General features: G+C 37.4%; 5 protein-coding genes, 2 non-coding genes and 1 pseudogene across 15 annotated transcripts; 7 read left to right on the top strand and 1 right to left on the bottom strand.

The window, feature by feature from the left end:
* Window positions 1-7,907: 7,907 nt before the first annotated feature.
* LOC103708627 (E3 ubiquitin-protein ligase SINAT2-like) lies at window positions 7,908-31,507 on the top strand. Of its 3 annotated transcripts, none has more exons than XM_026805237.3 (4): window positions 7,908-8,147; window positions 19,511-19,821; window positions 29,158-29,544; window positions 30,781-31,507. In XM_026805237.3, exons 2-4 carry the CDS (start codon window positions 19,813-19,815, stop codon window positions 31,099-31,101), a joined length of 717 nt encoding a protein of 238 aa, XP_026661038.3. In that variant the 5' UTR covers window positions 7,908-8,147; window positions 19,511-19,812; the 3' UTR covers window positions 31,102-31,507. The 3 variants fall into 3 exon arrangements, with proteins under 3 accessions (XP_026661038.3, XP_008791867.3, XP_008791866.3); XM_008793645.6 differs by having other exon boundaries at window positions 7,910-8,147; window positions 19,543-19,840; XM_008793644.5 differs by having other exon boundaries at window positions 7,910-8,147; window positions 19,511-19,840.
* Window positions 31,508-38,064: 6,557 nt separating this feature from the next.
* LOC103708628 (CASP-like protein 2B1) lies at window positions 38,065-41,211 on the top strand. Its single transcript, XM_008793648.5, has 3 exons — window positions 38,065-38,414; window positions 38,530-38,662; window positions 40,813-41,211. The coding sequence occupies exons 1-3, from the start codon at window positions 38,215-38,217 to the stop codon at window positions 41,044-41,046; spliced, it is 567 nt and encodes a 188-aa protein (XP_008791870.1). The 5' UTR covers window positions 38,065-38,214; the 3' UTR covers window positions 41,047-41,211.
* A 2,029-nt stretch (window positions 41,212-43,240) lies between these two features.
* Window positions 43,241-62,648, top strand: RLF (reduced lateral root formation). 3 transcript variants are annotated; one of them, XM_017843199.5, is made up of 6 exons: window positions 43,241-43,508; window positions 49,170-49,255; window positions 54,418-54,751; window positions 57,036-57,170; window positions 61,816-61,866; window positions 62,266-62,648. In XM_017843199.5, the coding sequence occupies exons 2-6, from the start codon at window positions 49,223-49,225 to the stop codon at window positions 62,337-62,339; spliced, it is 627 nt and encodes a 208-aa protein (XP_017698688.3). In that variant the 5' UTR covers window positions 43,241-43,508; window positions 49,170-49,222; the 3' UTR covers window positions 62,340-62,648. The 3 variants fall into 3 exon arrangements, with proteins under 3 accessions (XP_017698688.3, XP_017698687.3, XP_008791871.3); XM_017843198.4 differs by having other exon boundaries at window positions 43,244-43,508; window positions 49,175-49,255; XM_008793649.5 differs by having other exon boundaries at window positions 43,244-43,508; window positions 49,143-49,255.
* Window positions 62,649-67,954: 5,306 nt separating this feature from the next.
* Window positions 67,955-82,666, top strand: LOC103708630 (metal tolerance protein 4-like). Its single transcript, XM_008793650.4, has 7 exons — window positions 67,955-68,353; window positions 69,614-69,795; window positions 69,949-70,147; window positions 72,545-72,723; window positions 72,833-72,983; window positions 79,393-79,526; window positions 82,083-82,666. The coding sequence occupies exons 1-7, from the start codon at window positions 68,173-68,175 to the stop codon at window positions 82,260-82,262; spliced, it is 1,206 nt and encodes a 401-aa protein (XP_008791872.3). The 5' UTR covers window positions 67,955-68,172; the 3' UTR covers window positions 82,263-82,666.
* A 2,964-nt stretch (window positions 82,667-85,630) lies between these two features.
* LOC113462828 (small nucleolar RNA snoR117) lies at window positions 85,631-85,712 on the top strand. Its single transcript, XR_003385990.1, has one exon. It is a non-coding gene; the product is annotated as a small nucleolar RNA snoR117 (small nucleolar RNA).
* Window positions 85,713-85,807: 95 nt separating this feature from the next.
* On the top strand, window positions 85,808-85,894 carry LOC113462827 (small nucleolar RNA snoR116). Its single transcript, XR_003385989.3, has one exon. It is a non-coding gene; the product is annotated as a small nucleolar RNA snoR116 (small nucleolar RNA).
* Window positions 85,895-89,502: 3,608 nt separating this feature from the next.
* Window positions 89,503-101,414, top strand: LOC103708632 (uncharacterized). 5 transcript variants are annotated; one of them, XR_016413119.1, is made up of 4 exons: window positions 89,503-91,185; window positions 91,296-91,387; window positions 97,395-100,979; window positions 101,073-101,414. XR_016413119.1 is itself a non-coding variant. In XM_088721442.2 (3 exons), exons 1-2 carry the CDS (start codon window positions 90,958-90,960, stop codon window positions 91,374-91,376), a joined length of 309 nt encoding a protein of 102 aa, XP_088577568.1. In that variant the 5' UTR covers window positions 89,503-90,957; the 3' UTR covers window positions 91,377-91,387; window positions 101,135-101,414. The 5 variants fall into 5 exon arrangements, 3 of the variants coding, with proteins under 3 accessions (XP_088577568.1, XP_008791875.3, XP_089786741.1); XR_016413118.1 differs by having other exon boundaries at window positions 97,374-100,979; XM_088721442.2 differs by lacking the exon at window positions 97,395-100,979 and having other exon boundaries at window positions 101,135-101,414.
* A 3,450-nt stretch (window positions 101,415-104,864) lies between these two features.
* LOC103708667 (AAA-ATPase At4g25835 pseudogene) lies at window positions 104,865-107,455 on the bottom strand (annotated as a pseudogene).
* Window positions 107,456-115,456: the final 8,001 nt, after the last annotated feature.

Here is a 115,456-nt window from a genome sequence, read left to right as displayed (position 1 = left end):
AAATTAGTTCATCCGACTTATCTCAATGCGGTCTATGGTGCATGCCATATAAGACATAATTTCACGAGAATAATTTAGATCAAAGTGGACGATGATCTTGGATAGAATATTTTCTGAATTATTATTTTTTTAATATTAATTATTTGAGAAATGAGTTGCAAGGATTGTATCCGGTGATACGTTAGGTTTGGTCTATTGAACATTGGGCCTTACCAAATATATTAGATTAAGATCAAAATAGGTTATTTTAATTCATAGATGTTGGCTCATGAACGCCCCCCCCCCCTCAAGGATTTGCAGGATTGGCTCATTACTTGCGAGCTTCAAGGCCATTTATATTTATAGGAAGGCTAACGATGCACTTGGTTGGATGCACTTGGTTGGACTGTGTCATATGCACCCAAGTATCTGGGGCATCAACTAGGATTCTAGCTTATTTGTACTACCACTATCTTTTGTACACAAATTCTACTAGACATGTTTACTCTAGGTTGTAGAAGTTAGTCGCAAAAAATAGTATAGGTTGATGGGTTTTGACCAAAGTTCAAGACAGGCCGAGTAGTCAAAGTTTTATATGTGGTTATCTTACCTCAAGTCAACCCAATCAAGCTCAAGCTGACCCAACCTATTGCCGCTCCTCACTAAATCTTTTGGGAATCATTGTAATTTCATGGATTATACCATACTCAGTTAGGCTTATATTTTGGACTTAATGTAAAGGTTATAGTGGATTAAGACCCTAATATAGGGTGGAAATCTCTGACCTTTTAGCACTCTTTTACATCAGCTTTGTGACCGAGGGCCTCAATGGATAGATCTAAAGGGTCAAATGCTCAAGTCTTGTTATTCATGCAAAACATACTTGACACTAAAGAAATGTAGTTTCACATGATGTAAATCTTCTCAGCAGATGTCCAAGAGCCAAAACATTGAAATAGGTGATAGGTTTTTTGTTTTTAGGTCAAAGTTGCAATAAAAGTAGTAATTCAACACATATTCATTCTTTTTTTTTTTTAGGTCAAAGTTGCAGAGATATGAAACTCGAATCACTTTTATATGTTTCATATTGAATCTATTCAATTATAATTGACCTATACCGTCAGATCAATTTCAATGCTAGTTCTCTTATTATAGAAAGGGCAATGCAATTCTTCCTTTCTTTGCTGTGTTTTCCTACTTGGTAAGGATTAAGTGTGTCAATATCCTTGAATTCTATCTAGGCGGAAGAGAGTGTGTTTAGGTCTTGTAGGTGACCAATGTGCATCATGGCCTGTCTTCCGCTCGCAAGCATCCTGCATTCAGTACATGCAACACCGTTAGGGCATCTTTACTTCAGCAAACCTACCTTATTTCCATGATACACTATATTTTACTTTAGATGTTGGGTCAAAGTTTAATTTAATAGATTGACTTCGAGCAATCAAGCTTAGACCATCAGTATTGCAGTAAGAAATTTAGTTAGGTTAAACTCGACAAACAATAACTTAAGTCACTTACAAAATAAGGGATTGGATTATAGTACAATTAAGATATGAATGCAAAAAATAATTATTTAATATGTATGCTGTATTAAAATTTATCTTTTATTGTTATTATATCTTCAAAATTATAAATCTTGTCCTATTTACCAAAAAATGGTGACATTCTAATTTGAGAATCTATCATTTTTAAAATAATATGATTTATTTCTTCTAAGTTTTATCCAATAGGCTATTGGTCTCGCTCATCAATTATAACTTTATTTACACCAGAATTGATTTATTTAATTTTGATGATATGTGAATTATTGCTTTCTTTCTACTTGTTTTGCTATATTGCCAAAGTTTTATCTATTACAAAATAAGCTATTGTTCTTTTCATATAACCTTAACATTAACTCCATAAATTTTATGTTTGTTGAAAGTTACAACAATGATATACAATGTCTGACAATTCCATGATAAACCATATTTAATGTCAAAATAATTTTACATCAAGAAAATTAAATAATCCATAGTATGGAATTATGCAATTTAGTCAAAAGCTAGATCACTATTATAGTATTATTTGCCCTGCTCCCATCAAACATTCTTTTTCTGTGTTTTAAATAACATATATCAAGGAATGATGATAATTAACATATAACCAATGAATAGAGACAACATTACCCCCAATGCTACAGGGCATTTTTTGTTTATTTAATAAAACAAGCCTAATGCATGCTACTTATGTGGGGCACACTCATCACATTTTAGCTTCGCTCGCGCGCAAAAAGTGATAAATCACCACATTAGGTGTTCAAGGGTCCCTTTTGCTTAAAAATTACTAAATACTTTTTTTACGCTACTGATATATAATATCTTTTAATAATAGAGGTTAAATCCCTAATAAGAAAGATATAAGCTTAAAACATATTATAGTTCTTCACATACTAATTCAACATGACAACTTGGAAATGATAAAATATTATGACCCACTGGCTTTTTTAAAGTCTGATACTGAGATGGGCCAGGTCCATTTGACTGGCCCAAAAGAAAGCTTCGGCCAGAAGAAAAAAATTTTAAAAAATAAGGGGTTGCACGTGCAACGAAGTAAGGAGACTCTCGATCCTTCCAACTTCACCAGAGGAATATGATGCCGAGGCAGATTTCGACCTCCTCCACCTTTATTTAGAGCTCCTCTGAGCTTCTCTTCAATCTCATCGGATAATCTAAATCCCCGATTGAAGCCCATCACCAGATTTCTTCGCATCCCTCTCTGGTTGCCGGTAGCTATTTGCACCCTTGTTGCAGCCAGTCGCCACCGAAAACTGGGTAAGGACCCAGTCTCCCTTTAGCCACCCTCTCTTTCTTCCTCCTGGACTCTTTGAAATCTTGATTCAAAAAGGTGATCGCTAGATTTTGGCTGAGAAGAGGCAAAGCTTCTGTATTCCTTGTTTTGTTCGGTCGACCTTTGTTTTTCCTCGTCAATGGAGGGTTCCTCCACCAGCGTTGGATGTTGGGGTTTCCAAGTGATCCCCCACAATAGATCACGGTCATAGCCGGCGATTCGACGACCGTGTTTGTCTTGTTTCATGACTTGAAGGGTCGGAACCCCTGTTGTGATTGTCTTCAGCGTCGCCGGCCGCTGTCGGTTGTTGGCCGCTTGTTGGCCTGCCATGGGTCCCTGCCCCTAGGCACTACCTGCAGCCATCCTCTTCCTTCCTATTCCTTAGTTAGAGAGAAAAGCTTTCTTTCTCTCTATTTTTTTCTTCCCCCATCTTTTCTCCCTCTTGTTTCTCCTTCTAAAAAGTTTTTCTCTATTTGGACTTTCTCTCTCTAGAGTTGATTGGACCCCATAAGTATGACTCTTAGTGATTTTTTGATCGACCTAGGTGAAGGGTCCTAATTCAGGATCGTCAGGCAGCGTACCAGCTCCCACCCTGACTCTTGCCAAATACTGTTAGATTTGATCACTCCGATCTTTGTTGAACCATCTGTGCCCTAGTTCGAGCATGATTCAATAAATTTCATTTTAATTTGACTGACCGGGGTGTCGAACACTTCCATTAGGATAGTCCTATTAGAGTATTGAAATTAGGTTTTCTATTTTTAAAAAAATTCTGATAAGAATACGATTTTTAAATACTAGGATCTTAGATAAATTCTTTGAAATTGATTAAACTGATATTTTGGATTCGCCCGCAAGATAAGTAATGTTTCACTTTAAATGTTATTATTTATGATGCATGAATTTGATGTATAGTATATATTATTATAGAATATATTATTTTAGAATATTATAACAATATATGGTCTTATTATGGATATGATTAATTTATTTTGACACTGTATGATTTTAGAACTGAAATATGAACCTCGAACTATTTGAATTTCGATTTAGCTACGTTGAGGACCCTACTAATGGGGGTTATGTTTGTACATGATTTATCCTGAAGGTTGTATCTAAAATGATAAGCGACATACCCCAAGTAGATACGCGGTCTTGAAGGACTTTATTGTAAGATAATGCACAGTTCACTGTAAGAAGATTAGCCGGTGTTATGATCTTACCACAAAGAAGATGTGGTCATAGCTCAGGATTGATAAGATAAATTAAATATTTGAAAGAATTTGAATCCATGAATAGAAATTTAATATTTTTAAAAAAATTGATTCGTATATTAGTATTGCATATATGCTTATTTTCTATAAATTATTATATATTTGATTGTCTGATTTATTTAGCTAAAGTGATCATTGCTTATTGGGCTATTTAGCTCATTATACGATTTCTTATTTTTTTTACAAATTTAGAGAACTAGCTTGATTGGAGTTTTCAATATAAAAAAGTGATTAGTAGAACTATGGCATGAATTATTTTAAATTAGAGTTTATTTAAATTTATGTACTACCCTAAAATATTGTTAGAATCGTGAAACAATTAAATGTTGAGCCAGTTATTAAAATAAAATTTGCATATTATTTAAATTGTTCTGCTACATATTTATGATATTATGTTGAAATGCTTGTGAAAAGGCTTCCCTATAAGTATGCGGCAATTATTACGACCTTCAATTCATGAACTCGGATTGGGGGGCTTGACTCCCACTTTTAAAAGATTATTAATTTAGGGTGCTATTGGGTCAGGGTTGGGTTTGTCTGTACCCAAACCTATATTGGTTGGGATTTTGAGTCTAACTTTTATTCCACATCCAACATATCAAAAGATTAGATCAAGTTTGGGTTCAAATAATAAAATTATGCATTATGTTCAAATTGGATGGAGATTGAGTCTAGGCACCCACCGGTAAGGCTATTATTGGTTTGGGACCTATCTATGTTTTATTAAATCCAGATTGGTATATGTTGAGATTTTTCGGTCTAATTTTTGTTCCATATCTATTTCGTTGAAGGATTGATCTAGTCTAGGTTCGGAAAATAAAAGTGTGCCTCGGGTTCGAGCCAAATAAAGGTCAGATTTGGGTAACCATCAAGTATCAAATATTATATCTTAAAGAATATTAAAATAAATAATCCATGCTTTAAGAAGATTGTTGTAATGAAACGTCCAATGTATGCTACAAGATCAAATCATAAAGAACAAGAATTTGATGGTTAATTATATAACAATAATTGACTGAAAATTGAAATGTTAACTTTACTAAAGTCAAGTATAAATACCCAAACATATTCTAAAATATCATTAATTTTTATTTTTTAATTGAAATACATATAAATGAAACTAATATTATATATGTATACATATGTGCATGTACTATGTGTGTGTGGATATCTGTGATTGCATGCATGTATACATATGTACACATACCTGCATGCATGTGTGTGCATATGTAATAACTAGGTAATTATGCCTGGTTAGGTCACGTCAATTATAAGAACCCTAAACACTAACCTAATTTGAAAGTTTAAAATCGAATCAATGCTATACATAAATTACTACGTAGATTGAGTAAACAAGGAAAAATTAAATTATGTATCCATCAATGGTATAAAGCTTATTATAAATATGCTTAAAACACATAAAATTTACATGAAAAATTATATAGCAATACAAAGCTATCTCATTGGATATAAGATCCCCTTTTATTCATTTCATCCTTACATCATCAAAAATATCCTTAATCCTAGATTCACTTCAATTATTATAAAAAAAATCAATCCAATAAAATGTGGAAGCAAAACTATTCTGAGAGGTGCCCGTTAATTATATTTCTCCTGTCTAATAAGAATTTACTGCCTCCCTTGACCATTCCAACTGTTATCAGAAATTCAATTATTCTATATAATCTCTAATTAGCAAAGTTAGAGCTTTTTTTTTTGGTCAAATAAAGTTAGAGCTGTGAGGTTGACCGGAGTCCGACGACTGCCGTGCCAAGCGCGTTGGACTTGCCGCGGAAAGGAACCGCTTCCCCAACGCGGTCTGGTCACCGTCAGTGTCGGCTCAAACGCATCACCACTCTGTAATTTATGTGGGGGAAAATGAACGCAAAATGCTTCAAATCGCCCACGAAAAGGTCAAGCCGACAGCTACCGATTATTACTGATTCGGCAACTCAGAGATCAACTGGCTGCGACTTGGCAGTAAGTGCCATGATTGGCATCAATCAATTCTTACCGTAAGGTAAAAGAATTATTTCATGTACTCATGCAAGCTCTGCACTTGCTTGGAGATTTTTTTATCCATTATTTTACATATCTATATGTACTATCGAAGTATAATTGTTTGAATCCACAGGTTTCGAAAGTTAAAAAAAAAAGTCGCATGTCAAATGCGTGCTGCATTCTAATTTATGATACGGAGAAAAGACAGCAGCCATCATAACAAATTGTGCAGCATCGTACTTTTATATACACACACGCACACATATATAAACAACTTATTTTCATATGTACTGTTTCTATATGTAAAATAATATTTTCAACAATATATATATTTTTAAGTTTGCATTAAAAAATTTATATGCATAACTTAAAAAGATAATTTTTATTAAATAATTATTTTAAAAATAAAGTATGAAAATTTGTGGGGATGTACATTTAATGTTATATCAGTACTGCACTAAATAGATTTTGAATACTTATCTAGAAACAGAAAATTTAAGTAATACTTTATGAATAACTTTTTCGGATGAGATCTTGGTTTGCTAGAAATAGTATCAGAACATGCCCGGTTCATGATTCATATAGATTATGAAACATTGTAACATGAGCCTATTCGAGTTAATTATAGGTTGATTATGATGTTTATAATTATACTTGCGGTATTTGTGATTGGATTTGAATGAATTTTGACTTTATGATGATACTCAGGCTTAAATGAGAGGAGTAGTGAGGACCTGTATAGGCATGTTTTTAATCTCATATGAACTATGCATTGGATAGATCCTGAATATTTATATAGGGCCAAAAAATCTAAATAATATATTCTAGCTTACTTTTTTACTTGAGACCTTGAATCGTTATATACAATTATTATTCCTTCTGTTGAGAGAAATATTGGACACTCCAACCTCGGGTTGAACCTGCCTCTTGACCCTGGACGTAAGCCAAAGAGAACAACCTCAGCCCTAGCCGACGAACCGAAATAAGCTATCTCGACCTCAACCAAGAAACCAATCAATTAAGGAACCCATCAGCCGAAGAAAATAATTAGCATGTATCATCAAGGATTGATAGTCCCAACAACTAATAGCTCTGGCAGCACCATGGCCTGTGCCCTACCAACGTTGCCCGCCGCCCACGCAAACTAGCACCCATGCCTCGATTGTACTGGTCGTTATCTAGCCATCATTGCACACCACGTCAGGCTAGGTAATAACAAAATAAGCTCCCCTATATAAAGAAGTAGCCCGAGAGGTCTCAGGTATGCATGCAATATTACTCATAGAGACTGCACTCTGTGTAAATTTTGTCCCTTTTATACTGTTGCCTCGTTATTCTGACTTAGCTATTTGAAGTCCTCACTGGAAACTCTTCGGCAAGTAAACTTTTTGTAGGCCACATCCGGAGGAGATCCATCATTCACATCTCGACTAGCCTGCTCAGCTCATCTCTAACCGACCCTAAGGTCATTTGAGCTGCATTCCGATCTCAGTCTAGATTCGGCAGGAACATCTTCATTATTATTATTTAAAAAGAAAGACCTCCATTACCATCTATTAATTTTATTATAACAACTATTATAATAATAATTATTCTAATATTTAAAATTTAAAATTACTCATTGTAGGCCAAATAATGGCTATTATTATAATCATTATAGTGGTTATCGATCAAAGGTTCCAGAACTTTTAAATGCCACGCGTCAGCAAGAGATTTCCCTTCCCACAATTTTAAGGGACAGCTCTGAGCACCTGATCCACAAGCGGCGGTGACCGCACCGCGGCGACGTTAATTGCACGCGGAGAGGGAAAAAGTCAAGTCTTCCAAGGTGCGAAGACGACAACTCCTGGCTTGCCGGCGTTTCCACGAACGGTTAAAAACATCTCCTCACCCCGACGCGCATCCATCGGTCCTCTGTTTTTACTCCCTTTCTCTCCTCTATTTTCCCTTTTCTTTCCCCAAAAAAAGAAATAATATTACTTACATCGCATAGATCTCCAATTCCATTTCTTCATCTCTGCTTCAATGGTTAACTTCTTCCAATCCAATGGTTGAAGCAGATGAGTGAGTTCTCTTATCTTTAATCCCTTATTCTCTCTTTCTCTCTCTTTTTTCTTTTGCCATTTTTTAATTAGTATTTCGTTGTTGGATTCGGATGAATGGTTTCATTTATAGAATGTTTGTATGCTTCTGGAGTATTTGTATTCTTATTATGTAGGGAGAGAAAAGTTTGGATTATGAGAGTGAAAACAGATCTTGGTATCAGTTTTGGAGGTTGATGGATGGTTAACCTTCGAATTGTGATTTTACTGCTCCTCTTCCCCCCAAATGTTTATTATTTTGAGTTCTTTTGAGACGATGCTTGGGTTGAGAATAGTATGTGTGGTGGGAGACTGGTTGGCTGCTTTGCTTACTGGATTTTTGAAATGATTTTTTTTGAGCCAAATTTTAGGAATTCTTATGGTATCTTTTGGCTGAAAGGGTTGTCGCCCTGAGCCCTCTAATGTTTGTCTGGAATCTCTTTTGTCCCCATCTTTTTCATCATTGAAATGCATGGTGGCCTTGCCACCTTTTTGCTCATTCTTTTTGGCTAAATTAATCTGTTGTGGTAGGCATTGCAAAAAATTTAAATTACATGTGACTAAGATTCTAGAACTCTGATGAAAATCTGTCTATTAGGGAGTTTTAGAGCAGTATAAGTATCAATACGGTGAATGAATTCCTCATTGTCTTGGTATTGGAAAAGTGAATTTACCAATTTCCTTCTCCATAGTTTGTTCAACATGCAAAAATTTCCTATGTAAGTATTTAAGTTTCTGCTGCTTTTGAACTTTTTTAAGCAACTTTTTTGTAGAAGTTTGGGTGAACCAAGGGCATCAGGATTAGCTTCACACGTGAGTGCAAGTTCATTGCAGAAAATAGTTACCTGTAGCTGTAACTTAGCTTTGTTTGAATTTACTGCCCAAAATAGGCTTATTTGGGATCAGAGTAAGATCCACCTAGCGAAAATGGCTAAAATCAGATAGATTTGATACTGTCACATGGTAAGGGCTGTATAGATTAGTGTGAGATCCTAAAGTTTGGGTATAATTCAAGGTAGCAGTGTTGTCTATCTTATTTTGGAGAAGATAATTGATTCTTAGATATCTTTAATGGGCCCCTTGATAGTTGTAGTGCTTGATACGAGCACAGTGCCTAATTCGAGATAGCAATGTTGTTTATCTTATTTTGGAGAAGATAAATTGATTCTTACATATCTTTAATAGGCCCCTTGATAGTTGTAGTGCTTGACACGAGGACAATGCCTAAAGGCAACATAACTGTTCAACTTGGTAATGGAATAATCGGTGGCATGAAAGGTAATTACCATTTTATCTATCAATTTAACCAGATTATTGATGTCTTCGTGAGCAAAGACCAAGTTATTTTAATTTAGTCAACCCTTCCAACTATGGTATGCTGAACCGATCGGAACCGGTGGTTCCGCCTGTACCAAACCGGTGCCGACAGGCACCGGTACGGTACAACATATAAAATTGGTACAAGCCGGTACCGATGCGAATCGGGCCGGTTCGCACTGGCTCAAGCGCATTTTCTCCGCGCGCAGGAGCGCCCATGCAGGCTGGCAACCCGTTAATGCCACTCTGTGGCATTTAACGAGTCCACGTGCGTCCGCGTAGCTTTTTTCTTTTTTGGAATCGCGCGCGGATGCGTGAGTGCGGTTCCCCAGTAGCGAATCACACTGCGTGTGGTTCTTCGCGCGAGGCAGCGTGCCCATGTGGGCATTTAAAGCGTCCGCGCGCGAACGCGTTCTTTTTTTGCTTCTTTTTGGCATCCGCACGCGGTCGCCTCCGTGCGCGCATCTCCGGTTTGGTACCGATTCCAACTGGTACCGAACTTGTACCGTACCGGTACTGATGCCCACCGATACATCGGTACGGTCGGTCCGTCGGACCTTGCTTCCAACATTAATGAAAGGGCTTTCTTTCATGCTTAAAGAGTCCAAATAGTTAAAGGAGTTGGATGGCCATATTCATGTCTTTTCTTTTTCTGTTTGTTCATTTAATGGTTGAATGTGATCCGATCGAGGAGAAAGAAAATTTTCTCCAATCCGCTTAAGTCGAATCTCTAAAAAAAAAAGCTAAAAGAAGATGAAAAAATTACGAAAGTAGAGCTTAAGTCCCTTTTTCTTTCATTGATAATACACACCTCCTAAATTGAGGTATATAGCCCCTATTTATAATACAAGCAAGGTCCTTTTTCATAATTTGGGTTGGACTCCTCTTTTAGTTCGAATTTTAAAATAAATATAACCAATAGAAATATTCTAAAAAAGCTAAAATTTAAAAATATTCTAGAAAAACTAAAATTTTTAAGGAGGTAGATTTCGACTTCTATATCAACTCTGCTTTCTATCGCTCTACTTGATTATTCTCAGATCGAAAGCTATGCTCGGTCATATTCTTACCTAAAATTTTTTTTTCGGTTTGACCAACCCACTTCAGTGCCTAACAGAGGAATTTCATCCCAATTCAACCTTCTACTTATAGATCTCGAAAAGCTACCAAATTTAAAAAAAAGGATCATCTTAATCGGACACCATATGACCGAGTTTGGCCTTCGGAAGTTTGGTGTGCGACTTGGCTTTTCGATACGGAAGATCTCGCTCCTAGATCCTGTCTAGTCTAGTTCATAATGGCCAAAGTGGTCCACATCAAGTTTGGTGATCCTTCTGAATACTCGTAGTCAAGATTTGTCGTCTTGGTATCGGACCCCGTACCGGTTCTATACTAGCACGTTGTCAGTACGGTATGAGATTTTTTGGCATACCGAGTGTCGGTACGCCACCTATATCGGATACTAATACTAAACCAGTATAATATGGTACGTCCTGTACCGGCTCGAAACCGTCCGGTTTGGGCCGGTAGGGCATACTATGCTCGCAGTGGCTAAAGTGGTCCATATTGAGCCTGATGATCCTTCTGGATTTAGGCTTACCCTGTTAAAAGATTTAGCTCCTGCTGAATCAGAACTGAAGATGGAAAAACTGACGTGATAGAAGCATTTGACTTTGCTCGGACGTGGTTTCTAGCCTGGCTCTTCTTTATTCTCGAGTTTCAACAAACCACTTGTTTTGCTCCCGCATCTAAACTTCGTGGTAGGAATGCTCCTTATCGTCCTTCCTCGTCAATGATGACTACGACGACTCCTTGATCTCAATATTGGTAGACCGCAATGGAACTAAAGAATGAGAGCTTGACCTTTCATAAGTAGTATCAGATTCTCGTACCATCATCACAAACTTGCTGTAGGCATTAACGAGTCGCTTTGCTTGAGCAGCAGCTGCAATGTTAATGCTACCTTGTGCTTTGGAGGCATTGATCATGAACTCCTTTCCATCTTTTATGAGATCATACTTCTTTAGACATTGGTAGAATACTGCATCTCAATCTCAAAGGTACAGTCTCCCAAAAATAATCCAAGAAACATCCAAAGAAACTACTACACAAGTTAACTTTTCAATAGACCTTTCGGTTATGGCGAATTTAAAGGAACACTACTTGGTGATCTTCAATTCGACGCCCTTCTAAATCCAACTAAAAGGGTAGGGACATGGATGAGGCTTGGTCTGCAACCCCAGCTTCTGAATTAGATTTTTAAAGATGAGATTCTTTAGGCCTTCAAAATCTACAATAGCCTCAATGATGCTCTCCTCAGATGATCTCTTGATTTTTCTTGTCATCAAGCTCAATTTGGAGTCTGCTTGCTCAAGCTTGGGTAGCTCAACTTCTGCAGACTGCAACATTGAGAACAGTCTTTTCCTTCTTCTTGGAATCCTCGTTCTTTAGCATCTTCCTTTGTGGCCGCAACTTGGGATGAAGTTTCCAACATTTCTCCTTGGTGTATCCATGGAGGTTATAATGATCGCAGAATTTTTTTTGAGTCGTGTTGGCTTTCTTCTTGCCCTGTTTTTTCTTCTAGCTTGATTTTTCACTGCATTTCTTAAACTTGTCACCCTTTTTACCTTCCCTAGGCCGATTCTTCTCCTTAATCTCCATAGCCTTCATGTTGGTTTCGTTGATATCTTCAACTTTGAAGAGTTTCATCTCCTTTCGGATGCTCTCGTGGAAATCTTTGACATACTTTATGAAAACTGCATGATTGTTGATGGAGATGTTGAGGAAGATTGCTTACTTGTGGAACTCGGTGGTGTAGTTTTGGACAGACTGATGATACTTTTACCATAGGTACTGCCACTTGATCCACCGATCCTCCTCGTGGTCAATTGGGTAGAACTGCTTCTTAATTAGGTTCTTAAAAATTTGTTCCATGTCAGATTTGAAACATCGTTGTTCCTCATGCATAAATTCCACCAGGTAAGAGCATGGCTAGAAAGCTTAAGACGGGCAAAAACTACCTTCTGGACACTGGAGTATTTATAGATAGTAAAGTATGTCTCTAACTAGTCTAGTCAGTTATCTGGCTTCTCTGCACCAACAATCCTGTCATATACAGGGATCTCGATTCGAGCCTCAACTTTGGTTGAAAAGAAAAAATTTTCGTACCTGTAGGTAGTTCATCCTCATCCTCCTCACTATATCGTGGATCTTCATCTTGATACGTAGGATATAGCTTCGCAATAGGAGTTGTTGGTGCTTGTGTTGAAGGTATCATCAATCTGAAGGCGATATCGATTTGTTGGGCAATCTTCTCCTCTAGTTGTATGAGATGTCCTGTTGTGTCATCATCCATCGAGGAAAAACTAGCAGCCATATTCGTCTTTGTCCTTCGATGTACTCGAAGCATGGATAGTCCTTCTTCTGATTACTTGTATTGCTCACGCATCTGAACCATGAACAGAGGCCCTCACAAATATAGAGGGCCAGAGTTTTGATACCAACCTGATCTGATTAGAGAGAAGGAAGATTATCTTCAACATACTCAATTCGAATCTCTCAAACGAAAACTAGAAGAAGATGAAAGAATTGCGAAAGTTTGACTTAAGTTTTTTTTTTCTTTTATTGATGATCCACACCTCCTAAACTGAGGTACATAGCCCCTATTTATAATACTAGCAAAGTTTTTCTTTTACAATTTAGGTTGGACTTTTCTTCTAGTTCGAATAGGACTAGGTATCCTAAAATATATATAACTAATAAAAATATTCTTAAAAAAACCAAAATTTAAAAATATTTTTAAAAAACTAAAATTCTTGAGGAGGTAGATTTCGACTTTTACATCAATTCTATCTTCTGTCGCTCTGTTAGATTTTTCTCGGATAGAGAGCTAGCCCGATCAAATTCTTACTCAAAAAGGAAACATTTGTTTTGACCATCCCGCTTCAGTGCCTAAATAGTGGAATTTCGTCCCAATTTAATCTTTTGGTTGTAGATCTTGAAAAACTACTTCATTTTTAAAAAAAAGATCATCTCAATTGGACATCGTATGACTAAGTTATGGCTTTCCGAAAATTTGACATGCGATTCGGCTTTCTGATGTGGTGGATCTCGTTCCTGGACCCCGTCTAACCCTACTCGTAGTGGCCAAACTAGTCCATGTCAAGCTTGGTGATCCTTCTAAATATTCATAGTGGCCAAAATGGTCTATATCGAGTCTGGTGATCCTCCTGGATCAGAATGCTGCATCAAAGTCCAAACCTTTTGTTTAGGAGCTTGATTTAGTTGGAACTTTTTTTTCAGAAAATTTGAAGTATCTTTTTCTTTTGATGGATTTGATGCAAAAATGTTTAGAACTTGGAGGACAATATTTCTGAAATTGATAAATTACGATTTCATAAATTATTAGTGATAGATATGTTGAAGAATAAGGTCTTAGATGAACACATCTTATCAACACAAAGGGAAAAGAATAAAATCATGAATAGTGACTAAATTTGCTTACCAAATTTTAGTGATACCATTACAACTTTGCTTGTGCTTTACATGTTTCATTAGAAATATAAGTGGTTCCTTCCGGAATCATCTGTTCTCGATGAAGTTAATCCAATTTCATTTTTCATAGGTTGAGATGGGGCTTGAAATAGATTTTACACATTTTCTTCTCCGACAGGCCTTGTTGTCAAGATATTTTGCTTAAAACATTTTGCTTATGTTAACCATGGGTGTATGTGTTATACAAATTGCTTTCTTTGGTGGTTTAGGGTTGTCAGGACATGGAGTTTCATTCAAAGTAGTCACTCTAGATGATTGCTCTTGAAGATATTGAATGAAAAAGGTGAAGGTTGGGCAGTGTTTTTTTGAGTGTAATTTGTATGTGGTGAATCAAGTGCAAGAACTAATTATCAGATGAAAGTGGGAACAATTAAGATTGCCGTTTACAAATCGTAGATGGAGAACAATAGGAATAAAAATCAAACAAAAATGATCGAAAAATAACGATGAAATACATGGAAAATCAGTGGCACGAGAATTTCCTTAGTTTGTGACCCCGAGATTAATGAATGTTGGGGCTATTTATGAGTGTAACTAATAAGTTCGGGAATAGGCGCAGGAAAACCATAATCATGAAATCCCATCCTAGATCCTACTATTTAAGTCGAGCTTATATAACCCTTTTACACCAACATATTGAAGGCTACCTTTGATGTTATTACAAGCAAGATTCGTCATCTGATACTGGATCCCGTACTGGTACTATCATGGTCAGCGGAACTGTCTTGAACTATTTGGTTCGAGGCGTTCCGAGCCGTACTGGTAGCAGACCGAGATGGTTCCGGCAACGAATATGAGAACCGGCGATGGAGAGGGAGAATGAGAAGGAAAAAGAGAAAAAGAGAGAGAGCGGGGAGGGAGGGAGAGGGAGAGGAAGGTGAAGGCTAGCCGGCGGAGGCCAAGAAGCCGCCGCGCAGAGGAGGCAGAGGTCGGGGAGCTGCCGCAAGGAGGAGGCAGAAGACAAACTCCACTTTCGGTCCTCTTTGTTGGAATTTTTAAGTAAAAGTTGGCAAACCCATTGCCAACTTCACTTAATTTTTTTATTTTAAAAAAAAACTAAGTGAAAGTCGGCAATGGGTTTGCCAACTTTCACTTAAAAATTCTAAAAATAAAAGGGCCCTCCTTTGGGCCGCTCCTCCCCCGCTGTTCTCCGGCCTTCGCCTCCTCCACATGGAGGCTCTCCGGTCTTTGCCACCTCTCCGTGGCGGCTCTTTGGCCCTCCACTGGCTCTCCGCCAACCTCCCCCTTCTCTCTTTTTTTCTCTATCTTGTTCTTCCTCTCCCCTGTCTCTTCTACTATGTCGGTACAGGCCCAGCACGGCACAGAGCCATACCGACCCATGCCGTCGGACAACCATACTGAGGGTACCATACCAGTACAATATCTGTATGCCTAGTGCGAAGGTCGGTTTACTATGCCGAGACTCGATACACCTTCGTACCGAGTCTCAATTCAGTACTATTATGGTAGGGTGTGCCCAGTATTGGGGCGATGCGCACTGATGACTACATGTTTTTCAAGTCTTTCATAATAATGTGTATTCATTTTAATATGCTTTTCCATTCATTTCAATGCATTATTGTTTCCCTTTTGAGACTCTTTTAGGCATTTGGCACATGTGCTTACTAATGCTCCTTGGATCTTCATTGCAAATGCCTATTACAATTTTAATGGGTTATTCATAGTTTTCTACTTATCAATAGTATTCTAGGATGTGTTAAAACTAGTTATCTTGTTTTTGTCTGCTAGTTTTAGAGACGCTAGTTATCTTGTATTCTAGGATGTGGTAAGGGGGTCATGTTTATGCATATCTAGCCAACTATACCTGCCCATGGCACCTTCATTTGACATACTTGCTTTGACATGACACAACTTGGGTATAGCTATAGATATGATGTCAAAATGTACTGGAACTCTTGGACATGCCGTACCGGCCCGAACCGAACGGTATGGGGTGTACTGTACTGTATCGATTCGGTACTGGTACCCCGTACAGATAGCATATGGAGTATCAGTACGCCAAAAAAATTTTCTACGTACCGTACCGTACAAATATTGTGCTAGTGTGGCTCCGGTATGGGGTCCAGTACCGAGACGGCAAACTTTGGACATGATAGTCTAAGAAGTCGGGAAACAATATGGAGAATGGAAAACAAAGAATTGGAGTTGTTGAAGAAACATGAGAGAGTATTGGAGAAAGGGGTAACTGTTGCCTACTTGGGTGAGGTGACCAATCATGAGTAGCTGCGCACGGCAAGATTGGCCGTGGATGGAGGAAACTTGGTGGCCTTGTGGTGAATGAACTAGGTTATGGAGGTTGCTGTTGGTGCTGCTGTTGCAACATTGAGAGCAAGGAGATAAAGGAATTTAGGGCTAGTTTGAATTATAACTGGCAGCCAGCATGTGCTCTGCACTTGGTTATTCAAGTGGAAAGCATTCGATGGATGACCGAAATCTCATAAGTTTAATGGCAAATTTCCAATTGGTCCCTGGTTTACTTGCCATTAATGGTCAGAGCTTGTCAGATAGAATTTTTATTCTCAGTCCCTGGTTCTGATGGCTCTTCTATTTTAGTTCATTGTCTGTATAAAACATGTCTCACTTTTGTATGAAAAGTATATATTTGAACATAACATGCATAAATGTGTGTGTAATAAAGCACAAGACTGTATGAGGTGCAGCCTAGGGACTAAACGTTAAACAAACCTTGGCAAGGCCTACCCTACCTAATTTTGTGAGTGCCCTCATGCACATGGGATAAGATCAGCCTTTTTGGTTTTTGCTCTACATTTGCTCATACACGCACCAAACAAAGAGAATGCTAGAAAGTTATATTAGCAAGGCTGAATCTTATAAATCATAACAGCAATGATATAAAGATTGTTGCCATTATTTTTTCCATCCATTATTTTTCTGTCTATTGAACTTTTTCTTGGAATTGTAACATAGTAATTATACATCTAGTCTCAGCCTATAAACCATGGTTTCAAAGCCCTATGGAACGTCATGCTAGAACGAGGTACCCTCCCATGTGTCGACATGGGACCATCTAGCAATCATCTCAGCATCTCGATCGGCATCTCGGGATATGCCCCTCCCAATTGTCGAGATGGCGCTGGAAGGCGGTGTGTCATGTTCCATGGAAAAGCTGGACGGTCTCATCCAACGAAATTTAAAACTTGCAACAACCTAAAACTAGTTCAATACAAAATGAAATTTTAAAACTATTTTCACATAAGGTGGGGTTGACATCTATCCCAAGATCAAAATTCTCATTTTTTTGTGCATTGTTGGATGATTATTGTGGAGACAAAATTTGAAAGCACATAAACATAGCCATAACCATGTAGCTTTATCCTGACGACTTGGAGTCTTTTATGGATCCTTGTTCATTAAGAATTCCTATTTAGGCTCCTTGTAATGATATTTCAAGCTTTTTCATATCTTTTCTCATGTTTTTCGATCTATGTTACCTTAAATCTTTCTCATAACTTAGAGTACCTTTTCTTATTGGACCCCCCTCAAGTGTTTGTTGTTCATGTTCATTACCATCTCAACTTATTATCCATCACTTATCCTTAATTTCTGTAATTCCAACATCTACTATAATATACTAATTTTTCGCTGTCTTGTTTCAAGTTTTACTACATATCCATCTCAACATTCTAATTTTTGTTACACTCAACTTGTTTTCCTCGGTTCCCTTTAATGCCCAATATTCTAAGCTCTATAACATTGCAGCCCTTATTGTTGTTCTATAAAATTTTCCTTGAGGTCATCAAGATATGTGTTGATTACACAATACCCTAAAAGTAAATCTATATTTTATCTAACCAGCTTTAATGCTATTACATATAGCTTCATTTATCTTTCTAGTTTTTTTTCTAGCATATCTCAAATAATAGAACCTAGCACTTTATGGTATATCATGTCAAATTGTAATTGAGACCTCATTTGTTTTTCTATTTTTACTTAAATTGCATTTCATATACTCTCTTCTTGTTCTGTTGGTTTTTATGCCTTTACCTGCTAAATCTTTCTTCCACAAATCCAATTTAGCATTTAGTCTACTTCTTTTGTAATATCATGAAAAATTGACAATTATGATCAAAATTGAAAATAGGGACACTGCACGACTCTTTTTACCCCCTTGCCCTTTGTTATGTATGGGGGATAGTTCAAGATAGTCTAGTAGATGACTACTAGGAAACTGCCATTCTTCTCAATAAAGAACAACATAGTCACAAGACTCACAACTATTGCATTATCTGGATGACATTTTCTTTCAGCCATTGTTCAGTCACTTCAGTGCATGCAAAGTCAAATTTACAGATTTACAGTAACATAGATATGAGATAATCATGAGAAGGGGAAGATAATCCTTTGAGTAGGGGTTCAAATGAGCAAAGCTTGAATAAATAATCAAGCTTGGCTCGGTAGAAATTGAGAGGCTTGGGCTTCGCTTTTGGTCAGCTTGTTGAGCTATATGGGTCCAGCTTGAGCTTGAGCTTGAATCAAACTTGTTTGCTATGTTGCTTCAAGCTTGTTTAACAATTGAGCTTGATTTTTAAGATTGTTTAGTAGTGAGCTCAAATCAAGCTTGGTTCAGCAAAAGAGCTTGGTCTAGCTTGATCCACTAAATGAACCCAATTTCAATCTAAGTTCACCTAAAATTGGCAAGAAGGAAGAGTAGACCTACTAACAATTGATCGATCATCTGCCATTTATTACCTTTGATATCTATACTAACTTGGGAAGCCTTGGGCATTTCAGTTTATTCTTTTAGTCTTTTTGAAATAAATATAGAGTTAGAATGCAGTACTCTCTACCGCGCCAACCAAAAATACATGGATAAAGCATGTTAATTGTTAATAGTGCAAATTTTCTTGGCCACTTTCAAACTTTCCAAATAGTCATGCCTTTTTTCTGTTATAATTACAATTTGACTGCTTTAGATTGCAGTATCTTTTTTCGTTAGTTTAGCATTCCCTTGATCATAATGTTCAATTGAGAATTCCTTTCCTTACAAACAGATATACATATATGGAAAGAAATAAAATGAAATTTTAAATCTTTTTTTTCCCGACAGCTGTTAAACTGGCTATGTATTGTTTGCAATATTGTATGCTGAGTTGTTGCGAGTTTTGGCTGTTTATTGTTTAGCCTCTGAATTTCATAAATATGTTCGTGCCTATTTTTAATGTAGGAAAAAGTTGTTACTCTTTTTTCTGCTAGTTCGTAGAACAAATCTATACCCAGTAATTTTCCAAAATTTGCACATGCAACAGTTGGATAGCAGTTTTCTTTTTAGTTTTTATTATAATATCCTTACCAAGTTAAGAATTTTATTATGTTTCATAAAAATGTAATTTTATTTATCATTTCAATAATTTACTGGTATTTATCTTTATGGTAAATAATTTGCTTCATTTCTTGAAAATAACACTTTTAACTTAGTATGAATATGCTCTCCAGGTTAATGACTGTCATACTGTCACGAAATTCAGGGAATTAAAACCAAGCTGCTGCTGCTTTACTTCATGATTTTAGCAAACCAAGATACTATCATTTCGAATTAGCAAAATGGCATCTTGAGGGGGTGCATGCAAAGAAATGTTCATGGCCGATGCCACAGTTTCTGATTATGATCTATCAACTGAAACTATGGATCTTGAACAGACTGTCAAACCAAAGAAGGTCACCTTTGCATTGGGTGTCAAGCTAAGAGTGCTTTCAACCAGAGTTGTGCTAGACCTATTCCAGTGCCCTGTTTGCTCATGCTCAATGTACCCTCCCATCCTTCAGGTTTCCAATCTACTTGCTTTTACTGAAATCTCAAATTTGACCATACATATGTTGCCTCAAGCATTTACATTCAACAGCATTCTTACACCGGCACACATCATTATTGAACCCAAATAAGTTCTGAAGAGTTGGAGTTACATATAAATTGTATGTGCATGAATTAACTTTCAATGCTATGTAGTCTTGCTATTTATTTGGGTAGAAGAAAAGAATACACAAAGGAACCGGGAAGAGTAATATCTAATAACCATGTCAATCATGGTATGCTGAACCGGCCTGTACTAGCCAATTCAACACGTACCGGACCGGTCCGGTTCAAGCGTAGAGAGGCCGGAACCGATCGGTACGGTCGTGTACTGGTGCGAACCGGACCGGTTCGCATTGGTATGAATTCGGTACTGTATTGTACCTATGTGAATTGGGCAGGTTCAGTACGTGCGCCTGCACGCGCTGCCTAGCACGCTGCGTGCGGTTTCCTACACAGTGCCCACATGCGCAGCGCAGGGTGCGCCCTGGGAACCGTTCCTGTGTGCGGTTTCCTGCGCTTGGCAGCGCGGGGCGCGCGCTGGGAACCATGCCTGTGTCATGTGTGCGGTTTCCCGCGCCTGGCAGTGCGGGGCGCGCACTGGGAACTGTGCTCATGTGCGGATTCGCACTGGGAACTATGTGCGGGCGCACGGTTCTCGTGGCAGACCGTATTTACATCTGTTGTATGTCTATGAATTGGTTTTAAAAGGTACTGCCACACTATATATTTGTACTCATTGAGATTGTTGCTAATGGCAAACAAAATATAGTTCAGATAAATGGATGGGCTGGGAGGAAAAGCAAATGACTTTAACAAGTTTGGCGACACCATCCCGAATCGGACGATTCCGGCCATTCCGAGCTGTATTGGTACGGTTCCGGCAATGAAAACGAGACCCATTGATGGAGCCGAAGAAGTAGATGAAAAGAGAGCGAGTGGGGGAGGGAGAGGGAGAGGTCAGGACGTCGGCAGAAGCCGTGGGGGGCCGGCCTGCGGCGGCCGGTTCTCCTGTTTCGAAAGAAATAGGGGTCCGGCCGCGAATTAAAATTTTTTGTGATTTTTAAGTAAAGTCGGCAATTTGCCACCCTATGCCAGCCTCCCTCTCTCTCTCCCGCTTCTCTCTCTCTCTTTTCTTCTCTCCCACGGTACTGTGCCTTTTGTCAGTACAGGCGATGTACGGCTGTACCGACTCGTGCCACCGGAGAACCGGTACGGTGCTCGGTACCAGTTTCTCCAACCTTGGACTTTAATATATTAAATGGTCGCTGCTTCTAGAAGATACACAGGCACAAATTTCAGTAGTTTTAAAGGTACATATAACTGCATAATCAGTTGCTCCACCACTGGAGAAACATCAGAGAAGATATTGGTTTCAGTTTTCTTAATTAAATATCATCAGACTTTTATTCTATTTTCTTTTACTGGGTTTGGTTCATATCAGAACCTAGAAAACCTTATCTTGCCTGCTCCTCAGAATCCCATGGCGCTCATGTGTTGCATTAAGTCCTAAAAGATGACTGCTAAATATGATAATACTCTTCCATTATCTTAGGATTAGGGTTAGGAGAATATGATGTTGGAGTGACTACTACTCCTGGTTTATAATGAATGGAATGGGGAAAGAAGAGAACGATGCATACTATCTTGTCTAAATTTATCCCAATAGAGGACTGAATGCCAAAACCAATGATGCGGAGTGTGAAAGAGAATGATACTAGTTCTATTCTCCATTATGAGGTGAAAGATAGTCGTCCCTTTACAAAACAAAGAGCCAGTGGGGAAAGGTGGGTACTCATGAGGGTTTCATTTAAGGCTTATTTGTTTTCTCAAAATTAAATCCCTTCATGGTAGTTGGTACATCGTAAAGCTTAGGTTTTGAATTTAATGGAAGAATAAATCTCATTCTGCAGTCACATTCAAATATTTGCTTTCATTTGACCAGGTTTTGCAATAAAACAACTCCATATCAATTAAGAATTTCCACTGATAGGACTGCATCTAAACCAAATTGATTTTGCTATTTATGTCCTTTATAATCTGGTATTTGATTATCTCATATCTTTAGCAAGGATCTATTTGGTTTCCCATGGCTGAATGTGCATTGCAGTTAGACTGTGTTCTGTTCAGAAAAATGTAATTTCAGGTGCAAGAGCAGCTTTGATGTGCAACTGTTACTGAGAACTTTGACTTCAAGTACTATGTTTTTCACCTATTGGAAAGTTTTGCTGCTGTGCAATAAGCTGATAAGATGGCCATTCATCATATATTATGCTTTGCATTTATTTGATCACCTTTTGACTTGACTGTGCATATGCATGGTTTGCCATGAAAATATCTGTTTGACTTAGCTTGTCCAAGTTGACCTGATTTGCTAACAATTGTCTTTGTTATCTGATTCTGGCTGGCCCAGATTGGCCTAGTCTCAAAAAGTCAATTAGTACTTGGTGGTAATTAGTGTGGTTTGTTAGATGGGTTTGACTTTTGTAGAATTTAACGTCAATCAGTCAACTGTTGCTATCAGTCATTTCTTGTTAAAGCTTCTTAAAACATGCATCATGAAGAATGCAAAAATAGAAAAAAAGTACAAGGAATGACACTTTTTTTTTTGATGGATAAATACCCATACACATCGACATTGATTCATGCACATAGAACTATGACATGTTTGTGCCCCTTTCTCTCTTCCTTTTTTATACCTCTCTTGGTGGTTGGTTGCCCCTAGTTACCTTCCTTGCTCTTCATGGCTTGGCCACATAACACTGGAAGAGGGGGCAAAAGTGCAAACCAACATTCCTTAACCATAAAAGTGGAAAAAATCATCTGAGCATATGTCTATAGAATAGATCCTTTCCATCAATCGCATCTGCCGTGTCTCAATTGGTCGAGCTGTATTGGTCAACCGTAGGAAACTAGCCCATAGCTCTTATTTCTTTTGGTAAAGGTCAACGGTCTTGTTCAACCATTTGTGCATAACGGGAGGCTAGCTTAGTAGATTACCAGCAGTGATGGTCAGGTGCTGAGGTAAGCATTTATTAAGCCAATTCGTTCTATTTCAATCCCTTCTCTTTCCTTTTTCTTCAGAATCCCACTGCTCTACTTCTTCCTTACCACTCCCGACACTATCTAGCCTCGGTGGAAGCTAAGCCTTTCAATCCCGCTTAGCAGGTTTTTTTAAAAATTTAGTACCTTTCACAAAAAGTAGATTTTTTAGGCGCCTACCTCTAACAAAAGATTCAGTGATCCCTTCTGACAAGACAAGCGGAATAGTTGCGCCTAGCTGCCTCCGACTAGGAAGGAGATCTCGCAGACAATGATTCAGAAGTAGGAAAAGCAATGGTCACCCTCCCTACCTTCACTCTTGCAGCCCGAGGGGCTTTGTTAATTCATCAACTTATCTAGCCCAGGTCGAGGTACCCTCTGCTTTCTTTGGCTCTACAGATTTTACCTTCAGCCAATACGGTTTTATGCTCCTCGTTCTAACTTTCTTTGCTTGCTACCTATTCAGTGGAATACCTCTATCTTGTGATACATGTCCGGGCACTGCTTAGGGTACCCGTTCTTTTGTTGATTAGCTCGATCCAGGAGTCCTCGATTGTCAGTCTAGTTCACTAAATTTATTTTCTCTTTCCTTCATGATCAACAAAGTAGAGAGTGGGCAAAGAAGCGGGTGGTACTATGATTATCTCCTATCTATCTGGATTGTCTTGATTTTTCTTTTCTCTATAATAGTAGTGTTGGTCGCAGTGGTGGAAATATATCTCTTCTCGGGGAGGATAGATCATTGTCATTTTCATCTCGAAAATGCCCATCACCTATACTTGTAGGAAGCTTGTCCCCACGCCTTCGCCCTTGCATAATAATAATAGGTTTTTTTGGCCTTCGTCTTAGTAAAAATTTGATAACCTTTCTTTCCCTTATCCTTTTATTATTTAGGCCCTTATTCCACAAAGGCAGCAATCCAAGTTTCAAATCGGCTATCGAACGGGAGAGCCCACCAACGGATCTGGGGATACAACTATACTCAAGCATAGTTTTAGGGGATGCAAAGTGCTATTCTGACAATTAGTTATGTTCAATGCTATAATTTGAGGAGTTCAACAACTCAATTAATGTGTCCCCACCATAGCCATCCTGCTTCTAAGCTCTTGATTTACCAATCTAATTTGTTTTCCTTTGGCTTGCTTTTTTTTTAGAGGCCGACTTGCCCGACCAAAGGAGAAGAGGATAGAGAAGAGGATAGGATAAAGTTAGACTTGTCCCTATATCATCTCGAATTTCAAAATAGAATCCAATTATCTTGGCACTCTTCCTATGGATAATAAGGCAAAGGACCAATAGTGGAACCTGGGATTGGGTTGAGATCATGGAAATTGGAATACTTTGTTGCTTTACACCTGACTCATTGTTTACCCACCTTCTTGGGCATAGTGGTTTTATATTAAAAAAAATCAAATGATCCACATATGCCTTAATGGAAAAAGTGGAATTTTGGAATTCAGTCTCGTTCTCTGGCCAATTAGCCACCTACCATCCAGAGGCGACGAAAGGAAGGAAAGAGATAGGCACAACCCTTTCCAAGGCAAGGGAGCCCCTTTTTTGCAAACCACCCAAACTTTATTTCTGCTACTGCTACTGGAGCAGATAGAGATAAAGAAGCTTTAATGTGCTTCAATTTTTCACTCATTCTTCTCCAGGGGATTTTATCCCAAATGACCCTATGGAATGGAAATTTTTTTTCTATCATCAAAAAAAGCAATAAAAAGAAGTAATTTGAGTCCGTCTTCGTAGTAATAACCATAGTTCATTCTGAAATCCTAGTTTCATGGATCAACGAGCATCGAGAACTGATCTCAGAAAGGGGATAATTTTTTTATAAGATCACCAGTCAGGAAAAGTGCTCACCTGAGCAAGTTAATAGTTCATTTGTTCTAGGAGGTTTCGAAGCCAGAGTGATGGAACTCTTTTGATAAGCCGATGGAGCCTTAATGAGCGATGCCGGAGGTCGCTCGATCTCAGAATGAATGAAAGAGGAAATTTTGGCTTGGTGTAAGGAAAGCAAGAGCAAAAAAGAGTGGGAAAGGGGCTAGGATAGGAAGACGGGGTTAAATCCGCGGTGAGGTCAAAGTTCCCTTTTTTACATTAACTATAAGGAGTGAAACAAGAGCTATGCTCAGAGTGTAAAGAGAGAAACAAGTTGAACGTCGCATAAATGAAAATGCTAAAATGGATATACGGTAAAATTAGAAAAGATAAAATAAGAAATGAATATATTAAAGGAGTTGTAGGAGTAGCACGAATTAAAGATAAAGTGATGAAAAATCATTAAGATGGTATGGGCATGTACAACAAAAATGTAAGAAGGCTCCAATAAGAAGACTTATTTTAGTTTGTCTTAAGGTGGTAAGAGAAGGAGGGGAAGATCTAAGATAATATGGATATAGCCATATAGGTTTTGAGGAAGGATATGGAAAAACTTGGAATAACATTAGAGGTGGCCTTAAATATGAATACTTGGCTCATGAGAATCCGTGAAGCCGATACCAAATAGTTGGAAAAAGGCTTCATTATTATGATTATCATTTGTATCTAGATTATAAGTGTAGCTTTCAGAAAATAAAAGATCAGCGGATAGTATATTTATAACCGATAGATAGTAAACAAATACCATTCAAAAACCAATCTTAAACCTCTTAATATATGAAAATTCTTGTTGACTAACCACAAGATCCAGAATGCTTAAGCTATTAGGGAAGGGGTCAACAATGAATGTCAAGCCTTAACACCCCCCTCACGTAATAAATGAGTAAAATTGGCCTGAATGGGGATTTGAACCCTTAATCTTTGGTTGTGATACCATGTTAATCAACCAGTAGATGCCAAAAGCTTAAGCTGTTAGAGAAGGGGTCAACAATGAATATCAGGTCTTAACAATGCTCAGAGAACTTAAGGATTTTAGAAATTAAATCCAGGAGGGAGCAAAAGAACACAAGGGCCACAAATATTGTCAGCTCTATGGATCCTCATCATACATTGCTAAACAAAATACATATGACTGTATTGGACCATCATAGAACTTTAGGGACAGATACAACATAGGACCTATCAGAAAAGTACTTCAATGATTGATACAACATAAAAAAATATTTGATATATAACCTGATACAAAGGGGAGCCTTTGATGTTCCTAATTATAATCATCATTGAAACTGATTCATTCTATTAAAAGAATGCAAGGCAATGACAACTGAGGAATTCTGCACAACAGATCTGTAAGTGGCACTGAGATTCTAGTTGTTTAATATTTGTCTACTTTAAAATCTGAGTTGTGTTTTAGTTGAACTTTTATTTATTTGGAATCAAAAAAATGCCTTGAGCCTCTCAAGTAAATCTCATGCATTTGGGTAAATATCAATAGGTATATATAGCATATCAGTCAGATGTTTAATTAATTGATATTCAAGTGTCCAAGCATATGAAACTTAAAGATCACATAAGCGGAAACAGATGCACTTGAAAGGAATACATGGGTTACTTGTCAAGAAAAGGGAAGCCAAGGGCTGAATGTTCCCCAATCTTTGAGAATATACAAGTTATTGGATCTTTATGCGCCTAAGCTAGTAAACAGGCAATGATAATTGCTGTTGTTGTGAGTATCTGGCATATCAAGCACAGATCATATGATGAAAAAGGTCATAATAATTAATAAACTGGCAATATCACATACAAGAGTAGGAAGGTCTAAGTATTTGAAAGACTTTTGACATCAAGCGGATTCATTTTCTCACAGGGCAAGCAATAATATAACTAAAAAGGTTTTGTGATAATAGTTGAAGTCAAGAGAAGAGGAAGAGTATCATCAGGAAAAGTAAAGTTGTAAAACAAAGGAACATGAAGATGAAAGCGCCCACATTTGCTTCTTGCTATGTCAAATCTCACAAACTTCGCCTCTCCGTGTTTCAACTATCTTCATGCTACAAGTGATGATGAATGACACATCCAAGAGTAGAAGGTTGACTTACATATATCAAAATATTGGGTAGCTTTAAAGAGCATGATGTACATAATTGAATAACATAATATTAGAATTAGTTGAGAAAATACAAGGTGTAAGCCATCAGCAATATGAATTTCAGTTTAAGAGAGTATTCAACTATCTAGATGTACAAAACTCTCTTTCCTAGGTGATGGTTTTGAATCAGGTACCTGAGGGCATATGTAATTTCACCTACTTTTGATCAATCTTTTAGTCTTTTCAAATTGATTGCCGATTAGTCATGAAGGATCAGCAATGTAGAGCTGCAAGAGCAACCAAGAGCTGCTTGGCTCTTGGGGCACCCTTGGAAACTCAAAAGGTTGTATATTTATCATACTACGGAGATATTGGTTCTTGATTGAAAACTCAGATTGGAGAGTTGTCAACCATCATTTGTGAATGTGAAAGCCAGAAAGAAGAAAAAAAATAGTAGACCATTAATAGCTTTAATATGCCATTGCCTTGAACTTGAGGATCACTTCCGGGTACTTGCAAGTGATGTGCCAATTGTTGCCTGAAAAGTTGTAAGCAAAAGGAAGGTGCATGCATTTTTTGAATGATTTTGAGAGTTGAAGCAGAGTGGAGAAAAGAACCCTTTAAATAGAATTAATCATATTCATAATGGACTCTGTGAAACAGGATTCATCATTTTTACAGTGAAGATTGCTATGACATGATGAACTTCTGCAAATCAATAAAGTACCTTTTTAGTATTCTGTTTAAATAGAAAGTTTACTTTTTTTATATAGAAAAAAACTTTTCCTAGTCTTCTTTTCCTCTTGTGGTATCCTTTCTGACAGGAGAGTGGACTTGGATTTCAACTCATATGGAATTTGAAATTGGCAGGCAATTGACATGAGAATGACTGCAATCATCTTCATTGGTGCATAAACTTGGATGAATAGTTAATCAAAGATGAAAAAGACTTTTGAGAACCTTGAGATTTTGGTTCGATGTAAATATTTGAGGAAGCAAAGTGAAGGTATTCAGCTTCTATTACTTGTGAAAGTTGCTAAAGAGAAAACACGCTCATTTTTTTTTAACATTGGAAAACAATAAAGATAGCAAGCACTATATCCTTCTAAAGGCTGCTAGTGCTTTCATTTTCGCTGTTTGGTTAGTCTGAATGTTTATGGTATAGACAAGTAAGGTTTTAATTTTTGTAGGGATGGGGGGTGCCCTGGCCATCCTGTCCTGTTCGTATGAGAAAACATGACTGGGATGGGGGCTGGATTCTAAAATCCATCCATAGCAGGAAAGAAGAAGAAAGGGGAAAGAAAGAAAGGAAGGAAAGAAAAATTAAAGGAAAAACAAAAAAGAAGGAAAGTAGCAAAAAGGAAGGAGAGAAGAAGAAAAAGGAAAGAAAAAAGGGTAGGGAGAAGGAAAAAAAAAGGGGAGGAAGGAAGGATGAAGAGAAAGAAAGCATATTCCTTTTTTTTTCCTCAATTCATTAGGCGCTTCGTGGCCCTGTCAGTCGGCTTGCCAATAAACTGAACCACGTTCAATCAAGAAAGGAAATAATTGTAACAACCCAAGATCTCATCCAAAAAGGCTAGCCGAAAGATATTATTTGGGTTCCTTGATCCTGTATAAGTATTCAAAATCTACCCAGCGAATAACCGGTGTGGGACTAACACTTGCCCGCACGGGTCCTCACATACTCTCCCCATTTAATCGTCAGGCTAAGGGTTTAAATCCATTCAAATCTAATCACAAGTATCACGATCAGCCTGTGGTTAGCCTCAATGAGCCTGTGATGCAACGTCCCTTAGTTCATATGGGTTATGGGCTGGGTCCGCTCTGATACCATTTGTAACGACCTAGAACCTCACCCAAAATGGCTAGACGAAAGGTATAATTTGGATTTCTTGATCCTGTATAAGTATCCAAGATCTACCTAGCGAATAACTGATATGGGACTAAACACACGCCCGCACGGGTCGTTACAATAATGAAAAAGAAAAAGGAAAGAGAGAAAGGAAGGAGGGAAGAAGAAAAAGAAGGAAAAAAGGAGGAAAGGAAAAAAGAAGAAAATGAAACGAACAAAGAAAAAAGTAAAGGAAAGAAGAAGGGGAGAGCACGATGGAGGGTATTGACCATGATTCTCGACCGGGACGGAATGGGATAGCATGCATCCCGTTCCTTGAGAAACCACGAAACCTCCATCCCATTGGTTTTAAAATTTTGTCCACAATGCCACAAATTATTTATAATGGCATGGACTAACTGTTTATTTTCTTTATTGGCTTATTGCAGTGCTCAAATGGCCATACTCTTTGTTCAAAGTGCAAGCATAGAGTGAACAATCGCTGCCCATCTTGCTATCATGAGATTAACAATATACGGTGCCTAGCTTTGGAGAGGATAGCACAATCATTGGATTTCCCTTGCAGCTACCAGTCTCAAGGTTGCCATGAAATATTCCCCTACTATGACAAGCTCAGACATGAACTTCAGTGCAAATTCCGTCCATATGACTGCCCTTGTGCTGGATCTCGGTGCTCTGTCACCGGAGACATCTCAACCCTCATAGCCCATCTCACAAATGATCACAAGGTTGATTTGCATGTTGGGTGCACCTTCAATCATCGATATGTTAAATCCAACCCACTTGAGGTTCAAGATGCAACATGGATGCTGACGGTAAGCTACATGCAGTGAATTTTGGCAGTTATCACATTTATTCTAATCCAATCAGTACTTTTGTTTGGTTTTTGAAAACGGTGTTATGACAAGGATATAAGGACCTTCCAGAAATTCATAAATTTATTTATCCTTGTAATTTAATATTATAACATCTCAAATATATCAAAAATATTGCTTAATCGGTTATTTTGGCTGTTAATTGATGAAATAGGAAACTGTTAATGTTAATTCTTATTATGTTATATTTTTTATGTTACTGACTTTTGTGAAATATCTTCCTGACAAACTTCAAGGAAAAAAAATGAAGAATGACAAGGAATTATCCTCAATTCGCTTTTTAGGGGTTTGCAGTCTGCATTATCTGCATGCAAATTTGTATAAATTACAGACAGCCAGTTTTTAGAATTTTTTAGAAGAATAATTTTCTGACACTTTTTATTCTAAAAAAACTATCCTGTGGTATGTGGGTATGACCGCAACCACATTCTTATTTTTTTACTCTAAATCATATATTTTACGAGGCTTGATTTCAGATGGCATTTTTTTTAGACATTGGCATTGTTGCTTGTTGGATTCACCTTAAGCTTACATTATTAATTATAATTTCTTTTCTCTTTTCTTCCTTTTTGGTACAAACATGGACCATCCAATGGAATATGAAGGGTGATTTTGATCAGTGTTACATGAGCATGGATGTCATTGTCGGGCTCTGGTGTGTATTGGGGTGTCATTTTTGGGAAGGCCAGTAATAGGATAGAATCATGGGTCTTAGACTTATCCATGTGGAATTGTTTTTGTTCCTAAGAGAGAAACCTCAAATATAAATAGGAGAGACTGTCTTATCTGTAATATCTTGTACACACACATCATGGCAGATATTGGGTGTGCTTTAAGTTGCTTCTAGAAATACACTGCTGCATGATGCCGGATTACCCATCTGTGTGACATTTCCATAATTGACGGGTTGGCATGAGCTTATCCATGCGGTTATGCGTTCTTCAAATTGGAATCAATTTTCTGACCTGGCTTTGGTGCTTTGGTGAGCCATAAATGAGATCTGCCTGATTAATTTAAGCACTTAGCCAGTTGCATTGTTAATGAGGATTTGAGTTTAGTAGCTTGTCCCCTTACAAACTAGATTTTGCATTGTTGGTGTGAACTCTCGGAACTTCCTACATGTAGATCCCAATGTTGATGTCAATTCTTGAAACAATGGCTCCATCTTTTGTGCAGGTCTTCAATTGTTTTGACAAGCATTTCTGCTTGCATTTTGAGGCCTTCGAACTAGGGACCGAGCCCATGTACATGGCATTCCTGCTGTTCATGGGAGAGGAAGACGAGGCAAAGGACTTCAGTTACAGCCTAGAGGTAGGTGGGAATCACCGGAAACTTATTTGGCAGGGAGTCCCAAGAAGCATCCGTGATAGCCACAGGAGGGTTCGTGATAGCCACGATGGGCTGCTCATCCCCAGGAATCTGGCACTCTTCTTCTCTGGCGGTGATCAACAGGAGCTGAAGCTCAGAGTAATGGGCAGGATATGGAAAGAACCTTAACGCAGGTCATTCGGAGACTCTTTGTAGTGAAGTAGGAAATAAATATACTTGCTATGACAAACTATGAGAAGTGAATAATATTTTCCCTTCTAAATTAACATTTAGTCCCATGAACTTGAAACAATTACTCAGGTGCGTTTGTCACATAGTGAAGCTGATAAGGTTGTAAAATTTGAATATTTCCTTTGCTTGTGGGATGTTTCTTGAAGGTGCTGACACTGCCCTTTGTGGCAGTGTCTGTTCCTTCGCCATCCTCCAATATTTGGTCCTCAAGTTATATGGGCTAAATTATCTTGTCCTTTGATCTTTGTTATCTATTAGAGGCCTTGGAACGGTCAATCCCTTGTAACACGAAACAATTAACATGGATTCAATAGTGATCATCCTGCCTGAGATTGCCGAACCATTCTGGATAATCTGTTATGAATGTATTTTCAATTTTATATGAAGTTTGTAGCAGATGAGTCAGCTAAGAGAGGTAGGAATCTGGCATCCATGTCATCATGGATCAATTTATGTCCTCATTCCACTTAAGTTTGCATATCTATGTGTTCAGAAGTAAGGAAGTGTGTTCTCCATCCTCTTTGGAAATGTCAACTAGACTTCGGCCGATGCCCATCTACTTGAATTCTTTGTAGCTGAGACCTTTGGAGGATCAAAATACATAGAATTTTTAGAGCTTTTTTTTTTCTTTTCTTTTTTCTTTTGTGGGTATTGGAACTTGATTCACTGAGAAACATAACATTAGAAAGAAATTATCGGCGAAGCTCAGTGGGAAATGGTAGTTTTGTTGTTGGGTTGGGTTGATTCATGCTTTTAGATGAGGACTGTGGGAAGTAAGGTATGATGTGGAAATGCTGAAAGTGGTTGTTGGATATATTTCAACATCTACATATTTCCTGAAGGCTGTTGCATGAAAGGCCAAGCTTCACCTGTATGTGGCACGTGGTCTCCATATGAATTTTCCTAGTTATGTATCTTTATTGTTGTGGTGTGAACCTCTAAACCTCCGTGGCTCCATCTGTGTCTCATTCTGTAAAATATTTCTTGTAAAAGTACATCCTGCTTGTGATAATAGAAGTGCATGAAGTAAAAGAAGGACCATGTTATTATATTTCTCAATTATTTTTTTTAACGCTGACAATATAATTTAGAATTACAAACACATAAATGATGGAATTACGAACCATCCGATCCTCCTCTCTCTCTCTCTCTCTCTCTCTCATTCTTCTAATACCATCCATCCTTATTCTTAGTGGTGATAATGGGTTAAAATGAGCAAGGTTAATCAATTTTTTCTAACAAAAGGTGTAAGATTAACTAGCTTGTATATGGTTCTTAATTCAATCCCTAGTTATTAGTTGGCATGCACTTGGATTCATGAGGGCGTTTTTTTTTTGGTTGGAAATTGATGAGGGAAAAAAAGGGGCAGGCAACCTAGGTTCTACTTTATTGGTTGGGATTGCCTTATTCGAACAAAAAAATTTTGGTGCGTACATAAGAGAATATCATATGGGGCGGGCTTCCTATTTTACCACATCTCTTCTAGCATCTATTATAAAGAAAAAAATCCAAAAGTCAAATTGGGTGGAATTCCTCTTACAAACAAAGTCCATCAGTTCCATGACCTAAAAAAACAAAAAAGAAAAGAAAATCATGCGCATGAAGAGAAGTTGTCTACCTATATTCTCTTTTCTTCCTCGTAAGGCATTTCTCCTTATCCCCCAATCCTTTTCTCCTCCTGCAAATGTGCTTCTTTGTGAAGGCATTGAGACCATGGCATTTATCGATGCATAATACATGGCTAAGGGATACATAGTAAAAATAGTCCTCCCACATCCCAATACACATCTTTAAATAAATTGATACGTAGTTTCTAAAACATGATGCTCACAATATATACTCTATGGGTAGGTGATATACACCGAGCAAAATAGTCATTTGGCGTCTCAATATACACTTCTGGATAAATCGATATACATTTTCTAAAATATAGTGTTCACTAGTACATACCACATGTCTAGGTGATATACAACTTGGCAAAATAGTCATCCAGCATTTTGGTACGAACCTCTAGGTAAATCGATATACAGTTTTTAGAATATAATTTTTATCCGTATACAGTACATGGCCATGCGATATACACTTATTGGCTTCTAAAAACATACTATAAACTTCTTTAATATACACTCAGCTGCTACCCAATACACACTTCTAGGTAAATTGATACCCAATTTTCAAAATATGGTGTTCACCCATATGTAGTACATGGTCAAGTGATGCACACTTAACAAAATAGTCATCCAGCTTTTCAAAATATACCTCCAGATAAATCAATCACATAGTTTCTACAACATGGTGTTCACCAGTACATACTACATAGTCAGGTAATACATACCTAGCAAAATAATTATTTAGCATCTTATTACATACTCTAAATAAATCGGTACATAGTTTACAAAATATGATGTTTATGAGTACACAGTATATGGCTAAGTGATACATATTTTCGGGCTTTTTAATATATATTGTAGCTTCTTTGATCCTAGGAAAGGAGCGAATTGGAGAAAGAGAAATAGACTCGAGGTAGAGAAGGACGGCCTAACGGATAGGAGACCAAGCTTGACGAGGAAGAGGATAGATGGAGAGAGGCTTGACAAGGAGAAAGAGAGGATGCAGGCAGATGGCCTCTTTTCACGCATTCGATTTTCTTTTTTCTTTTTTGTTTTTTTTTTTGAAGTCACGGAACTCATATGCTTTCCCTTTTATTTTTGTTTTCCTAAGTCACTGACAGATTCAAGTAGTAGCAGAAGTTCCGTCCTGATTTGATTTTTATTTTTTTTAAAAAAAATGTTAGAGAAAATATGGCAAAATATACGGTATTCCTTGGTACATGCACTAAAGGATGTTTCTTCCCGTTATTCTTCGTTAGTGCTTGGCCGAAGATGGCAACGATGCGTCATCATGTGATAAAGCGCGGGGTAACAGCGATAAAACTTCTTCAAAATCATAATTCTACTTGACCTGGTTTGGTTGGGAATAAACATGGTATATTAAAACCCTTGTACCTAATCTTAGAAACATCTTTGAGGTCTGATGGGCCATTTGTTCCACACCATTCATAACATGAGGGAAGGGAATGGCTGGTCCCTGCAACTCCTTTTCTCGATGATGTTATTCGTGGGCCAATAGAGCTGTTTTGTTCTAGTGATCTTAATTTGCCTGTAGAGTCACAGTTAGAAGTGATTTTCTTGGGTTGTTTTCCATAATAAAATGAGGGTTGTTCTATCACTTTCAATCTTTATGTACCCCCATTCGGATTTCTAGGGATGCTTTGTTATATGAGGTTCTGCTTATTTCTTCAAAACAGTATGATGATAATACGCTATTGCACGAGTTTGAACAATGTTTTTTGGTAATCTTGCTCGTCATAGTAAGCTCTCCTTGCAGGTTGGCAACTATAGAGTGCCAGGAACCAACTTGTCTTTCAGCATGAATATCCTTGGCAAGATTTATTATCAATACAGTATTCCGGTGAGGACCCTTATCTTTTTTTTTTTTTTTTTTTTTTTTTTTTTTTTTTTGCTGAAACGGAAGTATCATATATAACGTGTACGGATACAACCAAGAAAGTCAAAAAAAACAGTACATTACGGAGAGTACTAGGCACCTGCGCCCCTCCCACTCTCATAGGTGGTTTTCTGAATGGTTGGCGACAAAGAAAGCCACCTAGTCCGCAGCCCCATTCGCCTTCCTGAACACATGCTTCGCTTGTTAACCATCCCATCACACAATATGGCCCGGATATCCCTCAGTAGTGGATGGTGATCACCGACCCCACCTGACGTCTGCAGAATCCATCCAATGATCGTCGCCAAGTCACCCTTCGGAAGAATATCTCTGGCCTGCAACGCATGTCGCACATAACTCAGTCCGGACCAAGCTACTCTCAACTCCATCTGTGACACGGAGGTGTCAAACAGCTGGTTGGCAACTATAGAGTGCCAGGAAGCAACTTGTCTTTCAGCATGAATATCCTTGGCAAGATTTATTATCAATATAGTATTCCTGTGAGGACTCTTGTCTTTTCTTTTCTTTTCAATATTTTATATGGGTAATTAATTCCCCACCCTCCGATGGACCTGGTATAACAAAAAGTCTCTGTTGACTATAACTGAAATGTCCGGTCCAATAACTTTACTAACTTTAATTTCCGGTCCCTAAGAGCATTATTTTTGAAAGAAAATGCCGAAGATGCCCCCGCCCCCACGGTAGGGAGGTGTCGAAGAAGAGGAAGAAGAACAGGTTGGTCTTCTGCACACAAGCCGCGGCCGCCGCGAGCCACGGCTCGGCCCCTTCCCGAGGCTGCTACGGCTCGACCCCCTTTCGGCGTCGTCGGCCTCACGGAAGAAGAAGAAAGGAGAAGAAGGAAAGAGAAGAAGGGAGGCCAGGTCGTGGCTGCTGCCGGCCACAGCCCGACCCCCTCTCGGGCCCTCTCCTACGGCCGCCACGGCCTAACCCCTTTCTGGCGTCGCCGCCTCGCGAGAAGAGAAGAACTTCATCGCTAGCCAACTGCGGTCGCCGTCGGCCACTTTTCGGCCCTCTCCCATTGCCGCCACGGCCTAGCCCCTTATGGTGCCTCCGCCCTTGTGGGAAGAGAAGGAGAAGAAGGGAGGAGAAGAAGAGAAGGAAAAAAAAAAGAAAAAGAAAAGAAAAAAGAAGAAGAAAAGGAAAGAAAAAGAAGAAAAAGAAAAAAAGAAAAGAAAAAGGAAGAAAAGAAGAAAAAATAAATAAATATATAAATGAATGAATGAATTAATAAGATAATAAATAAATATATTTCAATGAAATAAAATAATAAATAAATACGAATAAATGAATAAATAAATAAATAAATAAGATAGTAAATAAATATATTTCAATGAAATGAAATAATAAATAAAATAAAAATAAAAAATAAATAAATAAAATAACATAAAATAAATAATGAGTGAGTGGTAAATAATTTGATCTTTATGATATTGATAGGTACAGTAGATTTGTCACCATTGCAATTAGTTAAGTAAGCATGGAACTCAGTTTATATAGCCTCGAACACAATTAACTCACCATTGCATTAGGTTAGTAAGCTTGGTATATACGTAAGCTTAATTTAGCATAACACACAGTTCATATAGCATGACACACATTTAAGTAAGCTTGGCATGCAGTTAATTAATGTTTGAACACTTAATCGAGCATGACACAAATAAGTCTTTTCGGCACATAGTTAAATAAACTTGAAACATACTTAATCTAGCCTGGCATACAGTTAAATCATCTCGGAATATAGTTATGTCTTCTCTATATACAAATAAATTTTCTCTGCACAGAGTTAAGATGCAAAAGGTTTGAGCCATCTTAACTTTGTGCAGAAAAGATTTATTTGTGTACAGAGAAGACGTAACTGTGTTTCGAGATGATTTAATTATGTGTCAGGCTAGCTTAAGTGTGTTCTACTTAATTGTGTGTGGAGACTTAACTATATACCAGGATAGATTAAGTGTTCAAATATTGATTAACTGTATGCTAAACTTACTTAAATCATCTCAGAACACAACTATATCTTTTCTGCACACAGATAAATCTTCTCTATACAGAGTTAAGATGGCTCAAACCTTTTGTAATATTGAGCCATCTTAACTCTATGCAGATAAGATTTATCTGTATGCAGAGAAGATGTAACTGTGTTCCGAGATGATTTAACTGTGCCAGGCTAGATTAAGTGTTCAAACATTAATTAACTGCATACGAAGCTCACTTAAATGTATGCCATGCTATATAAATTGTGTGTCAGGCTAGATTAAGCTTATCTGTGCATCAAGCTTACTAACCTAATTGCAATGGTGAGTTAACTGTGTTCGAGACTATATGAACTGAGTTTCAAGCTTACTTAACTAATTGCAATTGTGACAAATCCACTGTACTTATCAATATCATGAAGATCAAATTATTTACTGCTCACACATTATTTTCCTTTTTATTTATTTATCTGTTCATTCGTATTTTTTATTTATTATTTTATTTCATTGAAATATTTTTATTTATTATATTTATTTATTTATTTATTCATTCATTCGTGTATATATATATTTAGTTATTTATTTTTCTTTTCTTTTCTTCTTTTTTTCTTTTCTTTTCTTTTCTTCTTTTTCTTTCCTTTTTCTTCTTTTTCTTTCCTTTTCTTTTTTTTTCTCTTTTCTTTTTCCTTTCTTTTTTCTTCTCTTCTTCTCCTTTCTTCTCCTTCCGCGCGGCCGAAGGCACCGGAAGGGGGGCGAGCTGTGGCGGCTGAGGGAGGGGGCCAGGCCGTGGTCGGCGGCAGCCGTGGAAGGTCAGCAGTGAAATTTTTCTCCTCCCGCAAGACCGGCGGCGCCCAAAAGGGGCCGAGCCGTGGCCGGCAGCGGCCCTTCTTCTCCTCCTTTCTTCTCCTTTCTTCTTCTCTCGCGAGGCAAGCAGTGCCGGAAGGAGGCCGGGCCTTGGCGGCCGAGCCGTAGCCAGCGGCCGAGGTGTCTGACAGTGCACCCCTCGGCCTCACCGTCTTCCACGAAAAGGTCGCTATTCATGAAAGAGAGGAAGAGCGGAAGGGTGAGGAGTATTTTCATCTCATGATGGAATATCAAAATGTCGTTGGACCGGTTGTTAAAGAACCGATCAACAGGGACTAAAGATTAGAGACTGGTCAAATAATGGGCCGGCCCTTCATTTTCCCTATTTTAATGGAGGGATCTCACCAGCAATGGGGGGAGCATAGCTAAACTCCATCCAAAAGGTTCAGCTGCATAACCTTGTGCATCTCAAATCACTAGAGGGACCACTTACCCACCCATTGCTGTCCAAGAAGACAGGTGAACAAATTAATATATAATAAATGTTCAGCTACCCAATCGCCCGCATTAAATAGGTGAGACCAAATGGAAATTAAGAGTAGCAGCAGCCTACCAGCATGTTTTGCTTGCCATGGGCCCTATACAAGGGAAACTCCAGTATTGAATTCCATGTTGGTGAGATTGGTGGAGAAAGAAGGTTTCTTTTCTATTTCTTTTGGATCTTTCGTGGGGAATTTGTTCAGGGAGGATGGGCAATCCTTGGAATGTGCCTGTGGGTGGCAGATGGAAGGCAGTGGAGAGGAAGCTGAGGGTGGGAGAGGTGGCTCTCAGGTGTGTTATATGTGGGCTTGCCGTGCTTGTGGCTGCCCTTGTGGGGACTGACACCCAGACCAGGAGGATCGTCTACCTGGAAAGGAAGGCCAAGTTCACGGACATGAAGGCTTCAGTGTAAGCAAGCCCTGAAGTCTTTCTTCATGTCATATTAATAAAAAAATTAATGTTCTTTGCACCAACTTACTTGTTTTTGTTTTCTTCCCTTGCTCTACATTGCTTTTGGGTGCAGGTTTCTGGTGATATTTAATGGGATTGCTGCATGTTATAGTCTTATACAGGGCCTGCGATGTATAGTAAATGTAACCAAGGGGAGTGTTCTGTTAAACAAGCCCTTCGCTTGGCTTATTTTCTTATGCGATCAGGTGAAAGAAATCTATCTTTGATGGATCCTTATTTGCCGTCAGCCTAATTTGCCAAAATGATTATTTTCTATACGTGCCTTCAATTTGCCAGCCATGTTGATCTGTAGAACCATGCGTATCGACTGATCTAATATTCATATTTTCATGCAAAATCCCTTCCAATCCCTTTTTAAAACTTTGCTTACACATTCTACATGCAGTAGATTATTGTTGTAATTGTTAGCCAGCCCTGCATCTTCCTCGTTTCTGAAATATATCCTTGAATTAAATATCTGGTGTTGGGTATTATGCACGAGAGGAAAGACTTGGATAGTTTTTGATTAAAGGAAGAATTGGAAATTGTGATTCCAAATGATAAATATACTTGCATATGGAGTTAGCATTCCTCTCGCTTCTCGCCAGGGTTTGCCAAACTGGGCCGAACCCGGTTCAGGTAGTATGGAGCAGATCCGGTGCAAAACTGAGTCGGTTCGACAATCCTATTTGGTTCCGACTGGAACCGTTATTGGATCGGCCGGCATCGGTCCTTTACCGACCGAAACAGGTCGGTTTCATGTCAAATGGGTGCCAACCGGCCGGTTCGCACCGAGTCAATCCGATTTCGAACCGGGTTGGATATGGCATTAAACGTATTTAGGGGCATACAAGCTACTCTCCATAAAAATTGGTATTCATTTATTCAAGTTTTGATGTGATTATGTGTACCGTGGCCTAGGTCTAAATTTAGAAAAAATTGAAAAATAAGTAGCCTTTGATGCATGCCCGAGGGCCTAGAAACATATATGTTTCATCCATTATTGGGTTATACATGAATTTAAGCTGAAATTAATTTTTTAAATATTAATATTAAAAAAATATTTTTAAAAATAATAAGTAATATATAAATAATACCAAAAATTAGAGGGGTGGATTGTTGTGCCTTCTGACTATGTTGATGATTCGGATATCTACGAGAGGTATCGTCACTCGACTTGATTTCAAATACCGGTATGTATGTTGGACTTTAAATGTATGTAATTGATTGTATTATTTTTTAATTTTCACGTTACTACTTGAAGCAATAAGATGCATCATATAGGTTAAACCAGGATGATAGAAACATCAAAAAATATTAAAAAAATCAAATTAGACTTAAATTCATAAAAAAAGTTTGAAAAGAGTAATTGCTAATTAAATTTTTTTGAGAACTCCAAAAAAAAAGGTGTGTCGGTCATGGGCCAACACGCCCTACAGATTTGGTACGGTACTGAATCGGTACCAAACTATATCGGGTGCCGACTAGTATAGATTTAGGTACGGATGTGGGCCGTGTGGCGGACCTTGCTTCTCTCTCCTAAGTAAAATGCTAAAACCAAGGTGCATTTTCATTAAAGAGTGAGGTATGTGTAGAGTGATGCTACATACAATATGGGAGGCATAAGGACCATGTATGAGGGCCTAAGATATTTATGTTCCAAATGGTAACAGTGATTTGCTACAATATAGTTACCATGTCCTTATGATCTTGGTACATATTTTTTACAGAAAAAAAAACATTGGCTTAGCAAAGGCACATCAACATCAATTGTTATACTGCGAATACTGCTCGCTGCACAATATGTGTGATGTGCTGCTAATTTTGACCAAAATTTATGCCTATTTTTTGTTGAACAATTGAGCCATCTTTATGTAGCATATTTCTTTTAAAGAACTACTTCTGTTCAACCTTAAAATGAAATTTAAAATAGAACATAACTAAGATGTCTGCAAATTGTGATGAAATAAGATATTGTATAAATTGTCTTTGGTACTGCAGTGGACTTCTTTTTCCATTTAAAAATGCATTCATAACAATTACCATTTTGAGATGAAACCTATTGCATATAATCTGATAAGGTGAACTCGATCAGCATCTACTAATCCAATAAAAATTGTTGCCCGTGCGAGTGATTGCCATTTAAGCGCGAGGCCCTTCGTTACTCATATGGTCTCTTGGAGCTTATGAATGTTGATCAAATTTGCAATTAGAGATTAGTTAATTCGTATACTGTATGCATTATTATTGTTATACACTTTTTCGATCAAACTTCACTAAAAAAAAAAAAAACAGAGCTGATAAATAAACTTATACACTACATCATGTTGAATAATGTGTAACCCATCTATTTCAGGTAATGGCATATGTATCAGTAGCTGCAGTGGCTGCAAGTGCACAGTCAGGATTGCTTGCACAGTTTGGCCAACCAGAGCTTCAATGGATGAAACTATGTGATCTGTATAGGGGATTCTGCATCAAGGCTGGATGTGGTTTAGCGATTGCATTTGTGGTCACTTCTTGTATTCTCATACTTTCCTGTATCTCTGCATTTAACCTTTTCCGACTGTATGGGAATAACAAAAGATGAGGGCAGTTGAAATGGTAGGACATAGCTCTTCTCCCTACTTTACTCCTTCCATCTCTCTATAGCTAATTTGCTGGTATATCATAACGATGACCTTTGTATTTTTCTAAAACATATGTTGTAATTGCTATCCAATCATGCAATGTTGTGCCTTTTTTAATTTGGTAAGCATTCTTGTGCATCAGAGACCAATTTAGCCGCAGATTTGAATACTAAATAGTGGATTATGGTTTTGTCCAGGGTTTGCATTATTGATATTATTTAAATGAAAGCGTGTCGTGTGAGTATAAGACGGTATCTCATGAAGAACTTAAAGCAAAATTTTGACTAATAGACAGTTTCTACGTCATGATTTTCGAATCAAGAAGTATCAGGTATCATGGTGGGTGGCCAAGATCAAGATGAATTGAGATCCCAATTTAGCATGGTTGAGACGGAAGATCGAGGATGCTAAGGAAATCAATTTCGAAACCTTTGACAATCTCTAGGAAAGTAAAAAAAGATTAAGAAGGACCTAGGTGACTCTTTAAGCATAGCGCAAGTTGAATTCGTTGGTGAGAGCTTACTTTGAAGTAAGGTTGTCATTCTAACTCGCAATCCTGGTGCTTGACTCGGAATTAAAGTCAAATCTATTGAAAATTTCAGGTTGGGTTGGGATTTGAGATTTTTATACCTGACTTGACCCGAACCCACATAACTATCTCGTTTTTTACATACATACATGCATGCATCCATTATATCACATATGTACATATATGTATATATATGCACACATATGTACACAAAGATGTAGTAGATACATGCATACATATATATTTTTAGTTTCACTTATATCCTTCAGTTAAAAAACTAAAAAGTAATGTTATGTTAGATCATGTTTGGCTATTTATACTTGACTTTAAGTGAATGCATCTTTTCAAATTTCAAGCCTATCATTACTACATAGTCAACCATCAAGTGCTCGTTCGTGATTTAGTTTTGTAGCATATATTGGATGTCTCCATTGATGAACTTCTCGAAATTAAGTATGGATTATTCTGTTGGATTAACTCTTCAAGATATAATTCGACACCTCCACCTTACTTGAACTTGGTCAGTGATGCGTAAGATGCTTTTATCCCAAACCTATATACCTTCAAATTACTCTCCTGTTGAAGAGGTCCTCTGTGATTGCAAGAAGATAAAGGCAAAAAGTAGTATTGGTGAACTTGGAGACGGCATATGATTTGTTAGTTTGGGAGTTTTGTTTGGCCACTTGGTTGGGACAAAGGGGGTTTGGTGTCTAATTAGCTAGGAGCAAATTTATTAGCAAAGGGAGCAGGGGATTTGGGGCAAGTAAATCTTTAGGACTGCAACAAGATATTGTTTGGTAAAGCCGTAAAGGGAGCAGCCGTTTCTTCATCAATTGTTGTAACCTACTCACCTGTGGGCAAGTTGCATGGAAGACAGAACATATTGATGCAAAGCAACACCAGAATTCTGAACCCAGAATTTTTTAATCTGACTGCTCTGTACATGCAGTGCCAAGCGTGCAACACGTATTGAAATTGTACTGTAATAAATTTACCAAGCAGGCGGGAGAAGGGAAGCAGCACACACTAAATTTGAATGTTTGACAAGAGGACAAAGGAAACAATTGTTTAATATGGGTGATGACATCCATATCTTAACCAATTTTGCATCATATATTAAATTAGTTTGTAGTGGTATCAAGGATGCTTAGGTGCTTTCTCTCAATCTAAACCCGGACTTGAATCAGATCCGATCTAGATCCGAATGTTTTGGGTAGGGACCGGATTATATATGGCTCCGACCCAACCTGAATAATCCATTAGGTCAGCAATTTTAGTTGTAGATCCGATCCGATCCGATCCGATCTTCTATTAGGTTGGGTCTAGATTCGAGCCCAACATTAAAATTCGAACAAAGAACTAGATTGGGTCCAGATCATTCATAACCCAGTCCGATCCGACCCATTTACATTTCTAGTTAGAAGGGAATGAGAATAATGTTCTAATCTTCCAAAATTAAATCAGGATTCTCATCTATTCCAATTTTAGTAACAAACAAAATATGTGGGGAGTATTATCATTCTAATTTTCGTTTCAACCAATTCTAATTCTGATTTCGATTTCCATCCCGAGCCAAATGTCCCTCAATGTTGACCTGCCTCCTTCCTTCTTCTTTTTTCGTCTTTTTGATTATCCGAACCAGGTGTGTACACGAGAATTTAGACCAGACAATTTTAATTTTATAACACATGCAGGTCTCCGTCCTTCATTTCGTGTTTTGCCTGGAAAAAGCGTATCAGCGACGCGAAGAAAGTAAAAGAAGAGTTGAACAAAGGGAAGCTTTATAGGACCCGGAGTTCCTTCCCTCGCGGCCTCCTTGGTTCTCGCCGTTGCCTCCTCCGGAGTTCGCTTTGCCGTCGCTGCCGGTCCTCGTCGTCCCCACTCTCAGCTAACGTAAGACCACCTCTCCTCCCACTTCTCTCTCTCACAAAAGCATACACACAAACAGATCGGCGGCGGCCGGAGTCCAATCACAGACACCACCATCCATCGCTACCCGCACCTCGTCTTCCTTCCCTACAACCCCATCGCCATAACTGGAACACCAACCCCACCCACACGCACCCACTCCGTCTCCTCTGATCTCTTGAACAATACCTACTTGATATCTATTCCCTTCTTGTATCCAGACCTAGGTTAGGATTATTAACTTGAAGATTTTTATTAGGTCATGCAGGTTAGGTCTCGAATAGGGATTCCAGCTCTAAATGAGATGCTTTTGATCTCGGTTTTCACATAACCAACCGGAGGATAATAATATACAAAATTAAAGTTGGGAGAAGAAGATACGACCCATTAAGGCCGGCGTTTGCTTGTGTAATATCTGTGTCCCTAACTTTCTTCACCCCCCACACCAAATTTTTAGCCTTTTGTTTGGCTCTGCGATACGGAATTCAAAGCATCTCCATTAGCGTTACATACATTAGCTTTTGAAGTTTTCTGCTAATAATCTCTCAGATGTGTATTCATCAAATCTGTGATATTTCGCACAAATCTGGAATTCTATTTTTTTTAATAAATCACTGTTGATTTTAATTTGCTGTAACACAAGAAACAATAATTATTGCTCCTGTTTTCTTGAAGTAGAGATAGAGTGTATATCAAATGAATAGCAAATTAAAGTTTAATAATTGGAAATGGAGAGAGGAAAAGGAGAATAAGTACATAGTAGTTGGTCATATATGGTGTTTATGTTATGCTGATCTATTCATTATCAGGCAGTGGATCTGATAAATTATAAGTTAATGCATGGTAGCCATCTTCATGCAGTTATCCATGATGTTTTTTCCTAGTATATCTTTATTGGAGTTCTTTTTCCTACTTTTCTGGGAATAGATTTGAATCTTGAACTCGACATTGGCCATTGATTTTGTTAGTTTTCTCTTGACATGTTTTGAAAAATGATAAAATGAATTCTAGGCATGGTTTGTGCATTATCCATGAAAAAGTAAGTGCTTTAGTTTTTGTTCTTGGTAATCCTCACACAGCATTGAAAGTTGACTTCAACAGCTTCTAGTTCTATTTTATATTCATTAATGATGTGGTAATTGTATTTTATTTTCATTGATGATGTGGTATTCTCATCTTGTATTGTTCTATTTCAAAATTATAGGATGTTCAAGAACTATAACCAGTTTTTCTCTGTCTTTAAATAATGAATATATTGTTAGCATGGACATAAACTAGGATTTTGAGTATACTGCATTCTGCACTTCTGTGCAAACTTTTAATTCCTTCCAATAAGGCATAACTAGGATAGGAGACTATGGCCTTATTTGGGGGAGCTTTTGGAGGGCCAAAAAGCATTTTCTGGCCCTCCAAAAGTACTTTTAGATAAAAAAATGGTGTTTAGTAAAATTTTCGGAAAGCTGTTTCAGCTTTTGCGGGAAGCTGAAAACAGCTTTTAGGGAGAAGCTCCAATTTGGAGCTTTCCAAAAACATTGTTTTCAGCTTTGTCAGGAAGCTGTTTTTTGGACCAAAATACCCCTATTTAAATCACACTTTTTTCTCCCAAAATCCTCATTCTGCCTCTTCCTCTCTCACCCATCCTCTCCCTCTTCTTCTCTATCTTCTTCTTCCTCTCAACGCCGCCGTCTCTGTTCCTTCTTCCTCTTCTTTTTTTTTCTTGTTTTTTTGTTTTGGAAGCTCGTGGCTGTCCACGGTGGCAGCCACCATGCCGGCCACCAGCCATGGCCGGCGACCCCTCTATATTTCAATGAAATAAAATAATAAATAAATAAATAAATAAAATAATGAGTGAGTGGCAAAGAATCCGATCTAAATAAATAAATAAAATATTAGCAATTATTTAACCAATTTTATCACCTAGCTAGAAAATTTGTTAGAGAGATAAATGGTTATTAGAAGGATGAAAAATTAACATACACTAATAATTATAATATTTTATATATTTATTATTGTATTATACTATAAATATAATATTATATTACATTATATCATAATACATTGATATGTTATGTTAAAAATTTAATATTATATTAAATTTTTATTCTATAATACATAATGTTATAATACTATATTATAATAATATTATACTACATTACATTAATATTATACTATATCATATATTTATGTATTAATACATATTATATTTTATTATGCTCTGTTATATAATACTGGTAATGTCCTTGATGGTCATTTTGTCACACAAAAGTACTTTCTCAATTTGTTACCAAACACATGTTAAAGTGTCACAGCACTTTAAAAATATAGTTACCAAACAGTAAACAACTTTTTATAAACGCTCTGCTTCAGACAGCTCTACTTCCAACAGCTCTACTTCCAAAAGCTCTACTACTAACAGCTCCCCCAAACAGGGCCTAGATGTGTAGAAAGGTTGTCTTACCTTTCTTGTGTGTCCATATTTTCATTTTCTTATAAGCCTTCAAACTTCACATTCATATTCTTTAGGTATCTTCATCTTTATCTTTAGTATTCAAATATAAGCTTGTTTCACACAAATTAATATGGTGTAACTTATCTTGACGAATACAGGATATAAATCAAATTAGATATATATATTGATTGGAATTCTTGTTCATTGTACAGTCTAAAATAATTCTCCACACAAACTAGCACTACAACTATGTCACATGTTCCAAATATGTTTACACTTGGAACTTTGTTTACACATTAACAATATGTTGCAGTTATTATACACATATTATTAGCACCATGTAAAGTTTGCATACAATGTGCTGGTGTAGAATAAGCCTATAACAATTTCTTCTTGTTCTAAAACTATGAAGAGGGTCAAATCTAGAAGGAAGAGGGCCATAAATAGATTAAGATTTAAGATCATCTTAAATAACAATAAGGATTTTCAGGCTGGTTAAGCACATTTTTCATTTTCCTTAAAGCTAGTTATGAGCTCATATTGCTGTATTTTGATCTGTAATGGTGTGTATTGCTTCACACACAATAACACTAGCTGATAAACAGCAATATGCATTCTCACACACCATTGTTAACAATGCTGGTAAGATATGTACCATAAATATTTTAGGATATGGATAGGCAGTTCAAGCCTCTCTAGATTCGAGGTCAGGTTAGGGTATGATTCACCCCTAGGTTTGTCCATTTTTTGAGAAAATATTGGCATTATTTTATTTTTTTTTGCAGGGAGGCACACAAATTATCATAGATGTTTAAATGGATTAATAAAAAGAAAGTGCTTGGTGAAACTTTGCGTGATTTTCTCCATATGCCTGCTATCTTTATCTCTTTTCTTCCTTTCCCTTTTCTTATTTTAGATTGAAACATCAAATTGGTTCTTAATTGTCATAATCTAAGGCACAAAACTCCAAAACCAAAACTAAGAAAAAGAAAGTCCAGTCTAAGAGATCTGAAGTTGTATACTTGTAGAATCAAACTACTATTATGCCAATCTGAGCTCCATTGTATACCAAGTTCTTTATATTCTGTAACAAAAAAGGTTCATGTAGCACATGTTATAGGTTGAAAATAGTTTAGAGTGTGTTATCACATATTGCTCTTTACAATTCTGGATTATGTGATGCAAACCTGCGGGGGAAAAATAATCATTAATGGAGTGATAATTTTTTGGGCTATCATCCCAAATAGAGCATAGAATATTTTTACATTGATCTAGTTTTTTTTCCCCTCCATTGGAATGATAAAGTCATTACTACAATTTTTAAATGGTGTCATAAAGATGTCTGTCTTACCTCCAGCCCAAATTATAACTTGAATGCTACACACCTTCACACCCTTCCTCTTTTTGTCTTAAGTTCCTCGATAGGTTCATATATTTTTGTTAGTGAACTGATGGCCCCATTTCTGTATCCATGTGGATGGCCAGCACCACTCCCAATATGCATTTTACATCTTTATTTGAATATATCTATCGATTTCCTTGTGGGAGCATGGGATTGTCTACATCCGTGAGAGCCCCATAACAACATCCTCATATTCCTACCCTGACCCATGAGCTCTGTTCATGTCTCAGAGCCCCAACTGTCCAGCCACCACCATATATTGGCTTTGTGGGAACTGGGAACCATGACTTAGGTCGCACTTGTCCTCTTTACCTAGTTACTCTTTTCCACTACCCTAATGGAGTACAGGCTCAAATGAAAGAGCGGTGGAGAAGATCAGGACTATGCTTTTCTCTCTTTCTTCGAGATTATTGCTTACATAAGCAAAGGAGAAGAGAACAAAAAAAGTTTTTTTTTTTTCAAAGACCAACCAGTTGGAGAGAGATAATAGTGGCCAATAGATTGTTTGCGAGCACTAAATTCTTTTAAAAAAAATTCTTTTGATTCAAAAGCATATATCATGTTTGTCTTGTTTTTGGATTTTCTTAAACTCCTTGCTCCAAAAGTAAACATGAGCCAACGAATTTAGGAGCTGGAAAATGATGTCATGTGGACCTATCACTACAAACAAGAGACTAGAGAGAGATTGTGGTGTGGATGACAGGGAAAGGGAGAAATTATGTAATTCGTGTTCCCTTTGGTGGATTGAACATGTAGGTGGAGGAAAAAAGTACACCTCTGACTCTGAGTTATCTCTGATGGCTTGGAGCTAGACATGAAAGAGAAGAGCCATAAGCTATCAATGGAGTGGAGACATTTGTCAAGGATGAATAGGATGGCGTGAGGTTTAACAGCCTTGTGTTTCATTTATTTATGTGTTAATTTGAAAATAAGTTAAAGATAATTGAAACTTTATATTTAACAATTGTGACATTTTTTTCCATGTTGATGGATAGTAACAGAGTAGAGAACAAAAACATAATTGCTTAAAATGAAAACATGTTGATTTGGTAGACATGAAAACAAGGTCTGCAAAACCGGTACTAAGAACAATTCAAACAATCATTTTGTCGAGGATAGAATTTTAAAAATCGAGAAATTTTCAACAATTTTGGTAGTATTACTACTCGTGAACACAGTGTAAAACCCTATGGGTTGAGAGGTATTCCACAACCACTTTCTTTAGTTTTTTTAATGTCAAGTCATGATTTGTGGCAATTGAGCGCTGGAATCCCAAATTGTCGTCAAATAATTGAATCCTCGTCTGACCAAGAAACATCTCTTCTTGCCATCTCCCTCCTTGACCCGTTAACCCAAATGGATTGGCTATTCTATGTTTTTTTTGTTGTGTGAAATTGAATACTCAGATATAACCCTTTTGTTGAAGATTCACTAGTCTCCTTTAATCTACATACTTGCAATTCTATTCCTCTTTTTTCCACATTTTTTAAGATTTCTTGGTCATTTATGTATTATTATTATTTTTCATTAAAGTTGCAGGTGATATGATTGACCATTACATTGATTCTCTTTTTCTGTTTTAATAATTTTTTCTTTGCTTTCATGGATGAATTGTTGAACTCAATTGGATGCATGCGCATGTGTCTATCAGATCTTTTCTTAACTAAAATTGTGTGCATATAATTTGAAATTTTAGTTGTTTTGATATGAAAGTTGCTTTAAGATTTCTTCTCTTTTGTTCTTGCGTGTTGTTTGACATCCATCAAAGCATTCTTTGAAGAGGGTCATCTTTTAGAACAGATTGGGCCGCCCAGTGCAATACAAAAGAATACACTAAGAAAGTTGAAGATGGCCGATTCTTCTGATTTCACCTTTTGCAAGGCAAGTTCTTTTTTAAATCAGATAGTTTTGGTATTCATTAGCATTTCCTATTATTCTTTCATAGGTTCCTTAAAGGTTCATGACTGGATACTAAAATTCATTTTCAAGTTCATTAGCCGCTTGCATTGATTTGAGTTTATGTATCATCATTTTTGGTTTGTCAACTTGTGAATGTCTCATATTTTTGATCTTTATGGAAAATAAAACAAAAGTGCTTAAGTAACTCCAAAATATCACTTGAAAAGACACTCAGCTGGTGTTTTGTATTCTTGCTGCTGCCTTTGAATTGTTATCATGAAATGTGCCATTTAATGAAGCAAAGTGATTGGCAAGACAGCTGAATGACTTTTTTGAGTGATTTTCTAAGGTAATCATTGTTTGAAATAAATCTTGAAAATATTACCCAAGTCTGAGTTTTCTTTCTTTATTTTCTCTTCAACTGGCAGCTAACATCCCATATGATTGAGTAGAAGTGCAAAAATACAAAAATCTTTTTTCCCAGTGTTGTTTGGTAATACTTAATAGGATGTATGCAGGTGTTCCTTCTTTTCGCTTTCCCCATTTTATGATTCTAGAAGAGGAGTTGCATATAAAGAATATTAGTTGACTACAGGGTTCATATCTTCAATATGCAACGTATAGGTGATGGCAAGAGATGTGGGCAGAATAGAAAGCAGTGGTTGTGTCTCATGACTATTTGTTGTTTACTAGTTTACAAAAGAAGTAAGAGTGTAAATGGGTTGAACGCGAGCATGCTAGGTCTGTTTTATAATCATGGCAAGCTTTCCAGCTCATTTAATTTTGGGTAAAACTCAAGTGGTACATGAACGGCTCGTTTAAGAGACCGATGAGAGGTTGAGGTCTTTCAAAACTTTCTTCTATACACTTTGTGCTATAATTCTGTTGGCTATATTCTAATCTTATAGTTGAGATGTAGTCACTCTTTATAAATTACATTAGTTTATGTTGAATAAGTATAAAAAAATAAAATTTATATTGATTATAATAGATTAAAAATATATAAGTTATTTATATATTAATATTTGGAGCTAAATTGAGCTAAGCTCGAGTTAAGCCTATCTCTAGCTTGGTTCCCTTACTAACCAAGTGAGACAAACTTGAGCCACATTTTGAGCTGAACACGAGCTAGCATGTGAACAACTCGCTCATTTGACGGCCCTCCAAAGAAGTCCACATTTTTTTATTGTATTCTTTTTATTGAACTTAATAAAGAAAGTTTGAGGAAGGATTTTGAAGATTTAATTTGGAAGAAAGTGTTTCTCTAAAGTCCTCGCTTTGAGGACAACATTGAGAAATGACATCATGGGCTACCAAAGTGGATGAAGCAGCTTAAACACTGACAACATTCTTGTTATACAATTTCTTTTATTACTTTGGAGATATTAATCTTTTGGTTGTTCTTGAATTCTAAATTTTGTATTATTATCACCTATTACAGTCCGTTCCTTTTTTTTTCTTTAAATCTCTCTTCCTATTAGTGATTTTTGAACAATTCAAATTCCCACACCCTAACCCATGAGCCTTGTTTTCCCCTTCAAGTTGTATCAAATACGTGTAGCCATAACCATTTGAAGGGGCATATGTGTACTTTGGTATGGAGGTAAAATAGATGTGTCCTCTTAGTGTTAGATGTGTCCTCTTGATTACCGCTAAGGATTCAAGCCTTGTTCATATCAGCCCCATAGAGGCTGTGTGTTAATATCCTTTGGTTTGGCCAAACAGGGCCTGAACCCCTCAGATCTCACCAAATCAAGATGGATCGAACCTGAATTGTCCCAACTTGATTTGAACAGTCTTGTAGGCTGTGTGTTAGTATCCTTTGGTTTGGCTAAACAGGGTCTGAACCGCTCAGATCTCACCAAATCAAGATGGATCGAACCTGAATTGTCCCAACCTGATTTGAACAGTCTTGTACGAAGTGAGAAGCCCTTTGAATCCCCTTTTTGGTGTTCACCAAGCATTTGAAGGTAGTAATACATAGGGAGCAAACAGAATACTATCATGTGTGGAGATATACCTCTAAACACATTATTATTTATGCGACTATAATTTAAGTTGCTGAAGTAAATAAGAAACAAACCCCATTTTGAGTTCAATAATATAGTCAGAATTCAAATTCCTGATGAATAAGAAGTTGGTTTCTTAGTTTTAGTGCCAATATTAGATTTTGGGCTTGGACCAAAATTTTAATTTTCTAAGACCCAAGGTATTTCTCAAGTCTTAAAGGCCAAGGAATTTCATTTATTTTTACCTATCATTTTTTACATTTGAAGGCTCAGAAAAAGGTCATATATCTTGGTCATCAAATTGTCTCATCTAAAATGACACTAAACAACTTATAACACTTCCAAGTGTAGCGCACATACACACATATATACATATATACTTATTCCTCTTTGTACATGGTGGGTTATTACATGCTTGTGAGCTCGACGGGCACTTGATTTGGCATTGTGGAGATGGACTGCATTTCTATGTCAAAGACATGGTCATTATTGTTCACTAGTATAATAAATATATTTTTCTCTGTTCATTTGTCAAAGTAATGCTACTAGTGGACTGTTTTATCTTGAGTGCGCTGAATTTTTGGTATCATATATTAATTTCTTGGGTTAGGAACCTCTTACATTTTCAATTGTTAATGCACATATAGTTTTCTATGTAGTTTTAATGCAAGTTATGGAATGTATTACAAACTTAAATGCACTTTGAATAGGACGTATGGAGATTTGAATCAACATACCATATTTGTGGAAAAACATGACATTAAAACAATAAAATATAAGAAAAAGACTATAAAACAAATTTGGAGGCCAAAACAAGTCGTATCAAGAGTGCGTGCCAGCTATATTGGAGTGCACTATATAGATTGGTCCTTGTGCACCCAAGGTTCGTAATACTAGTTTCAGTTTTTGTACCAGTTCCATTTTGGTACAATATAGGTACAGTTGGTCTGTGGTACGAAGACTCGAAATACCACCCCTGTTCGCTACCAATATTGTATCGTATGCTTGGTATGGGGCGGTACAGTCCAGTTTGGTGAACCATGGTTACATTATTGTGTCACAATATGTGAATCATTTGTTACCACTTAACAATTGCAGCAATAAATTTAACTTTTTATATGGAAAAAATATATTTTATAGATATACAGGCCTTTTTGGCTCTGAAACCAAACAATAAATTGCTCCATTGGTGATTATTTATTACCTGTGGCTTTGAATTATATATTTCAGAATTCTAAAGAGCAACGCACAATTGCGTGCTCTAGTGCAGTGTTGATTGTCAAGCTATGACATGCTGCCTTTCAAGTTCTTTTGTTATTTTTATATAAAGACCGTGATACTCAATGGATCTCAAATCGGCATGAGAAAAATATGATATTACGACTCACATTTCTTAGTTTGAATTTTCTGAGATTGCAATTTGGGAAGATCTTCTATGCCCTGCATTTCAATAGTGTAGGTCTGATTTGATTTTAAAAAAAGAAGGCGAAAGGAAAGGGATAAATGAAGAAGCATGCCGTAGAAGATAGGTAACATATGAACAAAATCATGTAAATGCAAGGTGTAGCCAAATACTTTATATTAGTACAAAAACCATTTAAGGCTATTACAAATTGTCTGACACATTACATGATGGTATAAATCATAATGCCAAAACATCACTGATAGTTTATTGAATATAAAGATGGATTACAATCATGGTTTTGAGTATCAGATTGCACTGGTCCCTATGCACCATACCATATCGTAGGGAACCAATACCTGGTACACCTCCCCCCCTCCCCCACCGAGTTTTGATACAAAAATTGTACTGACATTAGACCAGTTGAATACTAGTATTAGTACTTAAAATATTGATCATGTTGCCACCTAGCAAAGAAATGGTCCTGGATTTTGGTGAGGATTAGGGTGCTCATCCATAAACTACCGTATTTATGATGCCATCATTGTCAAGAGTGCTCGATGAGGGTGTGTGCATCCATGCCATTCGAATTTGTATAGTTGTCACCTTTTCAATTTCCCTCTAAGTTCTATACTTTTTTTTCTTTTTGCATCTTGTGCATCTCTCTTCCTTCCATACTGATAATTGTATAAGTATATGATATATTGAATCTGATACATTTTTTCAAGACAGCTATATATTTCTAAGGCACATTAACCATCTGTTGGGCAGTAAAATTGTTGTCCATGACTTTTTGCTAAAAAATATTATGAATTAAGTCATCATGGGTGCCAAACAACTAAAAAGTCTTAATATGAGACTTTCAAGAGTTTGAGTTACATAACCGAAGATTTTAGATTGGGTTTTTTGTGGAGAGGAGTTATGACTAATCTAAAGAAAAGAATGACTTGATCAGCTTATACACATTTGAATGTCTTCAAGAATTAAGAGACATGGAGTCTTGGATTATTTGTCGGAGGAGAAATCATTCTCAACTTTAGCTGCCGATGTGCTATGAACCAATGAAGTGTAATTTGCTTGCTTGACTCCAAGACTGTATGTATATGTAATATATGTATATATGTATGTACAGACACGTATCTGCATGTATGTTTTGGATAGATATACATATAGCTATATGTATATCTATATATATATACATATGTTTATGTATACATGTATATATATTTATATGTATATTACATACTACATATACATATGTGTGTGTATATATACATATATTTATATGTATTTGACATACTACGCATACATCTGTCTGCGTGTATGTTTTGGAGTCCATTATAAAGTGGGTCTCACACAAACTTTGGGTGGAGTCACATGCCTGAGCATTCACATTAATTAATAAATATTGCACGCATGACTAGAGTGGGAGCATAAGGAACTTGCTGCAGATGTGGTTGTAAATGGTATTTGAATACTATGGCAAGTATGTATGACCGGATATATGCCATATGTGCAGATTGACATGCAGTGACAATTTCCTGGAAATGCTTATCCACTCTCCTTTTGAGCTTTTTCCTATTATTTTGCTATTTAACTTTAATTGCCATGGTGAAAGAAGAAAATAGAATTTAGTAAATTAATTCCAAAGAAACTGGATTATGCTGAGGTTTTATGGTGTCTTATCTAAGAGTACGTTGAATTTTAAGACATTCAGCAACTCTGTTGTGTAGGTTGGTTCACCAGTGGATGATGACCATTTGGAGTCACCTAAAACCATTCCTGACATTAAGAAAATCAGTCTCAATGACAATACTCTGGAGGGAATTAGTATTCAGAAGATTAATAATTCAAGCCAGATTGATTCTTCATCTAATAATAAGTTCAAACTGAAGAATTCAGCAACACCAGAAACAGTGAGAGAGCCTAAAGATTTGGTGACTGGGTTACAGGAACAGAAGCCTGTAATAAAGAAATCCACTGTTAAAAGATCGAAGGTTCCTTTTGAGAAAGGTTACAGCCAAATGGACTGGCTAAAACTTACTCGCACACATCCTGACCTTGCAGGTACTTAACTATTTTCATTCTTGTTTTTGTTTTGCTGGAAATAGTTTTGTTTTGATGTGCTCTGACTAGTTATATCTGGAAATATCTGATTGAGTGGAAAAGAGAAGTCTTGCCTTGAAATTTAGATTATGAAGTAATGTTTTTAATTTGAGTTGTTTGGAGTTCATGGCATCTGGAAATTATGGTTATCATGGGTGACATTGAAGTCAAGAAACTGTTTTGTTTTCATACTTTGGAGGAAACAACTTTTTAAAGATTCACAGAAAGTCTAGATACCAGTCTGAGCTGCTGCTTCTGCTTTAATAGACTGCTTCTAACCAGCAATGGTCTGAAAATGGATCTATACTGCCACTGTAGCCCATGCAGGAGAATGTGGGCAGGTGTTGATTGACTTGAGCAAAAAGCAGAGGCATATCATGGGCTACCTCTCATAAATTTCTATGCAACATTTGGATATGATTACCACAATAACTTCTGTTGACAACCTTAATCTTGCACTCATCTTAAAGTACATCTCAATCTTTTACTACCAACATTGAAGGTACCTTAAAAAGGTGTCACAAAACTAGTTTCATCAAGAAGCTTATAATTCTTTTCTGAGAAAAGTTGCCATAGAGAGAAAAAAGGAGCCAAAGAAAATATACAGTTACATAATTAACCAGAGGGCCTTTCAGTTTTAATGAGAATCATTGGTCCTCTTAATGTCCAGCCTGACCTTTTCTCTTTAACAAGTGGTGTATGAATAAAAAAACTACCCTTAAGGCTCGTTCTTAAGTGTAATGTCCAATAAGATGTTTGATAATAATCTCTTTTCTTCTACCAGAGTCTTACTAAAAGACTAAAGTTGTCATGGTTGTAGATCACCAATGTAGGGGATCTTTTCCTTTATCCACCTATAGAATAGTCCCATTGATGTAGCTTATTGTTATAGACTCTATACCCTCTTTTAGTCTTTTCTGTCCATTCACTGATCCCTTGTGACAAGATATCTGATTGTTTACATCTGTCCATCAAATGAGCCACTTTTGATAAATGTGAATATATGTGTTTGTGTTTGAGGGTGGTTGAGAAAATGTTTTGAGGCCCGTAGACCCTAACCTATCCCTGGCATGCAACCTTATAATCCCCTAACATGAAGCCACACCAGACTTGGCTCACAAGCTTTCATATCCTGCTCGCTGCATGGCAAATGTGTCCGATGTCATAACACCCATGGTAACCTGAAAGGCCTGGAGCTGTGACTGATATGAACCTATGACCTTCCTTAAACAGAATAGTGTACTAACTATTTTAGCTATGCACTGGTGAGTGATTTAAATTAATTTTAGTTTTGATATTACGTTCTCAATGACAAGAAAGATTTCTGGTCAATTTAAACAATAGCCCTAGGCCATAACCATCAAGTCATGCCTATAATGTAATTTATGATTTTTTTCGGGTGGTTGTTACTGTTAAGAGCTACATTCGATATCATTGCAAGCTTTCACATAGCTTATTAAACTCTCATTTTTTGTTATTCTAGGTCTTACACCCACTTCTAACTTTTTATTGCATATTTGAGCACCTGTTAACAATCGTAGTCAGATACTTCAGAGTCAAATTATAGTGCTTTTTTTGTACTAAGCAACAACCTCTTATTGTCCCACTATTTTAGAAGGGCTTAAATGGCTGTGTGATAGAGTTTCATTTACTCTTCCTTTTTTTTTCATTGCAAGGAATTATTTACCCATGGCATGTGTATGCTTTTTTGCAATGAAATTGCTTTCAAGTCTTTTCTTCTTTAACATACCTTTTTTATTATGACAAAAGGGGGGAGAAAAATATGAAGAATTGACAAAAGGAAGAAAAATAATGGAAGTATGGAGGAAAATATGAAGAATTGACAAAAGGAAGAAAAATAATGGAAGTAAAGAGACAAATGTGGAAGTAAAGAAGTATTTGTAAAAGGGGAAGAATTAACAACTTTTAAAAGGGAAGAATTAAAACTTCTAAAAAGAGGGAGACAATATTTAAAACATAAAAGGGGGAGAATTATGATACAAAGCAAAATTGTGGTAGTTTTCAAAGAAACTTCACATTATTCAAGTACTATTTCCATATGATTCAATTGAGAGTACAAGTGAACTTTATAAATTAACTATCATTTTTTTACATTCAGCAATCAACTTCTCTTGATCAGATTGTTCTGTTGTTATTTTTCTTTTAACTGGCTGTACAAAGCTGTTTTAAGTTCTCTTCACCATGACATAGATTCTCCTGCTGATCAGTTTGATTTTCCCCCCAGGGCTTGAGGGCCAATCAAATCGAAGGCTCATTTCTATGGATGAAGTGAGACAACATAAGACTGAAGGTTCTATTTGGACAGTTTTAAAAGGTCGTGTGTATAACATTTCTCCCTATATGAAATTTCATCCTGGAGGTATGTGTCTATTTATGTGCTTTTATTATAAGAAATTGTTTATATGTCGTCCTTGACTTAACCTGGTCTGAATATACTCTTTCACTTGCCCTATACTGGTTGAAATATTTCTTTTATTAACACTAGCAGTTTCTGTATACATGCGTGTCTGTAAGGTACACCTGACTTCAAACACGTTGACATGTGGATGCAGATGCGCATGCATGCACATGCTCATGTACAGATATTTTTTCACACACATGCATACATGCTGTACACACTATGTATATCAAGGTTTTCAACCGGCACCAATCTTGTATTGTTTTTTTATCAGAAATGGTATGGTATCAATTTTATGCCAGTACTGACAGTAGGCATCGAAACTGAAAACATCCAAAAGAATAAAAAAACCTGTCTGCACTACTGGTAGGGCCAGTTCATACCAGTATGGACTATTTTGGCATCTCTGCACCCGTATCAGTGCCGGTTTTGCATCAGACCAATATGGTACCAATGGCGCCACCTGTTTTGGCAATTTTGAACCACAATGTATATAATATACATATTGTATATGTATTTACATATAATACCAACGTACACTCTTAATGGAAAATGCATCATGTTGGCAACCCCAAATGGCCATGCAATCTTAACTGGTGCTTCTTGGTCTTCACTTGATCTCTATTCTAGTTTTTATTACTAGTTCAGTTTCTCATAATCTCTTTTTTTCTGTAGGGTCTACAATGTTACACCTCAACTATGTTGACAAGATATATCATAATGCTTCTTCAATAACCTGCTTCTTTGGATCAATAAATCTGACAATTTCTTTCTTGAGCTGGTAGATACAGAATATCACTAATCAGACTATGTTATTGCCCACTTTTAAGATGATTTTAGGGCTTGCGTAAATCCTAACAAGAAGAGAGTTTGGATTAAGAGGTTTTCCTTTGGAACTTTTATTTCATGCATAGGAGAATAATTAGTGTTTATAATGGTATATTAATTATATCAGATACCAAATTGACAATGAATTGTCCTAAGGCTTTTTTTCTGCCCTTTATTTGATCTTCCACTAGGACTTGCTGTAGTGCTACAACTTGCTATTGGTAAAGATCCTTATGTTATTGGTAAGAAGTTTTATTTCCCCAGAAAAAAATGTTTCACAAAAGAAAATAGGAAAAAATAAGAATAATGAATTATTACCACCAAGGACAGCCGAACTGGTTTGGGCAAGACAATTATAGGTTTGGTGAGATTTTCAGAACTGTCAGTCCTTCTATATTAGAAAAATTTAAAAGTAAGATCACACATTCCAGTTGCTTCATTGAACAAAGTTTGCTTCAAGTATGTTCGAAGACAGTAAGGGAACAAAGGCTTGGCCTTTTCATGTACTTTACATGGACATTTGTGTGAGGCAAACCATGATAAACTGCATGTGAGGCCTATGGTATTAAAACACTTGTCAACAAGCTTTCCAATGTGTCTGGAATCAAGATGATAAGTCTTGGCTAGAAAGGAACAACCAAACTATTGAACTTTGTTTAACCAACAGCTAGCTGTTGATTTTCGGTGAAAATTTTCCTGCCTAACGTGCGCAATATCTTAGCTTCCTGTTGGATTGGTAATTGTATTTCTTTTGCTTAAGGGTTTGGTTAAGAAATGCTTCAGGCTAGATTTGGACATAGGATAACAAATTGATTGCTTATAACTTATAAGGTTCCTTGAGTTTTAGGATCCACATTTATAACAACTTGTGCACTTGGTTATCGAATTAAAAACATCTTCATATATGTAATGGGAACTCTGTGGACGGTCTCCACACCCAAGCATCAAAGCTGGGGTATGTAGCTGGATGCCATATAAAAGAATATATTGATTTATAGCATCGATGCTACTTTGGCTTTTTTATTTCTTATCCTTCTTAGAATTTCATTAACTTTTGTCACTCTCTTGACCCCATTACCTCACTTTGTCTATATTAGAGCCCTCCTCTTTTAATTAATTTACCCCTCCCTTTTCAGTCTAATTATTGACTGATGAAGGACAGGAATCATATAGATAAGCAGGAAATCCATTTATGAAATCTAAACAATAATGATTGATAAGATCGCAGCCATCCTTCAGATTTCTTCCACTCTTAAATAAACTACATGCACCATACACATCCGTTACTTGGGGATCACTGCCATGCACATTCCTTTCATGAGAACTGCATGTGCCAAAGAATATTGTAACCATCCATGCTTCCTCTAATGTGCATCGTACATCTACTGTGCCCAACACTGTCAACCATCAATGTTTTCTCCCACATGCATTGCAGGTCCCAATACTTGGTTTGTTTTAGAGTAACTGAATTGTTGAGACTTTTTCTTCCTCTAGGGTGCTCAATCTATATGCTAGATGATGGAATGCCTTTAAATGCTTCAATCAAGACAAAGAAGTCACAGGGTTGTTTTATCGGTTGTAGTCATGAAATATGCTCCCGTCACTATTGCCAATATTAAAAGTCATGTTCTTGGATTGTTACACTTTTTCTTGGTTGAGTGAACTGATAATGTGTTTGGTGATATTACTCGCTTTTGAAAAACCCTTGGAGATGCAACGAACGAAATGCCTAATTTTCATCCCCAGAGCCGAAAGGTTCTTGCCTTGCTACAATGCATCTTAGAGGTGAACAATATCTTTGAGGTGAATGGTTCACAATCATCCGAAAATCTTCTGTAATCAGGGTGACATGTTTGTTTGTACCTCAGAGTTTAAAGGGTCCCATGCTAATATTTTGGACATCATCTTGCCTTGTGGTGCTCTAGTCCTATAATGATATGTGACTTAAAAGCTAGCAGCAGTCTATTCTGGTGCAACTAACAACTTTCTCCCATTTGTGCTATTGCTTGTTTTGTTTATTCTTTAGATTTACAATAGAGGAACCGAGACCATTTCCTCTTGTTTGTAATAAAGATATCAAGGACAATTAGGACAATATTGCTTTATGTAATTGATTGAACTGATAGTAGAAGATGAATATTAAGGGGTTTTATAAATGGTTATTTCCATCTGCACTATTTATGGTTTTATCAAGGAATTCACAAAGGCATTATTGCCATGTTTCTAGATATCTCTTACAGATATATTATACTTTATATGAGGCTCGTATGTTAGGTTTCATTAGACTAATGCGCCGTTTGTTATTTAGAAGTAGGGGTGGAAATCGGGTCGGGTCGGACATAAACGGGTCGGGTCAGATGTTAAACGGGTCAGAAAAGTATAAACCTGAACCTGACCTATTTATTAAACAGGTCAGAAATTACAACCTGAACCCGACCTGTTTAATAAACAGATAACCCGACCCGACCCGTTTAACCTGTTTAATAAATAGGTCGATTAAACAGGTCGGGTTGATTTATGCTTTTCTGACCCGTTTAACTAAATCTTACTGTAAATAACCAGAAAAAAAATAGAAGAGGCCGACCTTTTTCGGAAGGGGCGCCGTGCTTTCCTCGTCCTCCCCACCGGGGAGCTTATCGGCACTCCTTGGCCCGCTATTGCCGTCATCTACTAGGGTTTCTTCCGACAAGAGAGAGAGAGAGATGGGAGGGTGGGGTTCCTTCTGGCGCGAGAGAGAGAGGTTGGGGGTTCGACGGAGAGAGAGAGAGGTGGGGGGTTGGGGACCTTGGGGTTCCTTTCGGCAAGAGAGAGATGTGGAGAGGTTGGGAGGGTCGACGGAGAGAGAGAGAGAGAGGTGGGGGGTTGGGGCTTTGGCAAGAGAGAGGGTGCTTGCTGGTTTGAAATGAAGATATTGAGAGAGATACGACTCACAGTTTCTCTTCCCTTCTTTCTAATATCTCTGCTCCTTTTCTTTTGTCTTGCTCAGCTCCATGGCAGCTGCGAGATTTCTTCGCCGCTGCCGCCTACGCTGAAGGGGGAGGCTTTCTTTTGGGCCGAGGCTTGGGCCGGCTCTTTCTGATCCAACCCGACTCATATATTAAATGGGTTAAATAGGTCAGATATCTAAAATATGTATCCGACCCAATTAATAAACGGGTTAAACGGGTCAACTTGTTTACGATCCGAACCTGTTTATGGCGGGTCGAATACGGGTCGGGTTGGCAGGTCGGGTCATATTTTGCCACCCCTATCTGGAAGGGACTCTAATGCATAGCTTCAAAATAAAAGCTTTTAGTAAAATATTATAACACCAATTTTTTGGGTGCAAGATTATAGCACCTGTTTGATAAATTTACCCAATTATATGAACCTAATAACTGGAGGGAAGCGGTTGCCAGTTGTTTTCCGGTTGCCAGTTGTTTCCTAATTAGTTTTCTGGAGCATAATTTCCAAGTCTTTGTGGACAAAGAATGAGGATCATAGCTTAAAAACTGCCTTTGCTGAACTATTAGAAATCATGACCATTCTCTGCCCTCAACAGTTTCTTCAACTACCTTGAAGCAGACATGGTGAAGAGATGACAAGAATTATCCACACATCTATTACTTTTTTGTAATAATTGTATAAATCAGTAACTACTTTATCAAGACAGGCCTGTTATGATGACCCATCTGTTGTAATATTTCTTCTTTTCCGACTGGACTAGAATTGATTGCTTGCTTTTGCTTATGAAGACATTTATGTCTGGAGAGTTCCCTAAAATTTCTCCTTTTGGCAGGTGTGGATATGCTTATGAAAGCAGCTGGAAAAGATTGCACCTCATTATTCAGTATCCTTTATGATGATGGCTCCTTTCCTTTGTCAAACGTTTGCAATGATTTCCCTTGGAACAAGTTTATCTGGCCTCAAAAGAAAAAAAAAGGTTACCAATCTGACCCAATATTAAAATACCCATATATTGCAATACAATAAAAGGGGCAATAATAAACAGTCCCAAGGCACCATGCTGAACATATCAGTGGAACAAACATCGATGTGTTCAACACTAGTGCATAACATACACTAGTGAAGTGGAGTTGCAATGTTAAAGACATCCCATGGGATGCTGTTACTTCTATTGAGAGACCAAAAATTGTCCCAGAACGAGGGATGATTTGTTTTTGCTTAAAGGTTTCAGGACAAAGTCATGCTTTTATCTTGCATCCAGTATTCCTTAATTTCGTTCTAGATAAGTATCATGCATGGGTGAATGCTGAATTCCTTTTGGAGAAGTGCCTTGTGGGAGTGTTAGATGCGAGCTGATGTCTAACTTGAAGCTGTCTTCTGATTGATGAGTCATTTCCACCCCAGATCATTTACCATATTTTACAGGATTGTAAAGCTCATAACATATTTATCACAGTACAATTTCCTCTCTTTTTTTGGGGGGGGGTAACAACTGCAATTTCCTTGCAATAAAAAAAGTTTGTCTACTTGATATACTCTTCTGGGGTCTTATTATGATAGAGATTAGAGACTTACGGTATAAAAGGATTGTTGCAGGAGGTTTATTTCAAACTAGAAACTAGCAAATGATTATACCAGAGAATTTTAATGTTGATAACTTGAACATGTGGCATCTTCAGTTGTACCGTAAGGTGTTCTTCACAGGAAGCTGCATGAGAGGGTTGGTAGGAGCTTTGTGCTGCAACTTGCGGGCAACGAAGAAAGATATTGTTAACCCCAAAGTACTTTGTTTAGCTTAATATGATGATGTTATTATTGGATTAGTTTATATTTGTCTCAATAGTCAATGAGAATTAAGAATACACGGTAGGATCTATATCAGTATAGAAGTTCTCACCGTATTTTATTCAACAGGTTTCTCGTTTTGACTCTGTCCTCCCTGAGTGCACCTGCGTCGAACAACAAATTTATAAAGGTGTTGGTTTTACTGCCTGTGACGGCGTTATCTGCCGGCTTCTCTCAATATCTAAAACCTGGTCTTGATTGCGGAGGTGCAAGGGCAAAAATAAAACAAGAAAAAGAAGAATAATTTAGATATAAGAAAGATGTGGTGGTTTTTGAAAATAAATATATGGGTTTTAGATGCGGAACAATCTTTCTACATGCAGGAATAAAGTTTCAAATATCTGACCTTTTGTCAATGATTGCTTTTCCTAATAAGCCGATCGAAGCAAGCGTCCATAATTGGAGTTTCTTTCGTAATAGCTTGATACATCATTGGAGGAGGAGCATTCTTGTGTCAAGATAGTCTAGTCACATTTTGTTCCTCCCTAGGAGTTGTTCAACTACTTGTCTTCGCCTGAACAAAACCAAGAGATTATTTGATGATATCCATCTACAGAGTAAGGGTGCGACCGGACTCCTTCCTTGTTTAAACCTAGATTTTATGCCTAACGTGACGTAATTTTTATTTAAGAAAATAAGAGAACTTTGAAATTCTTACTCCTGCATGATTTCTCCCTGAGTTAAACCTTGCCATGTTGACGCCTATATGAAGGCATGAACGACCAACAGGAACAATGCCTTTAGTACCAACCACAATGCACCATTTTTAATATATATATATATATATATACACACAAAAAAATATGGGGTCTAATCCCAGTTAGGTTTTGTCTTAGCTTGGGATTGAGCTGAGGTCAGCCATAATTGTCCAAACTTTGACCATGTGAACCAAATTGATTGAATGATAAGCACTTAAGACTTATAATTGCAAAATACAATTTAGAGAATATTTGGCTCAGGTTGTTGAGAGGGTCTCTTGTTGCTAGCTAGTTGATAAGTAAAGCTTTTAGAAATAGAACTGTTGAAAGTAAAGCTTTTATAAAAAGTTGTTTGTTGTTTGGTAACTACATTTTTAGAGTGTCATGGCATTTTAACATGTGTTTGGTAAACAAACTGAGAAAGTACTTTTATGTGACAAAATGATCATAAAAGATATTACTCGTATTATACAACAGAGCATAATAAAATATAATATATATATTAATACATAAATATATAATATAATATAATATTAATGTAATATAACATATTATTATTATAATATAGCACTATAATATCGTATACCATAGGATAATTTAATATAATATTAAATTATTTAACATAACATATCAATTTATTATGATATAATGTAATCTAATATTATATTTATAGTATAATACAATAATAAATATATAAAATATTATAATTATTAGTGTAAATTAATTTTTTACCCTTCTGATGACAATTTATCTCTCTAACAAATTTTCTAATTAAGTGATAAAATTATCTAAATAATTAGTAATATTTATTTATATTTATTTATTTATTTAGATCAGATTATTTTCCACTCACTCATTTATTTATTTATTTATTTATTTTAGTTATTTATTTATTATTTTATTTCATTGAAATATATTTATTTATTATCTTATTTATTTATTTATTCGTTCATTTATATTCATATTTATTTATTTATTTATTATTTTCTTTTCTTTTCTTTTCTTCTTTTTTTTCTTTTCTTTTTTCTTCTCTTCTTCTCCTTCCTTCCTTTCTTCCCTTCTTCTCTTTTCTAATGCTCTCGCGTGGCTGGCGGCGCCGGAAGGGGGCCGGGCCATGGCGACCGCGGGAGGGGGCCCAGGAGGGGGCCGGGCCGGGGCCAGCGATGGCCGCGGCAGTCTCAACGGCAGGGAGCCGAAGCGGCTCGCTTGCACTTGTCGCGGGCAGACCTGGGGACTTCGCTGCAGCTCGCCTCTCCGGTTCCGTGGCTAGCGGAGGTCCGGCCACCCCACAGCCGAGCCCGGCCACTCCGTGGGCTGGCCGTGTGCCACAAGTGGCGTCGCAACGACCTGCGGAAAGGTCGCCGGCCATGGGTGGTGGCCGGCGTGGTGGCTGCCACTGTGGGCAGCCACGGGCTGCCTCCCAAAACAAAGAAAAAAGAAACCGGGGCGGCGATGTTGAGAGAAAGAAGAAAAGAGAGAGAGAGTGGGAGGGGGATAGGTGAGAGAGAGGAAGAAAAGGGATGGAGGATTTTGGGAGGAAAAATGAACTTTTAAGTAGGGGTATTTTGGTTAAAGAAAATAACTTGCGGACAAAGCTTAAAACAGCTTTTTTGGAAAGCTTCAAAATTGAGCTTTTCTCAAAAAGCTATTTTTAGCTTTTTGAAAAAACTAAAACAACTTTCTAAAATTTTTATTAAATATTCTTTTGCATCCAAAAGTACTTTTAAAAGGTAAAAAAGTACTTTTTACCCCTCTAAAAGCTTGCCCAAACTGAGCCTAAATTTGAAGGCAAGCAAGCATTAGAACTAGAAGTCACCGTAAAATGTTTGCAACTTTTTATGGCTCTCAGCCAAGGTAGGTAAAAGATGTTCTAACTAGGAGTTCTACGTGTATGCGTGTGCATGCGTGCGTTTTACTTTTAAGCTTTTGCTCTTCCTGTGATTTTTGAAAAGGAGTTGATGTTAACACATTTGCGACTTTTTAATGGAACAAGCGTGCAAGTTCGATTAAAAGATAATAAGATCTCCATTTGGCCGGAAGCGCTAAAAAGTTTGCAAATAATTGATGGTATATTATTTAAATTTCAATAGTGACATGCAGTACTTCTAGTGAATTGGATTGGCCTACTTTCGATCTGGAATTGATGATAAGAAAAAAAAAATTTATATCCAATTGAAATTTGATTAGGCTGAGATTTGAAAACATAGCTTCGGACATAGATTGGATTTAGATCCTTAATTTCCATATCGAAACCTAATTAATCTAAAACAAGTATGCCATATATTTCAAAACCTCCTTGAATATAAGTAATTAGCCATCTTGTCGTGATATAACTTGTCAATAATTAATTTACAAAAATGATCCACCAACAACAAGTTTTACCATTATGTTAGTATAAGGCAAACTCTACAGGATTTTGATGACACAAGTAGGAAAGACTTCTTAGCTTCAGAAGGAAACAGTGAAAAAATAAGATTATTTAAGCAATAAAATAATTATTCTAATTAAGATATAATTTAAACCTAAAAATCTAAAATAATAAAATAATTTTGAAAACTAGAAATCTGGAGAAACTAAATCTAAAAGCTAGAAATACCTCGTAGCTTCTTCGTTTTGTTACTAAAGAGCTATTACATGTTAAGAATCCACCAGCTAACATTTCAAAGTTTGCCGCAACCAAGAATTCTACTAATTGGCTTTGCTGTCATCCTTAGAAGGTATATACATGCTCTAAGACCCATGGGTAAAAATGTTTGGGTATCCTTAGAGTCCTTCTAACTCGAAATAAAACTTCTAAAGTACCTAAATTAAGACTTCTCGGTGAAAGGATGCTTCTATAAGAAAATATCCTTCTGATGGTAAAGTAATTGCCATTGGAAGTGTTTGGAAAGTGGTTATTCCATCGTCGCATAACGTCGACAAAGGTTCGTTCCATTGTCTGATGCTTTTGGACCGGACTTAGCGCCTCAATCTTTGGAAAGTGAGTTGGCATCATCGGATATTCTGGAGCTCGTCCCGAACTCAATTATTTCTCAGGCATTACCTTCTGTAAGCTCCTCCTCTTTTCTTTTTTCTTTCTTTTTTTTTTTTCTTGCTAAATCTGGTGATTCATATAACACGTGTACGGATGCACCAAATAAAATCGGAAAATAAAATATCACGGAGCTCCCGAGGCAGGTCCCCATCCCCTGTCCATAGGGTGCTACTAGCATAATTAACCACGTACGTGGCCATCTAATCCGCAGCCCCGTTGACTTCTCTAAACACATGTTTTGCCTGGACAACCCCTCAGTCCCTCATCATCATCAAGATATCGCAAATCAAGGGATGGCCAGCGGCAACGACCTTCGGACTCCCTTGGATTCAGCTGATGACCGTAGCCGAGTCATCCTCCAAAATGATTGAATTAGTTAAGAGCACACGCTGAGCATGTCGAAGATCCGTCCAGACAGCTCTCAGCTCCGCACCAGAAACCTGCAGTCAAATAACTGACAACCTCCCGCTGCCACGATCCTAGAGTTCGGTCCTTAATGACGAAACCCGCTCCACCTTTAGTACCACCAACCAGCACCGATCCATCAAAATTAATCTTGAGAAAATTTGAAGATGGAGGCTCTCAGGTAAAAAACGCTATAAGCTCTCTTCTGATAGAGAGCCAGGTGACATTCAGCTGGCTTCTGATGTCGTACGGTTCACCAAGCGTTAGAACCTTCCGGGGCCAGCCTGCGTCACTTAATTCAGCGTCGAGTGGAAAACGATCTAGCGACTTGAGAAAAGGAAAGAGCAAAGTCCTTACTTTGTTATCAATGAGAAAAGAATAAAAAAAGACCTTTAAGTACCAATAGCGTGAATGCCCCTCGCAATCTTGAACCTAAAGGACCGTTGACGGCTAGGCCCGTACCAATATGGTTAGTGAGGTAACTTAAGCCACACGTAGAAATTTATATACGGGCATCAGTATCTCCAATGGCCAAACCTTCTAAATTCTTTTCCTGAGCATAGTTATGAATGATGACTCTACTGCACCAAAAAAAAAAAAAAAAAATCTATAGCCACTTGAAAGGTTTTGTCCGGATGAGGAGACATATGTAAACTTTTGGCAGAATAGATTTTTATTAAACTATATATGTAAGAAAAAGACTACAAAACCGCTGACTGGGCTATTTTGTTCTATTACATAAAATTTTTTATCTAAATAAACCATACATTATTAATAGATATTATATATAATTTTTTATTTTTTTAATTTTGTTAGCTACGAGCTGTCGCTGTGAAAAAAAAAAATCATGACCCGCATAAAAAAAACCCTCCATGGAATATTCTGGAAGATCGGGGCTCCTTTTGACCTTCGCCGTACCTTCTCAAGGATTGCGACCTCATGCCTTCGCCGTACCTTCTCAAGAATAGAAAATAATAGAACCTAATTACGATATTTTTGGAATCTAGTTAATTACGATGACCTGACAGAATTGGGAAGATCACGGCGACGACGAGACGATGAAAGGTGGGGGAAGAGTTCCTTATCAGGACGGCTTTCCATTGTTGTGACAAAATAATCGGTGGAGCCTTAAGGCCAGAGCTCTTCCCCTCTCTCTCTCTCTCTCTAATTGAGGTCGCTTGCTTTGGAGTTGGGAGGAGAGCGAGAGATGGGGGAAAGTGGGGAGGGGAAGGTGCGAGAGCCGCTGCTGGGGGCGACGCGGAGGTGGAACTCGGTGAACTCGATGCGGGGGGCGTTCGTGGCGAGTTTGCCGGAGAAGGTCCGGGCCGCCGTCGACCCGGAGAATCCCTTCCACGTCGACGTCTCCAGAACCAAAGGCATCGATGAAGGTATAATTTTATTCTACCTTTTTTTCCCCATCTTTTCTGCTTTGATTCTGCTGATAGTCGTAGGAATCTGACTCTTGAGGAATCTGCTGATACCTCAATTCCTGCAGCGCGTTGAGATTCGTGCGTTCCCCTGTTACGATTTGGCTGTTACTGATTCTCTTTTTTTTTATCGCTTTTCTTCTTCTTTTTTTTGTTTTGTTTTTGTTTTGCTCTTCTCTATTTTTTAAAAAAATAGGTTTATGAGTATAATTTTGCTTTTTGTATTCTCTAATTATTTGTTCTTTTTTTTTTGTCGGTTATCTGTCCAGCTGTAAGGAATTTGTAGATTCTCTCACTGCGAGGTATTTGGGATTTTTTTTTTGTTGGGTTTTTTGGTAGATTAAAAAATTGGCGGAGTTGCAAGAATTGTTGAACTGAAGGATGTAGGCTTTGTATCAATCTTAGTATGTTTTTATTGGTGGTCTGTAAAATATCTTTTTCGTTTTGAAATCTCTGTTTGCAAAACTTATATCATATTTTGGTTTGTTGGTAAATGACTATTTTTCTAGCATTCTGTTTTCCAGTTTCCTGACAATGATTAGTGTGGTTTGGATTGCGAAGATACCAAACTTTGTGTCATAGAGCAGAGAATTTTTTGCTTCCTTGGTGGGTATTCGAATGAAAATCTCCATGTTGCTCTCTATGTCGGATGTTAAATTTTTTTCTTGGGGAGGAATTGACATCTGTTTCAGCTATAGAATTACTGCTGGCATGCTTATCTATTGAGTTAGAAACCTGAGGTCCCACGGATTAGTTTTACTTTGCTTCTCTCTGTTACCACAGTTTAGTCATTGTTGCCGAGGTTTCTTTCCGTCATTTTCGTAGTGAAAGCTTATGGGTTGAGTCATCTTTTGCCAAAACAAAATAAAGGCCAAATGCAATCCAAAACATTTATGGTTAGTATGAGAACCATAATCACAAGCTCTACTGCAACTATGCAGGGTTGGCTTTATGAATCTTGATTTGCTGTTGGTACCTTTAAGGGGTTAGAGTTACCTCAGGCCTCTGCACCTCATACCAGCAATGTGATAATTGTCATCAGTTTTGTAATCAATGTTCATTATATGTGCTTGTAATACGAAATCATATATTTACTCTAGTGTGTAACAGTTTGTTAGATATACGAGTAAGATCTTAGATCATTGTTGAACAGATGCCAGTTCACATTGTTAAACTTTTGACCGCTTGAATCACCTATTAAATTCTTTTTATCTTTCTTAGGGGTAAAAGAGTACTATGAAAGACAATTTGCTACTCTGAGATCTTTTGAGGAGGTTGACTCCATATGCATGCCCAATGGAGTTGATGATGATCAAGAAGCTATAGAGAGGAAAGAGCAGGAACAGAATGAATTTGCAATGCGGATCTCGAATTATGCTAATAGTGTTCTCTTGGCATTGAAGGTAATGGTTCCTAAAGTTGATTGACTGCCCTATAATTGAAAAAGAAAGATGGAAATGGATTTCCATTCTCAAATATGTGATGATTTTTGCTTCCTAATTCAATTTAGGTGATTCCAAGTATGTTGCTGATTTAAATCTTTTTATAACTTGCAGATTTATGCTACTATAAGAAGTGGATCTATTGCGATTGCTGCATCAACACTTGATTCCTTGTTGGATCTCATGGCAGGTGGCATTCTCTGGTTTACACATTTGTCGATGAAGAACATAAACATCTACAAATACCCTATTGGCAAGTTGCGTATGCAGCCAGTTGGCATCATCATATTTGCTGCAGTAATGGCTACTCTAGGTATTCCTTTGTTCTTCCATCTGGTTTTTATAATGATGTATGGACCTTACATCCATATGTCAGATTACAGAATCAAGTTGTGAGTGAAAATTGCTACATTATTGAAAGAGGATATGATTTTGAAATTGTGGGGCAGTCTCGAACATACTATCTTTAGGCATTAAGGCAGATCTACTCATTGAGGCATTTTCCTGGTTAGATGGTTGCTGTTGCTTTAATGGATTTTTATTTAAGGTCATATCTGTGAACTCTATCTTAGTTTTGGCCTAGTTCTTTTGTTCTTTATTTCTCATTCTTCCAAGGTTCATCCTGTTTTTAAGATGGTATGCCCTGTATGTTTATGCTATCCTCATAAACATATTTCTACTTTAAAATAGTCTCCTTAGTAAGTTTTAGAGTTCAGATAAAAAAGAGCCCTTCAGAAGTTTGCAGTGACAATTACTGATTGCATATGGAATAATAATATATAATGACCTTGGGAAAAATCAATATTTCTGCAACATTGCATTCACGAAAATTGTATTATAGATGGTTGGTCCTCAATAAATGCATAGTATGCATCTCAGCATTCCACATGCCTCTTTTTTCACCTTTAGTTTTCTTTTCCCTATGAAAAAAGAAGCAATTCATCGAATCATTGCATCATTATGATATATCATTTTTTAAAAAGAAAAGAAATAGTTCAACATGGGTTGCTTAAAAATGAGAAATCTGTGTGAAGAAATCTTATTTTTCTTGCACTGAAAACCAACTAAGGTTTGAGCCATATAATTCCTAAAAAGAGCCATTGAAGCCTCTCAAAGGTGATTATGTTAAAATGCTTATCCTAAATATCAGAGAAAACCCCATGGTTTTTGTGGATCTACCACGCAACATGCATTGCCTTGGTTTAAGATGAGTTGAATGGAACAATTTGTTTCGGTTGAAATCTAACTGGTATTTATGCATCCTATTTCATTCATAAAAGATGTTAACTTACTAGTGTCCAAAATATTTTATTAGAAAAGATTCCTTGTTTCAAAATCTGTCCTACACGAAAGAGTTGCTAAACACTAACACAATGCAACCTATGACATCTAGTGAGTCTGAAACAAAAGGGTGATGGTTTTGATGAATCAAACCAAGGAATGAGAAACTATAATAGATGAACCAAAATTATGTTGTTTTGAGAAAAAGGTTAAACACAATGCTCAAAAACATGTAAGCCAAGCTAAATTCCAAGGACTGCATTGCTATAAGGCCCTGTACTGTCCGGTTTCCATCAATCCTATACTAAATAGCATGTATGGTACCAAACAGGCATTGGTAGAGGGTATCTCTAGCAAGATCTACTGTGTCGGTATCGGGCACCGTACCGGTTGTACTGGAGAGGGCCCTCCCGCGGCCTCCGCCGGCGTCCTTCGCCGCTTCTTCTCCCTTCCCCGCTCGCTCTCTTTCTTTTCTTTTTCTCCAACTCCGGCAGCGAACCGTTTTCAAAGCCGAAACCGTACCAGTAAGCCACCAGTACGGCTTGGAACGGGCGGAACCGTCCGGTTCGGGATGGTTCTGCATTCCATGATCCCTAGTACACCTACAAACCTTGCATGACCCTCTATTGGCTCATACTGACCCTTACAACTCCTAGTAAATCAACATGAGTTCAAGCTTGTCTGCAAAGAAAAAACCTTGTTGCTGGAGTTGTTTTGTCTGAGTATTGGTTGCAACTGTGGTTTGCTGTACTAATTGGTACCAATGTGTATTGGCCATAACGTATCATACCGGCACCAAACTGATATAAGATACGAGAGGCATATTGAGTGTTGGTACGCAGAATCACTTTCTATGCCGGGTGTACCAACAATAATAGGATCATATCGATATGGGATGTGGTAATAGTGAACTTTGGTTGCAACTGAAGCAAGCCCTACAATCTTTCAAACCATCAAGTTGATGATGCATCCACCTAGAACCTGAATATAATGTATAATCAGCAATTATTCTAATGCTTTAGCAGGAATAAGTTTTATTTCCATGTTTGGAATTTGTACATGTAATCTAGCTAGAGGAAAAACCCTAAGATTTGTAATCCTCTCATGGTAATTCCAATCCCTTGAACAAGCTGGCCTACACACAAAGGCAATTTATGTACATGCACGTACAACATCATGCTCATAAATACCTACATGATTGATGTTATACAAGAATTTTTTTCTTGACTAAAATGATGAACAACCTTGAAATCAACAAGGTAAATTGATTGTTTCGTTTGCAGATAGTCTCTAAATGTCGCAGACAGTATGTTTTCCCTTGACCTTAAGCACAATATGGATCCTGACATGATGATTCCCTGGCTGACAATGGCTATCTTTGAGACCAAAGCGACATTAAATAACTAAACTGGTATTCTTGTCTTGTCAGGCTTTCAGGTTCTAGTTCAAGCCCTTGAACAATTGATAGCTGATGAGCCTCCAGAAAAGATGTCCTCGACACAACTCATTTGGTTATATGCAATCATGCTGACTGCTACTGTGGTAAAGCTTGCGCTATGGCTTTATTGTAGAAGCTCGGGAGACAAGATTGTTCGAGCCTATGCTAAGGTACTCTAGTAAAATTTAAGTTGAAACATTTTTTATTTTTGTCCAATGGTTTTCGTGGGTCAATTAAATCATTTCATGCTAAAAAATTGAATACATTCATGACATACAGGATCATTATTTTGATGTTGTAACCAATGTTGTGGGCTTGGCTGCTGCTGTTCTTGGTGATAAATTTTATTGGTGGATTGATCCTGCTGGGGCCATCATTCTTGCAGTGTATACAATATCAAATTGGTCTACAACTGTCTGGGAAAATGCAGGTTTCTTTCCTAACTCTTTTCACTAACTGATATAAAACTTTCAATCAAAGTTTTAAATAGTGGTACCAAACCTTGTATCATTTTACATAGAGAGTGCGACACCGGTATGCTACCGGTACTAGCAATATGTATTGAACCTGACAATTTCCAAAAAATTAAAAAAAAACCATTGGTACCGACTGGTATAGCTGATATGGTACTGCAGATACCCATTGGTGTGGCTGATACATACCAGTGCAGCTGTTTCCTGTCCCGGCACCCAACTGGTGCCGATTTTGTGCCAGTACAATACGATACTGGTTGTACCATCTCGTTCTGGCAGTTTTGAAGCCTTGCTTTCAACTTCATGCTGTATACGATGGATTCCCTCAGAAACTGAAATCATTATTGAGAAACATTGCCCTCTTGTTACCAAGTCTCTTCTCTCAACATTGGCAATATATTAAACTTCTCGGAGGGAGTGAATTTTCCAAAATATGCCTGCTATCTAGAAGAAATCAGTTCAATGAATGAGCTTTTGATGGATGATAATTTTGGTAGCATAAACAAAAAAAGGTGTGAAAGAGGTAAAGAAGGAAAAGTGAAAAAGAGAAGAAGAGATAAGGTGCACTAATGGATGTGCATGGTTTGCCTTACGAGGTTGTGTCACATCTTTTATAAATAAAAAAAGACTAGGACAATCAGTTATCTACTAAACTTACAAGAATGCAGCTAAGCTTGGTTGTGTCCATTGACACTGTTTACATCATATGTATTGCCTTGAATCTACTAGGTAAGGACCAAATAGTAAATAATACTAATGACCTGACAGACAAACAGCATAAATCTTTACATAGACACTAGATGAACTTAGCAAAATTTCAGTTAAAAAAAAAATCTTATAAACTTCATTGAAAAATTTTAGAAAAAAAAAGGATAATATATTGATAAGATAAGTACTTTTTTTTGAAAAAAAATATCATGCACTAAACCTTCTTTTCTCTCAGCATGATAGATCAGGACTCTTTGGAGATGCTTTACTCTCCATTCCTGCTTTCTTTTTCTTATGCCCATATATAAAAGTGGGAAGGGAATATTTCCTTCCTGATACTCTCATCCTCCTCCAAGCATTTGGTCTGCCTGGATGTTGAATTTTATTTTATTTTTCAGACAACTGCTATGGCAACTCACAGAAAAAAAAAACACTCAACTGTCTTGCATCATTTACTGTGCTTCATTAGGTGGCGCAGTTCACAGTATCAATTCAAGGGAGCAGTGAGGATACAACGCACTTGCTAAGTGACCTTTTGAGTTACTAATTTTTTCCCTATTTTGTTCTCCATAATGTTTTATATAATGGTATTATAATTATTATAACAGCTATTATAACAGTTTTGGCTGCCTATGATCATATTATCTACATAAGATAATGGGTAAAAAAAATGATAACTATTATAATACATTATTTGCCGTTACAATGGTCCATTATAATATAAATAATAGTCATTATTTTCACTTGTACCCTTCTCTAATAGAAATTATTTTTTTCAAAATTCAAATTGTTGACATTAAATTTTTCTCCTGAATTGATGGTAGGGTCTAAGAAATAATGTTCTTTATTCAATGGAAAGTGAAGGGAAGGATAACATTGTTGTTTTTATGCTATTGCTTGTTATTTTCTATTACAGTGTCATGATAATGATGGTTGTAATAATTACTATTACATACTAAAAGTTTGAATTGCTACTTTTTAAAGCAAATAATAGCCATTATACCGAAAGCGGTACCGGGCTTGTACCAGCTAAACCCAGCCGAAGCCGGGGAAGAAGAAGAAAAGGAGAGAGCGAGTAGGGGAGGGAGGAGAGGCCTCCGCTGCCCGCAGAAGGCCGTGGGGGGGCCGGCGGAGGCCGAGGGGTTCGAAACAGGGGACGTAGCTGTGGCCTCGGCCTCCGCCGCGCCCCCACAGCTCCCCCCCCTCCGGGGCCTGCAGAGGCCTCTCCTTCCTCCCTCCCTCCCCCGCTCGCTCTCTCCTTTTCTTCTTCCCCGGCTTCGGCTGGGTTTGGCATCTACAGACCCTGTACCAGTTTCCACGGCTGAACCGTACCGGTCAGGGCCCAGACCGATACGGTACATACTGAACCGGTCGGTATGGGCCGGTTCAGCATACCATAGTTATAACAATATAGATTCAAAATTTTCACATTAAATTTCTCTCTAGAATTGATTGTAGGGTCCAAAAAATAATAATTTTTATTCAACGAGAAGTAAAGAAAAAATTATGTTGTTATTTTACTGCTATTGCATATCTTTCTCTGTTATTGCGTATCATTTTCCGTTATAATATCAATATAACTGCTGTTATTGTAATTGTTATTGCATACTAAAAGTTTGAACTTTGAAGTGCTGCTTTTTAAGGAAATTATGGCTATTATAATTGTTATAACAATCAACTGTATCACTTTGGTGTGTGTGTGTTGTTGTGGTGGGGGGGGGGGCATTCCATTATGATAGTGTAATGTGTTATTTAAAAACTTGGATCTCTACTCCATGCAAAATACCATGTGAAGACTTTTATTTTCCAAAATTTCTTGTAGATCAATAATAAACTAATATCAAGAATTAGTGACATCACAAATAAATTGGATTTCCACCTCTTCTTAGTGTATCTTTCTTGGGTCTTCACAATAGATGTCAAGCAATGCTCTTTTTTTTCTAATATAATTTTTGTAATATGCTTTAATAGGTACTAAAATAATATATTTCGTTGTAGTCCTATTATTATAATAGTCTTTGTTAATCCATGATATAATAACCATACTTTACTTTGTAAAATGTATATTTTTAGAAATAGCACTAAGATTCGAGTTTAAGTGATATATTTTTATAATGGGATGAATAATATTAAATAATGACTGTTATGCAATGATAGGAGATAATCAAATATTGTTATTATAAGAATGTGTCATAGAGGTATGATACAAAATGAGCCTCTGAAATATGTATCTCAATTGTAACATTTGTTGTTCTAAATTATGCTTAGGAGAGGTTAGACATCAATTGTTAGGCCAACATGGTTATTGTTGATATACGTAGCATCACAACATTGGAGTGTATATTTGTATCAAGAAATTCAAACTTACTGCTATGTGATTTAGCTGACTTTTCTATACCTATGACTAATAAATGGGCAAAATTTTGATAGAGTTGTAGAAAGAGAGAAACAAGTTGTTTACATCAATATTGTTGTTCTTGTCATCGTCATCTTTCTATTTTGCTTTTTTCCTATTTTTCTTTCCATGCATTATACAAATAGTATACATAAATTATATAATTTTATAGTTAATATTATCTTCGTATATAATTTTATTTGTATAAATAGAAATATTATATTTCATGAATGTTATTAGGTTAGTGGTTGTATTTAACATCATTATTATTGTTGTAACACATATATAGCAGTTGCTGTAAACGTTTTTTTGAGGCGTGCTCGAAGCTTTGATAAAAAATATTGTATAGAACCATGATATGCTCCACATGTACTTCTTGTGATGCGTGTAGTATCAAAAATATCATGATTGTTAGATAAATATTAAATCTACAATAGCTCATCATAACATAAATTAATATCATGAAATATTTATACAAAAATATATATTGTAGAATTTATATTAGTACTTTTTTTTTCTTATGATATTTCTTACTTTATCTAACTTACAAATTACACGTGCAATGCATGTGCCAATTTGCGTAGTTTCACTAAAACAACCACAAATTTGTGTTTATGTTTTTATGTTATGATTAAATTCTTTAGAAACCTAATGTATATTTGGCTTCTCCCTTCTTGATGTGAAAGATTGTCTTTGGTTTATGATGATGCCTTTATGATCTTGATCCAAGATTGCATTCAAAGTAGAATATCCAAAAGACGGAGGTGATGGCAGGAGGGAAAAAAAATGATCTCATATTGATGGTTCCATTGACCTAAGAGTTCATCATTGTGGTTTAAGAAATTGAAAGATGACTTGTAGGCTATCAATTGAAAAATTTTGGTACCAATAAGGACTTTTTGATCATGGGACTGCCAATAGAGGTCTTAGATTGTTTTTCAAGACATTTTCATAGGTGGATTTTCAAGTCAAAGAATATCTAATGTTGAATAGCCACATAGTGAAGTCCATAAAATGGAATCTTTAGGAGAAAGAAGTTAGATAGTTTTCTTCTTTCTTTTTACATTATTCTTTTGAATGAGCTTGAGTGACATTAGGACTGTTTGTAGGAAATTTAGGTTTTCTCCAATCATGAGAAGGTTGTAACAACACAAGACTTCTCCCAAAAAAGTTAGTTAGAAGGTATTATTTGGGTTCATTGGCTCGGTATAAATACTTAAGATCTGCCCAACGTATAGCCGATGTAGGATTAAATACACGCCCACATGAGTTCTCATATACTCCTTCCATTTAAGTCCTGTCATTCTCGTTAGGTTAAAGGTCTAAATCCATTCAAATATAATCATAAGTACCACAAATCTAATCACAAACACTAGGATTACCCTATGGTCAACCCAAATGGGCTCATGCTATGGAGTCCCTTAGCCTACATGGGTCATGGGCTGGGTACGCTCTGATATCATTACTGTCACGCCCTAAACGTGCCACTTGGACTAGCACATGACACGACCATACATTCCACAAGGCATAACTCTACAAAATATGGAAGGCCTGCTAGATTAATAAAATTTCCCAATAATTCATCATTTTCAAAAAAAAATAGTTTCAATATTAAGTAGTAAAAAGAGCAATCCAAATACTTTTTTTCATCTAGTGGTATCAGAGATATTTATTTTCCTTCTACATCTCTTGAGCATCCTATGGCTTTGAAAAGAAAAATAAGAAATGACATGAGCTAACAACTCAGCAAGAATAACCATGCGCACGCATACAACATAAATAGATTAACAATTGTCAATAACTTTATAGCAATTATGACAATTGGAATGATATGAAACTAATATCATCATGAAATGTGGCTCGTGCGGACGTATATTTAATCTGCTATGCACTGGGAAGATTTTGGATAACCATACAGAGTCAAGAAACTCAAATAACATCTTCTTGGTAACTTTTGTGGATAAGATTTTGGATTGTTACAAATGATATCAGAGCAGACCTAGCCCATGTGAACTGGAGGACACTGTAACACAAGCCTATTTAGGTTGATCACATGTTGATTGCGGTGTTTGTGATTAGATTTGTAGTATTTATGATTGGATTTGAATGGATTTGGACCTGTAGCCTAGGAGGATGCTAGGGCTTAAAAGGGGAGAGTATATGTGGATTCGTGCCGACGTGTGTTTAATCCCACATCAACTATGCACTAGGTAGATCTTGGGTACTTATACAAGATCAAGGAACCTAAATAATATATTCTTGGCTAGCCTTTTTGGGTGAGGTCTTGGGTTATTACAAAGATGTTGGAATATTTAGAATTTTTTAATACTAGGAATAGTATGAGAAGGTTTTTTATATGTGTGTGTATATGTAGATAGAGAGAGAGAGAGAGAGTTAGGCTAGAATGCTTTTGGGTGCAATTGGTCCTAAATCCTTCCCTGTGAAAATCAGTGATGAACACTATTGGTCATAATGTATGCCATATAAAATGCTGAGGCACTAAAATCATTTGTTTTGCAGGTCGAAGCAAGAACAAATGAATGCTAACAATATAGCTAGCGAGCAAAAGTACATCATAAAGTATATAATTTGCAAATCCCAACCATTATTCTTGTTTTAAACACTTTAAAACATATATTGATCAAATTTCGGATGCCTTTCTTATTTCCGGAAGAGCACTTTGATATTTAATGGTGCTGTTCTGAAGTAATCTTGGGTCAAAACCTTCGCAAGGGGCTAACTTCTGCCCAATTTAGTGACATTGTGGAGTTTACCATCCTACCATTCCTTTCGTCTCTGTTAGGTTTGAAAGTTTTACACCAGAGAGTTGTTTGCTTTTTAGGCAATTTTAGGGGTACCTTTATGTGAAGATCTTAAAGGACAAGCTGTATCGCATTTATTTGTGGCCTCCATTTTCAATCATATCATGATCCATTAGAATTTCAGAATATTGTATGGTCCATCAGAGATAGTATAGTTTTTTTTTTGTTGACTATGATTGCTTATTACGAATTTATGTATTACTTTTTTTAAAAGTTGTTGTGCTCCTTATGGTATCAAGTTAAAAGGAAGATTCATGTTATGTTATATGATTAGCAGAAATGAGGAGATCTCTTTTTTTTTTTATTTGCCTGACATAATGCCAGTTTTATGATAGCTATTAACCTTCACTCAGTATTCAAGATCTATAATTGAAATTTTTCACATTTTCTCATCTATTAAGCGTTTCTTTGACTGTGGTAGTATTGTGCTTGTTTGAGCAGTTTCACTGGTGGGTCAATCAGCTCCTCCTGAAATGTTGCAGAAATTGACTTATCTTGTTATTAGGCATAATCCTGAAATTAAGCGTGTTGACACAGTGCGAGCTTACACCTTTGGAGTACTTTACTTCGTGGAGGTTAGTATTATGTTATGAAAATTGTTTGATGACAGTTTTTTTTTCTGTGTAGAGATGCCATTTTCTTTTTCTCCATTTGTTAATTGTTCAAGAGAGATTGTTCATCTGCAATATATAGGTTTTCCATTCAAAGAACCTCCCACAAAATATATTGCAGCAATTTGCAGATTATGTGATTAAACTGTAAATCACTACCCATTGAACTTTCAGTCCTCTCTCTGTGCACAATACCCTGCTAGATAATAAATATATCTAATTGTTGCAATACTTTTGATTTCTTCTAAACATGCACTTATAAAAGAATAATCATGCTGCAATCATTGATCACGCTATATTGACTTCTGCCACATATCATTGAATTCAAAAAAATACACACCTAAATTATTTGACAAATTTACAAAGTTGTTCAGGGATAGTTAGTGTACAAAGAAACGGTTGCTAAGTAATTGCACAGGAAGATCCAACCATGCAATATCTGTGGGTAACCTGCATTAGTTGTATGTTCAATGATTGTTAATTTATGAGTGTCTATAAGAGTTTAAGATAAATTTACTGTTTTAGATCTGTCGCACCAAGGAATACGGGGATGGGCAATCATATCTAGTAGAATTGAAATTGGGAGGTTTGCTGCAAAATATGCTTGTGGGGTAGCACGTCTTTGGGACTTGACAGAGTTTTACTGCTTCTGTCAAGTCTATGTTGTGGTAATAAGCTTGAAAAATGAGAGGTCCAAGCATTCAATATGAACGTCCAAGAAATGAGAATAATGATGCAAATGAGGTGTAGACATAGGATCGAGAAGAATAGAAATGAGATTTTTCATGCATTACCAGAGTTTCATTAACAGAGCATAAGGAGATGAAAAATGGACAGGATGGCACAGGAATGTGCAGTGAAAATGTGGTTCTAAAGGGGAGTGGCCCTAACTGTGTAGGAAAGTAGGAGAGAGCACAAAATAGAAGGTACAAACATGGTTAAAAACATGCTGGAAAAAGATATGCTTGACGAAGAATCTATCTTTCTATAGGAATAAAAGATAAATAATGGACATATTGGATTAGGTTACCAAATTTGGATATGGTAACATGAATTTATCTCGATGCTAAGTTCATTGTAGCCCCATGTTACCTAGGTAAACAAACCTTTTGAGGGTTATTGCTAAGGACTATTGTGTCGGTACCAGGCTCTGGACCGGTTACCCGACGGCACGGGTTGGTACGGCTTTGTGCCGTGCCATGTCGGGCCTGTACCGATATAGTAGAAAAGTTGGCAGAGAGGGAGAACGGGAGAAAAGAAAAGAGAGAGAGAAGGTAAAGGCCGAGGGGGGTTGGCGGAGAGCTAGCGGAGGGCTCGGAAGCCACCGTGCGGATGAGGCGGAGGACGGGGAGCCGCCGCACGGAGGAGGCGGAAGAGGGGCTCCACCTTTGGTCCCTTGTTTCATTCGAAACAGGGGCCCGGAAGGCGCCCCTTTTATTTTTGAAATTTTTAAGTGAAAGTCGACAAACCAGTTGCCAACTTCATTTGATTTAGCAATGGGTTTGCCGACTTTCACTTAATTTTTTTCAAAACAGGGGCCCCTTCGAACCCCTATTTCGAATAAAACAAAGGACCGGAGCCCCTCCGCGGCGGCTCCCCAGCCTCCGCCTCCTTCACCTCCTCCGCGGCAGCTCCCCAGCCTCCGCCTCCTCCGTGCGGCGGCTCCCCGGCCTCCACATTCCTTTCTCTTCGTTCCTCTCCCTCCCTCCCCTGCTCTCTCTCTCTTTCCTCTTTTTTCTTCTCCCCCTCCGTCGCCGGTTCTCGTTTTCATTGCCGGAACCGTCCCGGTGTACCGGCTCAGGACGCCCCAATCCGGGTGGCTCGGGATGCCCCAAACTGGGTGGCTCGGGATGGTTCCGCCGACCATGGTTGTTGCACTCATATATTGCTCCTCGAGAGTTTTAGTACCTGACACACTGAAAATGGACAATGTATGAGAAAATTTATAGCCCCTAGAAGCTGCAGTTTATAGTCGAGTTCGGGATGTGGTGGATCTTACTCCAAAATTCCATTCTGAAGTGGCTAGAGTGGTGTACAATGGATCTGGAGATCCTCTTGGATCAGCATACTGCCATACCTCTTTTGAATATTGGAATAGTTATATATGTCTGATTGCAGAGTAACGAGAGATTTTAGCATTATCAAATTTTTTAAAGACTAATAGAAAAGGATTTTTGTAGAAGTATTCTGGATTTTTAGTAAATAGTGAGTCAAAAACTATGGTGCTAAAAAAGCAAATATGGCTGCATTAAATCCACAAGAAGAAAATGCTTCTATATTGAGCTGAGGATCGTGCAATTTGCTTCATTGGTGTCTGGCATTTCCATGTATGGTATTTTTTTCAGCGTATGATGGTGCTTTATTGGTTTCAACCACCATGACAAGCATATGTCCTTGCTTCTTTTGCTTTGTTATGGCTATCTTCAATTTGATATAAAATGAAGTAATTTCATCTTGTCCCTCTTATCATTTTCGTATATCGGTCCAAAGTAATGAACCCAAATTCAATTTTTGATACAGGTTGATATCGAACTACCGGAGAATCTGCCTCTGAAAGAGGCACATACCATTGGGGAATCACTGCAGATAAAGATTGAGGAACTTCCAGAAGTTGAACGGGCATTTGTGCATCTTGATTTTGAATGCGATCATAAGCCAGAACATTCAATTCTTAGCAGAATCCCCAACAGTGACCCTTGATCTCCATGGATGGGTTCCACCCAATTATAAAATTTTGTTTTGTATTCTTATTGTTTTATCAAGCTGCCGATATATCCAAGATGATTGTATAAGATAACGATGCAGATGATTGCTAGCTAATATCTTCGATTGCAACTAATGCCTATGGTTGGTCAGTGCACCAAATTACTTTGGGTGTCACATATCAGTATTCTAGAAGAAATATGATCACAAAGTTTTGAACCGAGGAGTATGCAAACATGGGAGGATTTATATTTAGTATTATCATAAGCATGTTCATAGCGTAGTTTAAAATGTCTAGCTGTTGATGTATTTTCAGGAGCTATGGATTTGTATCACTGGAGTAATTGGTGAAAGAATCCCAAATAAAAATATTTGCAGGGAAGCACTTTGGTTCTGGTGAACATTCTGTTTGTCATGTGCCCTCAAAACAATTGTTTTATGCTGTAGATTAGCAACAAAACAGATACAGATGATCAAGCATGTCCGCGGCATGTGTCGGAGGAAAAGAACTGATCAGCTAATCATGTTGCAAAAGGGTCCCTCTAGAATTTGGTTGGGCTTGCTCCCATACTAGTTCTTTGAAAGAAAAAATCCCTCAGGATTTTCCCTTATAAATAAGGCGAAACATGCTTTGATGTTTTCTTAAAATAACCACTAAGTTCTGATTTCTTTAGTCATCAGACTGATTGAATATCAACTTTGGTAAATACTGGTGGGATGCATGCGAAAAGCATATTGATTCATATAGATTATAAGTTACATATTCCAATGAAGGACAAAGAATTTCTAATATGTTTGTGGCATGATCATATGTGATAAATTGCATTTTCTTAGTCTCCTAATGTTTTTCTTTTTAATAGGTTGAAAAATAGATGGTAGCCCTTCAGGAGCTACTAAATCTTCGTTATGTTCATAGAACAAAGTTAGCAACTAATGATGGATATGCGCTTGAAGAACATATATGTTCCAATCCAACAATTTTTGAATCTACACTATATTCAAAAAGGCAAATATTAAATATCAATAAGAGTGATGATGCCATGTTATTCCCATGCTTGGCTTGAAAGAAATACGTACATCACAACTTTCTTTTGCATTTTTAAATAAAAAATAAGAAATTAATAAGAAATGAGAAGTGTGTTTATTCTAACTTAATCCCATCTACATCCGATATACAGGCTTCATTCTGCTATATTTCTATGCCTCTTCTAGTTTAATTTTGTTAATCTTTCATGCTACTCTTTCTTGTAAGAATTCAACTATTTGTATGGTACCTTATTCTGGTGTTTTAGCTCAAAATAGTTATCCAAGACTTTTATTTTAGTTCTTCCAGCTTACAATGTTGGAAACATTCATAGATTATCTACTAACATTGCATATCAATGTATTCTTTTTTGTTTTCTTGGTAATATCCTCAAGGCTGATATATTCCCTAATCACTTAGTTGCATATTTTGTTCAACCAGTTGAAATTATAGCTATTTTAGCAGCAATTCACTTGTTCTTTAAATGGTTGCAAAGCACATATCCAATAAATAGATACAAATATGTATGAATATATGACTTAGAGTCTTGGGAAAAAAATAAATGATATTGCGTTACTGGGAAAAAAAAAAGGATGACAGGGTGGTGGGAGTCGCACTAGATGTATGTACTTTGTCAGTCCAGCTCTCGTGTTTGTTTTGAGGAATGATTCTATAATCCGATTTAATATAAAATATAGGTGGTTTACATTATGTAACGGTTAGATAGCCTGAAAACCACTTCTACCACAAGCTTATCTCATGTTTTTTTTATCATGACATGTCAACAATGTCTCAATGAGGTTTTGATACAAGGATATGTTGAATTTTAACCAAGAATAGTAGTCTTCATGAAGTCTACAATCGAGAACTCTGATCAATAATAGCTTATATATTTTTCAAGTTCTTGCTTTAATCAATTATGCATTATAAATTGTATTCTTCATACAAATTTAATGACATCATAGTCTTCATTATATTGCAAAAACAAATCTTTGTGAGCAAAGTTTTACTATAGAAAAGTCCGAATTATGGCTAAATCTCTGAAGTTAGCATGAACCAACCAAAGAAAGAATAGATGAAAGGGATATTTCATACTTCTGATCCCAATTATCTTCCACCCAAATGCAATAGCCTCACACTACCATTAGAACTGTCAAAACTATTTTATGTTTAATGCAGTCACAAAATGATCCCCAATTCGCATTGTATGCCATATTAGAGAGATAATGCTAACCAATACATAATATGAAAAGTATATAAAAGGAACCACTGACTTAATTTCTGAATATTTTTGGGTTTATCAATTTGATGTGCCTATCCCCTATAGATGCTAACCTAGAATTGTGAGGGTGATCCATGGAAACTGTTTTTTATTATACGATTGGTCTTATTTCTTTATATTATGGTTTGGATATACAAATTCACATTTTGAGTTAACTATGAATTAATTTTTTTAAAAAAATAAAAAGTAATGATGGTATGAGCACAATTGAGAAGTACTTTAAAAGGCTTGAAAACAAACCACCGTGCCAAATCAATTGCATAGTAAATCTTTTACTATTACCCTCGGATTAGGACGAGGATTATCAACGTCAACTATCAAGACGGCCAAATAAGTTCGCTCCAACCTTTTATTGTTACCCTAGTCCAATTTTGTTAGGGCGACCTACTAGATGATGGAGATAACAAATTTTGTTGAGCTTGATGGAGTTTGATGAAGCTAAAAAATTCAGTATCATGCTTAGATTGTTTGTTATTTAATCAAGCCTAGATCCAAACAAAGCTAAAATTTCTAGTCTAATTTCTATTCAAACTGCTGTAATCAAGGTAAGACCATTTCAAGCTTGAATCAAGCTCAATTCAAACTTTTAACAATGATCCATTAGAAGCTAATAATCAAACTAGTGAGCAATACTTAATTAGATCCAAAAAATAATTATAAAAGAACCCTATTGACATAAAATCATCAAGCTATATTGAATCGATTTTTTTTGAAAAAAAAATAAGGTAGATTGAATTTCAAGCCTTAGACCGGATCGCAACTTGGCTCAAAAAATTCTGAACCAAGTGAAGCTGGTTGCATCAATTGACAACTCTATCCGTGAGCCACACGATCACCTCTATCGGACGTCCGTGATATACGTCGAAACATAGAGGGCAAATATGTCAATTCGAAAGCCCAATTAGGGTTTCTTCTCTCGTCCCAATCTCGATATAAGCGCCCCAAGACCTCCATCCGAACCGCAGCATCTCCGTCGTTTCCCTTCTCTCGCCGCGCATGCTTTTTCCCCAAACCCAGTTCTGCTTTTGGCCTTAGAGATCCATCCTTCTTCTTCTACCGGGCCAGTGATTTGAGATCATTGTCCGTACCATCTGAGATCCATCTCTCTGATGCAAATCTCTACCTCTAACATCTGAGGCCCCTTCTCTTCTCTTTGCTCTTTTAAATCTCTTTCTTCTGTTATATTTTTTCTTTTTTTTTATGTTTTTTATTCTATGTTTTGGTTTATGGTTCAATTAGCAGTGATGAGCATATAAAGATACCATCAAACGCTGAAGAATTAAGAAAAGCTTTGTTGATAACTTCCATTTAGTCTCTGAGCTATTTCTCTTATTTGTCTAAATTTTTTAATCTTTCTATTTCATGGAAAATTGTTTGCTTTTATTTTTTTTTGTCTTTGATTTGATATTTGATTTTTTCACTAGAAAATATAAGGGAATAAGGAAGCAAGGCAATAAATTAGAGTCTCTGATACGCTTATTTTCCATAGCGTATTCAGCGCTTTACGTTGCCGAGATGGAGTCCGGGCTGAGATTCTGGCATTTGCCATCTATCTATGTGGCATATGCATTCAGATGTCCGGACATTTTTTGTATTTATTTTATAACTGTTGTGATTTCGGCCAAAGTTTTTTGAATTTTGAACTAGGATTGATCGTTTCTTACAAGTGAGAAGGGATCATTATTTTAGATTTAGAGGACGGTAATTTCTTGTATTAATTGCTTACAATATTTTTCTTGTTTGGTATTTATAAAAATCGGTAGCAAAGAAAGGTTTATTTCATTCAAACTTATTTGATTTTGAATTAGAATGATTGTGTGTTTTACAAGAGATAAGCAAGAATGGTTTTAGATCTGAAATATTGTTCTTCAACATCCAAGCGTTATTTTTATTGGCTGATTGCAATGTTTTTTTTCTTGTTTGGTGGATATAACAATTGCTAGGTAATAACATCTCATTTATATTTTATGAAGCGAGGTACCGTTTTGATTGATCAGACTACAAAATATTTTTAGTTTGCCTTTCAAATATAATGTGATTTTGATTGATTTTGTTACGGTGTGTTCTGTGTAACTTAAATCATCCCTGTTTTTTTTTTCTTTTGGAGACAAGAAATTAGAATTTGAGCAGTGTTGTTTGAGCTGGCCATGATCAGAACCATTTGCCCTTTAATCTTTATAAACTCCTTTCCCTATAAGAAATATCAGAATTTCTATTGTCTTGGATTTGTTGGCGTTGGCATACACTATTGGCTTGGATCATAACTATTTGCCCTTTATCATTGATCAAGTTTATATGTGAATTGACCGTTGATTAATTCATATTTTTATCGAGTCAAAATAAAAAAACTGAAAGTCTAATCTAGTTCCATCCGGAATTCCGGATAGGATTGCCTGGGGTCTATTGTGTTTTTTAGCAATTCATCCTTTTCTTTTTCAAGAATAATTGAAACCAGTTTTATATTACGTCAATAAGTTATTTGATTATATCACAAGCGTATTATTTGTGAAGGACCAATTTCATACATGGTTAAACTACGTATATATTATTATCAACAATAGGAAAAAATGGCACATTCTACTTGTTATTTTAACAAGGCGGTTTTGATGTTTTCTCTTGGTTTTATCACCGGCGTTGGCTGATTTTTTGAATTGTATTCCATGACAAAAATCCTAGGCACAAGCATGAGATACTCTCTTTCTTTTGGTTTTTTTGATAAATACGGTTTACAAAACCCATGACAAGACAAATTGACAGACTTGGAGCCTTGAGTACTCTTATGCATGAATTTCATTTTTACTGATTATCTGGGAAATGATGTGATCTTTAGTTGGAAGCTGATATAAAGAAACCAATGGTAACTATTAGTTTTTACTGCCATCCAAGTTTTTTCTAGGGATACCTCCAAAAGTTTTATATGTACACTACGGGGCACATGGTTACCGAAAGAAATCAGTAAAAAAGAACGTAGCAGTAAGAGGAAAAGATGGGCATTAGGTTATAGAGAGATATACCCTAGTCTTCCTGATTGGGATTTGGAGTGGAGATTTATTAAATAATTTTTAAAAAAAATATAATTAGAGCACTGCATTGATCTCTGTATTCAGCTTCCTAAACTGAATGTGCTTAATATCTCTAGCTCTTATTTGTGATTATCATTTAGTTGCAGAACCTTGTTACGGTTTTGAAAGGGCAAGCTGAAATAACAGATGCTCATCGGGCTAAAAAGAACTAGGTCAATGTTCCCTCATTTTTTATTCTAATCCACGATATTACATCCAACCTCAAAAAGTTAAAGTAAAGAACTTGGTCAATGTTCCCTGATTCCACTTTTGGGGGGAATCAGGGTAGTGCATGCTAATTCTTTCAACTTGCTTGATCATCAAGATCCAATTTATGATCCAATTTATGCATATAGGAAGTTGCTAGAGCATGTCAATTACATTAAGCACTTAGTTTGGGATGTCAATGTAAGCTTGTAGTAGCTATATTTATTTAGAGTACAATAATGTCGAGAACCTTCAGAAGGAGGAGACAAATATGGACATGACTCAAACCAACAGGGGCCTAACATAGAGATCCCTTAATTCTTACTTTCAGAAGCTGCTCGAGATGATAAATTGCATAGAGATTTGTTTCCTTTCTCTCTTGGATCTAAGGTCTGTTGCAAATGCTGCACCCAGAATTTTTGTGGATACGATTTCAGCGGGAAATCACAAAAAAAAGAGGAGATCAGTTAAAACCACCATAAGGAAAGTTTTCAGGCATTGGTAAAATCACATTGGTCCATAGAGTTGTCCCCGATAGAAGTAACAAGGCAATACCACCCCATATCAGCAAATCAAGGAGTAGATACAAGGGCATACCACAGAATGCATCATACCGATAAACGACCACTATGCCCACATTCTGCTGCATATCAAACTTTTATCCTTTCAAAACCTTAAAAATGCCAAGTCAAAATCCGAAAAAGGACTTCATCCATCAGTGAGCTAATTACATGTCCCAAGCTGGTTAAAGGATACATAATATCCTCCCCCCTATCCAAAAATATTTAATTCCTTGTAGCTTTCTTATTAACTACATTTTTCTTTTGTCAAAAGGTCTCTCAATTGGTCTCCGTCTATCTTCAAGCATACGGACCACAAGAACCAAAAAGAATGTTTAAATAATTCCCATCCCTGTGCAAATTCAACTAGTGGAAATAATAGATGTAAATTTAACATGAGCAAAATGAAATTATACAACAAGAAGCAATTGCTTTTAAAGAATCCTAATACAAGAATGCATAGAAATTAATACAATTTCTTGATACCCAAAGGAGAGGCTCCGTGCACTAGCAAAATCCTGGATCTGCTGTCGAACAACATCAATTCCCCTATCGTTAGATGCATTGAGCTCCAAAATCATGTTATGATACTGCTCCCCATACAACTTCCTTGCCACGGCCAAGATCGTCGACGTCTTCCCGGTCCCCGGCGGCCCGTACGGAAGCAAATGGGGCTGCCTGTTCTCGCTCGTCAGCCGATCAGCTTTCATTCAAAAAAAAAAAAAACCCTTTAACCACAAAATTGAACCAAGAAAGGAGCAGGGAAGCAACGAGAGTTACTAATGTCGACGATGTCACGGTGGGCGGTACTTCTCGACCTAGGGGGCTGGGTTGCTTGGGCAGGCGAGGGGGGCCTAGCCCTTGTTGGGCCTTGCCGGCGGCGCTTCGTTGTCGATCTCCATGGGAGCAGCCGCCTCTGCCATCGGAACCTCGGAGTTTACTGAAACCCTTCTCCCCACCGTGCATCGGAAGCTTGGCTATTGAGGCCAAGCAATCTTTAGGAAGGCTAACGGTGCTGTGGACTGGATGACCGCTTATGCAGCCAATCACGCAGGTGGTACCTTGTGGACTTGGGATGAGTTTTTGCCTAGGATATTCTGTGATGTTTTATTTTCTGACTTTGTTAGGTGTGTTCGGACTTGTGTAATTTGACATGCCCATCTTGGCAAAAAAAAAAAAAAAAGAGCAGCTTACATCAAGCCTACGAAATAAACCAAAATTTAAATCTAATTTTGTGTTCAAAAGTCATTTCAAGATGAGCTCGTTTATACTCCTAATTCTCCTAATTCATAATGTATGATTAAGCATGAAAAACCTTCTAATTATACCGCATTAAATAAATAAAAAAAATGTAGCACATCAAAGCAAGCATGATTGAATCTTTGCAACAACGTATTTCTTTCTTGCATAAAAATTCGAAATAATTACATTCAAGAGTTAACAATGGCCATGAGTTGACATAATTTAGTCCATGAAAAATTGGTCTATATAAGATCCAACGGCCTAAATTCACAAGCCCAGATAAGAGTTCTAATATGATTGGACCCGTGCTTAGTTCGAGCACTAATTCAGCTAGAGACAATCTTTGGTGTATGTTGCTATACCTAAATCTTAAAATTAAAATTAATCATATACACCGACTAAATTTTGATGTTCACATCATTGGACTTTATGAACTTTGATTATGACCATAAAGACTATCCAATTGAGAAGCCCAAGCCTCATCCTTTGTTTGGATTAGGTCAGGTTTCACTCATAGGTCTCAACATAATATAATGCAAACACACACACCTAAAATTCGGTGACAAGCTCGGATCCATACTTTAAACTGAAATCTAAGATTTACAAACCTAGAATTAGACTGTTTAGATGATTGGGCTGAAAATACTAAAGAATTTATGGGTTGAGTCATATAAATAGTATATAGTCCAGTTTGTAATCCTATAATTTTATTGATTGTGCATGTCCAGTTTATAGATCTGATAGAAGTTTTAGCATAATCATCCAAATAGAGCTTTAGGGCTCGTTTGGTTCGCAGGAAAAGAAGGGGAGAAAGTGTGGTCAACGGAAAAGTAATGAAATGCCTCTTGTTTGGTTAGAGTTTTCAAAGGAGAGAGAAGGAAAGTTGTATTCCAATAGGAATATGATTCCCACATTTCATGGGAAAGTCTTTCCCATGAGAAACATGGGAAAGTTACTTTCCCATGAGGCGGGAATCACTCAATTTTTACTTTTTTCCAAAAAGTCCTTTCAACATTAAAGAAGTATTAAAGAGGCATTAACAACCTATTTTTTATTAAGGGCATAATAGGAATTATACATAACTTTTTTAAGAAAGTGGATGGCCATATAAGCACTTTGGAAATTTGTCATTTTTTCATGATCAACTAAACATGCCAAAAGTACTTTTCTAGATATTTTTTTTCTAGAAATTTGTTTTTCAGAAATTATATTCATAGGAGGAAAAATGTTTCCCGCGAACCAAACGAGCCCTTAATTTTTTTTCGGCTCGGGATCGGTGAGTCAATGAGTCAATTTTCGGTTTCCACCAGGTGAGATGGGTCTAAAAATCCGCTTAAAACCCCTCGGACAGCGCGCAGCTGCTCCCACGCTCTTCAAAGTAATGCAGAAAGGCTTCGGCGGTGGGATACCAATGGAAGTCAAGAAAGCCGGAGAAGGCGACGCGGTCGGAGGCGAAGACAGCGCTGCCACCGGGCGAAACCCGAAGCAGAAGCCCCCATTTAGGCCAGCGAAAGATGACACCAAGCCACTCCTTCGCGACCCTGTCCGTCTGGAAACCCTCCTTCCTCTCTCTCCACTCTCTTCCTTCTGTCTTCATCTGGTTTTTTCTCTCTTACTTTGTTCTAATATGTGTGCGATTTTTTTTTGCCATAGATACTGAGGTCAGACCCCATGGAGAGCGAGCGAGCCGTGCTTCGTCTTCCTCCATTTCCACGCACCAACTCCCAGTTCTGATTGGCCTGCTGGTAATTCTGTTTGTCAATTCACTTATTTATGTAATAATTGTGGAATGAACGATTGAGTTGTTTAAATGTTAGATTTGGTTGTCATTCTGTGGGTTTCAAAATTGTTCACATTTTTCTATTTGCTCAAAAAATTCTTAACATTTTTCTAGACTTCGTCTGATTAAGCTCATGTTATAGATTTGTTTTTCTTCTTTTTTATTTTTTCTGTTATTATTCATTATATCTTATTGAAAATTGATGCATAAGATCTTGCTTGGTTTGTGGGTGGAAGATTGTACCGATACAATGTGAGGGCTATTTGTTCTGTGATTCAAGCCTTCTCAGCTTCAGCAAAATATAGTTAAAGGGGACATGCGAAGTGTGTTCTTATGCAATGCAGATCACAAAAATCTTGTAGAAGCAGAATTGGGAACTTATGTTATAAGAAGAAACCCAAAGATAACAAAATTTACCCCCTCTTTGTGTATGATCTCATTCTCAATTCCCTATTTAAAAAATTGAATTATTTGCAATTTTGAAAATTTGGATTGAATAAAAGAATAGTCAAATGAAACACAACCTTCACATGACGGTGCTAATTAGTTCAGTTGGTAAATTCACTGAGTGTTGATACCAGTAACCTGGGTTGGAATCACACACTCAATTTTGAGCAGGCTTCTTACTATCCTAGTTCTCAATAAAGAAACACAACCTTCACTTCTTATCAACTTTATGAAAGCTTGACTTCACTCATTATCTGAACAGAGTGATTGCTTATGTTTTTTCCTCTAATTTTAAAAATCAGTTTCTCATTTTTTTTCTTGATCAAAGTTTTGATAGAGTCTGACCATTGACAAAGGAACATACAATTTCATTGAACAAGCAAGAGAATTAATATTAAGCTGCTAAATTTGCAGCTTTCATATAGCTGAAAGTCTTATGAGCAATTTTATGGCGTATGAAAGATGGATTTTTTTTATAATTTTGCCATATTTTTGTGTATTTAATTGAAAAGATTATTAACTTGTTACAGGGTTCTAGCTTTTTCATCAAAATTTCTAAGTGTAGTTGGCAGAATGGTTGGATGGTTGTTGAACTCTCTCTAATTATTAAGTTTTACATAGATTGATTCGAGCATTTAGACAATTTGTATATTTTAGTGGTGTTAGGTGTTGGTAAGGCAGAAGACCACATTTCTACTTACATTTAAAAGATTATATATTATGGACCATGAAATAAAGCAGTATTTTATAAAATTAAAGTACATCATGAATGTCCGGTGAAGATGCATGACAGTTCGCATATTATATTTTTCAAATCATTGACTTGATAGTAATAAAAAGTAAATGGGGCACACGCTAAATGTTTGAATCAACTGCTGGATTATTACTATAATGGCTTATGAGACTAAATGACCACTTCAGCTTTTTACTTTATGCTTAAACTTTCACATAATGTTTAGTTGGTTGCTGCTTAAGCAGTTAAACTCCGCATAGTCATTTAAATGGCTCCTTAGGTGTTTAGGGTGTTATATTTGATTACATTAGTTGGGATCACCATTGGTATTGTGTGAAAGCTCCTAGCAACCTTGATAAGCTAGTGGGACTGCATTTTGTAGAAGGCCTGAAAGGGGATAGGCAAACAAAGGAAAATCTGGTTGAGTATTGTTTAGATGAAACAAAGCAGTGGTCCCCATATGTGACTGAAAAGGGAACAATATTCAATAAACTCAAAGCAAGTAGGTGAAAGAAAAGCATCAAGAATGTGCCCATATCTCTCAACTGTAAAATGAAAAAGTGCATAGCACGTTGAGTTTTAACATGCATTTGCTCAGAAAAGGGAACCAACTAGTCAATGTATATGCTAAAATATATAGGAATATTTCAGAAAAAATATTTAAGTCAGCATTTTGCCAGATAAATGTAAATACAGACACTGTTATGGGATATTATCGACTTTTTGAAATATAGAAAGCTATGGATAAGCAATCAAGTAAATGAAGGAAGGGGCCTGAAATGTCCATGAAGAGTCATGTTGGTTTTATTCTGATAGTTTTAGTTCAAGATAGTTTCCCTTTGAGACACACGGTCTCCAGTTTTTTCAAGGAAAAGAAAATAACAAAGGGTCTGAACCACGTTCTGCCTATGTTGGACAAGCATTTGCCTATGCTTTTCCTTCAACCTCTAGTTTACACTTCCACCAGAAGCTCGTATGCTCTTGTTTATCCACACACAAGCTTTTTTAGCTCCTGCTACCTAGATCCCAGAACGTTCCAAGATGTCTTCATCATGTAGCGCGAGAAGCCTTGTGCATAAAAAAGGAACACAGCAACATGTACAACCAAGAAGATGGGATTCTTCTGCCAATTTGTCTTGTTCTGACAATTCTTTTTCTCATCATTTCTTTTGTTTCATATTCTTTATTTTTTGATCCATCCTTCCTAAGCCTTGTCAATATATCTCATGCTTCATCCAAAGTTGCCTCAATGTGTTGCAATCATGGGTTAATTTTGTGCTGACACCACCATTCATGCCATTCTGTTCTCATGTCAATGCCGCCAATATTTTTATAATAGCTCAATTTTAATATATATATTTCTTCCCTTATTCTGCTATGGGACCATTATAATTGAACTAGTTTAAAAATTTCCTTGGACATGCTAAAAAGAGCATGAAATGTCTTCTGATGTCAGTTTTATTTGGCCTATGGTATATAACATGGAATTTAGGTTCTTGGTTAAGGTACCCAGGCAACTGTAAATCGAGTACGCTATGTATAATGGTAATGTTGCAATTATAGATGATAACATGCCCACTTATGAGATATATTATTTGCACCAAGGGTTTAATACTTTATGCTTGCCAAACTTGAATATATCTGTAATATAACGATACATGTATTCCTCTTATACTGGTGCCAGACTGGCATGTAGTACCCTCATTTTTGATGTGATGGCACATGGAGGTATACCATAAATTACTATAGTAGCGAATGATACCTGGTCTGTATCATATAGGTAAGATATCTGTACAGGTATTGGTACTGATACTTTAAACCTTAATGTGTACTATATGCTACACAGAATCATCTCTGTCACTAGTTCATAAATTTTCCTTGCATTAAGAGAAACCAAAAAATGCATCATAAACATACTCCTCTACATAATAGATGGGTACCTGTATGAGATTGAATGGGGAAAATATTTCGCGAACTCAATGCCAAGTAGATAAAGAATCAAGCATGTGCCTATATCTATCAAATCTAAAATGAAAAAGGGCATAGCATATTGATTTTTAACATGCATTTGCTCAGAAAAGGTAATTAACTTGTCAGCTATAGGCTAAAATACATAGGAATATTTCAGAAAAAATATTTTAAGACAGTGTTTTGCCAGATAAATGTCACTTTACCCTTATATGATGTTATCAACTTTGTGGAATATAGAAAGCTATGGATAAGCAATCAGGTAAATGAAGGGAGGGGCCTGATATGTCATAAAGAGTCATGTTGGTCTTATGAGGCTTTCTGACAGATTTAACTAAAGACAATTTTCCCTTTCCAACATGTGGTCTACCCTTTTTTTAAGGAAAAGTAAGTAAAAAAGGGTCTGAACTACTTTCTGCCAATGTAGGGCAAGCATTTGCCTGTGCTTTTCCCTTGACCTCTATCTTAAACTTCCCCTATAAGCTCCTATGCTCTTGGTTATCCACATACAAACTCCTGTTGCTCCTGCTACCTAGATCCCATATTGTTCCCATATGTCCTCTTCGTGTAGCACAAGAAGCACTGTGCATAAAAGAAGGAATATACAAGCATGTATAACCAAGAAGATGGGATTCTTCTGCCGATGTATCTCTTGTTCTCACAATACTTTTTCCGATCCATTCTTCTGTTTCATATTCTTTATTTTCATCCATGCTTCCTAAGCCTTGTTGATACGTCTCATGCATCATCCGCAGTTGCCTCAACATGTTGCAGTCATGAGGCAATTTTGTGCTAACACCATCTCCATGCCACTATGCCCTCATGTCAATACCGCCCATATTTCTGTAATAGTTCAACTTTCATTGTACCACCCTTCCCCCAGTTTTGCTGGAAAAAAGAGCAACGAATGACTTTGTTGTTGGTTTTATTTGGTCTATAGCAATATAATTTAGACTTTCAGTTGTTAGTTAAGGTACCCGGACAACTTTAAGTTAAGTAGGCCATGTATGATGATAGCTGCAATTATAGATAATAATGTGTCTACTTATGAGATGTAGTACCGGCGATTTAGTTACTAGTGCATACTAGCAATACAAATTGTATTGGTAAGGTATCGATACAGATATGCCTCCTATATTGGTGCCATAACGACACATGTAGTACCCTCATATTTTTAGATGCAGGCACACGGAGGTATACCTTATATTAGTATAGCATCGTGTCATATTGCTCAGTATCATATAGGTAAGATACCTATATAGGTTTTAGTATTGATCTGTGAACCTTGATCTATACTATACACTACCACAAGAATCATTTTTGTCACCATTCATAAATTTTCCTTGCATAAAGGAATACCAGAAAATGGCGGTGCACAAGGCTTCCACTATTGTGGGGTCTAGAGAGGGTTAGATGTACATAGGGGCTAATTTCCGTGTTTTGAATACGTGACCTCGAAGTCACAATGGAATAACCTTACCATTGCGCAAAGCTCACCCTCATCATAAACACACTCCTCTACATAATAATTGTATCCTTTCCCCCCTTTCGCTCTCAAAAATCTATTTAAAGAGTTTGACTTGGGGAAGTGAATGTCTTCAAAAGGGGATTGAATTTTTGACTCCAAAGAAGAAAATCTTCTTATGAGACAATATGTACCTTTTTTTAGTTCTACTCCCATATGTCACATGTACATCACAAAACTGATATTTGTTAGTAATCAAGCACGAAGGTTGCTGCTTACTCATAAAGACGTGATGTACATAATCCACATTAAATTTTTTCCCACAATATATTTGGTATAGGTCCTCTTAACCATGGAATTTGCTTGTAAACTAATTTAGGAGGTGTTCTGAAAACGTAGGAAGACAACTAAAGAATTGATTTTGGTATTTGTACTAATGATACAAGTCATTTTTCATGTCTAATAAATGAATAATCTCGAAAATTTAGCTTTTATTTTCTCAAATTTCATTCAACTATCTATATAAATTTTGAGTTCGCTTATTTTCACCTTGAGATGGCTGGCTCCCTCGGAGGGTAAAGAGGGATAGGAGGAAAACAAACTGCTGAGTAACTTGTGATTCCTAGTTCTGATAATATTTCTCACATATAGCTTATGGTATATCTAGATCTTGCGGTCAAGTTGCTCGTTATGAAAGAAACCATGTATGGAACAAAGATTCTTCAGGATCATAATAGATTGATGCAGTAAGACTCATATGCATGTCAGAGAAAGGTCTACAAGAGAACTTTGGAGACATGCGGGTTGTCATAAGATTGTGGCTTGTCGTGCACTGTCATTCTAGATGTATTTAAAAAAGACTTTTGACATGGAACATCAGATTTCCTTAATATGTGATGCTATAACCCTCTAAAGTTGCTTATGGTTCTAATTATTTCCTTTATGTAAGCGATGATCAAGCAACTCTGTCATTTTCTGCCGCAGTCCTAAACCAAGGTTGTAGCTACCTTTCATGAGTTGACTCTGAGGATGTGTGTTGTTTGATAATACTTTCCAACTAGATTATCCGACATCTTTCTTGTATATCTTTAATTGCGTTGGAAAAATTCTACCATCTCATTGACAACAAAAGTTAACAATGCTTGTACACAGTATGGACCCAGCCGTCTTCACCTTCTCGTTTCATCCATCAAAATTCTTATATTATTTCAAATATATTTTTTTAATCACAGATGGAGCTGCGTAGGTTAAAATAAATTGCAGATTGGTTCTTTCTTTGAATGAAAGATTGCAATGTCTGTGGAAGTAGCTGATCGTTAGTTGACTTGTTTTCTTCAGCTGCATGGCTTTACATTGCAGGCGAAACCGATGCCAGAGATTCAGAAGCACTTTGATTAGTAGCATTCAATCATTTTGGCTTTGCAACTTGATTCTGGGTAGGGCTGTTAACGAGCCGAGCCGAGCCCGAGCCTCCGCAGGCTCGGCTCGGCTCGTTTCACCAACTCCCCGGCTCGGGCTCGGGCTCGGTACCGAGCCCAGTATTGGGCTCGGGCTCGGGCTCGGGCGGCACAGCTCAGGCTCGGGCTTGGGCTCGTGAAGCTCGTTTGCCCGAGCCTGAGCCTGAGCCCGAGCGGCGAGCCCGAGCCCGAGCCCGAGCCCGCCCCATCCTCATCCTCGTTCCTGTCTCCGTCGACCGTCGGAGAGAAGAACGAGCAGCCGCCAGCCGAGCTCGGTTCCGACGGTTCGTCGGAGAAGAATGAAGGAAGGAAAGAAAGAAAAGAAGAAGAAGAGAAGAAAGAAGGATAGAAAGAAAGAAATAATAAAAAAAAAAGAGAAGAATGACTCACCTCGTCGCGTGCGGCAGCCGCCGGCTTCGGCCGCGAGCACCGCCGGCACGGGCTTCTGCCGCAGGCACAGCCGAGGACGCCGCGGGCTCGGCCGCGGGCGTCGCCGGCCGCGGCCCGACCATCCCGTGCGAGGGACTCCCCTCCTCTGTCGCAGTCTCGCCGCCGTCGCCGGTGGAGGAGTCGGCAAAGAGGGGAAAAGAGAGAGGGAGAAACGGAGAAGAAAGAGGGGGAGGGACAACCCTATGCAGTCTCCGATCGAAACCTCCGGAACCGAGCTCGGCATCGGCGGCGGAGGGAGGTAGCGAGGCATCGGCGGTGGAGGAGGAAGGCGAGAGGGGAGGGGAGGGACACCCGGAGGGGAGGAGGGGAGGGACATCCGGAAGAGGGGAGGGGAGGGACACCGGACACCCGGACGCTTCTGGAGAAACCCAGAAGAAAGGTCCGAAAGGAGAAGAGAAAAAAAAAAAAAGAAAGAGGAGGTGGGACCGTGGGACTGTGGGAGACTGGGAGGGAAGGATTAAGTGATTAACGGATTGGGTTTGGGTTAACGGGCTAAGTCCGAACCCAAACCAATCCAATTCAATTTTGGAGCCCTCTTTTGGGCTCGTTTGGGCTCGCGAGCTGCTCGAGCTCGGGCTCGGGCTCAGATTTAAACGGGCCTCATTTTGGGCTCGGGCTCGGGCTCGTTTGACTAACGAGCCGAGCTCGAGCCGGGCTTTTACCGAGCCGGGCCCGAGCCGAGCCCGAGTAGCTCGGCCCGTTGACAGCCCTAATTCTGGGACACCAACTTGTCATATTCGCAGCCCTGGCAGTGAATCGGTGAGCAAAATGTTGCAGGTAGGGTGGACTAAATAGTATTTTCTGAGTGCAAGAACCACGAAGAATATTTCAAGGAACAATATTCACATGGTCAAACTCAAATTTGCACTATACTGTTGTTCTTGTGTCTGAGTAATTACATTTATTCTAGCCAATTGACACAAATCTAATTGTTGCCGCGGAATTTGGAATGAGGTCGGAGTTCAGTTTGACGATCCTAAGGTCGGCTGGAGACAAGCTGAGTAGGTTGGTGGTGGCGTCGAGTATCGATCTTGGAGATGGCCTGCAAAAAGTTCACTTGCTGGAGAGTTTCCGACAGGGGCCCTTCGATGCCTTAGTCAGAATAGAGAGGCATCAATGTGGAAGGGAGAAGATTTTAACAGAGTGTAGTGCTTTGTGTGAAATGAATATCCTACTTGAGGTCCCCCAGACCATCCTTTTATATAGGAAAGCTGAATTTGTCATTACCTAGGCTGATGTGGCGTGCACTGATGGTCAGGTAACGGCCGGTGGTACGACTGTAATGTGGAGTCAATCCGCATGGGAGGCGTGCAATGCTGGTTGAGCGCAGATTGTGGAGTTGCCACAATTGCGTATTGCCAGGGCTGTCAGTTGTTAAGATTGTCAATCCTTGTCGATACGTGCTTATGGGCTCTTCGGTTGGAGCCGAAGTCGCTCACCTCAAGCGGTCGGATCCTCGGCTAGGGCCGAAGTCGTTCACCTCGAGCGGTTGGCTCTTCGGCTAAGGTCAGAGTCGTTTGAGATCGACGTGGAGGTGTCTAATATTTTTTTCAGAATGCTTTCATTCAGATGCAATGGAAGCTTATCGCAAAATAGGATAGAGATTTTTCTACGTTGTCTAGGGTATAACCATGCCTATGTGCTTAATCAATTTAGCTGTCTTTTGGTGGTGACCCCTTCTTTCCGCACGTGCCATGCACCTCGAGCCACGGCCCCACCCATAATAACATTTAACAAATCTAGGGTTGGGGTTATATCTTTCAATTCACCTTCATTTGGGCGCCATAAGATCACCCATTGCACAGATCATAAAGTGCTCCGAGCTCTGTATTTATCAACCTGCACAAGTCTCAAAGCTATCGGTGGATGATCCACTGGTGGATTCGAGGAAAGATCATTCTTTCACCTTATGTATGTATATAAAATATTAGATTTTTTTTTGCTGGAATTGATGATCTAGCCTAATTGACATAAGAAATTTAATATATATTGTATGCGTTGCAGCGGCATATAATAGTTATCTGTTGGTCTTAACCAACTACAGGTTTTTTTATTAAAAAATTGGTTTCCGCGCACGCCTCTGTGATTTCGCGGAGTTTGGTTTCGCGGAGGACTCAACCGGCGAGTTCGTGATCTTCCTCCGAACCAAAATCGATTGGTATGGAGAAGCCGCTTCCTTTCGTGGTTAAACGCCTCACGCCCGCCTCCTCTTCCACTGCCTCAAACTCGCAGCCTTGTTAGCAAACAAAGGTCGTTCGGTATAGATACTGGCCCGTTAGACTCGTCCACCACCTGATGCCCATCTATACCTACTCTATATCCTCTTCATGCTCACTCTAGTCCTTCTTGCTTGGATCAAGGCACGTGATATACTGATCTCTCTACATACGGATTCGTAGAAACAGAGTACCAGTGAGTAAGAGAGAAATTGTATTGGATTAGAATTAATCTCCAAAAATGGAAGAGAAGCAATGGTTTCGAAGATGCCTAATGTTTCCCAAACGCCGTATCTTTTCGGAAGCCAGCATTCAGGCATCTCACAAAAAAAATATTTTAAAATATTTAAAATAACTAAAAGTTAGAAAAATAGAAAAAATTATTTATTTTTTTAATTAAAACACTAACATGTGCTACCTGCACTTGTCAATGCTGCTGGTCCATGGAAATGCCGAGGCCTCGAATGCGCTCCTTCGGCAGGACCTGGAGTTGCAATTCTCTCTGTCTTCATCCGCCACCCGCTCTTCGGCTCCTCCACCTTGCGTCGTTGGTTGCCGAACCACTAAGGCCCTCAAGACCCGTTGCCCCACCTTTCAAGTTCGACGTATGTAGCTTTGGCATCTTCTTATTAGAATTGTTGAGGCATCGCTAAGGGAGGATGGGATCGATCATCTATGGTGAGTGCAGTCAGTGGCAAGGGAGGAGAGGATAGTGAAGGTGTTTGATGTGGAGCAAATGCGTCACACCGAGGTCATCTGCAAGATGGAGGACCTCCTCAATAGGATGCGCTCTGCGGCTTGCTTTGCATTGCTCGCTTAACGTAAGCAGATCTTATTTTGCATGATTTATCTTTATAAATTGATCATCCAAGCTATTTTTTATTATATTATTACATATGAATTTTTATTTGCAGGAAGGAAATGAATTTGTGATAAAGAGTTTCGAATTAAATGCTTTATTTTGATGTGATGGTAGGAACTCTTACGGGCAAAGACCTAAATAAAGTTGCGGGAAAGAATCTACTGAAAACTTAATTTTGGAAGATATATGTTAAGATGCAAAAGTGGATAAGGAGCCTATGATAAGGCCTGACAGACAATATGGAAGAATTGAAGATGTTGTTGGAGTAGATATTGTATGGTTTTCGATTTTTGTAATAAACTTATTGATATAATATGCTTTATAAATTATTTTATTATTTTTGTATATGAATTTGCATAATTATGGTCTAAATACTTAATTTATTTTTATTTTACTGTGTGCCTACTTAGGCATCGGGTGAATTACTTTGGATTTTTTTTTTTTTTCTATAGTTGTGTTGATATTCTCTAATGAATTGTAATGAGTATTTATGGTTGGTCACTTTTATAGGATGTTTGTACTTTTAGTTTAAGAATGCAATTTATATTGTAATTTTGGATTTGTTGGATGCTATTGATGTTCTTAAAATATATCATTAAAATAATTATTGTTTTTTATGAATGGTTTTAGCTACACTTTCTATTTCATAATTCTTGCTCTATGATGTGTCATTGTAAATACATTAATGAATATAGCGTTTATTGCAAACATATTCTATATAGGTTGAATGAAACAATGATCATTAAAAATAATTATCACCGATACATAAAAATTTTGTACAAAAGTATTTGACAAAGTAAATTATATAGGTATCATAAAAATATAAAAGAAGTCATTACAATTGAGATTTCTTTTACTGGTATTCTGCCACTCTTCATTATATTCCGTATTACCTTTCCTTTCTGTGACATTTGAGTGCTGCTAAAGATATTTGTGGAGTTTCTAAAATATCAGTAAATATAAAACAACCTAAAAAAAAAAAAGACTTCAGCAGCATATATAAAAATATCGCTGATCAGCGGTATGATTTTTTGCAATATCAAGTCGACGTTTGATAAAAGTGCCAGTAAAAGGATTGCCGACATTTTTTCTTTCTTTCAGCTTTCTATGCTAGTAATGAGTTCCTAAAATATAATACCCTAATTAATTTTATTTCATGAGCAAGAGTGAAATAGCGGCCGATCAGGATCGCAATCATTTGTTTTCGTCCTAAACTCCAGTTATAGACTCATTTCTGTTTTAGCTCGCCTCAGTCACCTTACCATGACAAATTTTATTTTATGAGCGAGGATGAAATAAAGTTATAGGCTCCTTTCTATTTTGCCTCTTAACTTTGGTCTAACATATTCTTGTCCAACCCCTAGTTTCATGCGGATTTTTAATCCTATGCTTCTGCATACTTAACTATAGTCACCCCAATTATGATTTATCCAATAAACAACAATGATAGTTTATCAAACTGACAATTTAGAAGATAGTTTGATTTGCTCCGATATCTCATTAATTTTTTGTGTTCATCTTAAGCAACAAAAATTTGTAAATAAAACATGATATTTGTTAAGAAAAATGTGGAAAAATTAGTTGAGTTGCACTTCTAAAACTTAAGGTTGGATCCTAGACAAAGCTTGGTTTGAATTATTAAAAGGAGTAGATAAGCTAAATAGTGTGGTCTATAAAATTTGCAGTAATTTATTAAACATGAACAACCTTTGAGAACAAAAACATATCAATTTTTAGAAAAATTCTGCAACTTTGAACGACTTATAGAAATCAACCATACAGTTCTTGTGAGCCTTTGTTGGATGATATGAATATTTATTGCATGAGCCTTTGTTGGATGGTGTGAACATCCATTTTGTATGTTCTTTTTTTCTTTAAACCACTAATTGCATGCGAAATTCTTTCCTTCGATGGCTAAACATTTTTTTGGTGAAGCATTATACCAATTAATAAACAAGATTTTTTTTTAAATATTTCCATTAAAAAAATTATTATGATTAATGTATTTCATTCTTATGATCACTTAAGTGTTGCTCCTCATCCCATCAGAAGAAATATTCATATCTCATACTTTTAGCATGCACAAGCACTTTCTATTAATGAGACGGTGGTGATTGGATAAGTTTTATGCAGCCCCGTGAGGCAAACCCCATGTATCCCGTGGGGCTCATTCAATCATGGCCATCATGCAAATCATGGATGGCTATGATTACGGGAGAGGATCCCTTATCCACCATTTGGACCAGTGTTCCCAAAGTTTGGGCTAGTTGCTAGCACAAAATACCGATCTTTCTTATAGACTAGGCCTGGGTTTTGATTGTTGCTCAGCAATTAGGCTGGGAGTTTTCTTGAGTGAAAAGGCCCATCCAAGTGTTTAGGATATTCTAGAATTTCATGATTTTTTGTTACATTTTATTTGGCCCCAATTTGTTTTTTAAAAAATAAAATTACTGATGGAATAGAAATAAGAATAAAGAAACTTTGATACCATAAATAAAAGGAACAAACCATGACCAATCAAGTAATCTGACATTTGTCATAGATGTTAATGAAATGGGCCAGGGCTCTGGGTCTGGCTTAGCAAAGAGTAGGCCGATAACGGGCTTGTTGAAGGTTTGGAAATATGTGATTGACTTAGAGGAGTGTAGCATGATGTTGGAGTTGTTCTGCAATTGTAAAAAATGATTAGAGGTTGTTGGAATGTATCTGATTGTGAACCTTCTAATGATTAAGCCAGGCAAAATTTTGAGAGAAAATAGGAGAGATAAAAGAAAATTGAAGTATGAGAGTGTGATATTCAGGTTTTTCTCCATATCTGGGGATCCTTGTGCCTAGTATTTATAGAGGAGAGAATGTGAATCTGAGTGATTGGGATTGCACGATCTATAGGTGAGCAGTTGAGCTCCTTCCTTATCTATTGATCGGAACAGTTGGGATATTTCTTTTTAAGTGCGCCGTGATCAAACACTTTTCTTATCTGTTGGTTAGTCACGATATGCCTTTTTGGGTGTATTGAGATCGTGTCGAGTTGTAACCGATGATACTGATTGTTTGGAGATTTGATGTCATTGATTTTGCTGAACATGTGTTGTCGTTTGATTGGCGGGTTGAGTTATCGGGGGAAATTTTAGGGATCGCGAATCCGAGCAACATTAATCTCTATTTCTCCTCCACCGGTGCAATGTACAAAATCAAGATTACTCTTTTCATTAAATGAAAACTTTATGATCTACCTGCAATTTGTTTGCAATGTCATGCCTCTTTTTCTTCCTTTCTCCCAACGAGAAAAACTTGCACGATGACCTTGATTTCATGGCATACTAAGACGAGAGCTAGTGCAACAACACTGAGTTCGTCTAGTTAGATTCTTCTCACCGTCTCCAACTTCCCTCTGCACTCAATTGGTTTAAGTGGTCCACCTTCCGTTGCTCTAGCATTATAAAAGCTGAACGCATCGATTACCTCCATTGCGAAACCAATTCCACCGAGAAGACAACTATTCTTTTCCCATGTAGTAGAAATACATGATGGGAATTCAAGTTCATGATTCACATTTCCCATCATATTTTATGACATTAAATTGCTCGAGAACAAAACCTTGAGTGTTTTGGGAACCTAATGCCAACACATCCCGTAATCACCAAACAAAAAATTTGCAATGACAAACCAATATATATATAAATATATCAATCAAAAGGTTAGGATGAGGAAACTATAATTACTTGTCTAAATGTTGATTTTTCTTTATCTTTGAAATGTGGAGAATGGTATGAATAATTGACTTGGATAGCCATCAAGAACTTAGAAATAGAGCTCAAAACTAACGAGATTTTGTTGAGGATAATAAAACCATCTATACATCTTAATCATCCAGTTTCATTAAAAAAAATCATGAACAAAATAACACCTGCAAGCCTATGCAAAACCGATCCCATATTTGTGGAAGAACTCGAATTGATTCACAATTCGAGTGTAAACCATTTCAACCATTTCATGCTTCCTAGGATAAGAGTAACAAACTCGCAGCCCACATAATTTAGAAGTGATAATCTTATGCCAAGATTGAGCCTAAATGATAGTAGAGTACTCCACAAAAAAGATGGAAGCTAAACAATCATACTACTTAATTGTACATAGAAAAACAAAAGCTCTCTAACAAAATTATCTCACAACAAAAGCTAACACAAATTTTACAGCAAGAAGAGACTCCCCCCATCAAGTCACAATTAACCACTAATGTAAATTCTACACCCCCCTTCTCCCAGAATCCGACTTGGTCAAACTCTTGAGCCGGCCTAGAAACCTCACCCTCCGCTCCCATCCGGCCCTCCCCTTCCTCCCCACCTTCTCCGGCGACCCCTCCCAGCTCTCCGTAGGCGACCCTTCCTCCCTCTCCTCCCATCCCTCCTCCTCCTCTCCCCCTCCATTCCCACCACCACCCCCGTGACGCACCCTCGCCTGCAGCTCCGCTACCAGCTCCCTCACGGCCTTCTCCGGGTCCTCCCGGTTCCTCAGCAGCACCTCCCCCACCTCCGCCGGCGTCATCTCCGCCCCTGCCCGGACGCAGCTCTCCGCCACCCCCAGCAGCTCGTGCTCCGCCACCCCGACGAACCTCTCCACCAGCTCCCTCACCGCGTGGCCCCCGCAGGCTCCCAGCCTCAGGTGCACGTCCATCCTCCCCGCCCGCAGCAGCGCCGGGTCCACCCCGTCCGCATAATTCGTCGTGAACACTATTATCCTCTCCTCCCCGCAGCACGACCACAGCCCGTCCGTAAAATTCAGCAGCCCCGACAGCGTCACCCTCCCGTCGCTGTCATCGCCGCAGCCATCATTGATGCTGTCGGAATCTTCGTAGGATTGGAGCCGCTGCCTTTTCTTTCTGCTTCTGGCATCGGAGGTTGCGGTGGTGGACTTGGTTGACCGGCGGCGGTCGCCGGTCAGTTCGAGCGAGCAGTCGATGTCTTCGATGACGATGAGAGAGCGGTTGTTGGTCTGGATGAGGAGGGAGCGGAGGTCGGAGTTGTGGGAGACGCGTGTGAGCTCGAGGTCGTATACGTCGTAACGGAGGTGGTTGGCCATGGCGGCGATGAGGGAGGACTTGCCGGATCCGGGTGGACCATGGAGGAGGTAGCCGCGCTTCCAGGGGCGGCCGGTGCGGCGGTAGAAGTCCCTACCGGCGGCGAAGGCGGAGAGGTCGGCGAGGAGGCGGGACTTGAGGGCGGGGTCGAGGGCGAGGGTGGCGAAGGTGGCGGGGTGACGGAAGGGGACGGAGGACCAGGACGGGGGGCCGCCGCGGGGGGAGTTGGTGTGGAGGCGGCGGGGGCGGGAGGAGCGCTCGAGGGCGTCGGCAGCCGCGGAGAGGTGGGCGAGGTAGGGGCGGAGGAGGGCGGAGGCGGGGGCGCGCTTCGGGAGGCGGAGGGCGAAGGAGCGCCGCTCCTCGAGGGAGTCCTGGAGGGTGTCGGAGTGGTGCGTCCAGACGAGGCGGTGGCCCGCGAAGGAGTCCTCGAGGGAGTGGTTCGGGGATAGGGAGAGCACCGGGTTGGCGGCTGCGGCGGAGGGGTCGCCGCCGGCGCCGCGTGGGAGGGAGAGGGTGAGGCGTGGCAATGGAGCCGAAGACGGGGTGGGGGAGTGGAGGAGGGATTGGTGGAGGTAGAGGTGGACCTGGCGGTAGAGGTCGTTGGGCTCGACGGCGGAGGAGCCAAGGAATTCCGGGACGTCGAAGTAGGAGTATGGAGTGAGGGAGTCCTGGAGGGACTGCCAGAGAGAATGGAGCAGCGAGAGGAGTTGGGAGGGGAGAACATTTTGGAGGACCGTAAGGAGGCCTAGGAGTGACCACATTTGCGAGAGAAGCTCCATTTTGTTTGTTATCTTCTTCTTATTCTACTACTACGACGACGATCGCTACTACTTACGAGAGGGGGGGCTTTGTCTTGTTGTGGGAAGTGGTACTTTGTTTGGATGTGGAGATGGGCTGGAGAGTGTGGGTAAGGAGTTATAAAAGGGACGGGGGATTGGGTTTTCTAGGGAGGAAGGGTAGAGCCGTAGAGGAGGAGAAAACAGAAGAAAGGGGAATAAAGTTAAAGGTGCCAAGGGGAGCAGAGCAACAGGCGAGGAGGGTCAGCTTTGCTTTGCGTTTTCCTTTATTTTTCTCTTTGTCAATGTTGCTGCCTCGGGAAGAGGGGAAGGTGATGGTGGTGGTGATTGTTATGGAGGTGGCGGGAGAGGGATGCCTCGGTAGTGGGGTATGTTTTGGCTTTTGTTACGTGTGTCAAGTCTATGTGTTTTTGTTTTTGTTTTTTTTTTTCTTTTTTTTCCACAGCGTATTCCATCATGCAGGAATACGTAGTTATGGGACGGAGAAGCCTTCTAAAACAAGCATATTTTCTGTAAATTTAATGGGATTGCAGATTGAGTGGCGCTTATGTAGCCAATTATTTTGATAGTATCCTGTAGGCTGGTGATGGGTAGTTGCCTCTGTCATTTCGAAGTATTCTGTTTTTTGATTTTATTAGATGTATCCGTACTTGTCAAGTATGATCCACCTGTCTTAACAAAAAAAAAAAAACGAAACGCAGTTATAAACCACAATCTAAGATTGCTGGCCTGACAACCATGCGGATCTGAACAAGGTTTTCATGTTAATAGTACTGAAATTATAATGATATGTGATGTTATCCATGGACATATCTAGATGCATTCTTAGTGTTTTTCTTTCCTATTAATTTCAACATTAATCTTTTTGTTTTTATGATAAAATTTGTTCCGATCTCGTGGTATATCCTTTGTAAAAGTTTCCAAACAATTGCTTGAGGAATTTTGAACCCATCACACCCTCTAAGAGAAACTACCATATCAGATGAGCTCAAATTAATTGTCTGAAAATTAATCAAACAATTGATTGGAGAGAGCTTGGTGATCGATGTCATAATGATATATCAAGTACACATTATACTCCCGCAATCTTTCCATTCTGATTCAAGCAACATGTTAGATCTTATTGTCATATAAATATTCACTACTTGTATGCCCAGTTCCAGTCCCGATTCCAATGACCTGATTGGATGAGGATCCATTATTTTGATTCGTCTTGGGCATGCTTGTTGCAATCTAAGTGTCTCGAAAGACTAAAGTGGTTTAACCAAAAACTTTTAGGCATTTCAGATCAATTTTTTTTATTGCAAAAATAACTCTATGTACTACGATGGTGGAAGTTGACTAGACCTGATCAAAACCAGGCTAACTTGTTCTGATAAAAAATAACAGGTCATACTAGAAGTATTTGTGATGGGATCCACAAAAAGTTGCAAATGTTGAAGTGCTTTCAGAAATTAAATGTAAAGGAAAGTTTCATGGAATTGCTATAGTTAAGTTGAGGAAAAGTCAAGCAATCTTTTTTGCTTCACGATCAACAAGATACTAACTTAGGTTCTGGATCAGCCTTTTATGGTTAATTAGTGGTTAATTTATTTAAAAGCTATAACGTGAATCAAGAAATCAAGCTAATTTTAGTGACTTACACTATAAATTTTTCTAATCACATTTTTATCCCAATTGTTAGTGTCTTCTGCATCCATAAATGCAACTATAAAAATTCAAAAATTAACTACCACTTCATCTAAAAGACAAAGATTTATATTTTCTTTGAAAGAGAAATAGAAACATAATAATCTAATTCTTCTAAATTAGTTCAAGTCAAGCAATGAACAATATATATAGGAAAATTTTTAAAAGTGGCAGCATGTTACTTATAGAGTATTATTTGCTACATTGAAAGGAAAGCAAAGTATCTTATATATGTAATGCCTATAGAAAAGTTAGCTCAAGATTATAGTTTAATGATATATTAGTCATTAATAAATTTTGATTTATAGGTAATATAGTAGACAAAATAAGTGAAATGTTTTTTATTTTTTTTCTACTAGATGAGATAGAAAGGATCCAATCCCTTATCACCCCATTCTTCCTGAATATGCCAACTTTTACCCTCTATTTTGAGCTTTGATGCATCATAGATGTATTGCAAAAAAAATAGAGCTCCTGGTTGGGTTACTGGGGGAGCATTATCTACTAATTAAAACTTCTGCTGGCATAATAACTTGAAGGAGCTAACCACATTTTACTGTTTGATTGCATTGAAGTTTATCCTACGAAGAACTTAATCTTTTTTTTGTACAAAATAAATAAATGCATATCATAATTAGAAGTTGTGATATGTTTGACAACAATAGTCTAATTATTTATTTTTCTATGTTGAAGCATAGTTGAATATGTAAGGTCTACAATGTTTGACATACACCCTCACAACTAGTTAACATCAAGCCAACTATCATACACTAAGTAAATTCATAAACTTAACATTTTTTAAGGTTACTAATAGGTTATAATAGCACTAGATGTGATGTCTGATTATCTATCAATATTTGTACTAAAACAAATAGCATAAGATTTCATTTTATGTAAAATAGTTTTTTTGAGTCTTATAAGGAATTACTTTTTTAGATTTTATAAATTATCAATTTATTTTTAAGGAATCCTTACAGAATGATGAAATGGCAACTAGACAATTATTTACACAAAATCAATTAATTTTACATTTTCTATGAACAAATTTTTTAAAATTATGCCTATAGTATTAAAATAAATTCTAACCTATGTCAGATCTTGCGATCAAGCAACTTGAGTCTAAGGTTAATTTCTATTAGGGATAAACTTTTACATATCACTAATAAATCAAGATAACCAATTTGAAGATTCAACAAAGTTTCTTGCATTGCTAAAAAAGACCTACCTATGTTTAATCTTACCCGTACCCAATTTTGTCCAACTTTACTGAATCATAGTTCTCACAAAAAAAAAAAAAATACTTCTGAGTTTTTAATATATATGCCCTTACATTTTTCATATTGTATATTTAACCTCATAAAATTTTATTTGTATATATACATTTACAAAGCCTACTTTTTTGCAACAATACACTTGTTTTTGTAGTCACTTGTATAATTTTAGTCTAACTACACCAACCTTCAATTAAAACTATATTTTTATTCAAATGACCGAAATTCCTTGAAGATTCCACTCTATTATTTGTTCTTTTTCTTTTTCCCCTTTCTTCACTAATGCCCTAACCCTCATCTCCTTAGCCATGCCTTGTTCATGGTTACCATCAAATTCCTCTCTCCCTCCTTCATTGCCATCGCCAATCCCTTCTTCATTTCTACCGCCAATGCAAACATGGCCTTTTTTGACAAAATGACTTGTGGTGTCACTATGAGATTGGACTAGTCCTCATGGCATGTACAAACTAGCTCAACTAACTGAGGCCTCACTTTTCCTCTTACCTAATCTGAACCCTCCTCCCCCTCGCTCCCCTTTTTTGACTTGCCTCCTCCTTCTGCAGCGCCAAGCATCCAAATACTACCCCCCTTTCTGTTACTACCAAAGCTTAAAACTTTTTGACCTCAAGGGCATACTCCATAAGGACTTTGTCGTCCTAAAGGATGATGATGTGATACTTATGGTTGATAATATTGGTTTCTTATTCTAGATCTTACAACATATCTTAAAAAAGGAACATCACCATGGGGCTAGGTGCTCTTTTTCTTAGTCTTTACTACCTCTCATCCCCTCCTCTTCCTCCTTCTTTGCCTTCAAGTTGCTCCCACTAAGGGCCCAACTGATACCCCATCTTCGCCTCTCTTTAAATATGTCATTTATGTTTTTTTTTTATTTTTAATTTGATATTTTTTAGGATAAAAGAGGAAAAAATGACTTCGAGGTCGGCCAAATCATAGCTCAAATCATAAACCCTTGCAACTCGTTGGTAGGTAATTTGGTCATCTAACAGATAAATGGCTGTGGTACAAAGTTAATTGTCAGGATATGTATGCAAAAAAGATAAGCTTTGTAAGGGTATATATGTAAACAACATGTTTGTGAAAATAAAATATGCAATATGGGAGATTATAAGGATACATATATGCAGAAAATTCTTCTCTATAGGTCTAGCCAAAAAGCCTCACATCCTTGTTTTCATTATTAGAAAGAGATCCTCATTTTGAATCCAGAAGGTGATATCTTTATTTTTTTATATATAATATGGATAGAGAACAATTATTGCCTTTTCTAAACAAAATAGGTGAGTTTCTAATTAAATTCAAATTCCAAAGGTGAAATATTTCACTTTTTAAAAAGAATCAAGAGATATCAGATACGTACATATTTCTTCACAAAAAGAAATTATGAGATGTCTTAAATATGATGGTGATATATTTAGATTTATTTTCTAAATTAAAAATACAATGAGAATTCATGACATTTGAATAAGGGTAGCTATTTTTGACTTGGACCTACCAAACCTACCCAAACTCACAAAATAAATAAGTTTTCACAAGGGTCCTTTATAATTGGGTTAGGTTTAGGTTATTCTAGATGAATCAATTATAAGTTGGTCATGTATGAATTTGGTCCTCCAACTCGATGGGTCACCATAGGTTAATCATATTCTTAAAATCAATCCACAAACTTTAGGATATTGATGATTGGGCAGTGAGCCATGGCCTAATAAAGGACTGATTTAGCTTGATAGGTTGTTCATATTACTAATTGTTGTTAAAAGAATGAATAAGATATAACATAGAGAAAAATGGAAGGAAAATATTTAGGATTTATATATTTTGATTCTCTACAAAAAAAATTTATTTAATTTTTATACTTTATTTGAATATAGAATCTTTGATTCCCTATTTTTGACCCTATTCTATTTCCATTTACCATTGTGTGCATTTGACAATTGAAGCACTAATTGGTTGGTGCCTTAGATATCGGGTCTATCAAAAATAAACAAGTTGGTTATGGTTTATTCTTTTTAGCTCAATTATAAATAGATTTGGCGTAGATAGCTGAGTTTATGTACCAAACCTATTCTAGCTTGAACCACACCTCACCTGGCTTGATTTATTTCCACCCCTAGATTTGAACATATGTATGGTTGAAAAATTTAAGAATTTATATGATTGAGCAAGTTCAAATTGAAAATATTGTGTCATTGAGACTACAATATGCATTCATTATTCTTCTAATATATACACGTCTCTACTTGAATAACTTTCATATTCAATGCATATTTGAAATTTGGGTTTAAAAATTTAATGTTTTATGTAAATTGAAATACATCTTCTATTGCTTCAATTTATTTTCAATTTTACTAATTTTTCAATAGCTTTTGTTTGTTTGTGACCTTTGGTTCAATATAATTTTTGAATCATCTTTCTTTATTAAAAAGAAAAGAAAAACTTACAGCTATACTTATCCTAAACTAACTTTTAATTGTTCACATTGCTGCTCTTCTATATTTTTTGAATATTTAAAATTTTTCTTCTTATTAAATTTGATTATTTATGCCAAATGATAATATAGATAATCTAACTTCTCTAAAATAATTAGTAGTTACTTTATCTATTGAGATTACAGTTTCTCTATGATTTGTTGCTAAATTAGGTGCTCCATGTAGTGGATGGACACCCTTCTATAATATAAGGAAAGGTTTCAAAGAAAACACAACTGTTTTTTTTTTTATACTCTTCATGTAATTTATAAATAAACCACATTATTCTTAATCCAAGAAATAGACAATATTTGTTGTCGATAGAATTTTAATAGCGTAACTACAGCCATCAATATAGAGAAGAGGAGCTGGATAATGTTGCAAATAACATGCACCCTCAAACTATTATTTTCTATCATGTTCAATGATTAATTTGATTTCCTCTAGTATATCATAGGCTTTAGTATTGAATTTTGTCCAACTTAACAAAAAATAAAAAATAAAATGCAGTCATAGTTATGTGCAGAAATCGGTACTTCTATGTTTTAGGTATTCAAAACAAGAAGAATTGAACACGCAATTATATCAATAGCACTCGTCATGAGGCTTTGTTGCTTGATAGGAGCATTTGTTCCATATGATTTTGCAACAATTGGCTAATGTTGTTTAATCCACGAAGCTGCATCGTCGAATTCTCATATCAAACCACCTGAAAATTATCTACTAATAAGGATGAGAAAAACATTTAATAATTAAAATAGTCATGTTTTAAGAGGTGATACATATTTCTTCATTGATACTTCATCAAAACAAAAATGCATTAGTCATGCTCAAGTAATGCAGGAGTCACTCTTTTCCAAATGAATGACCTCACAAGATCTGTCTCCTTTCTTACCAAGAGAAGGGTATGCATCTCTTCTCATCTTGTTTTTTCTCCTGGTAATCGTTTCCAAACACCGAGTTACAGCTTATTTGGGCCTGAGGGAGAAAAAAACATCAGCATTGTTGTCATGGAAAAGCTGAAAAAGGGAGCATGGAGGACTGGATAAGGGGGACTGATGTAAGTCAGCCCATGTGAAAAGCTAGGTTCAAGGGAATCAAGAACAAAGATGATCCTTGAAAAAAGCAGAAGAAAACAATTAAATCAAGTTCAAGGAATGTCATTCTCAAGAAAGAACTTCAAGGAATGTCAACATCCGATGGCCCAGATTCCATCTCTACTCTGCTTTTAGAGAAAGCAAGGACAAGAAATTCATCCATGTCCCTTCCCAATCAACTTTCGAAAGGAAACAATTTTTTTTATATGCTATTTTTAGATGAATCAAGGTCCAATTGTTCTACTTGCAATACAATTTGTTGCGATCATAAGCTAATACATTTCCTTAAGTTACTTTTTACCATTAAGCTTACACATGGAATGTTGCACCAGTTGAGCAATATGCCCAATTGCTCCCTTGAAATGTGCCTTGACCACCCTAAAAGCTGTGCTCTGGAAGCCACATTTAATATAAAGTGGGTGTGTTCTACCTTTCTGTGTGTGTGTTTATTTCAAGCAGGTGATATAGTAGGTGAGCTTGGAAGCAGCAGTGTGTTTTAAGACATACAAAAACAAGCTCTTCCACTCTTCCTTTGCTTCCCATATGTTAAGGTGGCCATAGTGAGGTCTGAATAGGGACAGCTTTTCGTCCCACTGAGTATTGAATGATTCCAAATCCTCTTGAGTTACAGTCCCACTTATTTGTTTTGCCCAAAAGACAGCCAAAAAGTAACTTGTAAATCAATAAAGCAACTATATGTTAAGGAGAGCCTAGCATTGGTAGTCCTTATTATAGTGTCAAAAGAGTTAGCCCTAGCACCTTATGTCCACATGTGCAGACAAAAATATACACGGGTCTAATTTCGAAGCCAAACAGAACCTATCTTGATTAGCTTAATAACTTTGAATTGAGTCGAAATCAATTATGTTTCAAGCTTAACTGAGTCTAAGAAGTTTAAATAATTCACTAATCAAATCTTCAATCACTCATAAAATGTTATTAGCTATACTACCAAATGTATTATCACTCTACAAAATTCAACATTGTGACTAAGCCATCAATCAAAGGTTTTTACATATTATCAAATTATAAAATCTATAATGTACACCCAATTCTATGCCTCATGCATCCATTTTTGATTGGCCTTGTTTTTTTTTTTTTTTTCCTTCCGAGTTTGGATCAAAATTAGACTTGAGACTCATTTGATTTCTATTCAAAAAGATTTTGAGAAGGCTGTCGATTGATCGACTAGAACATTAAGTTGAGAAGAAGCATTCAGTGAGAGATGGACAGAATGCAGCGCAAATTGTACTTAGGCTAATGTCGCTTTGCTCAGTTTCTTCTAATTCTAAGTGCAGCCGAGGGTGATCCAGAGATCGCACATCTCTATTGGGAAGCGGAATTCCAACTTTCGGAGGGCAATTAAGTGTACAATCATTTGCTTTTTGTGGAGCTGCGTCTCGGAAAAGCTACGGGCTTCACAATTTCCAATTCAAAGCTGGGGCTGGTTGCTTAGCTTCATCCGCACAAAGGGATGGTAGCATTCAGATTTTATTCACACTGTCATTTCGTCCTTTTACAGCCTTTGTGAATTATTGAGTCATCCCTCGACCATTTCACTTCCACTGCTCCTAGGGAGCAGATTAACATAGGGTCAGGATTGGTGGGCCCTACTGATACATAACAGGATACAGCAAAGTTAAATTTACTGTATATCTCTCGAATAATATCTCGAGATTCAATAAATAAAATAAATAAATAAATAAATATGTCCTCTAAGTAACCTGCTAAGTTTATGGTATGAGACTACAATATTGAGGTTACAATTAAGATGTACCATTTGTCCTTGCTTATCTCTTCAATTTAGAATATGATTGCAGCCATGTCTTTTACGCGAAAAAATGATTTGCCTTCTTTTGCACCTATCTAGCATTGGACCGCCCGCTGCACAAATCTCAAAGCGTCCGAACTCTGTCGCTCATCTGTCTAGACGGATCTCAAAGCAAAGAGTGAATGATCCAGTGGTGGATGGTGCAAAGGATTGAATAATTTTTTTAGGTCTAAACTTCTGGACCC

This window comes from Phoenix dactylifera, chromosome 5, assembly GCF_051530095.1.
Source record: "Phoenix dactylifera cultivar Ajwa chromosome 5, Ajwa_hap1_PhDact_Kaust_v1.1, whole genome shotgun sequence".
In the NCBI taxonomy this organism is placed as follows: domain Eukaryota; kingdom Viridiplantae; phylum Streptophyta; class Magnoliopsida; order Arecales; family Arecaceae; genus Phoenix; species Phoenix dactylifera.
The sequence above is the reverse complement of the archived record's forward strand: the minus strand, read 5'-3'. Positions and strand labels throughout refer to the sequence as shown.

What these genes read in the sequence shown, in the direction of transcription:
- LOC103708630 (XM_008793650.4), top strand. Translation starts at nt 68,173, where the DNA reads ATGGGGGAAAGTGGGGAGGGGAAGGTGCGAGAGCCGCTGCTGGGGGCG. An exon ending in AACCAAAGGCATCGATGAAG is followed by an intron (nt 68,354 to 69,613) that starts GTATAATTTTAT and finishes TATCTTTCTTAG; the next exon opens with GGGTAAAAGAGTACTATGAA. An exon ending in GAGTACTTTACTTCGTGGAG is followed by an intron (nt 79,527 to 82,082) that starts GTTAGTATTATG and finishes TTTTTGATACAG; the next exon opens with GTTGATATCGAACTACCGGA.
- RLF (XM_017843199.5), top strand. Translation starts at nt 49,223, where the DNA reads ATGGCCGATTCTTCTGATTTCACCTTTTGCAAG. An exon ending in CTGATTTCACCTTTTGCAAG is followed by an intron (nt 49,256 to 54,417) that starts GCAAGTTCTTTT and finishes TCTGTTGTGTAG; the next exon opens with GTTGGTTCACCAGTGGATGA. An exon ending in AGATTGCACCTCATTATTCA is followed by an intron (nt 61,867 to 62,265) that starts GTATCCTTTATG and finishes ATTTCGTTCTAG; the next exon opens with ATAAGTATCATGCATGGGTG.
- LOC103708632 (XM_088721442.2), top strand. Translation starts at nt 90,958, where the DNA reads ATGGGTCTAAAAATCCGCTTAAAACCCCTCGGACAGCGCGCAGCTGCT. An exon ending in AGCCACTCCTTCGCGACCCT is followed by an intron (nt 91,186 to 91,295) that starts GTCCGTCTGGAA and finishes TTTTTGCCATAG; the next exon opens with ATACTGAGGTCAGACCCCAT.
- LOC103708628 (XM_008793648.5), top strand. Translation starts at nt 38,215, where the DNA reads ATGGGCAATCCTTGGAATGTGCCTGTGGGTGGCAGATGGAAGGCAGTG. An exon ending in ACGGACATGAAGGCTTCAGT is followed by an intron (nt 38,415 to 38,529) that starts GTAAGCAAGCCC and finishes TTTTGGGTGCAG; the next exon opens with GTTTCTGGTGATATTTAATG. An exon ending in TTATTTTCTTATGCGATCAG is followed by an intron (nt 38,663 to 40,812) that starts GTGAAAGAAATC and finishes CATCTATTTCAG; the next exon opens with GTAATGGCATATGTATCAGT.
- LOC103708627 (XM_008793645.6), top strand. Translation starts at nt 19,649, where the DNA reads ATGTTCATGGCCGATGCCACAGTTTCTGATTATGATCTATCAACTGAA. An exon ending in TGTACCCTCCCATCCTTCAG is followed by an intron (nt 19,841 to 29,157) that starts GTTTCCAATCTA and finishes GGCTTATTGCAG; the next exon opens with TGCTCAAATGGCCATACTCT. An exon ending in ATGCAACATGGATGCTGACG is followed by an intron (nt 29,545 to 30,780) that starts GTAAGCTACATG and finishes TCTTTTGTGCAG; the next exon opens with GTCTTCAATTGTTTTGACAA.